This window comes from Apostichopus japonicus, chromosome 21 (genome assembly GCF_037975245.1).
Source record: "Apostichopus japonicus isolate 1M-3 chromosome 21, ASM3797524v1, whole genome shotgun sequence".
Taxonomy (NCBI): domain Eukaryota; kingdom Metazoa; phylum Echinodermata; class Holothuroidea; order Aspidochirotida; family Stichopodidae; genus Apostichopus; species Apostichopus japonicus.
In genome coordinates, this window is record NC_092581.1 from 10,502,277 (window position 1) to 10,621,186 (window position 118,910).

The 118,910-nt window shown below is 38.0% G+C and overlaps 4 protein-coding genes and 2 long non-coding RNA genes across 14 annotated transcripts in view; 4 read left to right on the forward strand and 2 right to left on the reverse strand.

Annotated features, from left to right (window-relative positions):
- Positions 1-1,542: 1,542 nt before the first annotated feature.
- Positions 1,543-15,207, forward strand: LOC139963184 (scavenger receptor cysteine-rich domain-containing group B protein-like). Of its 3 annotated transcripts, none has more exons than XM_071963746.1 (7): positions 1,543-1,771; positions 5,120-5,434; positions 6,706-7,059; positions 7,828-8,151; positions 8,791-9,162; positions 9,441-9,755; positions 10,079-15,207. In XM_071963746.1, the coding sequence occupies exons 1-7, from the start codon at positions 1,696-1,698 to the stop codon at positions 10,579-10,581; spliced, it is 2,259 nt and encodes a 752-aa protein (XP_071819847.1). In that variant the 5' UTR covers positions 1,543-1,695; the 3' UTR covers positions 10,582-15,207. The 3 variants fall into 3 exon arrangements, with proteins under 3 accessions (XP_071819847.1, XP_071819846.1, XP_071819848.1); XM_071963745.1 differs by having other exon boundaries at positions 1,544-1,771; positions 8,788-9,162; XM_071963747.1 differs by lacking the exon at positions 6,706-7,059 and having other exon boundaries at positions 1,546-1,771; positions 8,788-9,162.
- Positions 15,208-20,215: 5,008 nt separating this feature from the next.
- LOC139962726 (uncharacterized) lies at positions 20,216-22,357 on the forward strand. The gene is made up of 2 exons (XR_011791350.1): positions 20,216-20,537; positions 21,328-22,357. It is a non-coding gene; the product is annotated as an uncharacterized lncRNA (long non-coding RNA).
- Positions 22,358-32,381: 10,024 nt separating this feature from the next.
- LOC139963061 (monocarboxylate transporter 2-like) lies at positions 32,382-71,997 on the forward strand. 2 transcript variants are annotated; one of them, XM_071963538.1, is made up of 6 exons: positions 32,382-32,753; positions 33,675-35,560; positions 36,639-36,847; positions 66,182-66,325; positions 67,508-68,338; positions 69,413-71,996. In XM_071963538.1, the coding sequence occupies exons 3-6, from the start codon at positions 36,646-36,648 to the stop codon at positions 69,568-69,570; spliced, it is 1,335 nt and encodes a 444-aa protein (XP_071819639.1). In that variant the 5' UTR covers positions 32,382-32,753; positions 33,675-35,560; positions 36,639-36,645; the 3' UTR covers positions 69,571-71,996. The 2 variants fall into 2 exon arrangements, with proteins under 2 accessions (XP_071819639.1, XP_071819640.1); XM_071963539.1 differs by lacking the exons at positions 32,382-32,753; positions 33,675-35,560; positions 36,639-36,847 and adding an exon at positions 36,879-37,402 and having other exon boundaries at positions 69,413-71,997.
- Positions 39,532-45,866, forward strand: LOC139962892 (uncharacterized). The gene is made up of 4 exons (XR_011791392.1): positions 39,532-39,863; positions 41,511-41,679; positions 42,453-42,593; positions 43,226-45,866. It is a non-coding gene; the product is annotated as an uncharacterized lncRNA (long non-coding RNA).
- Positions 71,998-76,925: 4,928 nt separating the features above from the next.
- Positions 76,926-94,550, reverse strand: LOC139963191 (monocarboxylate transporter 2-like). Of its 3 annotated transcripts, none has more exons than XM_071963762.1 (5): positions 93,045-94,550; positions 91,573-91,781; positions 81,365-81,508; positions 79,049-79,885; positions 76,926-78,368 (listed from the first exon to the last, which is right to left on the reverse strand). In XM_071963762.1, the coding sequence occupies exons 2-5, from the start codon at positions 91,772-91,774 to the stop codon at positions 78,211-78,213; spliced, it is 1,341 nt and encodes a 446-aa protein (XP_071819863.1). In that variant the 5' UTR covers positions 91,775-91,781; positions 93,045-94,550; the 3' UTR covers positions 76,926-78,210. The 3 variants fall into 3 exon arrangements, with proteins under 3 accessions (XP_071819863.1, XP_071819861.1, XP_071819862.1); XM_071963760.1 differs by lacking the exon at positions 93,045-94,550 and adding an exon at positions 92,495-92,773; XM_071963761.1 differs by lacking the exon at positions 93,045-94,550 and adding an exon at positions 92,583-92,772.
- Positions 94,551-105,767: 11,217 nt separating this feature from the next.
- LOC139963192 (monocarboxylate transporter 2-like) overlaps positions 105,768-118,910 on the reverse strand; it is a 17,447-nt gene continuing 4,304 nt past the window's right edge. For 2 of the 4 annotated variants that reach the window (XM_071963766.1, XM_071963765.1), the window contains exons 2-5: positions 111,752-111,960; positions 110,781-110,924; positions 108,008-108,838; positions 105,768-107,367 (exon numbers count right to left, since the gene is read on the reverse strand). In XM_071963766.1, the coding sequence (XP_071819867.1) occupies positions 107,216-107,367; positions 108,008-108,838; positions 110,781-110,924; positions 111,752-111,920 (1,296 nt within the window). In that variant the 5' untranslated portion in view covers positions 111,921-111,960 and the 3' untranslated portion in view covers positions 105,768-107,215. Of the gene's footprint in view, positions 107,368-108,007; positions 108,839-110,780; positions 110,925-111,751; positions 111,961-112,889; positions 113,666-118,910 lie in introns of those variants that run through there. The other 2 variants (XM_071963763.1, XM_071963764.1) reach the window with 2 other exon arrangements.

Genomic DNA, 118,910 nt, shown 5'->3' on the forward strand with positions numbered 1-118,910 from the left:
AAAGCCTTTGACACAGTCAACCACGCTGTCCTGTGGAAAACTCTCTTGGATTATGGCACACCTAAACACCTAGTCTGGCTACTGGAGAGACTATACTCAGAAGCTACTGGAGTTATTAGAGTCGAAGATGACCACACAGACCAGTTTCCATTTGAGAAAGAGTTCGGCAGGGCTGCATTGTGTCCCCCTTGCTTTTCAATGCCTGTGGTGAAGCCATCTTGCGACAGGTGAAAGAGACACTAGATGAAAGATCGGGTAGCATTGTTGGTGGAAGAGGAATATGGAATATACGCTATGCTGATGACACCACATTGATTGCACGCTCAAAAACAGAACTGGAAAAGCAAGCAGTTGAATTGGAGAAATGCAGCCACACCTTTGGTCTCCATATAAACTCAGCCAAAACTCATGTTATGGTTCATGTTAGCAAAGAACAGATTTTTCTTGTGCTATAAACCAGGTAGACATCTTCAAATACCTTGGCTCAATGGTAAGGATTGATGGAGACTCTACACCAGAGATTTGTACTAGGTTGGCAATTGCAAGAGATGCCACCAGCCAGCTAATTGGATTGTGGAAGGCAAAAGAGATCAGCCTGAAACTGAAGAAACAGCTGATAAAATCTCTTGTGTGGAGTGTAGCTCTCTATGGTGCAGAAAGTTGGGCATTAAAACAGAATGACATGAAGAAAATAGAATCACTTGAGCTGTGGGTGTGGCGTAGAATGCTTTAGGTCAGCTGGAAAGATAGAAAGACAAATGTATGGATCCGCCAAAGGGTAGGAGTTTCAGAAGAGGAAGGTCTACTTGTCCAGTTAAGGAAGAGGAAGCTGTCTATGTATGGACATTGGAAGCGCCGATCAGAATTCAGATGACAGTAGAAGGAGAAGTAGAAAGGAAGGCCTGGCCAGGACGTAGGAAAACAGGATGGATCGATAACATCAAGAAGTGGACAGATGGAGGAATGGCCGTGACAAGAGCAAAGGCAAACAAGAGAATGCCGACGGTTCTATGAGGACTATGGCAAAACAGCAGCATATATATATATATATATATATATATATATATATATATATATATATATATATATATACATATATATATATACATACATATATATATATACACACACACACACACACACACACACATATATATATATATATATATATATATATATATATATATATAATATATTAATCATATATATATATATATTAATCATAATGCTAAATTTTAAACTAACATTTATTAGATTATTACTGCTTAAAATTAAGGCTGCAACCCTTGCTTGGATCACACATTTCTAACCATAGCAGTTTTGTTGATCTTTCAGTGTGTTTATTTATGTACATAACCGTATATATCTATTCTCACCTTTTATCGTTACAGCACGTCATGCACGAATGAAGAAAATAAACTGCTATTATAATAAAAACTAGCAATCAATTTATTCACGGCATATACAAGACCATTGATCGATTCCACCGTGCAATAGGGAGTGTAGGTTCAAATTCTATAGAAAAATACAATATTCACTAGTCACACCTTTAATTGTCGACGAAAGCAGCCTTTTAAACACTTCACACGCAAAGGGGAAGCGAACTATACACCATACGTATATTCATAACTAAACAGAGAACCAGCCTAGGACACATACTCGTGTCACGTTAAGGCATAAGATTTGTACGTCATCATGAATATCATGAGAAGTGTATCGTTCATTTTATGTGGAATACTTATATTGAGTGGTGATGTCGTATCTGGACAAGGTGACAAATACTTCCTTAATTTTTAAATGATTATTCTTTGCATTCTAGCTTAAGGAGAGTGCTTGAAAAAGTTTCACCACATTAAATATATAAAAAGTAATAACCCTAAGGGAAATCACAGCCTTGTATAATCATATATCACTTCCCACCTGTTTCTCGACCAATACTTTCTGTTTACTAAGTGTATAATGTAGCCTGTTCTAAAAGGCAGGTAGAGTATCTAATAGCTTAGGTTAATCTAGTGCATGCGCTATAATAGTGTAGTAAGTGGAATCCTCGTTTTCCGGCCGTTAAGGCTTGGAACATATTCTGGTGTGTCTCAGTGTTAAACGACCAAGGACTCAATACCAAGGGCGTAGGAACCGGGGGGAATGGGCTGGGGGGGGGGGGCGGGGGCGCCAGCCCCCAGTGAAAAATGTGGAGGGGCGGAAGTATCATTCCGCCCCCTGCTTCGCAAGTCAGAAAATCCCTTTTTCATTTCCAAATGAGAAAAAAAATCTCATTTGGAGCACCAAATTGCATCTAAGGCCTGGTGAAAATACTAAATTAAGTTTACAAAATGGAGTGGGTGTTGAAGTGTGCTATATTGCACCAAATTGCATCTGAGGCTACATGGAAATGCAAAAAATTCCAAAGGGGAGGGGGACACCCCCTCCCCTTAGACCCCTCCTCCAGGCCGGCCATCAGTCTTCAGCCCCCCCCCCCCCACTAAAAAGTACCTTCCTACGCCACTGCTCAATACTGCATATACATTGTTGTCTTCAGTAAGAAACATGTCATGTTCACAGTGTATCTGATCCTCCAGTTATCTTTATGAAATGAGAGGTGCTTAGTTCTCATTTTCGTTCATTATGCGTTCATTTTACTCACACTTTAAGGCACCGACATTACAAAACGATTGTCTGCGTGTTCATTTTGGCTACAAACGACACCAAATAGCCACATTACAGTTTATTTAGTTAATAATGTTTTTCTTTATGTTTCAACGTACCAAGGTTGTTGTTCGTGAATGAAATGTTTCATTTAATGACTGAAAATGACAGTAATAGTTGTTAAAACTAACAAGAAAGGCGTAAAAAAAACTGTTCGCATTATCGTTGCAAGATGTGAGGTTAGTAATGAAATGCAACACGAAACAGCGACGGTGTCACCGTTATATCACATGCAAAATATTCATGTTTTAGTTTCATATTCCACATTTGACTAAATATGTTAACTTGATAGCCACCCGACATGATGTAATCCATAAGCCCTTGTCGGCTTCTCCCACACTCATGGTCCTAAATATAACTGCCTCGTGTTGTTATTTATTATCTCCGTCAGCAATAGTCCGTACTGCATACTGCATACTGCACTTATAGTACGCTAATCCTGTTAGATAGTAGGAGGCTGTTGTTTCTACTCGACTTAACTTTCCTCTGTGTTAGATTTAATCTCCGGACAACCTTTTTTTTATTCATATGACTTTGGAAGCGAGATTATTGCTGAAGTGAATATACAATAAAGATATGTCATTGTTCCTTCGATCAGTTTCATCGACCGTCTGTTAGAACTTGATCTAACTGTCACTGTTAGTAGGCGTACAAGGACTAGAGGTAGAAGCCTAGGTCTTATAGTGTAATATAAGTAGCCTCGTCAGAGACATAGTTCCGATAGGGGAGCTTCGTAGGTTATAACTATGCATTACAATGCGTGTCACCATTCGCTTGTTTAAACCACTTGGCATGGCCTAACAGAATATGGGAATGAATTTTTTTATACATTTATTGATACTTCTGATCAATACTGTCTTAATTAATGAAACTTTTTTGGCAAACTTAGCTTGGTGATTTTTCACGCTTCGTCAGATACGCAGCTTAAATAAGTTCCATTTATTTTAAATGAACAGTTTATGCATATTCTTTTTGTAAACGCACAGAATCAATTTAAGAGCATACATGCAAATACTATTCTGAGAGAGAAATGTATTGACCATTCAATCTAACAATGCGATCGTATCGTCCACAAGGGTATTGTAGGAGAATAACAACGTAAATATATATCACCTGTTAGTTTTCTCCATGAAGATGGAGGATTGGCGTTTGTGCTGATGTATCCTATTCAGCAAACTATAACGAGAAAAAGAGAAAACTGATTTCAACACGCACACACAAGCACGCACGCACGCGCAAAGGCACGCACACATACACACACGCTTTATATGCAGACACCCTAACCTCTAGGCTAAACATATATATATATATATATATATATATATATATATATATATATATATATATATATATATATATATGAATATATATATATATAGCCGATATATATATAGCCTATATATATATAGCCTATATATATATATATATATATAATTAAAATCGGGATTCGAACCCGGGCCTCCCGCTCTTTACGCGGACACCCTAACCACTAGGATAGGGACGCTGCATGTCCAGAGGTTCGAAATTGGTAAGGATACCTTTCCAAATGACATATCTTAACACACTTATGTAAAATCGTGTACACTGTCAAAAATAAGTTGAACCGCACAAATGAAGGTAATACGAAGGAATTGATTTCACCACCTTCACAATCTATGCCCACTCGCCGAAATAAAATGTTTTCAAAGGGATAGCCCCTCAAACCCCTTTCCAGAACGGACCTGTTTCAGCGTAGCATTCGAAATCAAATGGTGTCATGAAAAGTAATATTAATTGCAGCGTTAATCAAACTTTTATCATCTGTATCTAAAAACAAAAATTAGTCATCAATGCAGTATACTTCGGTAGAACCTCGCTTGTTTGTGCTGGTATCACGTCTCTCCCGAGACTTATTTCACGACAAACATGAATAAAATGTCAGGCTGTCCGTCAACATAGTCAGTCATACAATAATTCATATGAGAAGAGGAAGGGTATAAGAACAGTCGCATCAGTTCGACAATTATACAAGATAGGTAGTAACATGATGGCACTAGTATAGAAATAGATGTATAGACAAAGACAATTGGTATTATACTGTATTATGTATGATATATATGTATATTATTATATTACTGCTTCCAATAATATAATCCTATTGTATCAGAATCTAAAGGGATCACAGATGTTATTCAACTACAGTTGTTATGAGTGTTAATTCATGGGTCTGGAAGGATAGTGACAAAACGGATTAAGCATGCGATCTCTTATATATATACACTCCTAGATATGACTAAGATACGAAATACTGAACAGAATAAAACATGGCAATATCAACAAGTCATTTCACCAATAGTATGAAGCGTTCTATGCAACATATAATTACAATTGTTATTTTGAGTAACCAAGAATAGGTGTATTCTCATACGTATCTCAGATGATGGACACGTTCGCCTTCGTGATGGTGGTTACTACTACGGGAGAGTGGAAATCTACTATAATGGACAATGGGGAACAGTATGTGACGACAGTTGGGAATTAAATGACGCCAACGTTGTTTGTCGTCAATTAGGCTTTCCATCAGCCGTCGCTGCTCTTACCGACGCATACTACGGACGGGGAACAGGACCCATTTTGCTCGATGAAGTTGAATGCGTAGGTTACGAGACACGACTGGAGTACTGCACCAATGAAGGATGGTATATTCAAGATTGTGAACACTGGGAGGATGCTGGTGTAGAATGTTTAACCGGTAAACTATTTATACATATACAATGTTGATTTACTGTTAAGGTTTACCGACAAAATGATATTAGACAGTTTGCCTATTAGGAGAGTATGCCGTATAGCAAAGAGTGTAACGTCACCATTTAATACCAAATATAACAGAAAAGTTGGTTGATGCGGTATTTTGTGGGTGTTTAGTGCGTTTCCTGCATGGCAAAGTAAGGCCAATTACAGGAAAGCAAGTCAAATAACATAAGAAGCGTAGTTTCTTTTATTTTATTGGAAGTGTGAGGTGGGGTTAACACTCGTCCCAGAATAAAGGAACATTCTTACTTAAATCCTGACGCTGTTTCACGGTTTCAGTAGGAAATGTCAGTTGTATGTTAAATGTTTCTATATAAACGTTTTTCCAAACTTCCAAATTTTCTTATTCACTTACTGCTAAATGTGACTAGCTAATCTCCGACATGTAGCATAGTGTGGATAAGATAATGTTGGCTGTTGATTTGTGCAATATTATAGTTGTTCTAAACTTGCATCCCACCTCACAAACCTTGTGGCACTGAACTGAACTGTGAGGTGAACTGAAAGGTGGGGTTGGGTAAACTCATCCCAGAATAAAGGAACATTCTTACCTAATTCATGACGCTGTTTCGCGGTTTCAGTAGGACTTGTCGGTTGTATGTGTAATGTTCTACATAAAAGTCAATAATTCGTGCAAAAGTTGTTCTAAACTTGCGGCCCACCTCACAAACTTTGTGGCACTGAACTGAACTTGGTGGATTAGTGAGCATGAGTGGGCACAATGAGGTAATACATTTAAATAGGGTGTATACATGGTGTATGGATTGTATGATGTCAGTCTCTGAAAAGTTATACCTTATTAATTAATGTTACATACACATCCGGTGAAAACGTCTCCTAAACTGTCAGCCTGATAGTTGTGAAATTTAGTATATACGTACCTTACTACTGCCTTACTCCCTATCAATAATTATGATGTATTCAGGAAGTCCCTTAGTTAGTTATATAAGTGTTTATTTGTAAAAAAACACTTGACACATGCAGGCACCGCTTTGCCGGCTGTACAATATGTTAGTATTTGAAACAAACTATTCAAATTATATATTTCAGTTTTTAAGTATGAAGTATTAAATGCACCCTCCCCTCCCAGTGTTAATCGGGGAAGTGGAGGGGGGCAGAATATCTGACACTTCATCGTGGGCTTTTGCAATGAGAATTTCTAACTTCACTGATCTTCGTTTTCATAGATGCTTTTTACATTTCCCTCGGCAGATATTTACATGACATCTCCATTTCCCCAGGAGATCAACGGTGATGTCAGACTGACGGGAGGATCAAAACCAAATGAGGGACGTGTGGAGATATATTATTATGGAACATGGTACACAGTCTGCATTGATTACTGGGATAGCGCGGACGCCACGGTAGTTTGTCGACAACTCGGATACGAAGAACGTGCCCACGCAGTTTATGGTGCTAACTTTGGTTCTGGGTATCTTGATAGGCTTCTTGATGACGTAGAGTGCCATGGATGGGAATCGACATTATTAGACTGTTCTAATGCAGGTTTGTTCCGACACGACTGTGGGAAATTAGAAGACGCTGGAGTAATATGTGGAAATGGAGGCAAGTGAATATTGTAAAATAGCTAACGTGAATGATGTACGTAATTTCATAATAAATTTCAAACCACAGAACATGACGTGTGAACGGAATGCTATCTTTCAGCTTGCATTATACTTACGTATGGACAACTGGAATTGGTACGTGTAATGAACTTCATTACAACATATAACCAGACTGGAACAGTAATTAGAGGTTGACAGCATGTTTTCAAGCCCACGCATTCACACCGTTACAATCGGCTACCAACGTCAAATACTTCTATGTTTTGTCCTTGACAACATACAGCAGAGCAGTATAGCATCGCTTAGTAATTGGCAAACTTGAAGCCTCCAGGTGCTATATCAAGTTAAATCTAACTGGAAACTGTACGCTACCTAAATAATACAATCGTGAAAGTTAAACACAGCAAGATAGACAATACAGAACCACGAATAGTCTATGAAAAAAGTAACCGTTTGAATTGCACCATGATTGCCCAAGCCTCTCACCCTACGTGTACACCCTGTTAGTTTTACATTCATACATCATTGTATTACACTTGACACGGTAACACACTATAACGTGAACATTAGATTTGTTAGAAACTGAACAAACTAGACTGAAATGGTTTGGTTTTCATTTAAGTGAAAGTTAACACAAATTGTTAGAAGAATAACTTTCTAGTTCATAAATGATACTGTCAAGAAGATCGATCTTTATAAAGTATTAGTTATGTTTACATTTACATTTTGATCAATGTTGTGATAATAACCCATCATGTATCAATAGGTATTGAAGGGGATGTCCGCCTGAGAGATGGTGATTCTATTAATTCTGGAATAGTGGAAGTTTATCACCTAGGAGAATGGGGAACAATTTGTGATGATGACTATTGGTCCTATGAAGATGCCGCCGTCATATGTCGCCAGCTGGGATATAGTGGTGTCAATACCTATTACAATGAAGCACGGTTTGGTAAAGGATCTGGGCCAATACTGGGGTATATTAGTTGCGACGGAACAGAATTGTACTGGAAAGATTGTTCTTTAAATTACTGGGCACCTTCCAGTTGTAGCCACAGTGAGGTTGCTGCACTCACGTGCACTACTTTTGGTATGTTAACGTAAACTCTACTAATGTAAAGGATAATTCTTTGATATTTCTTTTTTAGAAAACCCTTTAGTCTTTTCTTTCATTTTTGCCGGTCGCTTCCCTGTATCACTGACTATAAGACGAACAATACACATACACCCAATACAACAGTTTCCAGTAGTGTAGTGAATTACTCATGTAACATTTTTGTAAAACATCTAATCCAAATTGATGAAACGGCCTGTAATAATGCAAACAAGTAAGTCTAGAGCTTAAGTCAGTTATTTAGTCTCAAGAAATTGTATGCCAAAAGAATTGTTTGTGATATAAAGACACATACAAAGGTTGTTGATGAATATATTTTCATATTTTCTATACTTCAGGAAGGGTGAAAAGTCCAAAAAGAAATAATTCTCCGGTTACGTAACTTTCCATGGAGCCCTATTTGGTCAACGCCTTCGTTTATGCGACCAATAAATATTAACATATTCATAGATATTTACATATTGATAGTTTAAAACAAGTTTAGAAGTCGTAGTATGTTAAGTTAGATGTTACACCTGTGTTTCATGGGACTACATCGTACCGAACACGTAGTCTCAAGTTTGATTCGGATGTCATTAAATAAAGATTGAGACATCGTTTTCTCTTTATCAGAAGAATCTCCTGTCGAAGGCAGCTTGAAACTTGTAGATGGCTTCTCGGTATATGTTGGACGTATTGAAATCTATCACAATGGAGAATGGGGTACAATCTGTGGTGATGATTGGGACGATGACGACGCCCAGGTTGCATGCAGACAACTTGGGTACCCTACTGATTACAGCTATGGCCTTAGCCCCAACTCCGGCGACAGATATGGCGGTAGCGCCAGCTATGGTGAAAGCTATGGCGAGGGTTCTGGTCCTATTATGTTGGACGACGTTAGATGTGACGGGTCGGAATATATGCTAACCCAATGCGGTCACAATGGTTGGTATCAGCATAATTGCCAATATGGAGACGACACATGGGTGAGATGTCAAACTCCAGGTTAGATAAGTCGTTTCAATCTGTATATGGTTTTAAAACTCTGGACGTGTGTTGATCATTGATTTTTCTTGGCTGTCAATATGTTCGTCCAGCGTTACCACTAACCCTATCACACCTAGCCTTTGTTTGATTATTGTACAACAATAACATGTATTATGTTTAATGATGATTTTAGTAACAATATTCAGGTTTAAATTTCATTCGTTCGTTATCTGCATTCTGTATGCAGTGTGACTTCATCGTGAATAGGATTTTCTTCATGTTTGTTTTTCTCATAGTTACAAATTACCCCCGTCTGGTAGCTGGCAATAATTGGTACGAAGGTAGGGTAGAAGTCTGGGATAGATCTCGGTGGGTGAGATTATGCGCAGAAAACTTTAACGTGAATGAGGCGTCAACAGTTTGTAAACAGATTGGTTATTCCGATTATGAAGAAATCTACTATGGAGATCAGTTTGGAATCGGCAAATCTCCACCATCCGACGTAAGCTTCTCCTGTGGATATAATGACTACAAGCTCGGAAACTGTAACATTTCTGACGTTACAGATAGAAGATATTGTGCAAGTGTGGCTATTCGATGTAAAGTTAGCAGTAAGTTATATAATTTTCAGGTAGATATGAAACAAACTAGTATTTTTTTAAACTTTATTAACATAATTGCTTGCCAATATTCAAATGCAAATATTTTCATTCCCATCAAATACTATTAGTAAATAACATCCTGTACTTTAAGTCAGATCAAGTAAACCTATTATCGCTTAAGTTTGGTAAATCGTTATATTAAATAACTGCTCTCAACATAAAGATATTGTAATTGTAGTTTGTGCCTACATGTTTACACGAACAAAATGATTGATTTACTACTCAATGCATGAAACGTTGAATAACAATTTTCGCTTTTTTCTTCTTCTTAGAAACGTCATTACAAACCGGTACCATTGCTGGGATAGTGATAGCCTGTGCAATTGTAGCAGTCTTGATCGGCATAGGCCTTGTAGTCACCTATCGGTTATTTAAGAAGAACAGAGCAAGAGTTCGTACTCAACCAAACATTGCTGTAATAAGCGGAGTTGATACTCCTGCTGGACCACCCGCACCCCAGCACAATTGGACTAACGTTGCAGCACCGCCCAGTTATAATGACGTGGCTAATAACCATGCTTATTACCCACAGCATGTAGGTGTGGTCCCAACAATACCAGGATTGTACCCTCCTCAATCAAACCCAGAAACGGTCAACACACAACAAGCTCCGACGGTTCATCCACCTCCGAACCCTGATTTCCTCATCCCATACCCAGTCGAAACCTCTTCTGTAACAACACAACCAGCCAACCCTTTCCAAGTGCAGGCAGGCCAATTTCCATCCGACAATGTTCCGTTAATGCTGTCCTCCCAAAACCAGCCAGCAACTTAGAATAGCGGAGTGATGCAGTCTGATGATCCTCTTTACCACACTATTAAGTCAACTCCTTCTCAAAAGGGATTGACGTTAACCATTAGAATTTCGAGCGATTTCCTTTTTCCATATATTCTTCTGTAAGGATAAGCACTATTTTTATACCAACAAAATACTTGCTGGCTTTTTTGAAAAAAATTAGAAGAAATCCACGGCAAGAAAGGTTTTCATGATTAATTGCCTTAACTTGTTATGATAAGAAGGAAAGGAAGGAGAAATACTCTAAACACATTTTAAGTGAACTGCAATACTACAATACTACAATACTGCAAAACTGCAAAACTGCAAAACTGCAGAACTGCAGAACGTGAAGAATTTAGATCATCAGGGATGATCACATGCAACAGTTGTTGATATTGAAACTATCGTTAAAAGTCAACAGATAATGGCGTTTTCAAACACGATAATAAACAATAAAAAATTAAGAAAATATCCCCAAAATGATAAATGAATTACTTTAAAATATTGCCTACTTATCATTTGTCAGTTTTTACCTTTTGTAATTAAGTATAGAATTGTTAAACCTTTTATCTCAATGAATTTCTCATTAATTTTTTTACAGCATTATATTCTTTTATAAGCGATGTTGAAATTTAACATAAAGTGAACTTTGTGTATGGTGATGGTGATTAAATTTAACAGTAAATGATATGAAAGTTAAAAGTACACAAATTTTCCAGTGAATTTAAGTGACTTGTATACAATTAGGGGTTAATCAATGATCTACCGTCAGTTTATAGCAGGACAATGCATGAACAGGTATATAGCTCAAACAAAACATTCGGTCTTCGGCATCGTGCATCCAGCAATAAGGGTTGTGTCCTCGTACGTAAGTGTAGACCGTAGAATTTTCACTTCAGAATGTTAATATTTTTAATAAAAAGTTTAAAAGAAAAATATTCGACAATTCTCTCGAAAGGATGCTCTGTCGTTCTTTACTTTTAGTATAAGTAAAAGTCTCAAAGCAATAAAATGCGCATATAAAATAACAAAAATTACGTTAACTATGCTATACATTGTACGTTGTACAGCATTACGATCTGACGCAAGGGCATACTGCGTTCAGTTGTTGATGTGTTCAGATGTGTTCATGCCAAGACGTACAGCGATACAGTGAATTGAATAACGATCATTGACTTGTACTACTGCGTCTGTATTAACATATACTTTGCTAAGCTATATAGTTAATGTCGTGAACACATGTGAAGAATTCCATCAAGATAGGCAACTTAACGCAATCATAATAATATTAACACCAGTGTTGTCAAGTGAGGTTATAATTGTTGCTCGCACCCATAACTTTGTCAAATGGTGTTTTTCACCGACGGGCTTGTTGTCATCCCACACTGATCTGATTTGTTTGTGTTGAATTAGTTTAGGTAGCTAGCTGGGATAGTGATTAAGCTTGCCGTGATTGTTTTATTTTTGCACCTAGTCATCCGTCGATGAGTTTACCGTGCATAAATCCATAGGTTAATGCACGTGATGATTGATTAGTTGTCATTTCACTGAATTCACGGCTACATTGATCGATGTGTGTTTGTAAATATATGATCTTCCTCTTAACCCATAAAGTGTATGATGTTTCAGAGAAGCTTAAGTTTCGTAGTGGTGCATGTTTTGTTTTTATCATATTATTATACCATAACCAAGATTTACTAGTTTAGTATGGCAGTTATATCTCTTTTCAATCGCACGATATTATTGGCTGTACTTTTTTTGTCACGACTTAATAATATATCACAGGTAGTCCGGAAATGGGGTCTAGAATTTTTATAGTTTACAATATGTCCGAATTTGTCTTCATCGCAGAACTAAGCTAGCTGGTTATTGAAATCAACTATGTTGTAAGTAATATGCTTTTATAATGGGACTTGAACTTTAGCACTGTGTAACTTAAGTATGTAAAACAAAATTAACCGTTTTTGAAAGCATATATGCAAATATGACCCATTTTTTACAGCACTTTCGTTTAAGCAAAACAAGGGAGTCCATAACAACTCCCTAGGATAACTAAGTCCTTCAACTTCTTGTCGAAAACTATAATAAATCGTCAGTTATCGAATCTTATCTTCTCTCTCTCACTTATCGTGTCTTTTCCTTTAGAATCCCAGTGTGTGTAAATTATCATTCTCTTGACTATGTAGATTACTTTAAGTCATGGGAATGACTCGAATAATATCACATATCTACCACCATCTTCACTAACTACAGGCGCGTATCCAGGGGGGCGTTGGGGGCGCGCGCCCCCCGGGTAAGGAAAAGAGGAGAGAAAAAAAAGAGAAGAAAAAAGGGAAAAAGAGGGAGAAAAAAGAAAAGGAGGAGAGGAAGGAAGGGAAAAGAAAAAGAAGAAAGAGAGAAAAAGGAGAAAAGGAGGAAGTAGAAGATAAACGCCAAGACCTCGGGAAGAGAAAGAGGAACAGTCATAATTACAGCGCTGATCCCTATTATATACACAGGGTAGCCAGTGACAGATCGAAGACTACAGAGGGGACGTGCGCCTCACCCTACCCCTTACACCGACAATTCCATTTTTAGCTCATACCAGCATGCTGGTGTGAGCTATTGTTACAGTGCGGCGTCTATCACTCTATCCGTCAACAATTGGTAAAACCGCTCCCACTCACACAGTATTTAATGGAATTTCATGAAACTTGGACACAAGGACCATTGGGTATAGGGCCATCAGAAATGGTCCGAAATTTGGGGTCAATGGTCACTTGTGGGCCGTAATGGGCCATTTTGTGGAAATACGCAAAATGCTTCTTCTCCTACAGATTCCATGGTACAATGTTGAGGGTTTGTCACGATAGTACTATGGAAGTTTTACCTTCAGGGTGTTCATGAATTTGAGATCAAAGATCAACTAGGGGTCCTTTGTGGCCCGGGCCGCCGCCCTATATTTTCAAATTGCTCCTGTTCGTACAGTGTATGGCCAGTTATAATGAAACTTGGTCACAACGTTCCTCGGGATGAGGGTTATGAGGGGTGTTCGGAAAATTGAGGTCAAATGTCATTTAGGGGGTCATCAGGGGTCATTCTTTGTAATATTTTCAAATATCTCAATCTCCTCAAGATTTTGATGGATCATATTCAAAGTTGAACTGATGATTGTTGGATTGTGTATGAATAAGATGATGCCTAATAATTTTTGGTCAAAAGTTAATTAATTACAATTCATCCCCATTGTTTAAAAAAATCTGAGCCTTCACCTTTTGCCAAAGCTCCTTTAATTTGTCTCCCAGTCTCTGCAGTGTTTGTTTACATTTGTGGTTAAGCTCTGCAGAGGCTGTTAGTGGAATTAAAGCAGGACTGGGAGTTGTTATTAACTGTTGAACTGTAAGCATGAGAGCCCTATAGCCAATCAGCACTTGCCGATTCTTCGAAGTCTTTGAGCCTGAGGTATGTAGGCAGCCAGCCAAAATTTTGGCAAGGAGTGCTTCAGTATGGAACGCGAAAAGGGCAACCATATTTTTTATTTATTTTTAAGTTTGTTGCAGTCTAAAGTTGTTGCTGCTGTTTTACCACGTTGTTGCTCAAACTCACGTTGTTATTTTAACTTCCGTTGTCTAAACATACGTCGTTGTCTAAACTTACGTTGTTGCTATCGGCGCTGTTCAAAATTGCTCAACCGCGTAATGTAAACCAGAATGCAAAATGCATTGAGGTTTCGATGACTTCAGTACACTAGAAAGGTGTTAGTATAAGCAGAACTAGCTGTTACTATAGAAATGGCCCGAACCACCATTTTGATACAGTAAATAAACACAGGTCAGTCTACTCTACGTGGCTATACACACCTGCACCAAAAACAATAGGGGTCTTGGAGGTCCAAGTCCATTTGGAGTCACCAAACGCAAACTTGTGGAAACCTTGTTTTATTAGCTACCGTATCTCCCACAGCCAGCCTATCAGATAACATGTGCGTTAGTACAACTCATACGAATAGGAGGCTGCACGGTAAACAACTTTTAAAATGTTATAATGTTATACTTATAGGTTATGCATATACGCTGTGAATGTCGGAAATCAAGTACAACGTCGAGTGTCTAGAAAAAGTACCAGCATAAAAATACTGCACTTTTAAACTGATTTCATTGAGCCCCTCCAACAATGTGTAGAGATGATCTGGGAATGTCGGTAATCAAGTAAAACGAGTGTCGAGACAAAATGCCAGCATAAAATACTGGACTTAGCATTGAATTATTGAACCATTACATGATGTCTGGATATGTTGTGACTGTCGGCAATCAAGTAAAACGAATGACAGTAATATTACTAAAGACAAATGTTTTCGTCCCGATCGAACACCAATTGCGTTTATTATATGACCTATACTTTTACTAGTGTTTATAGTTGAGAAGATGCGATCTTATCACTGCCTGTACTTTGTGAATGCTCTACACAATATATATATATGGCGGATGCCATCCCGGTGCCCTAGCTTCGCTGTTTTACAAGGGCGGCCGTCCGACCTTCATTTCGCCTGCCCTGCCACTCTTTCCTCCTCTCCAACTCCGTATATAGTACCTCGATGCTTTGACCTGCAGCGATTTCACCAGCTACCCCAACTCTTCAAATATCCCCGCAAATGTAGTGTGCATATCTCGCTAAATTCCACGCAATTTGTATTAGGCCTGTTCAAACTTCGGAGTTTCAACTGCACATGCGCATATCCTGAAAATTTGTGGAGAAAAGATCATATCACCTTACCCACAACACATAGCCTAAGTCAAAACTCGAGTGTATCTTGGATGGTTCGTTTCTTGCATAACATGTTAGCGGGTTTTTTTGGTCTAAAATTCTTAACGATGCTGAGCGAGGTTTGTGTATATTCCATTTACAACACAATCCCTTTTACAAATCGAAACTCCGAACTGGATTGGTGTTACGAATGAACTTGCTTGGCGGGTTTAGTAAACTAGTTCTCTGAGTCATATTGCCTACGTACTTCAATACTGTGCCCCTCTTGTTACTCACGAAGCGCAGACTACATCCAACCATAGAGCAACTGATCCAACATTTACCCTGGATGCTTTTCAGTATTTGGAAACAACCAACTCCACGAAAATTATAGTATTTAAATAACATTTTTACGCAATGTCGAAACTTCAATGACTACTTTTGACGATGTATGACTGCAGTAGTTTATTCACACGAATTAGTGTTGCACCAGAATCATGACTTGAAGCACGTGGTCAAAGGGACCGCAAAACTTTACGCAAGTTTGCAACGAAGAAATAACTGTGGTATAAATGCACATTTTACATTATCAACTCTCAAAAGGGAGAGAACATAACATACTGTGAGATTTAAAGTCCTTTTCAGTATCAGAGATGTTGTGGTAGCTTCCCGCAAAATTTATAGATTGTCTCAACTCATAACTTTCTGTGATAAAACAATTATTCAAATATGACATTAACAATATAAATGTAAATAACGTCCTCGGAGTTGTATCAACTATCATGTAAATATCGTTAACAACGTGACTATTGTTCGACAAATCAGGTTGTTAAGGATATTTACATTGCTGTAGCTACAAATACGGCATGACATTAACGATTACCCCCCCCCCCCCTTTTCGCGTTACATAGTTAAACCATCATACTTTGCGTTCATTGAGCACTGAAGATGCAAGCATGTTTGCAGAAAATGGGTAAGGGACTATTAACCAAACAAATCTCGGGAAATTTGAGAAAACATCATTGGCTGTATTTAGCATGAAAATCTCTGTAATAGATATGTTGTTAGCACTGCACGGAAGCAACTTGCGGTTGATTGTTATAATTTTTTTGAAAAGAAAGAATGATGTTCGTTCACAATGTGTTCACAACGGAACTTTAGATAGCAACGAAAGTGTAGACATCAACGTGAGTTTAGACATCAACTGTAAGTTAACTTAGCAACGAAAGTTTTAGACATCAACGTGAGTTTAGACATCAACCGTAAGGTTTATAAATCAACGTGAGTTTAGACATTAAGGCGCGTTTAGTCGTCAACGTGACTTTAGACATCAACGTAAGTTTAGACATCAACGAACAACAGCAACATGGTAAACTAGCAGCAACAGCTTTAGTTTAGACAGCAACAAACTTAGTTTAGGCAACGAAACAAACTTAGTTTAGGCAACGAAATACGGTTGCCATTTTCGCGTTCCATACTTCAGGTCTGCTCAGGTAGAGGGGAGAAAGTTTAATAGGGTAGGTCAGTGGTACTGTTTGAGAGAGTGGGTAAAACAGGATTTAAAGGGGGAAAATAGGAATTATAGCCAGTGGTGTGGCCAGTATTCTGCTAACGGAGGAGGGTGGGGGTATCCCTCATGGGCCCAAAATTGGTGGAATCTGAAAAATGGCCTGAAATTTGGTGGGCCATAAAGTTTTGTGGGCCCTACATTTTTAAGCTCGAAAAGGTATGAGCTTCTGCACCATTGGTGCTCTAGTTGACGTTTCCATTTTTCCTCTCTCACTAATGTATCTATATATATATACTATATATGGTCTAGCATAACGCGTGTGTGTGTGTGTATGGACGCCTTGAACAATTGTTCAATTGTGCAATGGAACCAACTGTGGCTGGTCTTGAACTCGACCGAGTCGTCGGGGAACATGACGCATTTCGGGAAGGGGCGACCGCCCCCCCCCCCCCACCGAGCAAATTTTCTCTATGATATCGCTAGTAATTTAAAAATAGACAATGCTTAGATGCAACTTACAAGGCCTGGGAAGTGTCATTTCCAGCGATCTGGGAGGCATTTTCGGCCAAAATTTTATTGTACGCTTCGCGCCAACTCATGGTGGCGCTTCGCTTAGCTAGTTTGCCTGCAGGCTTCGCCCTTCCGTTGGCAAATTACTCGCTACACGCCTGTTCGAATTTGTAAAGCAAAGAGCAGACATCACATAATATCAGTGAGCATGAAAATGCATGTTCAAAAATGAACAGCCTCAAAACTGTCTATGTGTGTAGTCAAAGGCGTAGGAGCCCAATTGGATTTGGGGGCTGTAACGACTTGCCCGAAAAATATAATAAAAAAAGCGCGCGTTCAACATGTTAATGTCAATATCATATAAGCAAGCATTAGGTCATTACATCGCATGGCATCGTGTCCCGTACGGTCCGTGGAAATTGCGCAGTATACCGCGGGATGCTAATGTAAACAACGAAATGTCTTATGTAGATGGAGAAAAAGCATGGAGGTCCAATTATGTCAAATTCTCTTTTACATTAGTAATGGCGAATTAGTCTGCCAAGCTTAGAACTTTATTTTAATTATCAAGGAGATATTTTTCATTTCCTTTAGCTACATCATTGCAATTTATTTTTCTTTCAGTAGGAACCCCCCCCCCCCCCCATGCACCTCCCGCCTCCTACGCCTATGTGTGTAGTGTTCGGTTTCGGAAATATCTGCTATTATTTCATTTCCTTCAACCAAGTTTTATAATAGCCGTTATATGAAGGTTTAATATTTGTAAACCAATAAATTAACTGTGTCTGAATTTTTGAAAATTTCTTTACCAACATTCTTCATCAAACTTCCCTCTACTCGTGTAATTTTGACCGGTCTGTTAGGGGTTGAAGGAGGTTTTTCTATATTGGTTGTCCATATATGACATTTTTTTTGCAACATTATGGGTATGTTTTGAAGTGAATTTTCAAATTCTGAACAAATTATGGGCTGTAAACCTTGGAATGTGGAGCTGTCGGGTATCGTGGGCCGCGACGTAAGATCACCTACAAAAGCAATGATCCACAGGACATGCGATGAGGTCGAACATGATTTGTGAATGAAGAAAATCTTCAAAAAGTTTATGGATGGAAAAAAAACTATTGGGAAATACTTGGTTCTCAGGCGAAAGTGTACATCCAGTTGGTAATTTTCAAGCCCGAGAAGTGCCATTTCCGTTGATCTGGGGGGGGGGGGGGGGGGTATAAAAACCAAAATTTTTCTTGTACGCTGCGCGCCAACCGATGGTGGCGCTCCGCTTAGATAGTAATTCGCGCCCCCCCCCCCCCGGATTAGAAAATCCTGGATACGCCCCTGATACACCGACAAGCGATTTTCTCGTCAATGTTCCCAGTTTAATTTTAATGAACCTACCAATTAGTTGTATTGTATGTTTGTAGATATTTTAGATTCTCCTGCAAGCAGTAACTCGCGAAGAAGCCTCATTGGCTTATCAAAGCCGCAAGATAACCGAAGTCAGTCTCTTAGATTCATATTTAACGTCCGTGATTATGAATTGTCAATTGTCATCAACTCTGTAACTGAACGATATACATTAACAAGAAAATTTCAGGTTTTGATACCCCCTAGATCACCGGAAATGGCACTTCTCGGGCTTGAAAATGACCAACCAGATGAACACTTTTGCCTGAGAACCAAGTATTTCCCAATATTTTTTTTTTCATCCATAACCTTTTTGAAGATTGTAACCAGTCACACATCATGTTCGACCTCATTGCATGTCCTGTGGATCATTGCTTTTGTAGGTGATTCTACGTCACGGCCCACAATATCCGAAAGCCCCACTTTTCAAAGTTTAAAGCCCATTATTTGTTCCGAATTTGAAAATTCACATTTCTCGTGAAGAAAATCACTTCAAAACATATACATAATGTTGCACAAAATTCAATCTATGGACAACCAATATAGAAAAACGTCCTTCAACCCCTAACAGAAGTATGATGAAGAATGTTGATCAGAAAGTTTTCGAAAATTCAGACACAGTTAATTTATTGGTGTACAAATATTACAACCTCTTATAACGGCAATTATAAAACTTGGTTGAAGGAAATGAAAAATAGCAGATATTTCCGATATCAGATATTTCGAAACCGAACACTACACACATAGGCGTAGGAGGCGGGGGCTGCAGCCCCCCCCCCAACCAAACTTGTTCCCCTGAAAATTCGGGCAATATGCTGAGAATAAATGAATAGTTTAAAAATGATCTCCTTGGTAATTAAAATAAAGTTCTAAGCTTGGCAGACTAATTCGCCATTACTACTGTAAAAGAGAGTTTTGACATAATTGGACCTGTATGCTTTTTCTCCATCTACATAAGACATTTCGTTGTTTAGATTAGCATCCTGCGGATGACTGCGTAACTTTCACGGACCGTACGGTACACGATGCCATGCGATGTAATGACCTATGCTTGCTTATATGATATTGACATTAACGCGCGCGAAAAATTTTGATTATATTTTTCGGGCAAGTCGTTACAGCCCCCAAATCCAATTGGGCTCCTACGCCTTTTACTACACACATAGACAGTTTTGAGGCTGTTCATTTTTGAACATGCATTTTCATGCTCACTGATATTATGTGATGTCTGCTCTTTGCTTTACTAATTCGAACAGGCGTGTAGCGAGTAATTTGCCAACGGAAGGGCGAGGCCTGTAGGCAAACTATCTAAGCGAAGCGCCACCATATAAGTTGGCGCGAAGCGTACAATAAAATTTTGGCCGAAAATGCCTCCCAGATCGCTGGAAATGACACTTCCCAGGCCTTGTAAGTTGCATCTAAGCATTGTCTATTTTTAAATTAATATCGATATCATAGAGAAAATTTGCTAGGGGGGGGGGGACCACTGATTTGTACACTAACTGGATTGGCGGCTCGCCGCTTCTGAGCGCTAGTTGGTCTATTCCCTGTGAAGCTACCGGAAGTGGGTTTGCGGCCATCTTGAATCACCCAAAAAGACGCCAAACATTTCTTGTTCTGTTGTAACTAGGTACGGAATCGGCAGTCAGCACTTCGCATTATCCTAAAAGAAATAACTTTACCTCACTCGTTTAGTAACTTTACCTCACTCGTTTAATATCTGATGTTTTGAAAAGAATGCCTGTTCAGCCTATGGATGCACACACCGGGATGTTCGTGGAAAACGAGAAAAGGGGTTTACCTTTCACAGGTAGGCTATGCCGATTACCTGGGATGAATTCTAGTTAGTCTTTTGTACTACGTTGTATGCACTGGCGAGAATATGGACGAGTTTCGCGAAAGAAATAAGTAACATGATAAGTAACATTAGCTTTTCGACATATTTAGGTCTACTTGCATTCAAAGTACAGTTTTCAGTACACTGCGTGACGTACTGAATACATGAGGAATTACGTGTAGCTTAATAATTGAAAGGGTATACATATGCTTACCACCTAACTCAGTTTTGAAAACAGAGTTGTTGCCTAACTCAAGTCACAAGCCTAAGCTTGACTTATTTGGAAATTTGAAGCCTCTCCTCATGAATGAGAATTACTAAGGACAGGTTACAATTCAATTGGTGAAATTATTTCGTTTCTACGGATGAATTTTATATTTATATTAAAAATTTTGATGTTTTGTTTATGTAATTTGCAGATTAGCTTTTGCATTAGCTTTTCGACATATTTAGGTCTACTTGTATCAAAGTACAGTTTTCAGTACACTGCGTGACGTACTGAATACATGAGGAATTATGTGTAGCTTAATAATTGAAAGGGTATACATATGCTTACCACCTAACTCAGTTTTGAAAACAGAGTTGTTGCCTAACTCAAGTCACAAGCCTAAGCTTGACTTATTTGGAAATTTGAAGCCTCTCCTTTTATGAATGAGTATTACTAAGGACAGGTTACAATTCAATTGGTAAAATTATTTCGTTTCTACGGATGAATTTTATATTTATATTAAAAATTTTGATGTTTTGTTTATGTAATTTGCAGATTACTCCAACTCGTAAGCCACCATCTGCAAGACGATCCAGCCCAATCCCAAGTACAAAACATGAATTACCAAATGCGGAGTGCAGTGAACATGGAGTACCCCTGGAGATCCTACATATGCTATAATGGAGTCTCCTAGAAAGCTAAAGCGCAAAATACCCGACATCACATACATTTTCATGCATACTGGGTTGAAACTATTTATCTTTTCATTCTTTTTATGTCAAGAGACATGTTAAAGGGCATAAGAGACCTCATTGAGAAAGTTTCATGAGAGCAATATAAGCAGAAAGACATGACAGTAATCACACATGGGGGAACATGGGGGATGTGGCTGAACATTCCAAGTGTTAAAATGATAGAACTTATAGTAAAGATTTTGTCAGTACTTTTAAGCTCTGTTGCCATCATAATTATCACATTTCTGCCATCCAATCATACAGTTAATGAAGAAGAAGTTTAAGTTTCATTATGTTTTTAAACAATATGGAAACATTTCTCTGACCTCTAGTGGCAAAACATCTCGTGATTTCTATTGTTTGGTGTCGAAGTTCTTGCCGGAATTTGTTTTTGTATAGGTTAAATGATAATTTTCAAGCACTAGAAGCATTTCATGGATTTGCAGGTTCCACCCTATGTATTGTTTTACTTTTTATACATAAGGACCTTACCTTTACAGTCTTTTTGGAAAGTTTCATGACATTTTTAACCACCAGAAGCATTGCACTGACTTCCTCTGCCCATACTGTAATGTTTTCAGATTATGAAATGTGAAGTTCTTACCATTATACATTTCTTAACAATATTTTGATAATATTCTTTTATATATGAAGTTCTTGCTGTTTTACTTTTATTTATTTTTATAAATTTTAACCACCAGAAACATTGCATTGACTTCCAGAGTCCCAAGTGTAATGATTTTAAATTTTCTGGAAATGAAGTTCTTGTTGGACTTTTTAAGTGCTAACAAGTCACTACAATCAATACTATTACAACTGTGTCACTTAAACTGAATATATTTAATGAAAAGGATATTTGTTTCTATTATGTGCTTTCATAGTTTACCTTGTCGGTTCTCTATTTGTAATCATTTAAGGGTAAAGCTGAAACTGCAAGCACCCAACCAGTAAAGACAATAGCATTATAGCATAAACATGAAATACCAGAGTTTATGACTCACGAGATTGCTCTTAGACTACAACTGTTTGAAAACTTCGAATTTTTGAGTCCCCCCTCCACCCCCCCCCCGCCACACCAACCCCTCAATGTTGCTTTCGACCAAGAATATATTCGGAAAGGCTTTTGAGTTGTCCATATTGATCTGCTTTTGCAACCCTCATTTTTCTTGGTCAATTAACTGCAATAAAAAATCAATCTAATATTGAGTACGGGGGCACGTCTCCCAACCACCTCCCCCCACCACCTCAGTGACACACACCTAATATCAGCGCCCCTTCTCTTGTCTTGGATACTTTCTGTCTACAAGAAAACAGTCATTAAATCAACGTTCAAATATCGCTAGCATACAAAATCAGTGAACCGTATCGCTCTTCTTGGGTGAACAAACATGGCGGACAGTAACTTCCGGTGACTTCACAGAGTAGGCCTGTTGCTCCAATCCAGTTAGTGTACAGATCAGTGGGGGGGGGGGACCGGTCGCCCCTTCCCGAAATGCGTCATGTTCCCCGACGACTCGGTCGACTTCAATACCAGCCACAGTTGGTTCCATTGCACAATTGAACAATTGTTCAAGGCGTCCATACACACACACACGCGTTATGCTAGACCATATATAGTATATATATATAGATACATTAGTGAGAGAGGAAAAATGGAAACGTCAACTAGAGCACCAATGGTGCAGAAGCTCATACCTTTTCGAGCTTAAAAATGTAGGGCCCACAAAACTTTATGGCCCACCAAATTTCAGGCCATTTTTCAGATTCCACCAATTTTGGGCCTATGAGGGATACCCCCCCCCCCTCCGTTAGCAGAATACTGGCCACACCACTGGCTATAATTCCTATTTTCCCCCTTTAAATCCTGTTTTACCCACTCTCTCAAACAGTACCACTGACCTACCCTATTAAACTTTCTCCCCTCTACCTGAGCAGACCTGAAGTATGGAACGCGAAAATGGCAACCGTATTTCGTTGCCTAAACTAAGTTTGTTTCGTTGCCTAAAATAAGTTTGTTGCTGTCTAAACTAAAGCTGTTGCTGCTAGTTTACCATGTTGCTGTTGTTCGTTGATGTCTAAACTTACGTTGATGTCTAAAGTCACGTTGACGACTAAACGCGCCTTAATGTCTAAACTCACGCTGATTTATAAACCTTACGGTTGATGTCTAAACTCACGTTGATGTCTAAAACTTTCGTTGCTAAGTTAACTTACGGTTGATGTCTAAACTCACGTTGATGTCTACACTTTCGTTGCTATCTAAAGTTCCGTTGTGAACACATTGTGAACGAACATCATTCTTTCTTTTCAAAAAAATTATAACAATCAACCGCAAGTTGCTTCCGTGCAGTGCTAACAACATATCTATTACAGAGATTTTCATGCTAAATACAGCCAATGATGTTTTCTCAAATTTCCCGAGATTTGTTTGGTTAATAGTCCCTTACCCATTGTCTGCAAACACTCCTTGCCAAAATTTTGGCTGGCTGCCTACATACCTCAGGCTCAAAGACTTCTAAGAATCGGCAAGTGCTGATTGGCTATAGGGCTCTCATGCTTACAGTTCAACAGTTATAACAACTCCCAGTCCTGCTTTAATTCCACTAACAGCCTCTGCAGAGCTTAACCACAAATGTAAACAAACACTGCAGAGACTGGGAGACAAATTAAAGGAGCTTTGGCAAAAGGTGAAGGCTCAGATTTTTTTAAACAATGGGGATTAATTGTAATTAATTAACTTTTGACCAAAAATTATTAGGCATCATCTTATTCATACACAATCCAACAATCATCAGTTCAACTTTGAATATGATCCATCAAAATCTTGAGGAGATTGAGATATTTGAAAATATTACAAAGAATGACCCCTGATGACCCCCTAAATGACATTTGACCTCAATTTTCCGAACACCACTCATAACCCTCATCCCGAGGAACGTTGTGACCAAGTTTCATTATAATATATATATATATATATATATATATATATATATATATTTATATATATTATCATAGGACTATCGTGACAAACCCTCAACATTGTACCATGGAATCTGTAGGAGAAGAAGCATTTTGCGTATTTCCACAAAATGGCCCATTACGGCCCACAAGTGACCATTGACCCCAAATTTCGGACCATCTCTGATGGCCCTATACCCAATGGTCCTTGTGTCCAAGTTTCATGAAATTCCATTAAATACTGTGTGAGTGGGAGCGGTTTTACCAATTGTTGACGGATAGAGTGATAGACGCCGCACTGTAACAATAGCTCACACCAGCATGCTGGTATGAGCTAAAAATGGAATTGTCGGTGTAAGGGGTAGGGTGAGGCGCACGTCCCCTCTGTAGTCTTCGATCTGTCACTGGCTACCCTGTGTATATAATAGGGATCAGCGCTGTAATTATGACTGTTCCTCTTTCTCTTCCCGAGGTCTTGGCGTTTATCTTCTACTTCCTCCTTTTCTCCTTTTTCTCTCTTTCTTCTTTTTCTTTTCCCTTCCTTCCTCTCCGCCTTTTCTTTTTTCTCCCTCTTTTTCCCTTTTTTCTTCTCTTTTTTCTCTCCTCTTTTCCTTACCCGGGGGCGCGCGCCCCCAACGCCCCCCTGGATACGCGCCTGATAATGAAACAGACGGTTCACTTTGTTCATCTTTACGTTTACATTTTCAAGAGTAAGGTAATTATTAGGATATCTAAATACAATAGTTATATAACAACAACGGTGAAATATGTCCAGAACGCAGCCAACCTACACATTAAGGAATATTCCGGTGGCAGAACGTGATTGCTTGATGAAAATACTGAAATTTTATTTTTCTTTATAATACTTTGAGCATTTATCCACTGAGATAATAATAGTTGATTAAATATGATGATCAAATTATAAATGTAAAGAACAAGCTACCAATTACAAATGTATCATATATCATGGATAAATCAACATAAAACCTGTCGTTATGACATGAGACCTCCTACTGTGAGATGCATTCTGGAGTAAGCATTACATTCATATCGGGTTTTCAAATAACTGTGTGAAGTATTTTTTTTTTCTTTATTGCAATTGTTACGTTGTCTATCAACAAAATTTCGCTTTTAAATCTGACAATCAAAGTTTCATCTATCGTACAGGTAACAAAAAAAAAAAGTTTGCCTGTCAATGGGTTATTAATTACTATATATGTGGAAAACAATTAATGAGTTAATGAGAAATTGAAAAATCGTAGTAGTTCTAAGTTGTAATGATAACGCTTTCTACAACGAGCTTACTTTAACATCAGTCAAACATTAAATGTTATGATTTCTTTGGTTTATATATTACAGGAACTGGTTTTGGCCTCACTTCTCTCCCTGGTTACATAAAATTAAGGTCTCACTTTCCGGCAAATTTCCCAGTTATGTATTACTTCACCTCCTTGTTCGACTTTGTTGGTGTAGCAGTGTTTCCCCTAATTATGCAGCAATTGAAGGCAACGTATGGATTGGAGTTAGGCATGTTGCTATTTGGTGCCATTGCGTGGAGCACCATTGTATGTGGTGTATGCTTGAGAAAAGAAGGACGAATGGTGTCTGCTCGAACTAAAAGAAATACTTCAAATGAGAAAAAAGACATACCAGAGATGGAGCTGACGGAGATAGTATCAGAAACAACAAACATTGGAAAGAGGCAGATTAATAATAGTGTTTGTGTTGGCCGATATCTTACCACAAAACGTTTGCTCTTCTTCTTGGTTTAGAATTAACTTCATATTAAATTTTCATGTCGTGGGCTCTATATCTATGTATATATATATATATATATATATATATATATATATATATATATATATATATATATATATATATATATATATATATATAAATATATATATATATATATATATAACAATTGGTTATCAAACGATGAGCTCTACAATGAAACCAACTAAACACCTTAGTCGCACATAGAAGATTGAGAATTGTTCGGTATTGTAGCAAGACTCCAGGAGGACGCAGCAAACGTTACTTTAAGAGAATCATTGAGACGTACTGCTTAACCAGTAGGAAGGCCCGTGACTACCTTACTATCAAAGCGGAGCGCCACCATTGGTTGGCGCGCAGCGTACAAGAAAATTTCTGGTTTTGATAGTCCCCAGATCACCGGAAATGGCACTTCTCGGGCTTGAAAATGACCAACCAGATGTACACTTTTGCCTGAGAACCAAGTTTTTCCCAATAGTTTTTTTTCCATCCATGACCTTTTTCAAGATTATCACCAGTCACACATCATGTTCGACCTTATCACATCTCCCGTGGATCATTGCTTTTGTAGGTAATTCTACGTAACGGCCCACAATACCCGTCAGCCCCACTTTCAAGGTTTTAAGCCCATTATTTTTTCAGAATTTGAATAATAAATTCACTTCAAAACATACCTATAATGTTGCACAAAATTTCATCTATGGACAACCAATGTAGCAAAACACCCTTCAACCCCTAACAGACCGGTCAAAATTGCACGAGTAAAGGGAAGTGTGATGAAGAATGGTGGTTAGGAAATTTTCGAAAATTCAGACACAGTTAATTTATTGGTGTACAAATATTAAATCTATAAAAACTATAAAACTTCGATATCATAAAAATACCTTAAATATACTCAAAAAGGGGGGGGGGTCTCCCCATTCGCCGTACGTACTTACACTCATACACAAGAGATGTACAGACATTATGATAATAATCACGAGTGACAACATGCTATACGGTCACATGTCACAGAAACGACCACGAAGAGTCATTTACCTCATGCAGCGTGTGTGGGATGGAGTTTTAGCCAGCGCCAAATATGATTTGGATAAATAATCTCACGCATTATTTTCTATTTATAGCAACACAAAAAACTATGCCACCAAATAATGGGGGGATATTAGATACTACATCCTCCCACCTAAAATATTGGGGGGACATGTCCCCCCGCCCCCCCCCCCGCCCCCCCCCCCGCCCCCCCCCCCCCCCCCCGTGATCGCCTCCCATGCCTACACGTGCTGTTTAATACCATTAGTCACTAACGGGTTAAGCATGCTAGGCTGTACGTTGGTTCACAACGTCCACGTTCTAAGTATACTGGCCTTTGTCAGTGGCTTAAGCCAAGGTGTCAACACTTCTGGCGTATCAGGAACGATTCCATCGATGGTTTGCTCTCACCACTTCAGCGAAGGTATCGCCATTTCTTATTTCGTCGATGCAATTTGGAGGGTTGTTCTCAGTTAAATTGATAATATACCTATTTATTTACATTTATAAAAGAGTCCTTTGGTCATGCCAAATCATAGTGTCGTTCGATTGTAACCATGGTGATGCATCATACTACATTAGGTTTTCTTTCTTTTCACATCTGTACAGGTTTCCTACATGATATACTTGGCTCCACAATACATATTTATAGACTGGACGCTGCTTTGTGTTTACTGATCCTTCCTTTGGCTATTCTGTGGGCTTGCACCGACGACAGCGTACATCAATGTCAACTAGAAATAATCCCAAGGATGTATGATCCATGAAAATATGTGACTTGACACATAGGTGAATTGGATAAACTGCTGTAAGTCACCGACCGTCAGTCATAAGTTCTGGGACTTATAAAAGTGACCCCCACCCCCCCCCCCACAAAAGGTATTCAATTCAATCACTCTTATCTTACCCTCTGGGTACCCACTCTGCGCATTGATTGACGAATTATCTTCCTGGACATGAATATTCCCTTGCTTTCCCACAGAGACCTTTTTTTTCTCCATACAAGGCGTTCTGCTGCAAAACAGCTAACACTGCGTTGCTAAGCTAAGGGTCTGCGTAGTCAAATTAAACAAAATGAAAAATACATTATGTGGTAATACAATAATAGTATTGTGATGTCGCATGTACTGTTTTTACTTTGTAAACCAACTTCTACCGCAATGCTAACCATTGTAGAACGGACGTTATGATAATGAGTTTTGTTAGTAGTTTTGTTTGGCTTTTACCGAGTAGAATGTCTACAAAGCCCTGTCAATCACGGTGATATGACTATTTATTGTGTAAATGAGCAATAATGGATGACCAGTAGTCAATCTAACGATGGCATGTTCCCGTCAGTTTCGGACAAACTATTAAACCTACCGATGCAAATATAATTACTCTTGTCTGAAGCCGAACAGAACGAATTCATGTAATAACTTCACATTTGTTAACCATTTGTATAAATATGAAAAGTCGTCCATCAACTTCAGGGTTCTTTTACTCTGTGGCTCATTGTTGTCAGGTTTAAATATGTGCATTAGCCATGAATGTATGTTACTAATACAAGTATATGAAATATCGGGATTTCATTTCCTCATTGAAGACTGTCATACGTAAAATGTTTGTATTATCTCATTTAGTGTATATATACAGATCTACTGTCATCTTGGTTGAAGTGGGAGCTCTCCAAATAACAGCTTCTTGGTTTTACCACGCCAAGTTCATTACGTTCTTTACAAACAATCTACCCTAAACGATTGCATTGGGTATAAGGTAGAAATGTAATTATTGCAGCAAACCTTCAAGAAACGTTATACCCACGCTCCATTCGCGCGCACATGATTTCAAAGGTAGGGGCCAAATTCCAATCCCTCTCCCCGGATGATTATGTTGGGGCATGAACCATAAAAAAAAGGGATTTGTAGGCGCATCAATGGCTGTGTATATGGGTTTATTGAATGTATATTTTTCCTTGGAGTGCTCCCCGGAAGAACATTACACAATTTAGAAGTCAAATGGGCAATCCCGAGGTACGTTTAGCCTAGATAAAATGAGTTAAATAATAAGGTTTAAACGCACGGTTGTGTTTGTTAAGGCTTTAAAATTTTGAAGAAAAATCACACGTTGTTGTTTGTTTGCACGTTTTCCCCCAACTGAACCCCCACCCCCACCGGAAGAATTGAGCGATTCCCCTGGGATGTACAATGAAGGTAGGGTCCGCTGTCCCCTCCCCTCTCAAACGCCAACATGTGAACTGCCCCACTCGTGAAGAGGCTACCCTGGATCTGTGCTATTCGAACGTTAAAGACGCTTACAATGCAGTATCGATCTCCCCTCTTGGAGAATCGGATCATAACCTGGTAATCCTTTATCCCCGGTATCGACCAATCGTCCTAAGGCAGAAGCCCGCTGTGATTACAGTCCAACAGTGGAGCCAGGAGTCACTCGACCAGCTACAATCGACCCTGGATACGACAGATTGGGACATGTTTATCCGTTCATCAAGTGACATCGATGAACTAACAGATGCGATTACCGGGTACGTGAACTTCTGCGTAGACTGCTCGGTCCCTACAAAGCAAGTGAAGGTGTATCCAAACAATAAACCGTGGATTACCAGCACAGTCAAATCAGTGATCAACAGGAAGAAAGGCATCTTTGGCAGAGGGGACAGAGCTGAACTGAAAGCAGTCCAGAAAGAACTGAAAGACTGTATTAGAAAGGAGAAAGCTATTTACAAGCGTAAGATTGAAAACCGATTTACTGAAAATAATATGAAAGAAGTCTGGGAGGGAATCCGTTTGATGAGTGGGTACATGGTTAACAATCATAAATCATATTTGCCTGATACCTCTATTGATTACGCTAACGCATTGAATGATTTTTACAACAGATTTGATTGTCATGACTTTTCTACACAGGCTGATCTTCTCAGAGAGTCATTAGACGACTGTGCTGGGGGAAAACCCTTTTTATGTGTAACCAGGGGCGAAGTTTATCGGGAATTTTCTCGTTTAAATGCATTTAAAGCTGCCGGCCCAGACCAACTGAAACCACGGGTATTGAAAACCTGTGCCAATCAACTTGCCGACATTTTTACTCACATTTTTAATCTTTCATTCTGTACAAAAACAATACCCGTATCATGGAAACGCTCTTGTATTATTCCAGTAGCCAAAAAGGCTGTCATATCCTGCATGAATGACCTTCGGCCTGTGGCCCTTACTTCTGTCCTGATGAAGTCGTGTGAACGAATTGTACTGCGGCACATATAGCCGTTAGTCGATGACTACCTCGACCCTCAACAATATGCTTATAGGGCCCATCGCAATACAGAGGACGCGGTCTTAAATTGCTTGGAGAAATTGTATTCCCACCTTGAACATTCTAAATCAGGTCATTCTGCCAGAATTATGTTCTTTGATTTTTCATCTGCGTTTAACACAATTCAACCTCATGTTTTGGCCGACAAGATGTTAAATATGAATATTTCACATGATCTCATTTTTTGGATACTCAACTACCTTACCAATCGTTCTCAATATGTTCACATTAGCTCATCCAACTGTATGTCAGATGTCCAATACTCAAATACTGGTGCTCCACAAGGAACCGTTCTAGCCCCATTTTTATTTACTCTGTACACGTCGGATGTGAGATCCTCGTCTGACAGTTGCCATTTAATTAAATTTGCAGATGATACAGCCTTAGTCGGTTTGATTAAAAAGGATGATGACAGGGAATATCTGGAAGAAATTAATCATTTCGTCGGTTATTGTGATAAGAACTTCCTGGAACTTAATGTTAAAAAAACAAAGGAAATGAATATTGATTTTAGAAGGGTCAAGGGTCAACCGAGAGAGGTTGTGATTAAAGAAAATCCCGTAGAACAAGTCTCATCCTATAAATATCTTGGTGTTGTTATTGATGATCAACTGGCGTGGCATGAGCATATAGATTATTTGGTAAAGAGAGTAAAACCTAGACTATACTGTATCCGTAGAATGAGTAAATTTAACATTGACAGTCGTATCCTCACCATATTTTATAACTCAGTCATTTGTAGCGTGTTTAAATATTGTATGACTTGCTGGGGTGGTAATGTGACTGCTTATGATAAGAGTCGCATTGATTCTGTTATCAGACAGGCTAACCGTATTCTGGGTGGGGACCAGCTCACAATGGAGTGTATGTATCATAATGTTATAGAGTCTAAGCTCGACGCCATCCTTGCCGACGAGAATCACCCATTGTTTCTTAATCTCAACAGTGCAATAATATCTCGCAGTGGGCGGATGAGGCTTCCGAGTGCAATAACAAATCGACACAAATTTTCTTTCAAATTTTCTTTTATCGTTTGCAATGCCCAAAATATATCAGCATATTGCCCGAATATTCACGGAATTTATATTGCTGGGTTTGGGAGATGTAGGACACCCACATCGCCCGCCTCCTACACCTTTGGTGATCACCACTACCCCAGTGCAACTGGACGAGTGATCCTAACTAGAATTCCTCAGTAATGTTCCCAAAAAAAGCGAAGTAAAGGCCACTCACTTCAAACATCAGCATTTCCCTTCGATTGGGCATGAAGTTGTGTTTTTCATTCTTCTCAATGTATGTTGTAAGTAAACCTCTAGAAAGTATTTTTGAAGAACGTCTCGCAATTTAGTTGCCAGCTATTGATGTCAAAATACCGATAAACTTAAAAATTATCAGTTTAGGTAAGTAGCCTATCATGGACGAAATGTCGTTATTTCTGTTATTCTTTGTAATCAGAATATCGTATCCGACATACCTCTAATCGATGAGTATTGGATGTCGGATACGTTCACGCAGGAGTGCGATTATAAGTTGGACAGTGTGATTTACTATTAAATAATAGCATACCTTATCATTGAAGAGTATGGTGATTTATCGTGATATCCACGTATGGATATATTTTTAAAAGTCAATTATTGGTTCAGCAAACGACCCTTGAAACAAAGTAAACGGCATGAAGAACAATCAAATAAAGACGCCCTAGTTGGCTTTAGAGTGCCTACTACGGAAGTAGTATTTGACAACTAACCCTAATTGCTGGCAGCTTTGCACACTTGCTACAATCTTTACAGTACGCCAACAACCTGCACGCAAAAAAATGGAGTGTTGAATTTGAACACTTTCCAGGTGTAACCGTTCACCCTACACCTGAAGGGTTACTCTGACCCTGAGTAGGGTTACATAATTCAAGTAGCGTGTATTTTTTACACCTGCAGAAAGTGTACTTTCAGTTCGAGCATTCCGATTGGTCAAACCTCCCATCAGCTGGATTCTTAGTGCAAGTTAAGTGTTTAAACACTGACATTTACCGTTACTAAATGTACTATAGTAACCACGGCCATATATACGTGCAAGCCACATAACGTTACGTATTCAGTGTGCGATAACGAGCTACAATGGCATGGAAAATGACGTCTATAGGAGACTGGGGCCTGGAAGAATTGATTGAAAAATTCGGAGGTATGTTTTGATATTATGTAAGTGAACGTGAAAAGAACGAGATATGCTTAGAGACCCACGACTAAGTTGGGTAGACGAATGCATTTGAATCGCTTGCGTTACGTAGACCTAACGTTAAAGTCATACGATAAGTTAATATAATAGGCTAGGTGCTGTTTGTCATAGTCAACTCATAATTGTCAACGAATCTGTGTAACCTACATACAAGTAAAATTAAACGGAATTGCCTACGGACGGACGGAGGACTTTGGTCTAGGGCTTTTATGTAACCTAGTGCATTCTATTCCTTTTGTATACCCTGCGAGTCACTTTTTTAAATAGTAGTAGTACTAGCCTAGTAGGATATACTTAGGCTATTTCAAGGCAATGCATTTTTAATAACATCGGGCATGGGCCTATAGTTACGCTGGTACTATGTTTAATAAGGGATAAACATATATTCATGTAATGCAATATATAATTACCACTAATTGCCATTTTAGCTTGTAAGTTGTAGCAAGTAGGCCGAAGCTGATGTGGATCGGTGATACTTTTAGACCTAGGCCCAACTTTAATTTAGCGATATTATGGAAGTGATCTAGCTGTTATAGTTCATAGCCATCTACACAATTGCATACAATGGGAGTGAGCATTGTTTTAAGCATTGTTAACATGATGCATTGGTTGTAAAAGTTGCCTACATTGTCTGATGAAAGTTTAATGCAAGTTCCTGTTTTGACAAGGAATCACTATAGGCCATCTGGCTTTCTAGTTTCAAATGTGCTTGAAGAAGACAACCACAACTGATTAAATTGTGTGCATTTTCTTTAGGAATGTCAATGTTTTGTGAGGGGTACATGTAAATAACTGCTTATGCTCCAAGAATGTTTTAACACAACTACATTATGATGGGAATTTTCTTTTCTTTTCTTTGTTACTTAGGTAGCATCAACTTGGAATTCTATTTGCAAAAGATTTCAGAAAGACCTCAGCAATATGTGTTACTTCTTGGAGGAAGCAAAATACATCCTCAGCAGTCATTTGTGATCATCGAGAGACATGCCCTACCCCAGAGGACATTTATGAAGCCATTGATGTTGCTTCATATCATTCTACGTGTTAAATCTGAATTATACCAAATTGCAAGTTTCGGTGCCTGGGAATTTTTCCAAAAAGTTGTCAACCAGTTGCCTGGTGGTGTGAAGTGCAACCAGATTCGAGATTTTTATGCTTACCGTGCCAGCAAAAAAGACAAAGTAACTGCAGTTTAGCAGTTGTCAGAGACAGCACTCCACGTTTCCTCATCTCACGGATCAGAATGTATGTAAAGTTGCTTATTTGGAATTGTCTTTGGGAAGAGTTGTTTCTTTGTGTTTAATTTGGAATACCAAAGGCACGAGCCAACAACAAAGAAAAAGTAACTGCAGTGTAGCATTCATCAGAGACAGCACTCTACGTTTTCTCATCCCACGGATCAGCATATATATCTAAAGTTGTTGCCTATTTGAAATTCACTTTGGGAAGAGTTGTTTCTTGTGTTTAATCTGGAATACCAAAAGGCATTTGCCAACAACAAATACATAGTCACTGTAGTGTAGCAGTCATCTTACACAGCACTCCATGTTTTCTCATCCCATGGATCAGAATTTCTCTAAAGTTGTTGCATGATTTGAAATTGACTTTGGGAAGAATTGTTTCTTTGTGTTTAATCTGGAATACCGAAAGGTATGCGCAAACAATAAAGACCAAGTAACTGAACTGTAGCAATTGAAAATGTTGGCACTTTTAAGTTGACTTCATTCCACAAGACAGTATTTTTATAGCCTAAATTGTTTATTTTACATTTAATGGGATATAATATATGGACCTCTGGAATAGGAAGGTAGTAGGGTGTTTAATTGCTGAAAATCGCACATTCTGAATTGTTTGTGTTGTCATTGCTTTTTGCTCTCTCTTAAATGTACCTCTCTGCTGTGAGCGATTCAAACATGCATCCATATATTGTTTACCTAATTACTAAGTAATAATTAACCTAAAACCTGTATAAAATATTTACTAAATGGGTGCTATGTAAACTTCTCTGGCAAAATTTTACAGTATTGTATTTGCGTTACATAATAAACATGTAAAACTGTACAAACCAGCAGTTAAGTAATTTTTACTTAAATGTTTTAGTGTTCTTATTTCACATGAAAATTAAGTATAATTTTACTTAACCTGTGTATCACGTTTTTTGAGTGTTAGTGTTATATTTATGGGATTTGGGGTTTGCAATTTCACCTGCAAGTGTCAATTGAACATCAGTAAGGTGTTGGCTATATTCAACACGCAAAAAGTGTAAGAATAGCCAGACATGTGGTGTTACTACAGCTCTCCCATCAACTGAGTAATAAACACCTTTGAAGAGCTAAATTTAGGGGACTGGGTGTGACAATGACACCTGCAAGTGTTGATAAATTCAACACCAGCGAGGTGTTAGATTTTCAACACTCGGAAAGTGTAAAATTAGCAAGGAGGGTGTTGTCCCTGTACGAGCTAGGCTGAAGTGTTTGATATGACACTTATCGATTACTTTTCAACACTTCATTTTTTTGAGTGTGGATATTACCATATTGACGAGATGTACTGCGTGTGCAAAACCGCACAAATCTGTAAATTACCGTTTCGGTATTGCACACTTGCAATCGTGTTGGCAGTAGTTGATAAAGTACGGTTGGTGAGCTCATCAATACGCTACAGTTTCTTCTTTTAAATAAAACAAACTTGGAACTAGACTTGATGCAGTGGCGACTCAAGGTGATGAGTGTGAACACACCGCTCAGGCTACGGTAGGTGTGGGATGTGTACTATGTGCCTCATATATGGAGTAATAATTTACTAGTTTCGACTAGACTAACTGGTATCTAGGTAATGTGTTTACCACTGCGACAGTTGGACAGGTCAAACCTTTGTTAGCTGGAAGAGCAAAATCCTAAAGGGTTTGCATTTAGCAGTGATCGAACTTTCGAAAATCGTGTCTGCCTTTTGCTTGTGAGAGGCATCAAATATTTCTGTGAGCATTAACCATTGCGATGAACTAGCATAAAAACTGCCTGGGATCCAGAGAGATACATTTCAATTAGTTCTGAAAAAGAAACGAAGATCCTTGCAGGATTTTCCTGTGATTATGGCTATCAGTAGACAATAGACAGTATTGTTTAACTGCATGTGCATTATAATAACATCCCTGTAGAAGCTTACCTTAAGATATAGGTAAGGCAACACTGAAAGCCTCACCTCACACATCTACACTCACATACCGCATGTTTTGACTGCATAGGTTAAGACTTTTCATGAAACCAAACACAATTGACTATGTGTCGCTTGAATGTATCCGTGCTAGGGTACTGTACCCGGTGCTCCATTGTCTTTTTTGGACAATCTTAATAGCAGCAAAATATGCGGGATCGTGTCCCATTCGTCTCCGTAAGATATATTCCACTATTACGTAGGGTAAGCTCATATTTAAGTAGAATCCAAAACAGACGTTTTATCGTCTTCAAATTATTTTGAGAATGACACTTCATATTCCTAACCTTTCTTAATTTATTGTATCAATATTATTTATATTATTATTAGTACCTAAGATATTCCAACTTATTACCATTGTTAAACTCAACACCAACGGATTATCGAATGTTATCGTCCAAAATAAAACAGCCAGCGACGAATGGGAGATGGCCCAGTTTGTATTCCGTTTTGAAAACGAAAAGTTTTCATACGCTACCTTTTACTTGTGTTAGACCATCCCACAAAGTTACAGTTACAGAAGAGTATTGTATCTAACTATCAATTCATTATTGAAAAGAAAAGAGATGCTATGTTGTTAAAAAACAGATCTTCTTGCTGTTTGCTTACTTTTATCAGTTAGTACATGCAGTTCACTGAAAGATTGAAAGACGAAACTATGGACAGATGGATAGTTCTCGTAACGTGTTCAGTCCGAGTTGCCTTCTTCAGCGGTTGTTTGAAGTCGAACGGTGTAATACTGGACGATGTAGTAAACACACTACAAACGACTTACGGATTAGTCGCTTGGGGGTTTGCCATTCAAAGTGGATTGGCATACATGTTCTGTAAGTATTTTCATTGTTATGACGAAATTCTGAAGCAACATAAAAGTTGTCTGTGGTGTAGAAGTTATACGGTACTGCACTTAACGTAGTGCGGTGGATATTTGTTTCGGTTTGAACATAAATGTGTCTCCGGGTATATTGTCTTAATAATATATAAATCACTTTGTATCATTTGAAGACCTTTCTAATCGTATTTACCAGTGACTTGGTAAACTGTTGAGAGGACAAATCACGCACTGCAGCGGTCAACTCGATTAACAGAAATACTGGAAGATATATGAATGTGGACGATTGAGGAATTATCTTCCTCTGAAAACTTCATATACCATATCCTACCCAACAAGGTAGGCTCCAAGGTAGGAGTATTCTGACATCGAAAATTGTCGTGCAACATCGTGGCGGGACACATACGGTGACATTAATTACTATACTGGCTCAGTGATCTTACCGGTGGCACTGGAAGACTTGAAACAGGCGCACATTTTGCTTTTCTGACGAAACAATTAATAATCGGTGGTTTCGGTAACCCTAAGCCTAACTTATTTTAAACTAAAGGTAGGCCAAATGGTAATTGTTACTTTTCATATTGTTTGCCTTAGATCTAATCTTATTCTTAATTGACGCAACTTCCAGGTAGGCTATCTTTACCTGGTAGCCTAGGCCTAATATGTAGGCCTAGTATACTAGGCCTATACTATTACTTATGTTAAGCCTAGTATAACTTGGCTACACATGGACCTTAGTCCTATCAAGGGACCATGTAGTGTACAGGTCCTTGTACTGCGCACCTTCCGAAATTGTTTTGTGAAAGCTTCACTTCATATCCCATTATTACGAATCCGTTTATGGTTTGAATTCGCTAACTATCATCGTAACTAACAAGGTGCAGCCGATACTCATAACTGGTACAGCAACTACTATTCATGTCCCACAACCGTGCGTCAGTAATAACTACTTTTGTGTTCACTGTACTGTAACAACTGCAAAGCCGTTAACTTGTTCCCATGTAAGACAAACTACTGCGCGACTGGGCAAGGAGTATATGAAGATGAGAGTCTTATAAAGCGCAGACTCCAACAAAAGTGATTCAATTCGCTTTAAGGGTGCTGAATGTGCAGGAACTAGTATAGTTGAGAGAAAAGAAAAGTTTTAAGACAGCGCTTGAATTGAATAATATAATCTAGGACCTAATTTCAACCGAGAGGGAGTTCCATAAACGTAGTGCAGCATTCAGGAAGCTACGGTCACCGAAAGATACTGTACGTGACATTGGAACCTGAAGTTGAAATTGATAATCCGAACGTATTGGTCTACATTTAGCTTGCTGATGTAAGAGAACATTAAGGTAGGTTGGGGTACCAGTTTTAATGGAACGATAAACTAGAATGAGGATGTTATAGTCAATAAGGAGTCTTATTGGTACCAGTGTAGTTCTTCCAGTATAGGAGTGATGGGGGTAAACCTGTTCAAACCCCAATTTATGGAGTAGAATACTATGGTCTACCTTGCAAAAAGCTGCAGACAAATCTAGTGAAACTTTATATACAAACGGTTAGTTAGACACTGGACTGTAATTGCACAAGTCATTAACATCTAGTTTGTTCTTTTTAGAACTGGTATTACAACTGCTTGTTTGCATGGACTAGGAAAAACTCCACTAGCCAGGGATCTGTTAACAATTGAACACATCAGAGACATAATTTCAGATATACAATCCTTTACCAACCATGTTGGTACAGGGTCAAGACAAAAATGTTTACATGAAAGTCCAGAAATTATGTTCACCTCCTCCTCTGTAGAAAGTTCATGAAAGTTAGAGAAGCCTTCAGCTGCAGTACTGCCGGAAGTTCCATGGTAGTGAGAACGCTAACCCTAAAAATACTTATTCAAATCACCTGTTTACAATAATACCAGTGATAGATGTATTACTTGTGGTCATACATCAGGGTGACAAAAATCAAGCATTTAGCGTGGTTGTGTAACCTGATTTTACAAAAGTTTTGTATGTTCGAATGGGACTTTTCTACACTACATGGTTACTGTTTATTGATGGGATAGTTATCACATTAATTAATAAAAACCATAGTAACATTAATATTGAACACTTGTTTAATTTGTTCATAATTACCAAATTTGCTAATTGCTAAGATTAAGCTAACAATACATACATAAGTACAGTAAATTTACTCAGAATGTGAAGAAAGTGGTAAATATTTTTTTATTGCTAATGTTCACAAAACATTCATTAGAAGTATATAAAAATAACATATGACAGTCAAGTACATTAATAATGCACTGTAGGCTATCAGTGTAGCCTTACAAGTCCTCGTAGCATGTATGTAATAGGCGTATGTGCTGCATTGTACATGTATACAAGATACTGTATATTGCAAGCTATAAAATAATAAATCAGGACAGAACAATGTGTTTTGGGAAATTGGTTACTATTGATGCCTTGGCAACATAAGTTAGACCCAACACAGAGCAGCCTTTTTTGACCATTTATCTAAGTTTGATTAGCTCAGTGTGTAAGAGCTTCCACATTCCAGCCAGGAGGCTCAGTGTCAAATCTTGGCAGAGTCATACCAAAGACCAAAGAAAATATGGCACCTGCAGCCCCTCACTTGGTGCTCAGCATTTAGAGAGAGAGAGAGAGAGGGAGAGAGAGAGGTGGGTGGAGCCAGCTGTATGCCTGCGTTTTTGGTCCGTTTGATCCAGCAAATGCGCAGACGGGCATCAAACGGACCAGTTGACTGGTCCGTTTGATGCTTTGCATTTGCGCAATAGGTCCTTTTGGTGATATTGGTTAGTTTGGTGATGTGGTCCGTTTGGTTCATCGTTGTAGACAAACAGGCTCGTCCGCGATGATGAATCGTAAATTACACTAAATAAAACGTGCTGCGCGACCACTTCAACTCAACGTTGTTGAACGAGATATATCATCGTATTTCCTACTTACCGGAAGATATTATCGATTCTTTCAGAGATGATGTGTGGATAAGCGGCTTCTTTATTGGTGGGTCAAGTAGAAGTAAAATTTTCTTTCTATTTACCAAAGTTACGTTGAATTTGATATCAAGTTAGCGTGAGACCTATTCCGTTGCATAGGACGCCTTACTGTGGTTACCATAGCCGTATGTACTGTAGGCCTACATGGTACCTCGCATACTGAATAGCTTATGAGCATAGGTTCGGTGTTTTCGTCTCTTAGTTAAGTAAAGAAAATAGACATTTTCTTCGGCCAAATCATGATATCATGTCAAGAAATTAGTCATTAATCAATCCTTTGTAAAGGCGGTGCCTAACGTTTGCCCATGGCCTGACAAGACAGTGATTCGCATAGGATACGCTTATCATATATAGCCTAGGCCTAGCCTAACTTGGGCTTGGTGTATAACTTTTGGTCTTAAGTTTAGTTAAAGCAAAATGTACGCAAACCTGATATCTTCCCGAGATATGAAAGTATAATCTTTTAGAAGTTTTATGTGTATATTCTGCAGCAGTCTTTTTAATACAAGCTTTAGGCCTAACCCTGCTCCAATTGTGTTAAGCCTCAAGAGTCAAGGAAATTAAGACGATGTGTCAAAAATATTTCAAACGGGCAGTAGCCTAAGCCTTTACTTTAGACAGGATAAAATTGTTTCCAGGTCTATGTGGTTCAATGCTGGTTATTGTAAAACAACTACTGAGTCTAGTTTAACACAAATTCACAATCTAGGCCTAGGTTGAAACAAGCACACAAAATGGGGTCTACCGGCAAGAATGACACCATATATTCAACCCAAATTTTGGGAAAGAGAGATGCATAAGATATAGCTATCCATGGCAACAAAGACAAAAGTTACATTGAAATACTTAAAACACACTCACTATTGTGACATTTGTACAATAACTTCCAAAACAGGTTACCGTAACACAAGATTACTGTACTTCCACAATTACTCTCACAAGACTACAAGAGGTGTGAATCTACATAGGCCTCAGCCTAATTACTGAAGGCTACGGTATACCAAAGTGTACTGACTGAGTATAGGCCTACTGAATATCAAACCAGGTACAAAAAATTGCCCCAACTGGGAAGTGAGATTGAGAACAATAAGCCCCCTGTTGCATTCATGACACCAGGGTTTACTACATGTAATTTAGCCTTTAATTGACACCTATAGTAACATTACTAAGCCTACTACAGTTATGCATACTAACTTTTTTAATCTATTATCTTTATGCTCATCCCATAGCAATATATTTTTTTCAATTTCGTTATATGTTATGCTTAAGTTCAAATTTGGCACCTTGCATGGGGCCTAGGTTAGACCTTATTCTGGAGGTTAAGTTGTACAGTCATTGTACGCCTAGCATATTATGTTATATGGATAACTTAATGACAGATAAGATGATACAAAAGTTTGTCAATGTGAGGATTTAATTTTAAGTAGCGTGAAGAGCAACTTGAAGGTCATGTTTGGCATTATGTAAACAGCACTGTGTGGTTGCTTCCGTAGAGGATTTCCAGTATGTACTGTTCGTATGCTTTTTAGTTCAATGAAAAATACTCTTTCGGAACAAACCAAACAAGTTGCTTCTGCAAATCATACAGTGTGTACAGTACCTTTCATACAGTTTGCTAATTCCATATCATATTTATTTGTTTATTTCTCAACAGTGTTAAATATCTTTTGCAACAGGTGATTGAACTTGATGATGATGGCATTTATAGTCCCAAGGTACTGTCCTACAGAATGGTATCCACACAGATGATCAGATATAGTGGTGTCCAGCTACTGTTCCTATAGTACAAAATGCTACACACAGTTGACCAGAACATCTGTATGGTGAGTGTACATACAGTCGAAATAACTTTATAGCTAGTGCCGTGGGAAGAGAGGAATGAGGTAACCAAATAGTTTATTTGCCAACTCTTTGGCAGCAAAACAAGTACAGTATCTAAACACTAAAGCATAACCAAGTGAAACCAGTCTGTCCAACCTAGGCCCCATACTGTCAGTTCCTTAAATGTGTGAATTTTTTTTCATTCTATGTGTCATTGCACACAATATATGTTCTTTTACACATTACCTTTCAAACATACAGTAATAAAAAACTGTTTCTTTTATCCAAATGTCTCTTTAGTCTTTCATCACTGTTGAAGTTATTGAAATGGCAACCATGTGGTCATAGACACAACTAAATGCCATAAATTAATTGGTAACTTTCTTGCAAAGTATTGTTATTCAAACTGTTGTTCTTATGTCAATTTGTTAAGCTGTGTATTTAGTGAGCTGGTCTTGACTACTATTTGCGATTCACAAGACCCTACTAAATAGTTTACATTGTGCAAGGTGGCAGTGCACTTAGAGTCGATCTATACTATTAAAGAAAAATTGAAAGTCTTGCTCGCTCATCTGAATTATGTTGACGATGCTGGCAGTAGATGTGACAGGATATCAGAAAATGAAATCGGTAGAAACAGCTTTTTTTGGAGTATATTTAAAGCGATACCTTGCATATTTGCATATGTGTCTCCTGAGCATAAAGGTGTAGCAATAATTATATAATTGTAATTGTATACATTACACTTACTATTTTCTCCACATCTCCTACCCAGTTTGCAGATGCAGGCCACAAATGGCAATAACACAGAGAGCATGAAAATGGGCCAAGATAGAGAGAGTTCACATAGAGATGACCATTGAGTATGCGTAGAGCTACATGGATATTTGGAATGCACTTTTGATTCCATGAAAAGGTAAAGAAATCTGCCATATGTGTTTGTATGTGCACACCCGTGTAATTGATTTTTGGAGTAGTTACTAAAATTGTAAAATAAGTGTGTCCAACAGTAGCCTGGGTTTAATGGACCTCATACACTGAAAACATTAATCAGAATGCTTCTCCTCACTGACAGTGGTTGCGTTTGTGAGTGCACTGCATAATTAATCAATTAATGTGGGCTTCAAGATGAGAGTCCTAACAGTTAGTCACAGACACTACACAGCATGTATGGGTCACTGCCATTTGTATTAGTAAATGGCAGTAAAATATACTGGAATAAATGTCTTAAACTATGGTTGGCTAGTACATAAACAGGACATTTACTATAAGTGATGTTCGTGTGTAATTGAACCAAGCAAAGGAAGAATTGCTTTCTTTCTCTCTTTAATTACTCCAAAGGTAAAATAGGTGTATTTCAAACTTGTATCAAAATCAGTATAAATACTACCAATATAAATACTATTTGCAAAGGCAGTTATCTCTCCATTAGGAATATTGGTCCATTTGGTCGCATAAATTATAAAATTACTGAAGAAACATGTGCATTGCTTGTCCAGACACTTGTAACCTCAAAATTAGATATATAACTGTAATTCTCTTCTGCAGTCTGTGCCACCATCGCTCATTGATAGCTTCCAACGCGTACAAAACTCAGCAGACGGCCTGATTAATAGTGCTCTACTAGAAGGGTCTACTAGATTGATTCTGAGATGACCAGTCCTTTGGTATGGTTGTTCAATGCATGCTACTAACCTGGAGTTTTTGTTATGTTTGAAATCTCTATTCAGTTAACAAATCATGCATCTCTTAGTTGAGTTTTATTGAAACACGATACCGTTTGTTATCTAAGACATTTTAAAGCTTTCGGAGACCTTCTCCAAGACTTTAGGTTAGAACGATTGCAGTTAATGGGAAAACAGCAGTGGTTAGTGTAGTCTTTCTATGACAATGCTAGTCTTTTTGAAAAAATTCCGAATAGGTCATAATAATTAGTGTTACTATGTATTAGGAAATCCCGACCTTTCTACTTTGAGGCGTTACCATAGTTACTGGGGTGGTCCCAATACGGCCATCTTTTCGGGGTTCCACCGCTAGGGTGTCCCCTTCCCAAAATAGATTGAAACTCCTAGGTGTGGCACTTCTCCGAGTGGTAAGGGGCAAGTTTGAATAAAAAAGGCCAAACATCCAGCACAGAGTGTCAGTAGCCTGCGCCATGAAGGCATTTAATGCCCCCACCACTCCCCATGCCTCTGAACCGCCAAAATAATCTCAGATTCATATTCAGCGCCCCAAGTAGCACCAAATGAGATGTATTCGTTTGTTCTGGAAACACCAAATTTCGGGTCCCCCCCCCCTCCCAGTGGTTTTTGCCCCTAAAGCCCCCACACAACACCCAATTCAAAAATAAACTTCAGATTCGTGATCAGCATGTCGAGAACTACCAGAAAAGATACACATTGCCCATCTTTCCGACAAAAAATATTTTCACCCAAAAAAAACGTAAGGGGTAACCCCCTTGCAGTTTTTGCCAAAATTGCCCAAAAAATGGATTTCGTCAAAATGAAGTCACATGAGGTTATCCATGCCCAGGATCCCAAATCTGCAACTCTGAGGTCCATATCTGCTTCAGTTCAGGTGGTACGTGGTCCCAGAGGACCCGATAGAAATATGTGTTCATCATACGTGCAAAAGTTGGAAAACTCCTGCTTGTCAACCCCCCTCCTGTCCTCTCAGAAGTACCCATCGACGTCAAATTTTGATGTGGAGTAAGAGAAACCCTCGTCATTGTCATACACCAATTTCGTGTAATTATCTGATCGGAAAAGGCCTTTTGTCTATATGGTTTCTATCTGTGCCAAAATTAGGTGTTTTTGTCTTCAAAAGTTTTAAAAAGTACCTCTTTTTGGTACCCTGTCCTTTCCACTGAGGGTATGTGAAAGGGCTAATTTTTTGTTATGTGGGAGACAAGAGTCCTAGGGATGTGTAGACAACTCTAACGGTAGCATTAATTATTGGGAGGGGGTATAGTCTATATGTTTTGGAGGCCCCCTCAAAAATAGTCGTTTTTCACCGGTAGTAGCTACTGTACCCTATACAAGGACGCCTACGTCAACATTTAATTGGTTTCTTACCCGAACTTAAATCAGGCCAAGTTATCAGTAGTGAGTAGTAGACACACGTAGGTGGGTGCACTGCCAATTTCAAGTCCGAGGCTACTTGTCTCCTAAATGTCAGCTTTTTACCACATGTCCACATGATTTGTCCCCTATGAAGGGGCCTAGCTCTTGCAGGGCGCGTGTGAAGCGTCAACTATGTCTTGAAACTGTAGGCATGGTGTCCCCTAACCCTAATATGCAACTCCTCTCTGCATTGCCCCTTGTTTGTTTTTGGGGACACCCACTTGGGCCTGTGCCCCCCTCCCTAGGTTTTTGGCCCCTACGCCCCCCACACAACACCCAATCCCAAAATAAACTTCAGATTCGTAATCAGCGTGTCAAGAACAACTAGAAAAGATACACCTTGCCCGTCTTAGCGACAATAATTATTTTCACCCAAAAAAATCATAAGGATCATATAAAAATCATAAAAAAAAATCATAAAAAAATCATAAAAATCATAAAAAATCATTGCAGTTTTTGCCAAAATTGCCCAAAAAATGGATTTCATCAAAATGACGTCACATGGGAATATCGATGCCCAGGATCCCAAATCTACAACTCTCAGGTCCATATCTGCTTCCGTACAGGAGAAACTTGGTCCCAGAGGACCCGATAGAAATATGTGTTCTTTATAAGTGCAAAAGTTGGTAATAGGGATCACAGGTCCCGGTTGTCCATTTTTAGGTACCAGTCGTCCTTTGGTCTTTATTGAGGGTTTTGATACTTTGTACCAATAAAATATAAAAATTAAATATGACAACATCATTGAGATCATATTTGAGTATAAAAATAACCCAACATGATCAATTACAGGTCATTTGTCAATAGAGTAACAGTAACAAAATGCAACCTAGACTGGTAGCTGTTGGTTTTAACAATCTACAATAAGTGGCCCTTCGAGTAGAATTTATGCAATGGTTTGAGTTGCAGGGTTAATCTGCTAATAGCTATTCAAAGCAATCCCAGAACTCCTGTCAGTTATACTTATAGGATTAGTTCAGGTGTCACAATGTTTATCTTATATGAAAGAGGACAATAAAAGAACCCAATAGTGAAGAAATTATTCCAATTCATTTTCCGCTTAGGAGTTTCTATCTGATTGTGTAGATTAAAGTTCTATCTGATTGTGTAGAAACTGCTGAAATCAGAATAGCTGTGACGTCATATCCTCACATACCTGAAAAGTCTTATTTGATTAAATTTGATCAAGTTATTTTATTAAGTTAAAAGTTATTTTATTAAAATACTTTGTACGATTTTATGACTTTTTTACTTTTTCTTGGTCCAAATCTTGTGAACCAACAGTTTTTCTGGACCAAATTTTGATAATGCCATTGGGCTCATGTATTATCATATACTTTAGTATAAGAATTACTGAATGGTACCTGACCATGTGTGATACTATGAATATTCAGTAGAGACAGTGTCATATTGTATCAACTGAAGTTGGTATGATGATAATATTGGGTGATGACATATACAACACATTTGAGTTCCTTTCATCAATAGACCCTAGTGCCCATTGGGCCATTGTTATAAATCTTTTGTACAGTTTCAGAAACTTTAATGTCCATTGTGACTACTGTCACATATATCAGCTGTACAATTAATATCTTATTAGACTAGCCTCCGTCACTAATGGGGAGTGGGTGGTGTATTTTATAGGCACTGATCACCCAATCCTTGACCGAGAGGTGTTCATCTGCCATCTGGATGCCCGAACTGTTCTGAATCTCAGGATGCTTTCAGTTTAGGTCATGTATAGTGCACACCTCCCACCGCACCGCTTATGTGCGTTTCTGGTGTGAGGGGGCCAGCGGCCCCCCACCCGTCAGTAGTTCCTAAGCTGCTGTGAACCACTGTTAGGCCCATGTTGATTTCTCTTATAGTGCTGCACAGCCTATATTAGCTCTTGAGTTATCTTCATGGGCTATTGTTCACGATACCTTTTTTTTAAAAACTGGATTTATGGTGCATTGTTAAGTGATTTATTTACATTTTCATTTTCATTTACATTACAATTGTTATTTTGCACAAATTTTATTCAAAGTGTTTTTCAAATGTCAATGGCTACTTTCAAATAGGATGTCTATTGTGCCAGTACTAAATAATGTGCAATATGTGTTTGTATTGTTGTCCCGACTAGACAATACCAGTTTGCATAGATAATACCAGGACAAGACAAGGACTGGACAATATCAACACAAAGGTCTTGTTCTGGTATTTTCCAGCGCTTGTCTTGTCTTGTCTGCTGGTATTGTCTGTGCAAACTGGTATCGTCCTGTTATCGTTCAATCCTGGTATTGTCTAGTCCTTGTCCTGGTATTGTCCAGTCCTTGTCCTGGTATTGTCTAGTCTTTGTCCTGGTAGTGTCCAGTCCTTGTCCTGGATTGTCTAGTCTTTGTTCTGTTTTAGTCTAGTCTTTGTCCTGGTATTGTCTAGTCCTTGTCCTGGTATTGTCTAGTCTTTGTTGTGATATAGTCTAGTCTTTGTCCTGGTATTGTCTAGTTTTTGTTGTGATATAGTCTAGTCTTTGTCCTGGTATTGTCTAGTCCTTGTCCTGGTATTGTCTAGTCCTAGTCATGGTATTGTCTAGTCTTTGTCCTGGTATTGTTTAGTCTTTGTCCTGGTATTGTCTAGTCCTTGTCCTGGTATTGTCTAGTCTTTGTCTTCTCATGGTCTTGAACCTTTTTTTCTCATTTGACTTGTTGCTGTAAATGCAATAGCTTCTTTGTTTTAATTGAAGTGTTTGTCTTGTCATTGTACCTTCCATTGTACTGTTTTCTCTTTACATTGCTTTGCTGTAAATACAAAAGCTTCCCCTGTCCCCTGCATGTACAAAGCTAAAACTAACACGGCTTGTAAATACACCGTCTTGTTGCCGTGGAGATCACCTCCCTACCAGTAGTTTAGATTTTTTATTTCTTTCTTTTTCTATTTTAATTAAAGTGTTTGTCTTGTCATTGTACCTTCCATTGTACTATTTTCTCTTTACATTGCTTTGCTGTAAATACAAAAGCTTCCCCTGTCCCCTGCATGTACAAAGCTAAAACTAACACGGCTTGTAAATACACCGTCTTGTTGCCGTGGAGATCACCTCCCTGCCAGTAGTTTAGATTTTTTCTTTCTTTCTTTTTTTCTTTTAATTGAACTGTTTGTCTTGTCATTGTACCTTCCATTGTACTGTTTTCTCTTTACATTGCTTTGCTGTAAATACAAAAGCTTCCCCCTGTCCCTGCATGTACAAAGCTAAAACTAACACGGCTTGTAAATACACCGTCTTGTTGCCGTGGAGATCACCTCCCTGCCAGTAGTTTAGATTTTTTCTTTCTTTTTCCTTTTTCTTCTTGATTTACAGATCCCAGTGATGTGTATTCCTTGTCTCTCTCTTTGTCCTATGTGGGTTCACCTACCCTCTTACTGAATAGTTGATTGATAGTTAAACCAACATAGGACAAAATTAAAGCGAGAGAAGACAGGAAGGGAATATACTTTACTGAGATGTGTAGCCACTGTCAGCCATCATAACTTTGTCAATAGTTTGTCAATGAGTTAAGCTGTATTATCCAACTGCTACCTCACTGCCTCTTTGCTTGTTAATTCGCTATAACGGCACATGACAGTATGCATACAGGCATATTAGCTGTATCCATACTGTCATGTGCGGTAGAAACTTCCAACTACATTACACTCCAAGTCATAGAGATTTGTGTTTTTTTGTCTTTAATTGGATAATTAACCTTTTAATTAGGGGTAATTTTTGTTATGTTATGTGCCAATTGTAGGGGGAAGGGGGTTGTTTGATTTAGAGCAATGATTGTCTGTTTTATTATGTATGTGGATCTTAATGTGTATTTCTATGTACTTCTCAGGGTGTCTGTGCTCAGGGTTCTGTGTTGTTTTTTGTTTACTAATTATTTCAATAATGATGCATTTAATTTAATTCTAATAGTTTTTATGAATTTAAATTTGTACAGATTAATGAATTTGAATTGTAAATTATTGAAATAAATAGAAAAGAAGAAAGAAATAAGGTCTTTAGTCTTATGTTGGAGTCATTTTGTTCTGCACATATAATTTCACAGTGCTGCTTAAGTATTTCTTTGTTTTTCCTCAGCTTTAACTCAGCTGTTGTTGTATTTATAGCAGAATTTCCATAACTGAGCAACAGTTTAGGCTATTCAGTTCAAATTTTCAGAGAACCTCTGTTGAAAAATTTGCCATTAATGCATGAAGCCAGATATTGATTACCATGAATTGTTATCAAGTAATGGTCATATGATATCTCTAGCTTGTCAAATAAAATGTTAATTAATTTAGTACTTAGAGAAAAAAACTGGCTTCATATGCACATCAGAGACAAAATTTTGCATGCCCAATGTAAGTTTGAGGAACTATATGGGCTCCCATGCTTCTCATTGTAGCACCCTCACTAGGTTCCAGCGTGACGGGACAAATACCCCCGAGACAATTACCCACTGGACATTTACCCCCCGGAGAATCCCCCAGGATAACTACCACCCCGACAGATACCCACCAGACAATTACCCCAGAGGACAAAAACCCCCCGGAAAGCTACACACCTGGACAACTACCTCATCGGACGAATACCCCCTAGACAATTACCCCCCGGATAAATACCGCAGGACGAGTATCCCTCTGGACACATGCCGTTAACTATAGGGAACGGATGCAGCGACAGATATGCAGGTATTTTTTCAAGTTTAGTTTCCCGGGGGCCTAAAGATATACCCTGGTCCCTAGGGCAACTGCGAGAGGATATTTACAATTGGGTCAGGGTGCCGGTTAAACAGGCACCACTAGGGTCGTCGTGTTCCCTGGCACTTTTAACTTTTTGACTTTTTAAAAAGATTCGACCTTTTCATATATAAGCCCCCAAAACTCCTCGATAGTGTTTGTCAATGGACCGAGGCCCGGGGCAAGATAGGTTGGGACGGCAGTTGAAGAAGCGTGAGGAGGGGGGGGTCGGGAATTAGTCACTGATGGTAGTAACTATTAATTTACTATTAGTTATAGTGACACTATTCTGTATAATTAATCTCCGAACAATTCTGGCTTATTGCGACTTACCATTTTTAAGTTTTCGTCTGAGAAATGTTACTTGATGATTTGTTATGTAATGTAAGTTTTTGTATAGTGCTTTATATTGCACTATGAAATTTGGTTACATCAGAAAAATAATCATATATCAGATTAAGAAAATTTGCTGTCATGGCCCTAATGGGCTTTCGTACTACAGGGCTCACCAGCTAAAGGTGCGCTTTGTTCACAGGCTTGAGGGGGGGGGGGTACTTGGGTGCATTCTGGTATAGTTGGGGTAGTAACCTGGGTGAGGTATCTGTGGCGGTGTATTTGCGCATGTGGAGTTTTCCTAGAGGTTATTGCCGGGGGGTGGGGGTAAAAGTCCTCGATGGTAATTCTCAAGGGGTACTTGTCCTGGTGGTTATTGTCTCAGGGGTACTTATCCTAGGGGTTTTTGGCCTTGGGGTGTATATCCGGGGGTAGTTGTCCCGGCACAAATTACTATCTAAGCGGAGTGCTACCTTTGGTTGGTGCGGAGCGTACAAGAAATTTTTGGATTTTGATACCCCCCAGATTACCGGAAATGGCACTTCCAGAGCATGAGATGACCAACCAGATGTACACTTTGGCCTGAGAACCAAGTATTTCTCAATATTTGTTTTCATCCATAACCTTTTGAAGATTATCACCCGTCCCACATCATGTTTGACGTCATCTCATCTCCCGTGGATCATTGCTTTTGTAGGTTATTCTACGTCGCGGCCTACAATACCCATCAGTTCCACTTTTCAAGGTTTTAAGCCCATTATATGTTCAGAATATTAAAATTCACATTTCTTGTTTAATTTACTTCAAAACCTACCCATAATATTGCACAATCATCTGTGGACAACCAATCAGGGACGTAGCTAGGATCAGATGATTAGGGGTGAAGAAACTACCAACTGAATAGATTTTTTCCAACAGAGTGTGGGTGTGTCTGGGTGGGCCCTAAAGGGATTCACGACTTTGTGGGGGGGGGGGGTAATAAAACTGGTGTTACTTGCTAAACGATTTCTTGCATCTTTGCAGGAGTGGGCAGTAGAAAACAATAGGTTATGATGTTGCAGACAGTTGCACATCAAAGCAGGACCCCACCATTTGTTGCCGGGAACTATTTTGCAAAAAGGCCGGCCAGCTTATAACACCAGCAGAAATAAAACCACCTAGCCGTGTAGATAAGTCGGGTTTCCGTGCATGTACACTCAGCAAAATTAAAATGACAGTAGTAACTATAAAGCCAAGCACCACCATTGGTTGGCGTGGAGCGCTAGCAAATTTTACAAAATGGCAACCCAATAGCAGCCAAAATGGGAGCATCAGTGCCTCTGCAGAGACCCTGACAGTCATAATTGCAACGACACTGGGCAACAGAACCCTAAAATATTTAATGATAATACTAATGGACACTTTGTATAGCGCCGGTATCCGCCCGAAGTAGCTCATGGTGCTTTGCAGAAAAAAGATTACATATATGGAATTTGGAACAGGTAAGTTTTTAGATATATCTTGAAGGTTCCAAGGCTGTTGACCAGTATTACTGATTGACGTAAGTAATTCCTTAATTTTGAGGCTGCACAGGAAAAGGATCTCTGGCCCCACCGATTCCTTGAAACACTTTTAAGTGGAGTTTTCGTGTTCACTCTCAGCTAAATTGAAATGACTGGAATGGTAGGGGAAAGGTCTAAGTGGAGGTTGTGTCCCTGGGAAAAGTCACTCAAATTACAATCTTCAACTCGATCCTGAGTAGATCTATACAGGCTCTGTGTGGATCCTGTGAAATAGGAGGGCACTGCGTACAAATGAAGGTGTTTTTTTAAATTCAGAAAACTCAAGGGAGGTTTAAACCCCCACCCCCTGGATCCTCCCCTGGTGTATCAAATTACACCCCACCAATAGATGCTTTGCATCAATACCAACATGTACTGTGTTACATATGCAACACTTAACTCTCACCCAGAACAAGATAGGGGTGGTGCCCCAACTACGGCAAGGTATATTTTCAGGGCAAATATATAATTATGATATGGGGGAGGCATGGACTTCACTAGAGGGGGTGGGGGTGTCTCACGTCCCACCCCCCCAAAAAAAAACTTGGTAAAACTGACGATAGTTGGAAAATCGGAATTTCCGACTGTCGCACTCTACTTTATCTAGGACTTTTCATACATTCCTGTGATTGTGAATGACCTAAAAATTGAAAAATCTCGGTCAAAATTGACCTTTAATCAGTCAAATTAACCACGCTTTCCTTGCCACAAATTGTATCTCGCGATCCTTATACTCCACCATACAAAACTGCGTATGATTTTTAATACTCTGAAAAATGCCTATTGGAACTACCTTCATAGGCGTAGGAGCCATGGGCGGCGATCCTGGGGGGGAAGGGGGAGATATATCCCCCATGAAAATGGGTGGAGGGGATGTAATACACCATATCCCCCCACCAAATGCCAGGGATAAGAATATTTTCATGCCTACATTTATGCATCATCGTGAATGTACGGCTCTTTTTTAGCTTCATTTCTCGCCTACCATAAACGCAGTGCGATCTTTTCAAATAAACCGTCTTTATAAAGCAAGAATAGTTGACTGTAGGCTTCATTGGCCCTATAACAACAAAATGTATTTGCGCCCACGGTATTCATATAGTACATATATGCACCCTCGTAGTATTCATATAGGCCCTATAGTAGGCCTACACACGTACATGTTCCCTCGAACAGCTGAGAATCTCATGTTACCAGGGTAATGCTTAATTAATACACGTTTCACCTGGATGCCCTAGCAATCGGTACCTAGGAATGTAACTATGTGTAATTGTTTATTGCATGTGTATAGGCCTATCATAGCCTGCATGAGGCCATTTTCTTCATCGAATATTATAAAAGAGCTCTCGAACATTCTAACGTAGCGCATGAAACAAGATTGACAGGGGCAATTTTCCCAAAATAACACCCGAAATTAAAAAAAAAAGAAGTATTTTGGATCCTGATTATGAGATATTTCGGACATAATATCCCTATTTTAAAGTTGGGTATATGCCGCTTGGAAACCTCGGGAAGTGCCGTTTCCGGCCATTTAGAGGGTTTGTAAATCCCAAAATTTTCTAGTACGCTCCGCGCCAACTCATGGTGGCGCTACGCTTAGATAGTCAACAAGGTCATACCCCCCACTCGGAAGTACGGATCGCCGCCCATGGTAGGAGCCCAACTTGATTTGGGGGTGGGGGGGAGAGGGGTGCTGTAACGACTTGTCCGATAAATATAAACACATTTTTTCGCGCGTGTTCAACATGTTAATGTGCATATCATAAATGCATACATCGGTTATTACATCGCATGCCAATAACATACAATGATTTTCCGTGTTGTATATTGGTTAGAACTATTGGGGAAGTCGTTACAATATTAATTATAATAATAATATAAGTTTAACCATTGCAAATACATTGCAAATGATTTTTCTTTCAGTAGATGCCCGAAAAATTATCAGCATATTGCCCGAAATTTTTGTTGGGGCGTGGGGGGGGGGGCTAATAAATTTATGAAATGAGTGCCAGTGGGTACATATATATCGAAAATGTTCGGAACAAAAGTGCAGTCGCGAGAGATGGGGTGTCTGACTGACACTGACCGTATCGTTGACGAGTAGCGCGGAGGGGTGGGGGTACAAGGCAGCAGTCGGAATTTTCTGGCTTCAAAACCCATCCAGTTGGATTTTCAGCCACTACACCCCACCGAAATCATAATGCCTTGGCTACGTCCCTGGGGGAGGGGTTGTTGTTCCTCTTCGATGAGTTTTTACTTGTCAAAAGGCCTTTTCATATAAATGATTTGTGTTGATTTTTTTTCTAATGCAACTGATTAGCCTAGCTTTATATAGTTGGGGTAAGTATCAGATTTGGTTGGGGGAAAGGGTGGGCAGAGTTAATTACCCCCTTTCATAGCTCCACCACTGAATTGAGTACTTTACATATGCAGATATGAAAATGAGGTCATACTAGATACTCTGCCCATTTGAAATGTTTTTGATGAGATTTTTTGGGTAGCTTGATGAGTCCAAGAAATAATCTTAACTGAGCAAAATCCAGTCACTCTGTAAACAATAATCCAAATCTAGACACACCTTCACGATTTTTTACATTGTGTGCCTATATACGAGCGGAATGGTATCAATCTGTTCAAAAGTTTTCATGTTAGTTTAAATTGACCAATTACGGCGTGTAGCGAAAACGTACGATATACTCATCACCTAAAGGACCAAGTAATTTGCATGAAGCGACTGGGCATTTAATTTCAAATAATTACTACGCAAATTCGGCCTTCCTTATCTTTTACAACCAGCGATACGTAGTTAAGTCCATATTAATAATAAGAAACATTTTAAGTGCCCCCAATTAGATTTTGTTATCTTTTAAGCCTTGTTCATGACTCGGATCATGTCTTTAATTGTCTACTTTTATACCGTGGACGAGCCTAGCGAGAATTCTAGGAAAAATCACCAAACGGACCATCAGGGACGCCCTCTAAAGTTGTAACTTTGACCATTGCGCGATAGCGCTACTTCTCTCGCTAAAAAATAGCAAAATTCCTTATAATTTTCTTCATTTAGATAATTGGCGGACCAAATGTTCAGATAATATCAACTGTTCATTAAGGAACCGCCCCTAAAAAAATCCCGTCGATTTATCAGTTTGTACGTAATTTCTGACACATTTTTGTTTAACCCTAGGGTTAACCCTAGGGTTAGGGTTAGTGCCATATTTACCATGAAATACCGAATTTTGACATCGGATCTGGTCAATGATGTAGAAGAACGTGCCAGTTACTGTATATGTTTGTCATTTACCATTTTATTCCGTTTAAAATTAATAAAAGGGCTTTTATGGAGCTAAATTGACAAAAGCATCAAAAGGACCACTCAGAACACTTCCAAATTTGAGTAAACTATCATTCCAAAAATTGACGTCACGGGCACATACTTCATTGTAAATGTATAAGATTTGAACATATCGTGAATTAGAAAATGGTCTTTCTGACAGTACCAACTTTAACACAATTACACAATGGTATAAAAAGTTTTATGAAATATGATAACACCCTTACATGCATCAAAATTGAGTCTTTGCTACCGACCAAGACGCACCTGCATTATACGTTCCTTGGAGGATCTTTCAGGCACACATTTTATGAGGTTTAGAGTGGAATTTGAAGGAATAAATTCAGCGAATAGTAAAGATAGGCATATGAGATTCTCTTTTTAGTCTATCGCCGATTTTTTACGAGAAAATCCGGATTTATTAAGCCATGAATCAAACGGACCATTCTATTGCGCAACGACACTGGTCGTTTTGATGCTTTGTGCAATCATGATGTCATGCTGTAGACTATCGTTTCCAGTTGACGATAAAGCTGATTTATTATGTATTTGATGCCTCAACGGAGATGCGGATTTATATCATCCTAACGTTTCATATTATACCCCCCCCCCCCTCACATATGCAGTGACAACAGCCTTGGCAAGATGGGCAAATAGGGGGTAAGAATTTTTTTATTTGGTTGGGGGGGGGGGGGTTATACCACTGATATGGGAAGGAGTTTGACATACGGTGTTGTAAGGTAACGTCGCGTATCCCTTAACTTTGTGAACTGTGTTGTTTTCAGGGACGTAGCCAGGGGAGCAGTGGGAGAAACTGCCCCCCCCCCTTTTCAGAGTCAAAAAAATATTTTAAGACGGTTTTTTTTTGTCATGGTATTTTGTCAGTGCTTTTTTATCTTGAATACTCGTCAGCTCGTTCACTCGATTACTATCGTACTAACATTCTGGCCTACCGATTCAGCTATTTACTTAGTTTGGCAAATGCAATTAGCTAAATTTAGCCTATAGCCTACAGTTTACCACTGTGTAATAAAATACATATAGCCTACCTGACCGCACTCGAATGAGTGTCACGAACCGTATGTACAACGACGATGTGCCTTCTCATCCTTTCTATGATTCGTCATAAGTTGTTGAACGAACAGCATGTTACGAAGCTAAGCTAGCAATCGACACTCCCTCCCCTTAGACCCCTCCCCCATACCAATCACAAAATGTGCAGACGAGGTGTGAGAAGTTAGTCAGATACCCAATATGAAGGGAACACAATTCTTTCCCCAAAGCCGTATATCTCGTGACCGGAAAAATAACCCTCAGACAAATACCCCCGGACGATTACCCCCCCCCCCACCCAAGCCAATAACCCACAGGAAAACTCCCACCCGGACAATTACCCCAGAGGAAAACAAAACCCTGGACAACTACCCACCTGGACAACTACCTCCTCGGACGAATACCCCCTAGGGTCGTTGTGTGCACTGGCCCTTTAGACGCAGGAGGGGGAGGGGGTGAGGCATGGCTATTAGGGCTATGAAAGAAAAAGAACAACAATCTGATATATCAGAATAATAATCTGATATGTCAGATTAAGAAAATTATCTTTCATGGCCCTAATGGGCTTTCATACTACGGGGTTCACCAGCTAAAGGTCTGCTTGGTTCAGGGGGAGAGGGAGGGGGGGGGGCACTGGGGCGTATTCTGGTTTAGTTCGGGTAGCAACATGGGTGTGGTATCTGTGCCGGTGTATTCATGTGGATGGAGTTTTCCCAGAGGTAATTGCCGGAGGGTGGGGTTATTGTCCTCAGCGGTAATTGTCATGGGGGTACTTGTCCGGGGAAATTGTCTGGGGGTACTTATCCTGGGGGTATTTGTCCTTGGGGTGCATGTCCAGGGGTAGTCGTTCCCAGAGGTATTCCTTTTCGGAGGTTTTGTCTGGGGCTGATTGTCAGGGGGGTACTTGTCCTGGGGGTATGAGTCTGGGTGGTATATGTACGGGGGGTAGTTGTCCGGCAACCATATGTCTCATGCATTTCAATGGGCACTATAGTTCCTTGTTTTAAGTAAAATAAGTGTGTTGCATATGTCATCACCCAATGTTATCATCATACCAACTTCGTATCAACTCTTTTAAATATGCCTTTGGTCATGTTACATATGAGTAACTCCAATGATCAAGTAAATGCTAACACAACAGAAATGGAACTATCCAAAGTTGAGTCCAGAAAAAAGTTGGCTCAAAAGGATTTGGGACCAAAACATCCTAACCAAAAATGGCAGAACAAATGGGTCTAGAATATTACAGGGACTTAGCCAGAAATGGAAATGTGGTGGGAGAGGAAGAGAATTTTAAAAGGGCATTTATCACAAAGGGAGCATTATAACGATTATCGGAGCTCCATGATGTACAAAAAAATGTTTGCCCAAAATGTCTCCAACATGGCAAGAAAAAAAGACCATTAAAAGAGTTTTGTATTACGTACAGTAGCAGACAAATTTTCAGGGGGAACAGTGAGAAGGGTCACTTAGTATCATCCAACGTGAAAAGGAGCTTTAATGATTTCCCCTGCTTTTGGTTGAATTTTACTTTTAGGGGTACTCACAGGGGAGTGGAGAGATCGCTCCCATTGCTCTCCCACCCACCTGCCCCCTGGCTACATCCCTGTGAAACTGCTCGTTTGCTTTAAACGAGTAAAAATTTGATAGTTTTTTTAAATGGTTTTGCTTCAAGCGGGCCACCAGGCTATCTGCCCTTTCTCACCGGATTTACTGGAGAAACAAAGCAAGACCATCTATTACTGCATCCTGCAACTGGTTTAAAATACTTTGCTGACACTGCTTGTAAAATTTAACATATATATGAATAAATCTATATATGACTATTTTGAATGATGCAGAACAATGCTGGTTATACGGTAGGTGGCTTTCCACATATTTTACACAGTGATGTGTATATCACTTGCGGCAAGTAAACTAAACAGTAATTGTTTGAAATTTGTTATAGAGGGTAGAGCCAGCAGTTGAGGTATAAAACACACATGTAGGGAAACCGCAGCCAATTAGTCACTCCACAATTTTGTATCTTTTAGCCAAAGTGGAAAACATCATTGAGTTCTTGACTGTTTGATTCAATAGTATCTTAAGTTAACAACACAGTGGGCATTGTGCAGAATGCTGGTTGAATCATTTTGACATTACCATGCTTCCTTTATGATGAAACATATATATGAAAGGAGAAACAAAAGCAGATAGAAAATGCAGGAATGGTATTGCCTGATTTGATGTTCCTACAAATTTGTTCTCAGTACGAATTATTGCTACACTTATCACGGCAATGAACATACCAATCATCTTTTGTATGTATTGCTTACTTCAGCCCTTCTGTAAAGATTAAATATTATATTAAACATGAAAAAAACATATGAAATTCCTAGCCAACCACAATTCTAATTGTTGATTTTAGTTCACTATGACCATCCTTCTAGTACTACTGTAGTGTTGCATCATAAATTTGAGAAGGGGTGTCACACTAACAACCTTCTCTTGTAATGTAAACAAAGTCACGGCTAACTACAGAATGTTTTAGTCATTTACTCTTTACCTTCACTAATAATAATATAAGTATTTAATTTAAGGGTTATACAGCCTAGTTATTATAGGCCTAAGCTATCTGTACCGCAAGTTTTGTAACCTTATTAACACCGTAACTTGTAAGTTAGTTAGGCTAGGCCTACACGTTAGTTGGAGTTTGGGACTTCTTGTACACACAGCTAGGTCTACGCAACTTAGACATATGTTTTATGTACAATTTCACCCAATTCAATTGTCAGTGATCACTTGTTTTGGCTATAATTTTATGATCTTGAGACGGTTACAGTACGTAGTGTCACATTTTAAGACTTCGAGATCGACGGTAAGAAACGTGATGTTGGATGCACACCAGCTGATGTTTGTTATTGTTGTTGTTATTTCTTATCGTAAGTTCTATTGCTGTGGGTGCACATAAGAACTAAAAATACATTTAGTGTCAGCCGGAAAGGCTTACCTCGTTGTGAAAGTTTTGTTGAGAAAAGGGACATATTTTACGAAATAATGTAGTACGTTATGAAAGATGTCAAAGGAACTAAATAATAAACAGATACGAAGAGTTATAAAATAGGGAAACTGTTAAAACTGTGTAAAATATGAAATTTACGTATAGAGAAATATACGTAAAGGTTTTGTTTTTAAAACAGTTGGATGAAAAAAATGGACGATGTTTTCCTTTGATTGTTAACCGGAATTGTAGGAAACGATAACTTTTGCCGAATATGCGTGAAAGAAGTACAAACGAAGTCGAAAATACATGCATATTGAATGTGCATTGGCAACGACCAAACCATTATGTGCGAAAGCATCAAAAGGACCAAAAAGTTACAAGCGTATTAGATGCTCTCTATGGCGAAAAAACACCAAAAGGACCATCGCGCTAGGTGGAGAGAGAGAGGTGGAGAGAGAGAGAGAGTGAAACACATAGAGTAAGCAACAAGGGTGACAATTGATATGCCACTACAAGCTTATTGTACATACGTGTTAAAATCTCGGGATATAATTTAATTGAATAGATCCGTAATGAATATAATTGTAAGTTTACAGGTAGGTGGCTCAAAAACTTGCAGAGAAGTACAAAAACACATACAATTGCCATAAGGAATTGGCTTCACTTGCATATATCTCTTAAATTATGTTGTGATTGGTGATGGTGTGGTGATCCAGGAGAGGGATCATGTGAGTAGGCTGATGGGGAATAGACTGCACAGTGTTACTCAGCAGAACGGATGTTGTTGACTCACATTATGCATAATTCTAACTGTGTGATACCCACAATTAACAATATTGTCCCTATAATCAACACACATAAGATATTACAGTAAGTTGTCCCATATACGATACACAATTGTCCCATTCGGAAAAAAAACTTTACTGATTATATAACTTAAATTAAATAGTTTTAATTACTTTATTTATTACATGTATGATTTGTGGTATATTTATGATTGGTTGGAAATTTTCATTAACAATACTGTTAATTAAGTCATGGCTGTAAAGTACATGTTTACATAAGAGTGTTTTGTATGGGACAAATGACATTTGGCCTTGGCCTCATTAGCATAGTTAATACATCATGGAAACTCTATATTCGCCTGACCATGTCCCCACATAATATTGAACCATATCTAATTCTGAGTATAAATTAATGTAATCACAAAATGTTCCATATTAAACACTACTTAATGATTTTTGTTATTTTGGTAATATGCGATGTTCACAATTCAACGGTATTGGGTCATACCATGTCAGATCAAAATATTTTGGAGTATGTTGCTGTTCGACCGCTTTTAAGAATTACCAAATTTATTGAATGCTTGGAACACCATAAACAAAAAACATATTCTGAAAATTTCATTTGAATTGCTTCAATATTGTCCGAATTAACACACTTTGAAATTCCGCAATTTGTCGCCACCATGGCATTTTTGGGCATTTTCTTTATTTGTGAGGTCTGATATCTCAGCAACTTTACATCCTACTAACTTTCTGCTAAAGAAGCCTATAGACTCTATAAAAAAAAGGCTGTAAAAGCCTTGTAAAAGTCTTATGGAATTGCCAAAATATTCAATTTTGGTATTTTTCGCTAAACAAATGTGCTATCTTAGTGATATATTGCTCCTAAACTATTGTTTAAGGATACTTGATTCTTTCAGAGGTTCTTTATGTTTAGCCCAAACTTGAAAACATAATGATAACAATGCTTTCCTGTAATATATCAGCACGTGTTGCAAATCTATTTCATGTTGCGGTTCAGCATTAAGAAGGGTTCATGCCAAATCTGCACCAATGCATCCATGTGAGAGATGTGAGGGGTTTTACTTTAATTATAAGTATATAGTTCTTACAACTTACCAGGGTTCTAGTTTATCTCGATATTAATTTATGAGGTTGTAAACTTGCTGGTACGTATAAAAGAGGTCGTCTTCAACAGCCAATAACTCAAAACGTTCGTTCTACTGACATATTTACATTTTAATGTATGGAATTCAACCATGCGGAGCTATGTTAATGTTATACATGTTGCCGTCACTGCATGATAAGTTTTTCTAGAAGAGATATAGTACCACATTTTTGTACAAAAAAATCAGGAGGGTATTTTGCCTTATTTGTAAATGAAAAATCCTCAAAGTTTGGGATATTTTGCCAAAACCTTTTGCTATAATTCCATGCACATGTTCTTGAGCCGGTATTGTACGTCAAGGTGATTCAATGCAATACCGTGCAAATTTCAATGTCATATTAACAATTAATATATAATTCAGTCCACAAGACAATGCTTTTAAAGCTTTTTTTATTGTCCATTTTATGGGATATAGTCTATAGGCTTCTGTAATAGAATGGTAGTAGGATGTGGAATTGCTAAGAAAACAGACTTCAGAAATCAAGAAAATGCCAAAATGCCATGGTCACTTTTAATGCAACCGAACATATCAGAATATGTTGGTTTTCTGGTGCCTTAATAATGCACGAGGGTCTTAATTTCTGGAGAGGGTCCAGCAACAGCCATCCTTGATTTGACACGAAATGACTCTATTGTTACTGTGGTTTAAAAAAATTGCGTCCACGGGACGCAGCATCGTAAAAAATGTTTGGTTCAGTAAAAATTGCGTCTAGGCTGCTGTCCTTCATGAAAACTTGCACTTTAAAATACGTCTATAGGAACATACAATACTTTAGTTATTATGACCCCCGACAATTCGCTAACTTGTGCTTAAGGGAAGCATGTAGTGGTAGGCCAGCTATAATGTGTACAAATACTGACCCGCTTTAACTAATATACAATAGCAATATGAAATTGCGAAGCGAGACGTTTGGCTGTAGACTGGTTACAATATATGCAAGTCTAGACGGCATGTAATGCACACTGCTGTACGTTATAAAACCACAACTCTAAGCGTCTATGATAATATTATAGACTATGCATATGCTGTGAATATTGGAAATTAAGTAAAATTCGATTCTAGACAAAATACCAGCATAAGTCCGCTATCGTTATCACTCATATTATATTGATATTCATGATGTATAGTATTGGGTATAGTCTCAGCTATTATTTTTATTGAGTGACAGTTTCCCGAACGGTGGACAGTATTTAATAGTGTTTGCTTCAAAAATCCTTTCCTATGACTTGATTGATTATGATTATGTTAGTTAAGTTACAATATATGATCATAGATTATTTTTCAATTTATCAAAACTGAAGGAAGCCAGACTTCAAAGAAAGAAGGAGCAGATTGGAATCGACACCTGCATGGCTACACGATTGTTATTAAATGCTAATGTTAGGATGACATTGGCAGTATTATAGTATGTACCGTTCGCTTGTGGTGGGTAATTGTGGTGGGTTAGTTTGGTGGGTGAACTGAAACTCAACAGTGCCCAAATTACGGTCAAGCATTGATTTTAATAATGTTATATATGATACATAGTATAAAGTTATAAATAGGTATATATATGTTTATAAAAGTATACATAGGCCTAAGTATGTATATTTAATAAATAAAAGTAGACTTGTAGACTTGTAAAAGTATATATAGGGTATTTTTTATTTTATAAAAGACGCCGGATGTACCAGACAATAACTAAAATCATGAAAATGTCTACTTTAGTCCACAAAAGTCACTCAGAAGAGACAAAAAGAATTATTATTAAAAATGCACGAATGACAAATGAAATTACGAACAGTAAACTAGATAGACTGATAAGACTTAGTCAGGAGCGGACTGGGTCTTAAAACCGGCCCGGGCATTTTCCACCTAGACCGCCCCATTATTCATTGATATGCTACTTACATAGTGATCGCCGTCCTGGGGGAGGGGTCTAAAGGGAGGGGTGTCCCCCTCGCCATTGAGATTTGTTTAGGGTTAAGGAATGCCTAGATGCAAACTGGTGCTATATTTCTCAATTTTGTAGGTTACAATAATCCTTTAAAAATTTACCCAAATATAACTTTCCAGAAGCAACACTGAAGAAAGTTAAGAACGTAAACAAAAATAGACAAAAATATATGTTTTAGACTAGATTTTATTAGTTCATTGCATTTTGTGACAACAAACTTGAAAAAATGGCAAAAAACCTAGATAAAATCTATTAGCACGGACGGGTTGCCAATAGCACGTTCTTTTGTTACGAGCTAACAGACTAACTAACATGGCGATTTCATGAGCTGATTCCCACAGTTAAAAATATATTTCTACACAGCCCGTCTTCATCTATTAACTATTAATTTTTTCTAGGCTCCTAAGCCCAACATGGCCCACCGGCCCACCGGGCATTGCCCAAATGCCCGTGTGGCCAGTCCGCCACTGGACTTAGTCCATATTAAAAAAATGGAGAGCTTCTATCATACAGAACCAAGCTTTTGTGAAGAAACGACAATATATTTCAGTAGCTTTTAAATCTGGAGGATTTTTGTGATTAGTGAAATAGGTGTTACGCAAAAGGCTTTTCACATATATATCTTAACATTAGATCATATCGAAATATTGCAGTTTTTATGATGGCTTTCGTAGCGTCAACAGACCATTCAGTTTAAGCCCAGTTTGGATATGATACGTGTGATTTCAAAGCGTTGTGAAATGCGAAGAATGATTGACATACATTAATCATATTATTTCCACTATTGTCGGTCTACAGTAGGCTATGTATGTATCAGGCGAACACGCGAACTTGTCCACAATTAGTTTACAGCTTATCCTTAAATGTTCCGTGATTATATTCATTTTGAAGCTTTCCTGCAAAATAAATTTCACTAAATAACTTTGACATTATATAGTTGTCATCTCATTTTGTGTGTTCCTGTAGTGTTTGGATCATGCCAGAGAAGCATATTGCTTGTCGAAAATAATGTGTAAGAGCCCATGTTCTTCCACAGACAAACCTTGCAAAAATGAACATTTTCCTATCGATACGTAATGATTAAACTAGCATACTGTTAGAAACAGTCATCTTTGTATGTAACATATTTGCTGAATTTTAAGAGACTCACGCTACACCATACCTTTTTTTTGCACTCACTCGTATAGTAAAAATTTCTCCAAGACCGTTTAAGGCAAGGGCGGCGGAACCGGGGGGGCACAGGGGGCACGTGCCCCCCCACTTTTCCTCAGGTTAAAAATGTGCCCTTTTTCTACATAAAAATTTCTAAATAAAAAAGAGTTTACAAAGCGAAACCCACGTCGAATGAAATATTTCGGGAAGTTTTAAATGTTTACTACCACGGGCGTAGGAGCCCAATTTGATTTGGGGTGATGTAACGACTTGCCCGAAAAAATATTACCAAAATTTTTCGCGCGCTACGCGCGCGTTCAACATGTTAATGTGCATATCGTATAGGCATGCGTTGGTTATTACATCGCGTGCCAATAACATACAATCATTTGCCGTGTTATAACCCTTCCAAATTGGTTAGAATTATTGGGAAAGTCGTTACAATAGTAATGATTATAATAATATCAGTTTAATCATTGAAAAACACATAGAAAATTATTTTTCTTTCAGTATTTTCACATATTTCATTTGCTTTCATGCATGTATCGATCGCGTGTGCAGGGACTTGGACTTTATAATGATTTCACCTCATTTTGTCTTTTTCCTTGTTTCCCAATTGCACATTAGATATTGCAGTGCTAGTATGCATTGTTTCCTTGAGGGGGGGGGGGTGGCGTTGATGGAGTGATGTGTATACGCAAAAAAGATAATACAATAAGAGTTATAAAGGGTACTAAATAGAAGGCTGCATCAGTCCAATCGAATTTCTGCAAAGTGCCCTTCGACGTTGGTGCCCCCCCAGATTAAAAGTGCTTCCGCCGCCCTTGGTTTAAGGACACGATTTACGTTGGTAACTTATATTTTTGTTGTTGAAGTTACAGCTAGTTTTGATTGACGAGATATCTACAACTTGTTAAATGTATAGAGTTCCCGGATATACCCATATTGGAACACGAGATGTATGGCACCTGTCTATAGAGATTACAGTATAGCGTGGGCCTACCGTTATATTCGTCGAAGATAACGTAATCAAGATAACGTAATATATATATATATATGGGCCTATCACTTGAATACACGCTGATTTCTAAATAAGGTGACAAATACTGTAGAGCAAAAACAGTGTATCACTGTATCATTCCTTGTACTGTAAAATCAGACATAGTAATGAAACTTTATATTGGTGTTGGTAATGCCATGGTTTATTGATATATTGGTAACATCCTAACATTATTAACGGCTATAAAAATGAAAATATTGTATTTCGCTTTGTTATCCTCTTTAAAATAGATTTCCATTAATATCTAAACTGTATAAAAGTTTGCTTTATTTTTTAAATTTACTTTTTTGGAAGAAAAAGTGGAATAGTAGTTTAGGTGGTGAAGAGGAGGGGATGGAGGCAGGAGAGGAAGGCAGGCCAGTTCAATGGTAAACTGTTTTTTCATGCCACTAATGTATCATGAGTCAAATTATTATATTTCCTTCAGGTTCCTAGTAGTGACTGTTCCATGGTCTGTATTTTCAAATTTTGCATTTTGCTATTTTCGTTTAGTCAAATTTATTTACTCCTCCCCTTTAGCCTAGAGAATGTTGTGAAGATGCCTTCTTGCACAGAAACACTGTAAATCACAAATAAATGTGGTATGAGTTAATGGATTGTTTCGGGCGACATATTGGGTTGGGTACCCATAGTGCTCCGTTTTTTTAATTTTAAAGTTAAAATTTCAGTATCCTGTATTACTGCATGTGTAGTTCGTTGCTGGATCCAGATCCAGAAAGCTGATTTTATTCAGGAGATGAATGAAAAAGCTTTTTTTGGTTCTGTTGCCATAAGAAAGCATTGTAACCTATACCATAGGGCGTATATTTGTGTGTGTGTGTCACCAAGCAGTCTCATTAAACACCTCCAGAAGAACACATCAAATTGATATCATAATTGGATCATCCATCATAATGGATTTGTAGATAATCATTATTGTTTTTGGTACAGGTCTTATTTGGTTGTTTAGACATATTTGTGTCGCCGTCATTTCTCGCATGTAGTGGGTATGAACTTTTTATTGAATGTCATGATTGAGGAAACGTTAAGATATAATCGCTGAAACTATGACCATATGATCATTTTTTCCTGAAATTAAAAAAAAAATATGGATATAGGGGCGAATTTAAAAAAAAATATCTAAAAGAAAAGATGATATTATATGACAATACATATTTTTAATAGAAACATTCCAATGTCGCCCTAAGTGTTATTTTATGTTATTTCGCCCTAAGTATTTGTAATATATGAATGTTGTTTTGCTTTCTGCTGTCATTTCTCAAGAAGCTATTAGTCGCATTAATCACGTTCACCTTTTCACAGCTCCTGTTACGAGGCTTCTAATGAATATATTCAGTGCTCGTCAACTAGGCGTGACTGGTGGTGCGCTGATTGGGATTGGATATATATACCTTGGTCTACGCGTAACATCTGTATGGCAGTTTTTCCTGTCCGAATTAGTCATAGGTGAGTAATTTACGATATTGCTTTATCTTGAAAACCCTTCCCCTCCCCGCCCCCCCCCCCGCTCCCTCAAATACCAACCCATGTTTATGTTTCTAGATTTCGATCGTTCCGGTCACTTTAAATTGACATTCGCTTAAATTTTCCATTCTTTCTCAATGTATATCAGAGCTGAGGATCACCATCACATAGCTCATTGTGGCTACTATAGCAACTTATGTTTTCCCCAGCTTTATTCTGCCAATTTGACAGACGACTGTATGAGTTAGCCCTATGTTTCATCGGTGGCACAGACATTTGATAACATTGAAACATACATTTTTGGAAATAATGTTACGCAATTTCTCTGCCCCAGGAAACAATACTAAGGTCCAATTGTTGTTCAAATTATAAAATGTTACGTCCCCGTAGCGAAATGAACAGGTCTCAAAATGTCCCCAAATTGCAGCCAAATTCTCTGTGGTCTTATACCCATGAACGTAAGAGTAGTAAAGAGATATAATGGAACAGACGGTTCTCTTTGTTCATCTTTACGTTAACATTTTCAAGAGTAAGGTAATTATTAGGCTATCAAAATACTACCGCTTTTTGAAATACAATAGCTATATAACAACAACGGTGAAATAAGTCCAGAACACAGCCAACGTGCACTTTAAGGGATATTCCGATAGAAAAATGTGATTACTTGATGAAAATACGGAAATTTTATTTGTCTTTATAATACTTTGAGCATTTATCCACTGAGATGATAATAGTTGATCAAATATGATGATCAAATTATAAATGAAAAGAACATTGAACGCTACCAATTACAAATGTATCATATTTCATGGATAAACCAACATACTACCTGTCGTTATGACATGGGACCTCCTATTCATATCGGGTTTCATATAACAGTGTGAAGTAATGTTTTCTTTATTGCAATTGTTACGTTGTCGGTCAACGAAATTTCCCTTTTCAATCTGAAAATCAAAGTTTCATCTATCGTACAGGTAACAATAAAAAAAATTGTTTGTCTGTCAATAGGTTATTAATTACTATATATATGGAAAACAATTGACTTAATGAGGAATTGAAAAAAAAAAGTAATTCTGAGTTGTAGTGATAACGCTTTCTACAACGAGCTTACTTTAACATCAGTCAACATTAAATTTTATTATTTCTTTGGTTTATTTATTACAGGAACTGGTTTTGGCCTCTCTTCTCTCCCTGGTTACATAACATTGCATTCTCACTTTCCGGCAAATTTCCCAGTGATGTTTTCCTTTACCTGCTTGTTCGACTATGTTGGTGTAGCAGTGTTTCCCCTTATTATGCAGCAATTGAAGGCAACGTACGGATTAGAGTTAGGCCTGTTGCTATTTGGTGCCATTGCGTGGAACACCATTGTGTGCGGTGTATGCTTGAGAAAAGTAGGACGCATGGGGTGTGCTCTAACTAAAAGAAATACTTCGAATGAGAAAAGAGACATCCCAGAGATGGAGCTGAAGCACATAGTATCAGAAACAAGAAACATTAGAAAGAGGCAAATTAATAATAGAATGCGTTTGTGTTCGTCGTTATTTTACCACAAAACGTTTGCTCTTCTTATTGGTTTAGAATTAACTTCATACTATATTTTCTTTTCGTGGGCTCTATTTTTAGTATCTTTAGGAAAAACAATGGGCTTAAGCGAAGGCGAAGCCGTATTTTTATCTACTGCAGGTGGTATCGGGGGTCTTGTGGGAAAGTTATGTGTTGTATTTATGTTCAAATATGACAAGGTGAATGCCTACACGTGCTGTTTAATACCATTAGTCACTAACGGTTTAAGCATGATAGGATGTACGTTGGTTCACAACGTCTACGTTCTTAGTACACTGGCCTTTTTCAGTGGCTTAAGCCAAGGTGTCATCAGTTCTGGCGTATCAGGAACGATTCCAACGACGATTTGCTCTCACCACTTCAGCGAAGCTATCTCCATTTCTTATTTCGTCGATGGAGTAGCGATGCAACTTGGAGGGTTATTCTCAGGTAAATTTATTATATTCCTATATGGAGCATAAGCATAAACTAACTTTTGTGAACAAAAATATGACATGTTGAGTCCTAATGTAACCTTCATTAAACAACATTAGAGCTATATCCAATCTGTTTCAACCAAAATTCATTGTGAGCATTCCCATTATGCATCAAAAGGAATCGAATGCTGCGTTTTGGGTTGTTACTGTGTGCCATGTTACTTTCAACCAGAGTTGGATAGCCACAACTTGTGTGGATAAAGCCGATTTGTTGATCTTTATCTAGCTGTTAATTAAATATTTCATGCAATACCGAAAATGGTATATGGTCCTTTAAATAATAATAATAATAATAATAATAATAATAATAATAATAATAATAATAATAATAATAATAATAATAATAATAATAATAATAATAATAATAATAATAATAATAATAATAATAATAATAATAATAATAATAATAATAATAATAATAATAATAATAATAATAATAATAATTATAATAATAATAATTATAATAATAATAATAATAATAATAATAATAATAATAATAATAATAATAATAATAATAATAATAATAATAATAATAATAATAATAATAATAATAATAATAATAATAATAATAATAATAATAATAATAATAATAATAATTATAATAATAATAATAATTATAATAATAATAATAATAATGTGTGTAGCATTTAGAAAATAAGTAAGTTTTAAAAGCACGTTTGAATTGTTCAAGTGAATCAATTTCCCGCAGACGGACTGGCAGCGAATTCCATAAGTGCGGGCTGAATAGCAGAAACTGCGATTACCAAAAGTCTCGTGCATTGCCTTGTTGTAACATACTTGAATGAAGTTCAACACAGAATGATGAAACTTTAATTCATACGGTTCATTGTTAAGCCACCGAGAACACCATTGATCGTTTAGTTCAAGTAAAAGTAGATTCTCACCAGACTTATAACAACATTTATAAAAGAGCCCTTTGGTCATGCCAAATTATCGTGTCGTTTGATTGTAACCATGGTGATGCATCATACTACATTAGGTTTTCTTTCTTTTCACATCTGTACAGGTTTCCTACATGATATACTTGGCTCCACAATACATATTTATAGAGTGGACGCTGCTTTGTGTTTTCTGATCCTTCCTTTGGCTGTTCTGTGGGCTTGCACCGACGACAGCGTACATCAATGTCAACTAGAAGTAACTCCAAGGATGTCTGATCCATGAAAATATGTGACTTGAAACACAGGTGAATTGGATAAACTGCTCTAAGTCACCGTCGGTTATTACTTATGGGGCTAAACACTTATAAAGTGACCCAGAAAAACTGATAAGTATGTTAAAATGGCCACGAGGAATCAACATTGTTCACTGATTTTATGTCAGCAGGTGCTCTTTTTAGTTATGGAATAATTAGTTATATGGAACGCCAATTTGAAGCTTTATTTAGTGACAATCATTGTGTTCATACTGACAGACATTGATGCAAAAGGGAATTGTATCACTGATGTTTTTGAAATTCGCCTGTACATTTTTCTCACCTTCGGCCCGGGGGATCTTGAAACATCTGCCAAAAACGGAATGTTAACGTAAAACTAGCATCGCAAGACACAAAAACGATTTCCACAGTTAATGGTGGTATGTATAAAGACATCCTTCTCATCGAGGTGCCCCTCATCGACTTTCTCTCTTTTCTCTGAAATGATACAAACTAGTCCGCACAAGTACCGTGAATTTATTGTCTAACGTAAAATCGTCACAATAAGTTACACATTGTTTAGTTGGCCTACGTTATTGAATTTCTCAGAACTTTGTTAATGATGTTGGTAAGCTGATATAGTTGCATCGAAATATCGGGAACAATTCTCTTGAGAAGACATTCCTTTGAAGAGCTCACAAGGGGACCCTTCAATATTTGTATTATTGCCACGTTGAGGAACATTATGTGATATTTTAGTTCATTGTTGTTCTATTGTTTATTTCTGTCATTTAATCACTACAAATATAAGGTCAACATATCGAAGTTGCGATAGCCTTTTTACTACTGTCAGTTTGATATGCCAAGCTTGTCCGTTCTATGTTTGGAAAGGTTTATGTGGTATTCATTTCTTTCTCACACTCCCACTCCCTCTCCCCAACTCCGGGTATCCTCTGAAAAATTGTAACAGCTTTCATAGACTTTTTCATCTCATTCATGTAAAGTTTGAGAATGGTGCAACAAACGGACCAGTGAAAACAAAACGATAAAGTCTCAGTACGTGTTTGCCAAATTTAAGCTTCGACCTTTCCAGCTTACTGCACTAAAAGTTCAGTGAAATGACACCGCCCTATGCTATTTCATATCAATATTCATTATATTTATTGTGTTATATGTGGTTAAAAATGTTAACTGAATAATATTCGCCAGATTTATTAACGAGTCGGTAGATTCTACAAACTGTAATCAAAATTTGCAAGGCCCGCTCAATAGATGCGCCAATCAAATATCTCTGTTTTGTTTACGACCGTTAGGCCTAGGCTTACGTTTACTTTCGTGGCTAGCCTGTGTTAGGTCCCTGCTCTTGTTTTTTTTTTCTCTCGGTATTATCGATGTAGCTTGCGAATTGTGTCATTTCCTTCCATTGCAATGAATAAATAAGTGTTTTCAGACGTTTCCTCCGTGGAATTGTAAAAAGTGGATGATACGAGTATAGGACTGCGTTAAATCTTTTTCGGGCAGCATGTGTAGACTATTTTGTTTACATTTGTGTTAGGAACATGCTGACATGGGCGGTCGCAGTGATACCACGGTAAATCGTTCGCGCCATAAGGGCAACAGATTTTGTTTTCTTTTGATAGAGACAGCGTTTCTCCATTAAACCCACCTGGTCAGAGTGCATTTAGAATAAGAAACATTGAATCAACTTCGGAAGTTTGTTTCCGAAATTCATCAGCAAACACGTTTAGAGACTTTAATTCAATGAGATACAGTCAGTATCCGTTCATCTGCGTCTATCGCGTCTATATCGATTTGACTCATCTATTTACCTTTGAACTTAACGAAAACTCGGTCAAGTTGCCGATTGACATAAACGATTGACGGTTAAGCAACCAACATTTCCTCGGGTTAAACGATGTTGAGTTGTTGACCTCTGCTACTCTAACGTTTTCATGTAAGAAAATAGTTGTTGATAGTCCTACAGGTCAAAGGCTTTCTTGAACGCCATTTTCCACACCCGGTTTTATTTTAATTTTTTGATGGGAAGGGGGGGGAGGTGTGGAGGGAGTTAGAGGGGTGCGATAGTCGAAAGTAACAACGTCAAAGACTTAGCACCTTAGATAATTTGTTATTTTGTTAAATAAACTGGTTGTTACATAACGATGAGCGCAATGCATCGGTACTATTTATCAATAAACAAAGAAAAAGGTAACAGAAAACTAAGTTGACTTCATAAGTACAGTATTGCATTATAAAATAATTTCTCAGACATTTTTTTCAACTTTGGTTGTCATTGTATACATATTGCATGTCTACAAATGAAGAACATAATAAATATGTAAAATGAACTTAGACAACTTGCGTATTTATCAGCTTTTATATTGCACGTAAACTCATTACTAACGAAGCAAGAATAAATGGCAAATCATGCCACTGTAACGGGATTGTATTTACCTCTTATTACGCACTTCCTATCCCCCCACCCCTGCACCACCTCAATTTGTTAAGCACTTGGAAAATGATGTTTACACCCTACCCATCCCTTCGCGCCTCTCCTCCCATGATTATTCAGCTGGATCTTTTGAATTAGCAATATTAATGTAAGGCAAAAAAATCCACATCTCAAATACCTCAAAATCTTTGAAGAATCTTGCAGAATACACAAAATTTAATGGATATTACAATGAATGATACTGTTGCCCAGCTTTGACCGTCAGCTTTATTTTTTATGAATTATCACTGATGCACATGATATTGTCTACAGCTTATATAAAGTTCTTAAGACCCAATGAATGTATTTGGATTATTTTCACCAAGCCCAACCAATACAGTATTATCAGCTATTCCATTCAAGGAAAGTAACAGAAATGCCCATGCTGTGATACTGGACGAAGTAGAAGACAAACTCCAAACGACTTACGGATTAGTCGTTTGGGGTTTTGCCATTCAAAGTGGATTTGCATTCATGTTCTGTTAGTATATAGGCATTGTATAATGAAATTCTGTAGCAATATAAACGTTGTCTGTGGTGTATAAGTGACTTGGTACACTGTTAGGAGGACAAATCACACACTTCAGCGAGGCAACTCGATAAACAGAGTTACGGTGAGATGAAAACTTAATAAACCATACCTACCCAACAAGCCCTAGGCCACAAGGTAGGGGTATTCTGACATCAAACATTGTCACGCAGCATCGTGGTGAGAGACAGAAGCGGTCATCAATTGCTATACTGGTTCAGTGATATAACCGGTGGCATTGGTGGACTTGAAACAGGCCCACATTTTGCACTTCTGACGAAGCTATAGTACATTTCGCGAACAAGGAGTAATCTGCGGTTTCGGTAACCCACATGGCGGCGCCCCAGGTACCTTTGACCTATTGGCGCAACGGCTTTTAGCCGTATATATATATATATATATATATATATATATATATATATATATATATATATATATATATATATATATATATATATATATACATATATAATTCACTAACCACAAAGTTTGGCATTCAAATCTTTAGTTGATTGTGCACCAGTTATTAAACCAAGTGAGCTCTTGTATGCCAGTGAAGATGTCATGAGCAATCCTTACACGCAGGGAAAGGTTAAATCACAATACAGTGGTCTATCTTTTATCCAATCTTTGCTACTTTCGATGATGTCAGTGGAATAAAGGCCACTCTACAACGGGCAAGACCATTTGACTATTGCGAGCGTGATAGATGCTGGTTGTGCCGATTTTATTTCAGTGATGATTTGTAATGAGGGAAGAACCAGCCGCTTCTCATAGCTGGTACAATAACTACTGTTCATGTACTATAACACATGTTATCGTGTTACATATGTATGCTCAACTGTCTTATTATAGTTCTTTGTTTTAAGCAACGTTTTACAAACAAAAACGTTATCGTCCAATTTCTGTGACATCATCTTTATACTCCCCACACGCTTCATACCAGTTCCCTCCTTTATTAAAAAAAGGCTTCCAAATGACGTCATGGTTATAGGGTCAGCGGTAATGGACAATACAATGTCTGCCCTTGTTTCAATCGTTGGAAAAATTTTCTTAAATTTATAATCCAAAAAGGTGTTACTCTTTGGAGAAAAATTGAAATTGCTCACACAACCAAACGTGATCTTATTTTCCTCTTCCGTAAACGCCGTCCCTCCCATATGTTCACTAATTTTTTAAATGGCGTCATCATCGATACCCCAGTCCGCTAAAGGATTAAGCCATTCCCTGGCACTATCCAAAGCCTCTCCATTTGCCAAAACGATAACGCTGTCCATAAATGGTACAGCTTGCTTTACAACCAATGCGCATCCGTCTCCATCCCACTCTGGTCTAGTAGGCTGCGTTGGAACACTTGTCCGGGAGTAACCAACTTCAACGAAGCACTACAACGGCTATTTATTATATATAGTACTACAAAAAACTGTCCATCGAAGGCAGCAGTCTGTATCGAGCACTTCTTTAGGTGCCACCACAAAACAAAAATTGTCCAAATTCGATACTATATTCTTCTCGTAGTCACGTCTTAGCCGCTCAATCGACTTATCAACACCTGTCGTTGGCCATTTAAAAAAAGGATTTTTAAAAAGGTGTTCAAGAAGTAAAAATGGTGAATTTATACTTAACCTACCAAGCAGGTCCCCCATATATACATACCAACTGTTCGAGAAGAGCAAATTTCTTAATTGAAAATTTCTTTCTTCACCGGTTTCTATATCCTGCTCTCTAGCCAGCGGTTCCTGGAAACCGACAGTTTGAAGAAGAATGCTCTTGTTCAAATTTATGAATCAATGAACGTGTAAAGGCGGACCAAATAGAATTACGGAATGGTTGGATTGGCGATCTTTCCAAAATAAGAGATGCGGATATAAGTACTGCGATTTCAAGATGTTTGGCAATACTGGAGTTTCTTTCGAAAAAAGACAGATTTTAAATTTATATTTGTTGGATCCCATGATCTTGGTGTTATTTTTAAAATGACAAATGGCTCGTTCCCAAATCTAAAGATGAAAAGATTTTAAATTTCACTTCACCCGAGGGGGTACCCCCGGAATCTGCAATGGACAAATTTACCATGACGCCACTCGCGGAAGAACCTGGCGAAGATGAGGTCGTCATATGGAAATGTCTCGTTAATATCTTAAGAGTACAGACTAAGAAGTTGCTAAGTTATTAATAGCTCGTTGTTCTTGACCAGCCGTATCGAATCGTTTAGGTCAACCTTTCTATAGTACATCTTTGGCGGCATCAATAATAATGTGTTGATCATTTCACGCGCTCTTTACAGAAATCTTATTAAAACAGTCCACGGTCTTTTCCCACTTGATTATTCCTACTACGTTGCTTTTGGAAACCACGATGTCTTGCGTTTTTTTCCATCCGATACTACTGTTGATGTCCCCCAACAATGCATCAATATGGACACTTTGTGTTCGTAATACGGTTACATGACGTTGCAGGACAAGAACTGTCGTTGCTGTACCAGCTATGAGTATCGAGTGATAGTATATTCTACTACCATGCCTTTAGAAAATTTTGCGTTGATTTACAACAGTAAAGGTGAGCGGTCGTTCTTTGTAGATTATGCGTTGAATATGTCAACATTGGTCACTTGATCAGACAAGCTCGAGGACGAGGTTGAAGAACCTGATGAAGAGGTTGAGCTCTCTTTTTTTTTTGCCACAACCGGGGACTTATGCAGAACCGAGACAGGGAGAAGTTGACGAAGCACACGACAGGGAGAATGAACCCTCTTTTTTAGATAACGGAAAACAAGTTGAGATCAAAATTTCTGACATGGAAATTCAGAGAGCGCCACCGCTATAGCGGCACCTTATCGTAGAACCATCCGACCGAGTACAGTTTACCACCGGTGAGCAACCTCTAACAGAAGCAATACAAGAAACATTTCACTAACCAGCACAAGAACCGGTTTAACAATAACATATGCCTAGAGAGAGAAAGAGAGGTGAAGAGAGGCAGTGTCACGGTCGAAGTTATTTAATGTGATAATATAAACGTGCCCATCCCCTATCAACTCTACGTTACGAAAGATAGTATTGACAATTGCCAGCTCTTACATACGACGCAACGAGAGCTTACATGGTGGATTTTACATTTACCTTTGGAATGTAATGCCTGAAAAACCGACGCTCAAGCGGACTTAGGAGATTATTAAAGCCGTTGTGGAGTTAGAGTTGAAGTTTCAAGGAATGGTGATTGGAGAAGATTTAAATAATGTCAGTTTGGCACAGGTAAAGAATCACGTTAAAGCAACTGCTAATATTTGGTGTGAAACATGTTAGTATCGACCCCCCCCCCCCCTTTATTGTTTCTACGGGAAACTTTGATCGTAACAACAAGCTAATTACTCAAGCTTTACGCACTCCTTTCAAATATATGAATAGATACCAAGACGATACCAAGGATAACTTCTTTGAAGAACATCCAACATATTACACTGTAGAGAATATGAAAGTGTCCATTCCGTGCCTTTTGTCTGATTGCAACCATGAATAAGAATGAAAAACAGCCAGTACTTTCAAAGAGAGGGCGCTAGAGGAATATAAAGACAATGATATAATTATCATACTAGAGAGTACTATTGAGATATAGATCGAGTTTTTATTACCGTGAATTATTATTCTACCTCTTTTTATTTTATTTATAAATGTAAAACCAACCTCTACAAGATAACTATTAAGGAGGAAAGAGTACAAATGAATTTTATTTCTATTGTTCATTAACTTTCTCTTTACCTCACATTTATTACTCTATCTTGGTGTAAGCCGTATAAAATCACCTTTAAAACAGTAAATTAGCAAGGTCAGTAAGTAAAGAAGTTCCTATTTAAATATACAGCCTCGATTGTGGTAAACTTTATATGAATGATCATAGGAGGAGAGGAGGGATGGGGTGGGTGGGGTGTAAACATCCTTTTCCTAGTGCTTAACAAAGGAGAGGCAAACAGATAAGGAGTGTGTCATAAGAGATAACTACCTTCCCGTTACAGTGGCATTGTTTTCCCAGTTGTGTTTGCTTCATTAGAAATAAGTTAACGTGCAATATGAAAGCTGATCAATACGCAAGTTGTCTAAGTTCATTTTACATATTTATTATAATTGCAGACCTTCAATATGTATACAAGGAAAAGCAAACTTGTACAGGTTCTTACAAATTATGTCATAATACAATACTGTACTTAAAAGGTCATTTTATTTGCTTTTACCTTCAGTTATCTTTGCATATTGATAAACAGCACCGATCCGTTGCGCTCATCCTCATGTAACAACCAGTTTAAGTAACAAAGTAACAAATTATCTAAGGTGTTAAGTCTTTGTAGTTGTTACTTTCGACTATCGCCAATCCCCCACCCCCCCCCCCCCACCACCCCTGCTTCTCAAACTAAAATCAATAAAATTGGGTGTGGAAAATGGCGATCAAAAAGGCCTTTGACCTGCAGGACTATCAACAAATATTTTCTTACATTAAAACATTTTAGAGTAGCAAAGGTCAACAACTCAACATCGTTTAACATTGGTTGCTTAACCGTAAATCGTTTATGGCAATCGGCAACTTGACCGAATTGAGCAAAATCGAGATAGACGCGACCAAATGAACGGTTACCTACTATTTCTCATTACTTTTAACGTTCTTTTTTTCACTGGTCCGTTGGTTGCACCATTCTCAAACTTTACATGAATGAGATGAAAAAGTCTATGACAGCTAGAGCAATATTTGAGAGGATACCCGGAGTTGGGGGAGGGGTTGTGAAAGAGGTGTCATGAATACCACATAAACCTTTGAACACATACAACGGATAAGCTTGGCATATCAAACTAAAATAGTCAGAAAGCTATCGCAAAATGTTGACCCTTATATTTGTAGTGAAAACAATGACAGAAATAAACGATAGCACAACAATTGACTAAAATATCACCGAATGTTCCTCAACGAGGCAATACTATCATTATTAAGTGTCCCCTTGTGAGCTCTTTAAAGGAATTACTTCTCAAGAGATGTATAGCCGACAGTTCGATGCGACTATATCAGCATACCAACATCAGTGCCAAAGTTCAGAGAAACTCAATAACATATGAGCAACTGAATAATGTGTACATTATTGTGGCGATTGTACGTTGGATGATAAATTCACCACTTATGCGGAATATTTTGTATCAGTTGAGAGAAAAGAAAGTAAGACAATAACGGCCACTTTGAGTAGAAGGATGTCTTTTGATCAGCACTATATGTGAAATTCGTTTTTGAGTCTTGTGATGCTAGTTTTACGTTAACTTTCCGTTTTGGCTGATGTTTCGAGGGCCTCCGGGCCGAAGGTGAGCAAAATGTACATACAAATGTCAAAACCATCAATGAATTAACAATCCCTTTTGCACCAATGTCAGCATCAACAATGATTGTCACTAAATGATGTTTCAAATTGGTGTTCCATATAACTAGATATTCCAAAACTGACAAGAGCAACCTGCTGACAAAAAAATGAACGATGTTGAATCCTCCTGTCCATTTTAACATACAAACTATCAGTTTTCTGGGTCACTTTTATAAGTATTTAGCCCCATAAGTAATAACAGACGGTGACTTATATAGCAGTTTATTCAAGTAATCAATGTGTCAAATCACATATTTTTATGGATCAGACTTTCTTGGGAATATTTCTGGTTGACATTGATGTACGCGGTCGTCGGTGCAAGCCCACAGAAACACCAAAGGGAGGATCAGAAAACATAAACCAGCGTCCAGTCTATAGATATATATTGTGGAGCCAAGGACATCATGTAGGAAACCTGTACAAATGTGAAAAAAATAGAAATTTATTGTAGTATGGTTCATCACCATGGTTACAATCGAACGATACGATGATTTGGCATTGACCAAAAGGGCTTTATGAATGTTGTTGTTGTCAAGTATGTTAGTATCATAACCCATATTTAATGGTAAGATGTCTGGAAACGTAGTATGTTACTTTGTATGTATGTATGTGTATGTATATGTGATCTTCCCGCAAGCAGGAACTCGCGAAAGAAGCCATCAGAACTTTGAGACCATCAGAACTCCTATCAGGATGTTTGCAGATTGTAAATTACAACAAAGCAATACATGATATTTATAGGGCCATATAATATATTCTGTGTTGCATAAATAGTTAATTAGTATATTAATTAGCATGCGTAGTTACTTAACATCTGGATAAAGATCAGCCAATCGGTTTTATTCACACATACTTTGGCGATCCATCTCTGGTTGAAAGTTACATGGGACACAGTTACAACCAAACACGCTTCATAAGATTCTTCTGATTCATGATGGGAATGCTGACAAAGATTGCTTTAAATGGAAACTTATGTAACAGTTTGGATGTAGCTCTAATGTGATTATGAAGGTACAAATTAGGACTCAACATGTCATATTCTTGTTTAAAAATCTTGGATTATACTTTTGGGATATAGGAATATTATAATTTTACCTGAAAAGAACCCTCCAAGTTGCATCGCTACTCCATCGACGAAATAAGAAATGGCGATAGCTTCGCTGAAGTGGTGAGAACAAATCGTCGATGGAATCGTTCCTGATACGCCAGAACTGTTGACACCTTGGCTTAAGCCACTGAAAAAGGCCAGTATACTTAGACCGTAGACGTTGTGAACCAACGTACATCCTAGCATGCTTAAACCGTTAGTGACTAATGGTATTACACAGCACGTGTAGGCATTCACCTTGCCATATTTGAACATAAATACAGCAGATAACTTTCCCAAAAGACCTCCGATACCACCCGCAGTAGATAATAATACGGCTTCGCCTTCGTTTAAGCCCATTGTTTTTCCTAAAGATACTAAAAAAAGAGCCCACGACATGAAAATATAAAATGCAAATAATTCTATACCAAGAAGGATAGTAAACGTTTTGTGGTAAAATATCGACAAACACAAACACTTTGTATTATTAATCTGCCTCTTTCCAATGTTTGTTGTTTCTGATACTATGTCCTTCAGCTCCATCTCTGGGATGTCTTCCTTCTCACTCGAAGTTACTGCAGTTCTTTTAGTTGGAGCAGGCCTCGAGCGTCCTACTTGTCTCAAGCATACACCACATAGAATATTGTTCCATGTAATGGCACCAAATAGCAACAATCCTAACTCCAATCCGTACGTTGCCTTCAATCGCTGCATAATGAGGGGAAACACTGCTACCCCAACATAGTTGAACAAGGAGGTGAAGGAAAGCATTACTGGGAAATTTACCGGAAAGTGTGAATGTAATGTTACGTAACCAGGGATAGAACTGAGGCCAAAACCAGTTCCTGTAATATACAAACCAAAGAAATAATAACTTTTAATGTTGGCGGATCTTAACGAAAGCTAGTAGTTAAAAGCGTTATCATTTACAACTTAGACCTATCACAGAATAGTTGTCACATGGTGCACCTGTTGACCGATTCTCTTATATTGGAACAAATTGCGATCAGAAATCGATTGAATACTGTTTTACTCATATAGGACAATATTAATAACCATTTGACAAGAAAACTAACATTTTCTACTTTGTCCATTAATTGTTACCTGTACCATTGATCAAAATTTGATTTTCAAATTTTAAAAGGGATATTATTTCACACCGTTATTTGAAAACCTGATAAATTATCAAAATGTAATGCTTACTCCAGAATGCATCTCACAGTATAGGTGGTCTCATGTAATCACGACAGGTGTTATGTTGATTTATCCATGAAATATGATACATTTGTAACTTGTGGCTTTCAGTTTTCTGTGCAGTGATAATTTGATCGACATATTTAATCAACTATTATTATCTCAGTGGATAAATGCTTAAAGAGTGATAAAGAAAAAGAAAATTTCAGTATTTTCATCAAGCAATCACGTTCTGCTACCGGAATATCCCTTAAAGTGCACGTTCGCTGCGTTCTGGACTTATTTCACGGTTGTTGTTATATAGCTATTGTATTTCAAACAGCCTAATAATTACCTTACTCTTGAAAACGTAAACGTAAAGATGAACAATATATAGAGAGCCGTCTGTTTCATTATATCTCTTTACTACTCTTACGTTGATGGGTATAAGACCACAATGAATTTGGCTGCAATTTTGGGACATTTTGAGACCCGTTCTTTTCACTACGGGGACGAAACATGCCCTCCTTATGTATACCCCTTTATAGGTGTCATTAATTTAGTAGATTAAAGGTTACAAGTTGGGCTACGTTGCTCATAAACCCACAAACCAGGTAGGCTGAGTTTCACGAATTATGGAGCTAACTTTGTTATACCAGCTTCATTGACTCAGTACGAAGTTTTTCGGTAGTAATATTTTTACCTCCTTTTGGTCTACAAAGTTTCCAACATTTTAATGAATGATGTATTCAATAATTCAAATTCATATTAATATATGAACCAAAATGTGACCTTAGTATTATTTCCTGCGGCAGAGTAATTACGTTACATTGTTTCAAACATGTTAAGCTTCAACGTAATACAACCGATGAAACATGGGGCGACCTCATCATTGCAGTCGGCCGTCAAAGTGTCAACTGAAATTAAGATGAGGAACACTTAAGTTACCATAATTGCTCAAATAGGCTACTATTTGGGGCTCCTCAGCTAATATACATTGAGAAGAATGGACGAATGTAACCGAATGTAAATTCAAAGTGACCGGAACGATCGAAATCTAAGAACATGAACGAAGGTGGTATATATTTTGGGTGGGGGGTGGGTGGAGGGTCGTCCGAAACCCTGATATTGCGATATTTTGAATTACTCACCTATGACAAACTCGGACAGGAAAAACTGCCATACAGATCTTACACGTAGACCAAGGTATATATACCCAATCCCAATCAGCGCACCACCAGTCACGCTAAGTTGACGAGCACTGAATATATTCATTAGAAGCCTCGTAACAGGAGCTGTCGACAGGTGAAAGTGATTAATGCGACTAACAGCAGAAAGCAAAAGAACATTCATATATTCAAAATACTAAGGGTGAATAGCATAAAATAAAACTGAGGGCGACATTGGAATATTTCTATTCAAAATTGCTTTTTGTTATATTGTATCATCTTTACTTTTAGAGATTTTTTTTCTTCAAGTTACCCCTCTATACAATTTGTTTTTTTCTTTTTTAAATTAAGGCAATAATGATCTTATAATGCGTAACTACGTCATGTTCGCGCAAACTACATTTCGTTCAAATTTCAGTGGTTATATATTAGCGTATTATGACAATAAATAACAAGTTCATACCTACTACAAACGAGATATAAAGGAGGCTCAAATATGTAAAAATCACCGATTTCAAAAATTAAGTGTAGGTGTATATGGCAAAATGCCTAAATTTCACATTCAAAGTCATTTCAAACCTGCGAGGACGGGGCACAGACTCCAAAACCACTGCAGTGGTAGTCCAGGATGACTGCTTTGTTAATCATAAAAAACACACTTTTCATACCTTCTTAAAAGTAACAGTGGGGTCAGTAGGCCACCCCCTAATGTGACCATTAAGTGTGAGTATATGCGTGGAAAAACTTTTAAGATGTTTATCAAAATCATATTACAAATCAAGTTTCCTCGCAAACAAATGCCAACAAGATGTCTTACTGTAGCTTGGACTCTGCTCTATTTAACTAAGAAAAAACATCTCCTAATGTTACTAATACAAGTACTTACATAACCTTAATGGCGGCAAGTTCTTTCTCAATGTCAATAGTATTTGGAATATTTCAGAACATTAAGAATACATAGTCCTCCCATATCCATTAAACAATATTCAAAGAAGACGATTTTAACAGAGGATATATAGAATACTAGTATAGCATTTTAATCATTAAAATGTTAGATCATGCGTGACTACATGACAGGGGCGCTTTCACTTAAGATGTTTTCACTGAAAAGAAAGACTATTTAAAAGATGGGTAATCGACCTAAAACTTACAGGGGTAATATATAAATGTATTATGTAATACCATTACAAACCGTTATAATCATTTGTTCATTCACATGGGGGTGGGGGTATTGAATAGGACACCTTGTATGAAATTAAAATAAATAGCAATGGATCTTTGAATGCATGCCCAAAGTGACCTTGATGATGAAAATAAAATTCCCATGTAGATAATAGTGCCTGGAGTGTTCTCCATGAAAGTATATGAACCGTTCTTTTAGCCCCCACCCATAATGTATTATGGGGGTTGAAAGTTTGTCACTTTGCATATTTTAATGGAGCGATGTTTTGTTTTTTCCTAAGAACTGTATGCTCATGAGAAACAATCCATAATCCTCTCATACCTTTAACAACATTCAAGTAAACTGATGAAAAACATCCCTTACTCCTATGTGCATGACCTTTTGACCTCAGAATGTTGTTTTTTGTTACTGATTTATTTATTTATTTAACATTAAAGGGTAAACTCGGTTAGCGTAAAGCTAACCTCTCCGAGGCCCTGAAATACAAAAGCAAAAGTAGAATAACAATAAAATAAACATAATAAAAACAATCAGAATGAAAAGGTGAATAATAAAATGGCAATGGAATAGGAAAAATACATTCAAACTTGAAAACGGCATAAAATGTAACAAGGAACAATCAATGAAATTAAATTAAATTAAAAGCATAAGAAATTAGTTAAAGTCCTGGATAAAACGTTTTTTATAGTGTTCGTGTGACGGAACATGCCCACTAGATATACTGTGGAGTAAGGCCATTTAAAGACCTATATACAATATCATCTATGTTTTACATTTTAAACGTTTCTCGAGTGAGGAACATTTCTAGCATTTATGTCATTATTCATGCCCCATACTAAACTACCATACCAGGTGGCTTAGCGACAATTTTCAGGATTAACGTTACCGGCTGGACAAAAGTACCAAATTTGGCATGGAGTTTCTTTTCGACCTATCTATTGATTTTATCCGTGGAACCCACTTGATCGGTTCCGATTTTCCAAGATGGCGGCCAAAATCCAAGATGGCCGACAGAAAAATGGGAAATGTCATATATCTGTTTATAATAATCAATAAACAATATTTCCAGCCCTCTGTGTTTTGCTCATGTAATTCAACTGGAAAGCGGTAGCGAACACGTCTCTCAAGTCCCCACCGAGAACCTCCCAGAAGGTCCTATAGAACTCAGCAGGGAGGCCATCCGGACCGGGGACTTTCCCTTCTTCAACGCTACTACCGCTGTCCAGAGCTCACCAACGAAGAGATTCGAACCAAAGCTATCGTTTTTACTCTGAGAGGGGGGGGGGGGGGGTTGTCTATACCAGACAACGAGTCTTCCTGGAGATCCTCGCTAACAGCAGCCCTGCAGTACAGGTTCGAAAGGAACGACCTAAATACCTTAAATGACTAGTGACCTGACTTAGCGGGTGTTGTCCGCACAATTGACGTTGTGTTTATGAAGGGTGCACAATAGTACAAAATCTCCCAATGAGTCGGTATTCACATCTGGTCGGTTTTCCCTCAAGTTACCCTATTATATAGTTGACTCAATGTAATCAGTCTTACATGACACTCGTAACTCCCATATAATAAAGGGCTTTGCGACAGTGTCTATCCACGGTCGATCACACCTCAAAGTTCCCCAATAAGTCTTAAGTGGCTTCCTGAGCCAAAGTGACACAATTAGAATACCAGCCATAACATATAGTCAGGCTGGTAGTCCGGTTTCATTTACACGATTGAGGACGGAAGGTTTCATGGTCCCGATCAGTAAAGGGCACAGGGGGTCTGGGGAATAAATTTATTTGAAATTTCCTTTTTTTACAGGCGGCCATCTTGGATTCTGGCCGCCATCTTGGTAATGGGTGGCCCAAGCAACATGCCATGACCATCATCTGTTTCGGTGACCCCGGAAACATCTGAATTGACCCCTCACTTGTTCATTTCTGATTTTTACAGCCAGATATATGACATTTCCCATTTTCTGTCGGCCATCTTGGATTTTGGCCGCCATCTTGAAAAATCGGAACCGATAAAGTAGGTTCCACGGATAAAATCGATAGATAGGTCGAAAAGAAACTCTATACCAAATTTGGTACTTTTGTCCGGCCGGTAACGTTAAATTTGCTAAGCCACCTGACTAAATATACGGACTACACAATCTTTGTATTAGGTTTGCTGGTATATACAATCATTTGTAAGTTTTCCTTCATTTTGACCCTAAATGATAATCAGATTGCCCAGAATCGCCTACTTGTATCCAAGTATACTAATACACAGATACCAGATATGAGACGTGTACCAGCTTTCTCATCCACATATACTGGTTTGCACGTGAAACGCCCACGATAATAAACACACACCCTAGCATGACCAAATTGTTTAAAACTTACTATTTCTGTCACCGCTACAGCTTTACAACAGAATACATACGAACATGTTGTAGGCCTATCACTCAGACACTGTGTATGCTTATTGTTTGTGTTAGATGGAACACGTATCGCGTGCTTGTGGTACAGCCAAATGAGCCATGTTGGACAGCGCGTTGTGGTACAAATCCATTATTCATGTACAGAAATCACAAAATTCCCGTCGACTGACTGAACTCGCGATCTTTACGACTTTTACATAGGGAGGAATATAAGAGTTGTAAAAAATTATGCCCCAGTATATGTAAGTGGTTTAAAAATGTGCACAAGCATATGGGGACATTTGATATTGTGTCCCCTATCTCAAAAAGTAGGTGGACATTTCCCCCTGTCCCCTAGGATTGACGCCCATGCCTACAGTGATGGTTATGACATATTCAAAGAAATATATGTGTGGCAGAACTAATGTTTGATAAAGCATTGGACATGCTGTGGGAGGAAATATTTCAGTTTAGATAATATACCAGTATTTTTTGCTATAGTGTTACATCCAGACGAAATATGGTTATTCCAAGAAAGTTTGCTATCAATATTAATACCAAGAAACTTAGTTTCAGTTACACATTTAATTATTTTACCGTCCATCGTAATATCCTTTATCCCAACGAAATGCTCTTTTACTACTAAAAACAATATACTTAGTCTTATCAATGTTAATACTTAATTTGTTTGCTGCGAACCAATCACAGAACTTATCCAGTTTACAAGAGACGGTACTTCGGAGTGAATTTACGTTCTTCGAGTGAAAGAAACTTGTAAAATGGTATCATCGGAAAAAAGACTGTATGAGAGATGTTGGAGACATGGCAGATATCATTAACGTATATAATAAACAACAAAGGACCTAATACAGAGCCCTGAGGCACACCACAGGCGATTTCACCAAGTCCAGAATTTGAATTCTTGTATTTAGTGCATTGTAACCTATTTGTGACATAACTGTCCAGCCAATTTAGGGTTGTTCCTCTGATTCCGTAGAAAGATAGTTTGGAAAATGAAATGGAGTGGTTAATTGTGTCGAATGCTTTGGACAGGTCGAGGAAGACGCCGATGCAAGTATTGTCATTATCGAGATTAGTGTAAAGTCTGTCAAAAGCATCTGCCAGAGCAAGTTCAGTAGAATGACCAGGGCGGAAACCATACTGTTGTTTACAAAGAATGTTGTACTTGCACATGAAACCGTAAATACGATTGAACATTAACCGTTCAATCAGTTTTGAAAAACATGATAACAGTAATATAGGCCGATAATTTTGATAAGATCTCGTGTCACCTTTTTTGAAGATAAGTACTACTTTTGCGACTTTGAGTTGTCAGGATATATGCCAGTAAAAGAGATATTAGAGATGTGGGTCATGGGTTTGGCAATAAAATGAATAACATGTTTGATAATACCTGGCTTAAAACCATCGTAACCTGCTGCCTTATTTGATTTTAAGTTGGAGCTTGCTATGTTAATGAACTCAGCTTCAGTAACAGGATAACTGAAAAGAGAATGGCTGTTTATGCTGTCATTCATGTGAATGAGTTTTTCAGCAGTGTTCTTACTTTTAATCTTATTGGCAAGTTCCTAGCCCAAGTTGAGAAAAACATTATTAAAATGATTTGCTACTTCTTTATCATCACTAACTAGTTGATTGTTTTCATTAATGGCAGTGGGATATTTGGAATGCTTATTTTTTCCGAGAATTTTCTTTATAGTTGTCCATGTTTGGCCAATATTGTTTCTGCTATTGTTAATCTTATAACAATAGTATAATTTCTTTGACAAACGAATAATCTGGTTAAGTTTGTTCCGGTATATAGTATAGGTTGACCTACTGTAATTAGTGTTGTTCTTTAGGGTGCGTCTATAGAGCTGATTTTTCCTTTTAATGGATTTTAAGATTCCATTAGTTATCCGAGGGTGTCTCTTTTTCCTCCTTTTGGTTTTACTGATGGTATGCAATGGAAAACAGGTATTGTACGTTGAATAAAATGAATCAAAGAAAGCATTATAAGAAGTGTTAGCGTCAGGCTTAGTAAGCACTTCATCCCATGTTTTACTTTTAATTTCAGAAATAAACTTATGACAGTTCTTATTGCTATAGTTACGGACTTGCAATGGGTTGTACCTGCCTGTACTCTGATTCACAGGGGCATGAAGAAAAATAAGAAAATGGTCACTAATATCTAGAGTATAGCAATTGTATGGAACGCGAAAAGGGCAACATTATTTTGTTGTTTAAACTAAGTTTGTTGCTGTCTAAACTAAAGTTGTTGCTGCTATTAAATCATGTTGCTGTTGTTAAACTTAAACTTACGGTTGATGTCTAAACGGCACGTTTATGTCTAAAACTTTCGTTGCTATCTAAACTTACGGTTGATGTCTAAAATCACGTTGATGTCTAAACTCATGTTGATGTCTACACTTTCGTTGCTATCTGAAGTTCCGTTGTTGTAACACGTTGTAAAAGAGCATCATTCTTTCTTTTCAAAAAAATAATCGTTAACGTCCTGATTTATAGCAACAGCCATGTAAGTATTGTTAACTAACATGATTTGTCGAACAAAATCACGTTGTTAACGATATTTACATGATAGTTGCTACGACTCCAAGGACGTTGTTAACGACATTGTTAACGTAATATTTGAATAATTGTTTTATCACAGAAAGTAATAACTTGAGACAATCTATGAATTTTGCGGAAAGCTACCACAACATGTCTGGTACTGAAAATGACTTTTCATCTTACAGAATGTTTTTTTCTCTCCGTATTGAGAGTTGATGATGTAAAATGTGCATTCATACCACAGTAATTTCTTCGTTGCAAACTTGCGTAAATGTTCGAGGTCCCTTTGACCACGTGCTTCAAGTCATGATTCTGGTGCACATTCGTGTATATAAACGTCGTAGAAAGAAACACCCATGGATTACGAATGGTATTTTGACTTCCATTAAAAGGAAGCACAAACTTTACAGACGTCAGTTAAAGTCTCCTACAGTTATGTACAAGTCTATGTATACAACGTATCGTAATAAGCTTAATCAAGTAATCAGACTTTCGAAAAAGCTCTATTTTGACAATAAATTTAATGAGAGCAGAAATAACACAAACCAAACATGGCGTACTATTAATGAAATGTTGCACAATAACCGTAAAGAATCATCATATCCTGCTGTTTTCAAAGATGGTGACCAAGAAACCAGTGATGAAAATATCATTGCGAATAACTTCAACAATTTGCTTGCTAGTAAAATAAATAACAAAGGTAAATCACATAAAACCATCTGTGATAACAATAGTCATTCAATATTCACATTCCCAGTCACTGAAGAAGAACTAATTAAAATTGCAACTTCCAACTTGAAACGCAATAAAGCAGCAGGATATGATGATTTCAAACCTGGTATTATAAAAAATGTTATTCCTTTTATTGCTAAGCCTTTGACCCATATATGTAATTTATCATTTAACAACTGGCGTATTCCCAGATAAACTTAAAACGGCAAAGGTAATACCAATCTATAAAAAGGGAGATTCAAATGTATATGAGAATGATCGACCGATTTCATTGCTTTCCTGTTTTTCTAAAATCATAGAACGACTTATGTTCAATCGCATATATAATTTTCTTAACCAGTGTAATATTCTCTGTAAAGAACTGTACGGCTTTCGACCCGAACATTGTACTGAACTGGCTTTGGCAGATGCACTTAACAGTTTACGTACTAGTCTTAATGATGGCAAAAATTGCATTGGTGTATTCCTCGACCTTTCGAAGGCGTTTGACACGATCGATCATACCATCCTTATCAATAAATTATTTTCATACGGCATTAGAGGAACTACTCTCAACTGGCTTGAAAGCTATATTTCGAACAGATATCAGTGACCTTTGTATAAAAACTCTAGATGCGATCTTGCTAAAATTCGTTGCGGCGTTCCACAGGGTTCAGTCTTAGGTCCTTTGTTATTTATTCTATATATTAACGATATTTGTCATGTCTCCAAACTAGCCAAAATCATTCTCTTTGCTGATGACACCAGTATTTTCTTCGAGAGCGACGACATAATCACATTATCTTCCAACGTGTCAAATGAATTAAATAAATTCTGTAATTGGTTTTCAGCCAACAAATTATCATTAAATGTACAAAAAAGTAATTACATTGTCTTTAATACTCGTAATACACTTATTTGGAATAAAGATATATGTATGGATGGGAAAATAATTAAGCAAGTTTATACTACTAAGTTTTTAGGTGTAAATATTGATTGTAAACTTAGCTGGCGCAACCATATTTCAACTATTTACAGTATAATTGCACAGAATGTTGGCATATTATCTAAGTTGAAATATTATCTATCGGAAAACATACTCCGAACACTATACCAGACCCTGGTTGTCCCGCATCTCACTTATTGTTCCATTATTTGGTCTGGTACATACAACACCAATCTTAACAATCTTATAATACTCCAAAAGGCAGCCATTCGCCACATAACACACTCAGCCCCACGTGAGCACACCAGTCCCCTATTTAAGAAACTCAACTTACTAAAATTGCACGATCTCATTAAAGTTAAGCTTGCATTATTTGCCTACAACACCTGGAATGGATTACTACCAGCTGCCTTTGACAATTTTTTAACCAGTAACAGAGATGTACATAATCATAACACGAGGCATGCTAATCATGCCCACTATAATCTCTACGATACCACCATTGGAACTTTAAGCCTACAAAACCGTGCAACAAAAACATGGAATCTTCCAATGAACGATTTAAAGGGTAAAAAGTCAGTCACATCCTTTAAGAAGTGGTTTTGTAAGGAAATAATAGCTAGTTACTGACTAAAACTAAATTATACCTGTATGTAATTACTATATATATATATTGAACATTTAATTTGTACTTATATCTATGTATGTATTCTTACACATATATATAATTTGTTTTTTCTTTTCTTTTCTTTTCTTTCTTCAGGGAGTCTTCCACATTGTTAAGCTTTTAAGCTTACTACATACGGAGTTGGCGAGGAGGAGAGAGTGGCAGGACAGGCGAAATGAAGGTCGGGCGGCCGCCCCTGTAAAACAGCGAAGCTAGGGCACTGGATGGCATCTGCCATATATATTGTGTAGAACATTCACAAAGTACAGGCAGTGATACGATCGCATCCATACAACTATACACTAGTAAAAGTATAGGTCATAATAATAAACGCAATCGGTGTTCGGTCGGGACGAAAGGTTTTGTCTCTAGTAATATTACTATCACTCGTTTTACTTGATTGCCGACATTCACAACGTATCCATACATTATGGTTTAAATAAGTATGTTGTAAGTGCAGTATTTTTATACCAGCATTTTGTCTAGTTTACTCGTTTTACTTGATTTCCGATATTCACAGCGGATCTCTACACATCGTTGAAGGAGCTCAAATAAATAGGTTTAAAAGTGCAGTATTTTTATGCCGGCATTATGTCTTTATACTCGTTTTACTTGATTTCCGACATTCACAGGGATCTCTACACATCGTTGAAGGAGCTCAAATAAATAGGTTTAAAAGTGCAGTATTTTTATGCCGGCATTTTGTCTTGATACTCGTTTTACTTGATTTCCGACATTCACAGCGTATATGCATAGCTTCTAACATTTTGAAAGTTGTTTACCGTGCAGCCTCCTATTCGTATGAGGCGTAACGCACATGTTATCTGATAGGCTGGCAGTGGGAGATACGGTTCGGTAGCTTATAAAACAAGGTTTCCACAATTTGTCGTCTGGTGACTCCAATGACCTTTGACCTCAATCAAATCTTTTACTGAATATGTCACAACTACATACTTAATATGAGATTCGTCCAACCTTCCCTTTTTGAGTTATCGTGTTAACAAGTTTTTCACAATTATATACTAACAAGCATAAATATAGTGCACTGAAGTCATCGAAACCTCAATGCATTTTGCATTCTGGTTTACATTACGCGGTTGAGCAATTTTGAACAGCGCCGATGGCAACAACGTAAGTTTATACAACGACGTATGTTCAGACAACGGAAGTTAAGACATCAACGTGAGTTTAAGCAACAATGTGGTAAAAAACGTAGTAAAACAGCAGCAACAACTTTAGTTTAGACAACAACAAGCATAGTTTAGACAACGAAATAAGTTTGCCCTTTTCGCGTTCCATACAATTGATGTCCCCGGCTGTCTCCCGCCACGATGCTGCGCGACAAGGTTCGATGTCAGCCTACTCCTACCTTGGAGCCTACCTTGTTGGGTAGGATATGGTATGAAGTTTTCAGAAGAAGAGAATTCCACAATCGTCCACATTCCTGTTACGCCCCGTATTTCTGTTAATCGAGTTGATCGCAGCAGTTCGTGATTTGTCCTCTCAACAGTTTACCAAGTCACTGGTAAATATAATTAGAAAGGTCTTCAAATGATACAAAGTGATTTATCTATTATTAAGACAATATACCGGGAGACACATGTACGTACAAGCCGAAACAAACTTCCACAGCAATTATACGTTAAGTGCAGCATAACTTATACTCCCCACAGACAACTTTTATGTTGCTACAGAATGTCATTGTTACAATGAATATACTTACAGAACATGTATGCCAATCCACTTTGAATGGCAAACCCCCAAGCGACTAATCCGTAAGTCGTTTGTAGTGTGTCTACTACATCGTCCAGTATTACACTGTTAGACTTCATACAACCGCTCAAGAAGGCAAGCCGGACTGAGCACGATATGAGAACTATCCATCTGTCCATAGTTTCGTCTTTCAATCTTTCAGTGAACTGCATGTACTAACTGATAAAAGTAAGCAAACAGCAAGATGATCTTTTAACGATATAGCATCTCTTTTCTTTTCAATAATGAATTCATAGATAAATAAAAGTACTCTTCTGTAACTGTAACTTTGTGGGATGGTCTAACACAAGAAAAAGGTATCGTATGAAAACTTTTCGTTTTCGTTTTCAAAACGGAATACAAACTGTGCCATCTTCCATTCGTCGCTGGCTGTTTTATTTTGGACGATAACATTCGATTATCCGTTGGCGTTGAGTTTAACAATGGTAATAAGTTGGAATATCTTAGGGGCTAATGATAATATAAATAATATTGATATACTAAATTAAAAAAAGGTTGGGAATGTGAAGTGTCGTTCTCAAAATAATTTGAGGACGATAAAACAACGTCTGTTTTGGATTTTACTTAAATACGAAACACCCTACGTAATAGTGGAATATTTCTTACGGAAACGAATGGGACACGATCCCGCATTTTTGTGGGAAGTTCATCGCAATGGTTAATGCTAACACAGAAATATTTCGTGCCTCTCACAAGCGAAAGGCAGATACGATTTTCGATAACTGCAAAATTAACTTTCACAGTGGTAAACACATTGCCTAGATACCAATTAGTCTCCGTCAGAACTATCAAAGTATTACTCCATATATGATGCATATAGTACACATCCCATGCGTACCGTAGAGCCAAAACCTGGATGTGTTCACACTCACCACCTTGAGTCGCCACTGCATCCAGTCTAGTTCCAAGTTTTTATTTTATTTAAAAGAGATACTGTAGCGTATTGATGAGCTCACTAACCGTATTTGATCAACTTCTGTCAACAGGGTACACTTTGATGAACAGCCCATTCACATACTCCTCTAACCTTATTATTGTAACTGCTGGGCCTGGTGTTGACCTAATTTATCACCATGTAGTTACTTCGTCACACTTTATACGTCATGTAGCTTCTACTTGGAAATGAATTTGTAATTTACAGTTTCTCACACGGGTTGCTAACGTACAGTCTGTATTGTACGGAAGCGTGGAAGAGACATGTACATTGACGACTTACCGACATTGCATAGATACTCTGTGCAAAACGTCAACAATCTTAAAATAACTGTTTTGCACACTTGCTATCATCTTGACAAAATGTCGAAAAACATTATACAATTGGATGATTCTTACTTCACGGTTATTTAACACATACTATCTAGAATTAACTATCCTGAGCCTGTTTGAGTTACATATATGACGAAAAGGATCTATTTCACTTACCAATAATTTCGGCATTCAAATATTTCTCCTGTACGTACAAATCACGACGCCTCCTCTTTGCCGTTTTTCCACTTATGTCCAACATTTCAGCAATTTGTTGATTTGTAAAACCCATCTCCAAGTTTTCGCGTATCTTCTCGTTCAAGTTGAACGACATTCTTTGTAGTTATAATATGGATTCCTTTTCACCGCGGAAACTGTTTGCATTTTCCTATTAGTTAATATCGAGCAGAACTTTTCTTACTGTAGTTAACGTTGATACTCTCATTCTGTACAGGTATGCATATGTATGTGTGTATGTGTGAAAACTGCAGAGAGTGACCTTCGTTGACCCCATGTGCATATTGTTGTAGAAACATGGCCTGGTTACGAAGCAGTATCGACCCAAGTTTGAAGGTAATGTCGAGTAGTAGCACATTCCGTTTAGGGTATAGGAGCGCCAATAATCAACGGCGGCATCGCCTCCTGTATGAGTAGTAGCATCGCCGCCTGTAGTTGTAATAGCATCGCCTATTTAGAGTAGTAGCGCCACCTTTTTACAGCATCGTCACTTCGGGGTAGTAGCACCTGTTTAGAATAGTAGCATCTCTTTTTTTAGGGTACTAGCACCTCCTGTTTTGTAAGTACCACCTCCTTTTTAGGGTAGTAACACCTCCTGTTTAGGGTAGTAGCACCTCCAGTTAAGGGTAGTAGTACCTTCTGTTTAGAGTAGTAGCACCTCCTGTTTAGAGTAGAAGCACGTCCTGTTTGGAGAAGAAAGCACCTCCTGTTTAGGGTAGTAACACCTCCTGTTTAGAGTAGAAGCACCTCTTGTTTAGAGTAGTAGCACATCCTGTCTAGTGTAGTAGCACGTCCTGCTAAGAGTAGTAACACCTTCTGTTGAGAGTAGTAGCACCTCCTGTTTACAGTAGCTACACATCCTGTTTTGATAGTAGCACCTCCTGTTTAGGGTAGTAACACCTCCTGTTTACAGTAGCTACACATCCTGTTTTGTTAGTAGAACCTCCTGTTTGGGTAGTAACACTTCCTGCTTAGTGTAGTAATACCTCCTGCTTAGGGTAGTAGTACCTTCTGTTTAAAGTAATAGCATTTCCTGTTTTGTTAGTAGCACCTCCTCTTTGGAGTAGTAGCACCTCCTGTTTAGGGTAGTAGCACATCCTGTATAGAGTAGTAGCACGTCCTGTTTAGAGTAGTAGCAAGGCTCCTGCTTCCAGTAGCTATACACCTCCTGTTTAAGGTAGTAGCACATCCTGTTTAGAGTAGTAGCACCTCCTGTTTAGAGTAGTAGCACCTCCTGTTTTGTTAGTAGCACCTCCTGTTTAGAGTAGTAGCAAATCCTGTTTAGGGTAGTACTTCATCCTGTCTAGAGTAGTAGCACGTCCTGTTTAGGGTAGTAGCACTTCCTGTTTAGTTAAGTAGCACCTCCTGTTTAGGGTAGCACCGCCACCTCAGGTCATTTCGGCGTTCCATACCGCAAAAGGGTTATTGACGTTGTACCATTATACTTCAACCATGGCGCTGCTGGTGTGAGAGTGTAATGAAGCCTATATCACAAACCTAATCTCTGAACGTGATAGACACGTATGCGATTGTAAACAATTGATGCACAGCGTGAGGCAATTTTATTGTATTGAATACGACTGAGTATAAGCTATGTTAAGCAGCTACAAGGTGACTATAAGGTCAATTACATACCGACTATTGTCTTTAAAATTTCTATCGTATGCTAAAGCTTTTCAGTCTGTAGTGACGCACGTACACTGTATTAGCCCGGTAGCCCAGTGCACTTTGATCAAACGAACGAGGTACCAATATCTGAGTATTGGAACATTTGGGGAAAAACCCAGTATATCCAAAAGTGGATGTCTGCCGGGGTCCCTCTGCTACATGTGGCCCCTGTGGCCGGTTAAAGGGGGCCCAAAAATGCATTTGATCAAACGAACGAGGTACCACTTGAAACCAATGTAAACTTAATGCATGAATGCCACATAGTACCGAATGGCCCATGCCAGACAAATTTTCTGCTGCAAAGGGCCCGCCAGACGCCCCAAAAGGGCCCCTAAAAATGCATTTGATCAAACGAACGAGGTACCACTTGAAACCAATGTCAACTTAATGCATGAATACCACAAAGTGCTGAATGGCCCATGCCAGACAAAGTTTCTGCTGCCAAGGGCCCGCAGACGCCCCCATATATGGCCCAATTGCTCATTATCGTAGCATTGACCCAGATTAAATATGCAAGGTACCACTGAAAACCGGTTTGGAACGCTCGGGTTAATCTTACAGACTATGGCAATCATCATGCCAGACAATTTTCTGCTACAAAGGGCCCACCAGACGCCCCAAAAGGGCCCCTAAAAATGCATTTGATCAAACGAACGAGGCACCACTTGAAACCAATGTCAACTTAATGCATGAATGCCACAAAGTACTGAATGGCCCATGCCAGATAAATTTTCGGCTGCTAAGGGCCAGCCAGACGCCCCCAAATATGGCCCAAATGCCCATTATCGTAGCATTGACCCAGATTAAATATGCAAGGTACCACTCAAAACCGGTTTGGAATGTTGGGGATGATCTTTCAGACTATTGAAATCATCATGCCAGACAAATTTTCTGCTACAAAGGAGCCAACAGACACACTAAAAAAATGGGCTATGATCAATCATAGTTGGTACCACACAAAACCAATATCAAATGAAAAGTTGCTTTCCACAGAGTGAAGAACTGCCAATGCAAGACAAATTTCTTCTGCATAGGTCCCATCAGATAGAAAGAATAGGTGGCCCAATGTGGCCCTATATGGGCCTAATGAATTGTATATTGATGCAGACTATATAAGTGCCTTGTAACATGACATTTGTAACATTCCACAGAGTAAAGAAATGCCAATGCAATACAAATTTTCTCCTGCAAAGGGCCCACCACATGTAAAAAAATTGACGCAGTTTAAATACCACAAGAAACCAATCTATAACAATTAAGAACATCCTGAATTATTCAAATTCCTTCCCGCTGCATAGGCCAAAGGAATAATGAGATTAGTATACTAGTAGGTTTATCAATAACTGAACATTTTATTAAGCAAAACTAAAATGACGCGAACTCAGTCTTTGAGGGAGATCCTGATAGTTATAATGCATTCTCAAATCCATTCCTTTTCCTTTTATCCATTCTTTTTCCTTTTATCCAGTCAGTACTTTGTATCGTGAGCAGTGTTTAACTTGGCAGTTACTTTGTTTCGTTGGAAAAACTGGAGCAGATTAAAATCAGTTTATGTTTGCAAATAAGAAACCCAAAATCATTTTGCATCTTAACACACTGTGTTTACGTTAGCATTGTAAATCTACAAAGTTGAGAAAGAACGCTTAAGTGTCATCTTAAGACATACATGTAGTCGGACAAAAGAGATTGTTTTGTTTTTTAAGCTCAGACAAAGAAACAAAAATCAAACAATGGTGAAAATGCTTTTTAACGTGTACTTAACGATAAACGTTTTGGTTGAAACTGTCCAATATGGTTTTTTAAAGATACATAATTGAAGCATAGAAATGTATATGTACCTTTATGCTAAGTGCACTCTTTAAAGGACTTAAAATGCTAAGATTGAACAAACAGACACTGATATCACCACGTATGACTCCATTCCTTGATACAAATATAAAATGAGTAATTGGCCTATATTACTCCATCTTGGTCTTTTAGAACTTTCATCATAACACTAATTCAATTCGAATAACTTGTAACAAGTCCAACAAATAGATGTGGCATCCATTTTTCAGAAATATGAATGCTAGATGAGGGTTTTTGTTTTCATCTATGAAGGAATCTTTTACCTTTCAAGAAAGTCATCTTGCTAGTTTAAATGTACTAAAATCTTAATTGGTTAAGATAGTAACAAAAGATCACTATTTGATTACTCTGAACATGACACATGTTAGGTATTGCTTCGAAGTATAAGAACTGTGAATTCATGTCTCTTGACAGTGATTAAACACTGGAGTTTGTGCATTGTAATAAGACACTGCATTTGCCATTCAGACAGATCTCAAAAGAATAATTAGCAAGTTTATGAAAATTAAGTATTCCCATGAACTTGATGCTAAAATGAAAATGGAAGCTCAAATCTACGTTTCATTGTCGGAGTCATCACTCCAAGATGGTTCAGTACTTGAATCATCGGCATCAAACTCGGAAGCCACGTCTGGTCGGCTACTTTGAAGATCTTCGCTCAGTTCCCCCTCTTGGAATAGATGATCTGGGAGAGCCGGTCCCTCAAACCAGTCAGGGCTGTAGCACCCATTCTTGCTCTTCCATTCGTAGTTCTGTGGATCCAAGCCATGTCCTGGACTTGGTGTGTCAGCATGTGCCCATACGATGCTAACGTAGTGGGCTCGTTGCAAATTGTTGCGTACAGTTTTTGCACACGGTGGAAGGAGAGTCCGTCTTCTTTACTTTAGCCACCAAGTTTTCCTGTAAATAGATAGATGGGTAAGCAATGACTAAATACGCAGGGATGGGATGTTTTTCATTGAATTATTCAGTGGGGATATCTATGGCTTGTAATTCATTTCCAGCATGCAATGATTTTTTAAAGGACATTGCAGTCTTGATGTCGGAGAGCACCCCAATGACACTGTTGTAACTGTCGTATAAAAGAAACTTTTACATCTAACAAACACAGGAAAAGTGGAATATTAGTCGATAATGCAAATATATCCTGCCAATCAGTTTTTATTTTTGAACTTTGAATTTGAATGGAAGAAAGTATCATCAGTCATTGTCAATGCATCCCTTTATTATTAGCAACAGCATTTCTTCTATGTGGACTCTTGTAGGTGCTAAACAATGTAACATCTTTAGGTGAAATTATATAGTATCGAAACATAATTAAACAAATGACGCTTGTTATACTTTATCATTCATGAGTCTTTACTTGATTAGACCTATTGGTACATAGCCAAATTGCAAGAATCATTTGTTAACTTAACGTTGATTGTTGAATAGAAAAGTGAGTAAATGCCTAAGTTAGTAAAACATTGCAAAATGATTTACATGTGCCTACCTCGTGAGATGATCCCGCATGGTGAATCTCCGGAATTTCATCCACCTCCATATCGGAATCAGTTACTTTGCCCAATCTTTCATCCAGTAGATAAGTCATGTACATTACAGATACCAGGCAAGAGTTAAGCAACTCTTCCTCAAAGTGTTAGAATTATAATGTGGGGAACTCTAATTCTTGCCCAGACCAGAAAATTCCAAAATATTTATTTAGAGGCTTAGGTGAAAGGGTTATCTTTATTTTGCTTAGAGCAGCGAATAGCTAAATAAGATAAAACACTGGTCTTAAAACACTGGTCTTGTGTACATTAACTCCATTGTGGTTTGAGTATAGATAAGGGGAACATAAGGAGAGGGATTGACATACAGATAGTGAGATTTATCTTGTGAAAGGAGGGAGTAGCCTACAGCAGATTCTCTGTAACTTGTGTTTTGGGCGAAACAGGCAAACTGTTCACTAATTACAATGGTAACCTTTTTTTTAGCTGTTGCTTAAAATCCAGTCATATAATCATCTTGAGTAGAATTTGGATATATATAGTCACCATTTTTATGTACTAGTATACTATATGTTTTTTTTTTCTTAAACCAATTTATGCTGGAAATGATATAATCATGAGCTTGAAATGTCATGTTCCAAGGCACATATATAGTCTGCATCAATATCCAATTCTTTAAACCCATATATAGGGCCACATTGGGCCACTTTTTTTTCTTTCTGGTGGGACCCATGCAGAAGAAAATATGTATTGCATTGGCAGCTTCTTTACTCTGTGGAAAGTGCCTTCTCATTTGATATTGGTTTCAAGTGGTACCAACTATGATTGATCATAGCCCATTTGGGGGCCCTTTTTTAAGTGTGTCTGTTGGCCCCTTTGTAGCAGAAAATTTGTCTGGCATGATGATTTCAATAGTCTGTAAGATTTACCCGAGCGTTCCAAACCAGTTTTGAGTGGTACCTTGCATATTTAATCTGGGTCAATGCTACGATAATGGGCATTTGGGCCATATTTGGGGGCGTCTGGCCGGCCCTTAGAAGCAGAAAATTTGTCTTGCATAGGCCATTCAGTACTTTGTGGCATTCATGCATTAAGTTGACATTGGTTTCAAGTGGTACCTTGTTCGTTTGATCAGATGCATTTTTTTAGGGGCCCTTCTTGGGCGTCTGGCGGGCCCTTTGCAGCAGAAAATTTGTCTGGCATGGGCCATTCAGTACTATGTGGCATTCATGCATTAAGTTGACATTGGTTTCAAGTGGTACCTCGTTCGTTTGATCAGATGCATTTTTGGGCCCCTTTAACCGGCCCCAGGGGCCACACGCAGCAGAGCGACCACGGCAGACATCCACTTTTGGATATACTGGGTTTTTCCACAAATGTTCCAATACTCAGATATTGGTACCTCGTTCATTTGATCAAGGTGCACTGGGCTGCCGGTCTATAAAGGGTGCAACTTGCACACTTGACGACCTGTTCCCCCCCCCCCCCAAAAAGGATATATAATAATGGCTCACTGGCCAAAAATGGCTATAGTGGAATTTACGTATGTACAAATCAAGTATACCTACCATGCAATTGCAAAACAACTCCGTTTTTTATTATGAATAATTTTCTTATTTCCATACCGCTATGTGTCTATACAATTAGATAAAAGGTTGTGAAGAAACGTCTCATGCCGGTAATCTGACCTAGTTTCGGGGCACGCATGCAGGTGAGGAGTCCAGTTCTGATATGGGTTTGGCAGTAAAACTTACTTGAAAAATATAGGTTAATTTAAAACAAGGTATGTAGGCTATGTTAGAACGCCTCACGCCCGAGATTTCTGTTTTGTCGGAAAGAAACCCGAATCTTGAGGTTTTACATTTTGTACAGCAGGACACCGTGATTGATGTCCGTTGTCCTTTGTCTGACATTTCTCCTCTTAACTTCAAACATACAGCCATTTAACTTATTAAACAGCGGACTTTTCGTGGTTTACAAGTTACCTACACGTTTTGCTTTGTTTGAGTTATCCTGGTGAATGTCTCACGACAGAGGGCTAAGTTCTGTACCCCAGGCTCAGTCCTAAACCCGTTCTATGTGCTATCACATTATACTTCGCCAGTCATCTCTATATGCAGTTGGAGACATTGATCAGTTTGTATAGTACTTTTAGTTGATTGCGTACCGGTTGAGCTCTTGTATGCCAGTGAAGATGTCGTGATCAATCCTTACAGGCAGGGAAAGATTAAATCACAATCTTTAGTACTTTCGAGGTTGTCAGTGGAATATAAACGCCGCTCTATAACGGGGAAGACCGTTTTACTCTTCCGAGCGTGATAGATGCTGGTTTTGCCGATAGTATTTCAGTGATGCGCTTTACAAGGACAAAATAAAACATACAAATGAACAGAAACAGCAACAAGACAGAAAAAAGAGGAATATTTAAAGGCCTAATGAAAGAGAACTGTCTTCAGAGCTTATTTGAAAGAGTGAAATGTGGATTGACTAGCTACCGAAGACGGCAAGTCGTTCCACAGCCTGGCCTCAGTTACAGAAAATGCAGGGTTGCCAAACTGTTTTGTGCGGGTGCTGGGAACGTTTAAAGTACCGTAGTAGCAGGTATGCTTCTTATGCGGTATGACGAATCACGCCTAGCAAACATCTTACACAAATAATCCGGGGCCTGTTTATTAATACATTTATAAACAAAGAAACTTGAATGTAATGCGTTGCTCAATGGGGAGCCAATGTAAAGTGAAAAGACAGTCACCCTAGCACCGTCATATTTTCTTCTGCACAGAATCAATTTCGTAGCTTGGTTTTGTATAGACTGTAAGGGAAGCAGGGTAGAGGCAGGTAAACTGATCAGTAAAGCATTAAAATAGTCAAGATGAGATATTACGAGACCCAAGACCAAAGATTTAGAACTTTCACAATCAAGGAACTTACGATATCTGTATGATTGGGGGAATTCCACAAGACCGAATGTCCGCAAGACCGAAGGTCCGCGAGACCGAATTTCTCAAAAATATGTTTTTTTTCAGAGACACTTAAGTTAGTGTCAAGCTGAACCCCCAATTTTTTAACAGAGTCAACATTAGTATGACCAACCAAAATAGAACTTGTCTCAGTCTTGTTGTTATAGAACTGTGAATGAAACACAATGACCTCCGTTTTGTTGCCATTAATCTGTAGTTGTTCTCAGTCATCGAGGTTTTCACAATGGATGATGTGTGTTGTAGAACAGAGACAGCGTGTTGTTCTTCTGAAGTATTGCCAGATCTGAAATCCGTGTAAAATGAGTGATCATCTGCATAGCCAATGATATCAACCTGTTGTTGACAAGAGCTCTCATGAAAAATCGACTCCGCCAACGTGCTGGCATAACAATTAAATAGAACTGGACCAGATACAGATCCCTGTGGGACTGAACATGGCAAATCAACAGGCTTTGAAACAGCAGAGTTAACTGAGATAACACAACCTCTAGGATAAAGGTATGATATTTGCCAATTAAAAACCATGTCAGTTGCACCAAATTTGTTTCTTATCAGTGATGATTTATAATGAGGGAGAAACTCACCGATACTCAATGCTGGTACAATAACTACTGTTCATGTCCTATAACACATGTTACCGGGTTACGTATGTATGCCCAACTGTCTTATTATCCATCTTTGTTTTAAGCAATTTTTTTGACAAACTTATACATTATCTTCCAATATTTGTGACATCTTCTTTACACCAGTTCCCCGATGTTTTTTAAAACAAAATTGGATTTACAAATATATACTCTATGTATATTTGTTTGTAAATCTAACTTAAAAAAATAACATTGGTATAAAAACCCCCGAGGCGTACATGATTAAAAGAAGATGGTGTGTCGTTAATATAGATAGTTGGGATTAAGGTGAGGTATTTCTTCCGCCATGTTTTCGAGATCTGCACGGGAGAGTAATATACGGCACATTTAAAAGGTCCGTCGATACCGAACCCCTTCCAACTCTTCTCGAAGATATACACAACACATTAATCAAAGACGCATAAATTCAAGCTTGTGCGCTATATGCTTTCTTCTTTATTGAGAATCGTAAACAATATATTTCCATCCAAACAGTGGCCCGAAATACACGTTTCACAAACAGTTAAATTAAATGATATCAAGAGCGACATCAGTAAACAAATACTGGCCCAAAAGGCTTATACACAATACCCCTATATTTTCTTTGTTCCCTCATGGAATTAAACCGTTCCGCGGAACACTGTTTTTGAGAAATAATCCTGCCATATCGTTGTATGCATTAAGTACATAAACAGATACTTCTATAAGAACTGCAGGGGGAAACGGTGAAAGCATGGTGTTTTTCCCTCCCTGCCCCACTCCCCCCCCCCCCAACCCACCCCGCTCGTTGTTCTTGTTTAGCCGTATACAACCGCTTAGGTCAACCTTTCTATAGTTCATCTATGGCGACATCGATGGGTTTATCATTCCACGCGCTCTTTACTGAAATGTTATTATAACAGTCCACGGTTTTCCCACTTGATTGTTCCTACTATGTCGCCTTTGGAAACCACGATGTCTTGCGTTTTCACATCCGATACTACTGTTGATTGCCAACGACCGTGCATCAGAATTTACACTTTGTGTTCGTAACACGGTAACATGTGTTACAGGACAAGAACAGTCGTTACTGTACCAGCTATGAAAATCGAGTGATATAGTAAATGATTGAGTGATTTAGTAAAATCGAGTGATTTAGTAAAAAGTGTAGTAAATTCTACCACCATACCTTTTAGAAAACTATTCGTTAATTTACAACAGTAAAGGTGACCTAAGCGGTCGTTCTTTAATAGATTATGCTCTGAATACGCCACAACCGGTGACTAGTATAGAGGAAAAAGTTGAAGAACCTGATGAGGAGCTTATTTTTTTTGTCTTGCCACAACCGGCTATATTTCAGCAACGTTAGTGGAAGATGTCGAAGAGGCTTATGATAGGGTGATTGAACCCTCTTTTTTAGATAACGGCAAACAAGTTGATATCAACATTTCTGATATGGAAAATTCAAAGAGCGCCACCGCTGTAGCGTTTTGGTCAGTTATCCCGATATCATGGAAGACGCACTCCGAAGTACTACCGTTACGTCTACCTCAGACCACATCGTAGAACCATCCGGCCGAGTACAGTATACCACCGGTGAGTTGACAAACAAAAGCAACCTCTAAAGCAGGGTTGTCCAACCTACGGCCGGCGGGCCACAGTCCGGCCCGCCGCAGGGTTGCGTCCGGCCCGCCAGAGATGCTCTACGGTGTGAAATTTAGTGAGCAGATTTATTGATAACAATTTGAAGCTATATAATCAATCATTCGAACCTTCTGGGTACAAAAACTGCATACAGGTCAGTTTATGTTACACTCACTCAGCGGAGGGGAGAGGGGGGGGCGGCTGGACTTTATTCATCTGTTTTATCAGGAAGGAAAATAAATCAGTGCGCTCCGCGCGGAGTGCTCACATTTTGTTGCCTTGGGCTTCGCGCAAAAATTCGAAAAATCGAGCGTAGGGTTCATGCGGCCCCCTCCTTCATCATAATCATTCCATGTGGCCCTCGTCTGCAAAAGGTTGGACAACCCTGCTCTTAAGGAACCAATACTAAGAACAGTTCACCAACTAGTACAAGAACCGGTTCAACAATAGCATTTGCCTATGGAAATGGCCACTTAAAGGACCAATAATAACGTAAATTGGGTGAGCAATAACCAAACATCTAGCTCGCTAACTTCGACTACGCCAGCGTACATACCTTTACTACCGACCACGACGAGAATACTGGCATTGCATATCACCATAATCGCTCACCCCACCCACCACCCCAGCCCCCGAAAGCGCTCTTTATTAAATGCGGGTATAGTGTTTTTCCTGTCTATTGTACGTGTGAGTGTAATAGCAGCCGTAGCAGGTGTAAGTTTAAGTCTTCTTCTTCAGCTGGATCATCTGAATTAGCATATATAATGTTAGTCTCCTTCCTCTCTTATTGAACCATGTGGTATGTGCAGACTGATGATCCCCTATGGTTGCTCATTGGCAACGAATCATTTTGTCATACCACAAAGATTAACAGGTTGTGATCAAATCATAACGACGATATTTAACCAACAAAGATATTTCATAGAAATATGGTCATGATTAACAACTTTGTTTTGAAAAAAAAAAGATTTAAAGGATGTACATTCATCGATAAAATGGCTAATCAATACTTTCCCTATAGATTAACCTTTTAATGCCAGACCGGGTTGCAGAGTATGTCGAAATTAGTAACTAATATGCTGCTGATTACAAAAAGGCCGCGGCATTATCCAAAGAGGACGTGGAGATCTTTTCTACTAACGTAGAGTAGGGATTAGCAAAGGCTAAAAACTTTTCCGATCAGATTTTAAATAGCACTTTTAATTGGGACAATGAGCTCAATTACTTTGTAATCGGTGTATTTGGAAACGATGTTTGGATAGTAATCAAGTTTATATTTGGACCCGCCGGCCTGTCCATAATCGCTTTTATATTTTCCGCTGCTATATTTGTACCTGAGTTAACAGTTTTTTAATTGAATATCTAGCTAAAACAGAGAGAGAAAAGCAAATAATAAACAATTGGCAGCTATAATATCGGCAACGGTTAACATACCAATTTAGTTCACAGTATTATGGTATCTGTAAATATATTGTGTGTATATATAGAGTGAAAAGTATTATCGATGGCATAAGACACATGACCAGCCATATTAAACATTTTATGGCTATTTCGAGTTTTATCTTCTGTTTATGTTTATAATCGGTTATATAAATACACCCTTCTGTAATATCATCCAACGATTTAACATCTTCCGATATAAGAACTGTAGCGGAAGGCGTCTGTTTCACAAATTCACGGTCCAACTGTTGTGATTAATATAAACGTGCTCTTCCCCTGTCAATTCTACGTTACGAAAGATAGTAGACAATTTACGCGCCGCCAACCCTTACATAAGTATACGACTCGACGAGAACTTACATTGTGAATTTTAAATTTACCTTTGGAGTGTACTGCCTGATAAATCGACGCTTATGCGGATTTTGGAGATTATTAAAGCCGTTGTGGAGTTAGAGTTGAAGGTTCCGGAAATGGCTCTGGAAGAAGATTCAAGTAATGTCACTTTGGCACCGTTAAAGGATCACGTTAAAAGCAAGTGCTAATATTTGGGGTGACAAAAATTAATATCGATCCTATAGATACATTTTGTATCGGTTATATTCTTTCTACGGGAAAGTTTGATCGTAACAACAAGCTAATTACTCAACCTTCACGCACCCATTTTTAATATATGAAACTATATCAAGTCGATACAAAGGATAATTTCTTTGAAGAACATCCAACATATATATAACAATGTATAAGATTTTTAATTGTCCATTCCGTGCCTTTTGTCTGATTACAGCCATGAAGGAGATTTTCTTAAAGTCAGTACTTTCAAACAGAGGGCGAGAGAGGGATATAGACAAGAATAAGATTAAGATATTAGAGGGTGCTCAATGGATATAATTCGAGTTTATATTACCGTGAGTTATCATTCTACGTATCTTTTTATTTTATTTTATGAATTTAAAACCAACATATACAAGATATATATTAACAAGGAGAGAGTACAAATGTATTTTATTTCTATCGTTCATTAACTTTCACTTTATCACACATTTATTATTCTAACTTGGTGTAAGCCGTATAAAATCACCTTATAAAACGTAAATTAGCAAGGTCAGCAAGTAAAGAAGTTCCTATATAAATATACAACCTCGATTGTGGTAAACTTTATATGAATGATCATAGGAGAGGAAGGATGGGGGTTGGTGGGGTGTAAACATCCTTTTCCCAGTGCTTAACAAATTGAGGTGGTGCAGGGGTGGGGAGGGGGGCAAACAGATAAGGAGTGTTTTATAAGGGATAAATACATTCCCGTTACGTTTCGCTTCTTTAGTAATAGGTCTACGTCAAAAATATAAAAGCTGATCAATACGCAAGTTATCTAAGTTCATTTTACATGTTTATTACGCTTGTTGACCTTCAATATGTGTACAATGAAAAGCAAAATTGTACAGGTTTTCACGAAATTCTTTCATAAAACAATACTGTACTTATATAGAGTCAATTTATTTTGCTGTTACTTTTTTCTTTGTATATTGATAAACAGCACCGATGCGTTGCGCTCATCCCCCATCCTAATTAACACAGTAACCAATGATCTAAGGTGCTAAAACCGAGAAAGATGCGACCAAATGAACGGTTAATTACTGCATCTCATTGTCTTTAACGTTTGTTTTCACTGGTCCGTTTGTTGCACCATTCTCAACCTTTAGTTGAATGAGATGAATTTCTTTGACAGCTACTACAATTTATGAGAGGATACCCGGGCTGGATGGGGGGAGGGGGTGTGTGAAAGAAGTGAATACCATATATACATTTTAAAACATCAACGGATAAGCTTGGCATATCAAACTGACAATAATGATAAAGCTATCGCAAATTTGATATGTTGATGCTTATTTTTGTAGTGAATAAATGACAGAAATAAACGATAGAACAAAAATAGACTAAAATATCGCAGAATGTTCCTCAAAGTGGCAATAGTACCATTATTAAGTGCCCCCTTTGCGAGCGCTTCAAGGGAATGACTTCTCAAGAGATTTGTTCCCGATATTTCGATGCGACTTTATCAGCTTACCAACATAATTAGCAAAGTTCAGAGAAATTCAATAACATAGAGCAACTGGACAATGTGTAAATGTACATGCGATTGTCACAAACATCATTAATGAAGCAAATCCCTTTTGCACCATATCTATCAGCATGAACACAATGATTGTCATTAAATTATGTTTCAAATTGGTGTTCCATATAACTAGATATTCCACAACTGACAAGAGCAACCTGCTGAGAAAAAATGAACGATGTTGAATCCTCGTGGCCATTTGAACTTTCCTATCAGTTTTTCCCCGGTCACTTTTATGAGTATTTAGCCCCATTAGTAATAACCGACGGTGATTTATAGCAGTTTATTCCAGTAATCAATGTGTCACATCACATATTTTCATGGATCAGACTTTCTTGGGATTTATTTCTGGTTGACATTGTTGTACACTGTCGTCGGTGCAAGCCCACACAAACACCCAAGGAAGGATCATAAAACATAAACCAGCGTCCAGTCTATAGATATATATTGTAGAGCCAAGTAAATCATGTAGGAAACCTGTAAAAAGGTGAATAAAAAGAAAACGTAATGCAATACGGTACGTCACCATGGTTACAATCGAACGACACGATGATTTGATATGACGAAAGGGCTCTTTATAATTAGTGTTGTTGATTAACAATAGCTATAAGCCTGATGAAAATCTACTTTTACTTGAACTAATCAGTCAATGGTGTTCCTGATGGCTGAACAGTGAACCGTATGAACTAAAGCTTGCACCAGTCTGTGTTGGACATGCTTCAAGTATGTTAGTATCATCATAACCCAGATTAAATGGTAAGATGTCTGGAAACGTAATCTGTAATTTAATCAGGAATTTTGCAAATCGCAAATTACAAATGCAATAAAAAAAAAAGCAATACATGATATGTATAGGACCATATAACATTTTCGATTTTGCATGATATTAGTATGTTAATTTAGATCCACACAGACGTTCGCTATCCAACTCTGGTTGAGATAGTAACATGGCACACAGTTACAACTCAAAACGCAGCATACGATTCAATTGATGCACGATGGGAACGCTCACAATGAATTTCGAAAGAACAGTTTGGATATAGCTCTAATGTGAATTTGAAGGTTAAATTGAAGGACTCAACATGTCATAATTATGATAGGAATATCATCAATTTACCTGAGAAAAACCCTCCAAGTTGCATCGCTACTCCATCGACGAAATAAGAAATGGCAATAGCTTCGCTGAAGTGGTGAGAGCAAATCGTCGTTGGAATCGTTCCTGATACGCCAGAACTGTTGACACCTTGGCTTATGCCACTGAAAAAGGCCAGTATACTTAGAACGTAGACGTTGTGAACCAACGTACATCCTATCATGCTTAAACCGTTAGAGACTAATGGTATTAAACAGCACGTGTAGGCATTAACCTTGTCATATTTGAACATAAATACAGCAGATAACTTTCCCACAAAACCTCCGATACCACCTGCAGTAGATAAAAATACGGCTTCGCCTTCGCTTAAGCCCATTGTTTTTCCTAAAGATACTAAAAATAGAGCCCACGACATGAAAATATAAAATGCGACTAATTCTAAACCAAGAAGAAGGGCAAACGTTTTATGGTAAAATATCGACGAACAAAACCACTTTCTATTATTAATCTGTCTCTTTCTAATGGATTCTGTTTCTGATCCTATCTCCTTCATCTCCATCCCTGGGATGTCTTTCTTCTCATTCGAAGTAGTTTTTTTAGTCGGAGCAGGCCTCTTGCGTCCTACTTTTCTCAAGCATACACCACAAACAATGGTGTTCCATGTAATGGCACCAAATAGCAACAGGCCTAACTCCAATCCATACGCTGCCTTCAATCGCTGCATAATGAGGGGAAACACTGCTACACCAACAAAGTTGAACAAGGAGGTGAAGGAAAGCAGTACTGGGAAATTTGCCGGAAAGTGAGACTGTAATGTTATGTAACAAGGGAGAGAAAAGAGGCCAAAACCAGTTCCTGTAAAACCAAAGAAAAAATAACATTTAATGTTGACTGAGGTAAAATTAATGTCGTTGTAGAAAGCGTAACTTAGACCTACTTCGGAACAGTTGTCAAACGGTGCAACGGTTAACTGATTCTCTTGCATTCGAACGAATCACAATCAGAAATCGATTGAATACTGGTTTTCAGTTTCTCATTGAGTCAATTGTTTTCCTACTATGTAGCAATTAATAACCCATTGACAGGAAAACTAACATTATTTTATATTTTAAAATGTTTATCCACTAAAGAGCCTGTGTAAGAGAATGTGTAAAAGTAAGTGGGATTGACGTTTCGATCCTAGCAGGATCTTCTTCAGAGGCTGAATGACAATTAACAAAAACTACAATGGACAAAATACAAACACAGAATACAGATAGGTAAACGAGCAGGGTGAACACAAAAGAGATTGAAATGAGAGTATTAGTTGACAAAAGATGGAGAGAAGAAAGAAACCAACAGGGGGAAGAGGAGAAGTAGGAGATCAGCTGTAGAGTGACGAAAAGAAGATTAAGGAAAGAGGGTAGGGAATCAACTCCAGAAGGACGAAGACAGATGAGTGTGGAGAAAAGAGTTAGAAGAAGAGAGCTAGGAGAAGAAGGGTGACAGAGGGGAACAAGGGGAGATGGAGGGGGAATAGAAGAAAGGTTAGTCATGTACTTCCTGAATGTTGAGCCCATGAGGTTGAAATGTGCGAAGGCGTTGCATCCACAGGCTCTCTCCGTTGAGTCAGTCGTACTAGGTCATGACTGTTACCTAAGGATCATTCTCCAGTAGGGGCATGTCAAAGAATTGTCGAAACGGGTCTCAGTCTTCATGGTGTTGATTGTAGATCTGTGACCATAGAACCGCTTCTTGTTACATACTCGATGCCGTAAACTCTACACGAAATCAGATATATGACATTAGAGGTTGCGCAAATGATGTGACCCTTAGTATTGTGTGTGAGTTGGGTGTTGTGGCTGGTGATGGAAGTAGATTCAAAAATGAGGTCGCTACAGACGATGTATCTTGAAGTACGAGAGAAAGAAAGTGCCTTATTAGAGATCTGGTTCCCCTGGTACAAATCGATGGTCTGTTTCATCTGCTTGAAGAAAATATATGTGGGATCAGAATCAAGAAGAGTATACATCTCCCAGCTGATCAAACACCGTTAATTCTTTGCACTTATACATAATTAAATCAACTATTATTATCTCAGTGGGTTTAAATACTTTGAAAAAGTTCGGTATTTTCATCAAGCAATCACGTTCTGCCACCGGAATATCCCTTAAAGTAAAGATTGGCTGCGTTCGGGACTGATTACACCATTGGTAAATAGCTATTGTATTTCAAAGAAGCTGTATTATTTTGTTAGCCTAGTTATTACCTTACTCTTGACATTGTAAACGTAAAGATGAAATAAAGATCACCGTCTTCTTCATTTTGTCTCTTTTTTTACTCTTACGTCAATGGGTATAGACCACACAGAATTTGGCTCCAAGCTTGGGACTGACGTGACATCTATTTGAGACCCGTGATTTTCGCTACGGATACGAAACACTCCCTCATTATGTACACCTCTTTACATGTCAATCATTTAGTAGATGAAGGTTAGAAGTAGGCCTGCGTTGTTCAAAATTCACAAACCAGTTGGGCTGAGTTTGTGAATTTTACAGCTGGCTTTGTAATTACAAATTCCTTGACTTAGTAAGTTTTTCGGCCTTGTTTTGGTATGCAAAGTTTCTAACAATATCATCAATAATGCATTCATACTTCAAATTCACTTTATAATTTGAAAACAATTGGACCTTAGTATTGTTTCCTGCGGCAGAGTAATTGCGTTACAATTTTCAAAAAGTTTAAGCTTCAATGTAATCAAATTTCTGTGCAACGGATGTCGGAAACCATAGATAAAGCAATAGTGTGAATTACTCACCTATGACTACTTCGGACAGGAAAAACTGCCATACAGATCTCACACGTAGACCAAGGTATATATATCCAATACCAATCAGCGCACCACCAGTCACGCCTAATTGACGAGGACTGAATATTTTCATCAGAATCCTCGTAACAGGAGCTGTGGACAGGTGAAAGTGATTAATGCGACTAATAGCTTCTTGAGAAATGACAGCAGAAAGCAAAACAACAATATTTTACAACAATATATATATATATATATATATATATATATATATATATATATATATATATATATATATATATATATATAAATATATATATATATATATATATATATATATATAGAACAATTCCCTGACAACCTCTGGACATACAATCAGCGTCCATAGCCTAGTGGTTATGGTGTCCGCGTACAGAGCGTAAGGCCCGGGTTCGAATCCCGGGCCTGGAATTCGGCCTGGAATTCGGGCTGGAAGTTTTTTCACTGTTCTTGATTTTCCAACTCATTATGATTCTCATACATATATATATAAATATATAAATATATATATATATATATATATATATATATATACATATATATATATATATAGTAATTCAATAAAGAATAACACACCAGAAAAAGTCCACTTCACGACCGGTTTCGTCCTTTTGGGACTCATCAGGCGAAGATAGGAATCGAACCCGGATCTTCGTGTCACGAACCGAAGTCCGTACCACTCGACCATAGTGATTCTATTTATATATATATATATATATATATATATATATATATGAATGATATATATATATATATATATATATATATATATATATATATAAAGTATTATTATTATTAATTTGTAAACAATATAAACGGAGACACTGTTATGATTAAACCGAAACAAACTTCCACCTCAACTACTTTAAATGCAGTATAGCTTATGCATCACAGACAACTTTTATGTTGCTTCAGAATTTCGTCATAACAATGAAAATACTTACAGAACATGTATGCTAATCCACTTTGAATGGCAAACCCCCAAGCGACTAATCCGTAAGTCGTTTGTAGTGTGTCTACTATATCGTCCAGTATTACACTGTTAGACTTCATACAACCGCTAAAGAAGGCAAGCCGGACTGAAGATGATATGAGAACTATCCATTTGTCCATAGTTTCGTCTTTCAAACTTTATGTGAACTGCATGTACTAACTGATAAAGGTAAGAAAGCATCAAGAAGAGATGTGTTAACGATATAGCATATATATATATATATATATATATATATATATATATATATATATATATATATATATATATATATATATGAATGATATATATATAGATATATATATATATATATATATGAATGATATATATATAGATATATATATATATATGAATGATATATATATATATATATATATATATATATATATATATATATATGAATGATATATATATAGATATATATATATATATGAATGGGACACGATCCCGTATACTTTGCTGCTATAACGATTGGCCAAAAAAGGCTATGGAACACCGGGTACAGTACCCTGAAACGAATACATTCAAGTGACACACAGTTAATTGTGTTTGGTTTCATGAAAAGTCTTAATCTATGCAGTTAAAACATGTGGTATGTGAGTGTAGATGTGTCAGGTGAGTCTTTCATTGATGCATTCAGTAGTATACAACATCCTACATCTGAAGGTTAGCTTCTATAGGGATGTTATTGTACTTGTAGTCTACTGCACATGCAGTTAACCAATCTAATAAAAAATATAACCAGATGAAAATCCTTAAGGATCTTCGTTTCTTGTTCAGAACTAATAGAATTGTTTCTCTTTGCCAGTGTATCCCAGGCAGTGTGGCTTAAAGTTTATATGCTCCTTCATCGCAATGGTTAATGCTCACTCAGAAATAGTTCATGACTCTCACAAGAGAAGACACGAATTTCGAGCGTTCGATCACTGCAAAATGCAAACCATTTAAGTTGTTGCTATTCCAGCTGAAAAAGGTTTGACCTGTCCAACTATCGCAGTGGTAAACACATTGCCTAGATACCAGTTAGTCTAGTCGGAACTAGTAACGTATTACTCCATATATGATGCATATAGTACACATCCCATACGTACCGTAGAGCCAAAACCTGAGTGTGTTCACATTCATTACCTATAGAGTCGCCACTGCATCCAGTCTAGTTCCAAGTTTTTATTTAATGTAAAAGAAGACACTGTAGCGTATTGATGAGCTCACTTACCGCACTTTATCAACTACTGCCAACACGGTACGCTTTGATGAACAGCCCATACACATACTCCTGTAACCTTATTATTGTAACTGCTAGGCCTAGTGTTGACCTACTCACCGTGCAGTTACTTCGTCACACTGTTTACTCAGGAATGTTGTACTTGGCAGTGAATTATTAATTGTACAATTTCTTACACGAGTTGCTAAAGTACAGTCGGTATTGTACGGAAGCGTGGAAGAGACATGCACATTGACGACTTACCGACATTGCATGGATACTCTGTGCAAACGTCAAACATCTTAAAATTACTGTTTAGCACGCTTGTATCATCTTAAAAAATGTCGAAAATCCGAGAATTGCTATTTGAAAGACTAAATTTGTCTCGTCACAACGTCCAAAGTCTGAATATTATCGTTTTGTACACTTGGCATCAAATCACGTTTTGTTAAGATGGTAGCAAGCGTGCAAAACGATCATTCTCGGATTGTTACCGTTTTGCTGGCTCGTCAAAATCTCGTCAAAATGTCAATTTTCAAAGTTCGACGTTCGTACATATGGTGTATTTCGTCTAAGCGGTATCTGTTCAGGTTTTCGACGTTTCTTCAAAATGGTTGCAACAGTGCAACACCGTAGGCATACCGGTATTTTACAGATTTGTGCCGTTTGCACACGCAGTACATCTTGTCAATACGGCAATGTCCAGGTTTTTGCCGCTTTGTCAAGATGGTAACAAGTGTGCAAAGCTGCCAACAAGTTTCAAATGTTTGAAATTTTGCAATATGTCAAATACTACTTCCGTAGTAAAACTGTAAAACCAACTATAAGGACGATATTTTTATGTTGCTTCAAATGTCGTTTGATGAACCAGTAATTGACTTTTAATAATATATTCATACGTGGACATGATTACGATACTCACCATACCCTTCTGTGATAAGGTATGCTATTATTTAATGGTAAGTCGCGATGTCCAACTTATAATCGCACCCCTGCGTGACCGTATCCGACATCCAATACCCATCGATCAGAGAATGGAGCTATCTGTTTTTAGCTCCATGATCAGAGGTACGTCGGATACGATATTCTGATTACAAAGAATCACAGAAATGACGAAAATTCCTCCACGATAGGCTATTAACCTTTATCGATAGTTATAAGTCTTTGAAGGCCATCGGTTGTTTGACCTCAATAACTGGCAACTAAATTGCTGACGTTATTGAAATGTATTTTCCAGAGGTTTCATAACAACTCCCTGATTACAGCATACATTGAGAAGCATGAAATAACACAACTTCATGCCCAATCGAAGGAAAATGCTTATGTTTGAAACTGGGAGTTCCATAACAACTTCCTGTTTGAAATGAGTGGCCTTACTTCGCCTATTTTGGAAAAATACTGAGGAATTCTGTTCAGGATGACACGTCAAGCCGCACTGGGACGGGAAGGGAGAGTGAAGGGTGTTGTGATCACCATAGGCAGAGTAGGCGGGCAGTTGGGGGGGGGGGGGCTACAGCTCCCACCACAATTAGATATATCCGTAAAAGTTCGGGCAATATGCTGATACTTTTGCGGATTGCAGAAACAAAAATCTAAACTGCAATGCCCTGGTTTGATGAGAGCCAGTAGTTTCTTTAAAACACCTAGTAGCCTCATTGCTAACGTTCTAAGCTTGTCCGACTAATCTGACATTGATGTTATGGAGTTTTAACACAGTTCGCACTCCATGCTTTCCTTCTCTGACCAAGAAGATGTGATGATATGTGCCACTGTTTGAAATCGAATTTCAAAGGTGAGGGGATTCTCACCAGTACGCCTTTCCATATTGCTTACATTTTTTTCGGGCAAATCCTTACAGCCACCTCCCTCCCTCATCAAATTGGGCTCCTACGCTTGTTCTATTAGTGAATTATTGCAATTAAAGATACTATTTTACTGTGTCATTATTCGAAGATGTACGACATGTGGTAGTAAAACTGTTTTGCAAGCTTATGGAAGTAAAGTTATTTTGATGTTTGAAATGAGTTTAACGTAATGTAAAATTAATTGGAACGACTAAAGTAATGGGTAATTTGTGGTAACTTATTTATCCACTAGCGGCTTGAAGTTATTATTTTAGAAAAGATGAAATAGGAATTTCTCAAAATCTAAGTTGAACTTATTGTCCCCAATATCTTCCACATATCATTAATGTTATGCTTTCTTTTTGGAAAATAGGAAAATCATCTCAAACTTGGTTGAAATGAAAGCATATATTAAGGCATTGTGGATTGGGTTTCAAAATATTATATATATAGTTTTGGGTTTACTTTCTTGTTTAATACCATGCCACTTGTATATCTGTGTGGGATTAATTTGGATCCCATTCGTGACTTTCACCGGATTCAGCGAAATCAAGCCACACTGACTGGTGTAAAATCTATAGGCTACCGTATATGGCTACGGACAGAGCAGTGGCGTAGGAAGGTACTTTTGAGTGGGGGGCTGAAAACTGATGGCCGGCCTGGGGGAGGGGTCTAAGGGGAGGGGGTGTCCCCCTCCCCTTTGGATTTTTTTGCATTTCCAGGTGGCCTCAGATGCAATTTGGTGCAATATAGCACACTTCAACACCCACTCCATTTTGTAAACTTAATTTTGTATTTTCACCTGGCCTTAGATGCAATTTGGTGCTCCAAATGAGATTTTTTTTCTCATTTGGAAATGAAAAAGGGGTTTTCTGACTTGCGGAGCGGGGGGGGGGGGCGGAATGATACTTCCGCCCCTCCACATTTTTCACTGGGGGGGCTGGCGCCCCCCCCCAGCCCCCCCGGTTCCTACGCCCTTGGGACAGAGAGATGTTATTTGAACCATAACAACTCCCTGCTATGAGAACCAGAAGCGTTGGACAATGGAGCGTCCTAAACCACTGTTAATAATATATAGAACAACTGTATTCGTATGCAAACGCTTGTCATTGTAGTGCGTGGTGAAGTTCAAAGTAAGTCAGTATAGTTGATATTCAATGGAGAGGTCTTTATACGGAACCTTTAAAGTGCCATCAACATAAGAAAACTTTGCCACAATAAGTCAACATTTTCAACAAATTGTTTAGATAACAAGATAATATCTTATCAAATATCAGAAAATTGTTGGATTGCTCAGTTGCTTTAACTGAGCAATTAAACAATTTTTTTTTCAAAATGTTAAATTGACAACTTAAATATTTAATTGACAACTTGTTTAATTGACAACTTATCAGATCTCGTTAATTGAACTATTTTTCTGAAAAATGTTCAATTATTCACCTCAATCCAACTGAGCAGTTGAGCAATATTCGGCAAAATTTTTAATTGACAACTAATCGTATCTCGTCAATTCGACAATTTTCTGCAAAATGCTCAAATGTTCACTTCGTTCCAAGTGAGTAAGTGGACAATTTTCTGCAAAATGTTATCATATCTCGTCAATTCAACAAATCCCCTATTGATTATGTTTAGGTTTTTTTCTAACAGCAATTTTTTCAAGATTGAAGAAGATTTGGTCTGTAATATCTCTGAAATGTGTAACTGTAAAATAATGACTAGAACATTAGGTGTATGTAGGCATAACAACAATTAAGGTTACATTTCAAGTAAAAGATTTTTCATCTAAAGACAATCATTGCTGATCATTCTATACACATTTATCATGGATCAAACTTTAGTTGATGGCATAAATCAGACGAGAGGTGCTAATAAACCATTTAGCTGTCACTCCACGGGTCCGACCCCTGGACCCGCGGTCACGGCTATGCGCAAAGCGTTAACAAAACACCTATGTTGGCAAAGTAAGTCCTAGGCCTATCTTTAACATGCAAAAACGGACAATGATAATACGAACCAAACATGTTATGTTCACCTAAAGTATCCGTGTTTCTTCACCCACATCATATAAAGTCTAGTGGTACCATCAGAATGCCCTATCGTGCTTTCATGTCTAGGTATTAACGTTACAAGTATTACCAATTTATATATATATATATATTTATAAATATAGATATATATATATATATATATATATATATATATATATATATATATATATATTCTTTTTTTTAAGTGTAAATATCTTTAATCTGAGATCTTAAGGTAAAGAATAAGATGCAACTGACAAAAGTACTTTTTTACCGAATTTTTCTTTTTGCGAAACTCAGCCAAAACTATATATCAAGTCACTCTCCACTAAGTTTCCTGGTGGTCTCTTTCGGAAATTACACATTTATGAAGTTTCTGATAAGCCCCCCCCCCCTTGTTTTAGCAAAAGCTATGTCCCCCACTGACACTGATGGTATGTATTTGATGGATCTAATGACCTGGGAAAATACGCTCGAAAACTGAAATTGAGTCCCTCTTTCCAGAAAATTGCACTCCAAGCTCAGACCATCCTAAGCCGCTGTTTAAGTAATAAGAAAGAACTGAAACCGTTAGCATTAGCTTGGAAGAGGAGTTAACTGCAGTGACATCCCAAGGGAGGAAGGAGGGGCGGTCCACCCCGAATACAAGACTCAGGGGTTGCCATTATACACCCCCCGACCCCAAAAATGAAGAAACATTCACTAAAAAATGATTATTCCTATAAACAATTCAAAGATTTGCCAAAGACAGCACAAGTTTAACTCATGTTAACAACAATTTCTCCAACAGGAGTAGCGTCCTGTTTTGGGAATTTGTACTTTGCTGAATTTCACTTCCCCGGTTCCCCTTTTGAGAATTATAAAAAAAAAAAAAATTGCAACTATGTTTGTTCTGTTTGACTTCTTTGCGTTTCAGCAACATGTTTCTCTTGTTGATTTATTTTTTGAAGGTGATATAACATTTTCTTAAGTGGGGGGAGGGGGTGTCTTTGCCCCAACAAATTTAAGAATAGTTGAAACATTCCATTTTCAAGAAATCTTGCAGAAGCCTACTTAGCTGGCTTTAGTTACTTTAATAGGCCTTATATGCTTTGCTCATATATGGAGGAGCCAACTAAACCCTTTAAATATGGAAAATTAAATGCACTTTACGTGATATATATATATATATATATATGTTTATATATATATATATATATATATATATATATATATATATATATATGTAGGCCTTTATATATATATATATATATATATATATATATATATATATATATATATATATATCATCAGTGATGCCATGTACTTTGTCATAGTTATCATTTGAACTGGAAGTGAATATTAATACAATTTCACCTTGCAGATTTCTTTATATCTATGTGTTATATGGTTTTCATGCAAATTAATTTTCAACAATCTTTTCGTTAGAACTGAGAGCATAAACTATTGAATTGTCATAACGCAAGAACTGCCTGTGGCCTATTTTTAAATAAATCTTTTCTTATATATGGAGACGCCTACGTAAAACATTTGGGCCACGAGACACCTCCAATAGATTTCAAATAAAGTAACTATAAAAATACAGGACCTTCTATAGAAGGTCTATAGTGGCTCCTTCTATAGTGGCTCTGCCCCATATCATGTTTTGTTCTGAAAGTAAAGTCATTTACAGAGTGTTTAAAATGGAGCTGACCTTTAGTAAATGCTGCTGCTCCCTCTTCTGAAGGTGAATATATAACCTGCTGGCACTGGGATAATGAATGATAACTATATGCTGAAAATTCATACTTTCCTCACCAGCCCAGCTCCACATACCCCTCCCCTTCACTGAAAAAAATAAACTAGTCAATATTGCCACGGACTAACGTTAAATTAGTCTGTAACGTTAGTCAATACACACGGACTAGCAAAAATCTTCGTTTCATCACTGCTTCTTAGTCAGTTTACACTGACTAAGGAAAATATAATCGCAGCTTAGTCGGTGGCGACGGACTAAGGTATTTTAACCCATGGACTAAGAACGATACGGACACCCGA

What these genes read in the sequence shown, in the direction of transcription:
- LOC139963191 (XM_071963762.1), bottom strand. Translation starts at nt 91,774, where the DNA reads ATGCAGTTCACTGAAAGATTGAAAGACGAAACTATGGACAGATGGATA. An exon ending in CCTGTCCGAGTTTGTCATAG is followed by an intron (nt 79,886 to 81,364) that starts GTGAGTAATTCA and finishes TGTATATTACAG; the next exon opens with GAACTGGTTTTGGCCTCAGT. An exon ending in ACTTGGAGGGTTCTTTTCAG is followed by an intron (nt 78,369 to 79,048) that starts GTAAAATTATAA and finishes ACATTTGTACAG; the next exon opens with GTTTCCTACATGATGTCCTT.
- LOC139963061 (XM_071963538.1), top strand. Translation starts at nt 36,646, where the DNA reads ATGCAGTTCACTGAAAGATTGAAAGACGAAACTATGGACAGATGGATA. An exon ending in TGGATTGGCATACATGTTCT is followed by an intron (nt 36,848 to 66,181) that starts GTAAGTATTTTC and finishes ACCTTTTCACAG; the next exon opens with CTCCTGTTACGAGGCTTCTA. An exon ending in CCTGTCCGAATTAGTCATAG is followed by an intron (nt 66,326 to 67,507) that starts GTGAGTAATTTA and finishes TATTTATTACAG; the next exon opens with GAACTGGTTTTGGCCTCTCT.
- LOC139963184 (XM_071963745.1), top strand. Translation starts at nt 1,696, where the DNA reads ATGAATATCATGAGAAGTGTATCGTTCATTTTATGTGGAATACTTATA. An exon ending in TGGTGTAGAATGTTTAACCG is followed by an intron (nt 5,435 to 6,705) that starts GTAAACTATTTA and finishes TTCCCTCGGCAG; the next exon opens with ATATTTACATGACATCTCCA. An exon ending in TATTCGATGTAAAGTTAGCA is followed by an intron (nt 9,756 to 10,078) that starts GTAAGTTATATA and finishes TCTTCTTCTTAG; the next exon opens with AAACGTCATTACAAACCGGT.